General features: G+C 38.4%; 2 protein-coding genes across 3 annotated transcripts; one reads left to right on the top strand and one right to left on the bottom strand.

The window, feature by feature from the left end:
• Positions 1 to 10,258: 10,258 nt before the first annotated feature.
• Positions 10,259 to 11,122, bottom strand: LOC308706357 (uncharacterized protein; the record flags this gene model as incomplete). Its single annotated transcript, XM_081391951.1, has 1 exon — positions 10,259 to 11,122. One exon carries the CDS (start codon positions 11,120 to 11,122, stop codon positions 10,259 to 10,261), a length of 864 nt encoding a protein of 287 aa, XP_081248077.1.
• A 4,680-nt stretch (positions 11,123 to 15,802) lies between these two features.
• On the top strand, positions 15,803 to 66,905 carry LOC308706595 (large ribosomal subunit protein eL19-like). 2 transcript variants are annotated; one of them, XM_081392347.1, is made up of 6 exons: positions 15,803 to 16,190; positions 23,971 to 24,077; positions 53,329 to 53,451; positions 53,571 to 53,691; positions 66,461 to 66,571; positions 66,725 to 66,905. In XM_081392347.1, the coding sequence occupies exons 1-6, from the start codon at positions 16,186 to 16,188 to the stop codon at positions 66,846 to 66,848; spliced, it is 591 nt and encodes a 196-aa protein (XP_081248473.1). In that variant the 5' UTR covers positions 15,803 to 16,185; the 3' UTR covers positions 66,849 to 66,905. The 2 variants fall into 2 exon arrangements, with proteins under 2 accessions (XP_081248473.1, XP_081248472.1); XM_081392346.1 differs by lacking the exon at positions 15,803 to 16,190 and adding an exon at positions 19,309 to 19,509.
• The last annotated feature ends 57,938 nt before the right edge of the window (positions 66,906 to 124,843 follow it).

Raw genomic sequence — 124,843 nt, 5'->3', positions numbered from 1 at the left:
GTTTGGAGGATGTGAGGTGAGGAAGAGCGCAATAGAAGTACAGAATGAGAGAGCTAAGAGGAATATAACATATGCAGAAGCTGTTAAAGCGGTTGATACAAGGAAAAAACAGAAAGAAAGAGAGAGGGATGTGCAAAAAGAGAGGAGAATTGAGGAAATAGCAGAGATGGAAGATAGGATTACAGAAGAGACAATGATTGTAAGTAAAGTAAATTTCTTGTTGTTCATAGCTGAGGTAATTAATTGTACTGCACAAACTGAAAAGAAGACAACTAAGATTCAAATTATAGTCAAGGCAGCAGAGAGATTCTTGGGAGTAAAGGATATATCATGGGTAATGGTTAGGGATGGACTAATTAGTGAGACACAGTCAAGCCAGGAAGCATGGTTTGGATAGAATGATGATTTTAATTTTACAATGGAATGCGAGAAGTCTTGTGGCTAATGGATTGGAGTTTAAAAGTGTTATTAATGAGATGGAAGTTAAACCGGATTTGATATGTATACAAGAGTTATGGCTTAAACCTAGATTTGATTTTGTGATTAAAGGATATGTGAGTGAGAGAAGAGATCGAGAGGAAAGTAATGGTGGAGGGTGTATTACTCTGATTAAGGAAGGTATGCAATATAGAACATTAGGTAAAGGTGTAACACAAGAGTATGTTGTAGTCTAGTGGAGGTATGGGTGAATGGAATAAAGTATGTAATAAACTTTTACAATCCTTGTAAGAAATTAGTGTTGAGTGAGTTAGAACAAGTAGAGGGTCTAAATGAAGATAGGGTGATTTGGTGTGGGGATTTTAATGCACAGAGTATGTTATGGGGAGGTTTAGTGACAGATTATAATGGAATGGTAGTGGAAGATTTGATAGATCGGAGGAATTTGGTGTGTCTGAATGATGGGGGTAATACAAGAGTAGATGTTGGCTACAGGTAAAGAGTCTGTGCTAGATCTAACAATGGTGTCTGATTCAATTGCAGGGAGTGCTGAGTGGGAAATATTGCGACAAGATACTATTGGGAGTGATCATTATCCAATAATGATATCTGTAAATGTGAGAGGAAGTAAGGTGAGTCAAGGAAATATCGGTAGATGGAGGTTTGATAAAGCGAATTGGGAAGAATTTATGAGTCTGAGTGAAGAGGGATTAAAGAATATTATAATAGATTCAGATCTGTAGAAATGATTAGTGATGATATTGTTTGTGCCATTCAAGTAGCAGCAAATAAATATATACCAAAGGTGAAAGGAGGTAGGAAGAATAAATAGTTCTGTGGTGGAATGAAGAATGTACAAGTGTAATAAGAAGGAAAAGGAAAGCATTTAGGATAGTAAAGAAAACACATAATTTTCAAGATTTAATAGAGTATAAAAAAGCACAAGCTGAGGAAGACAGTAAGGAAAGCCAAGAAAGAGTATTGGATGGCTTATTGTGATGAAATAGCGAAGAATACACCAGTAGAGGAGGTATGGGGCATGATTAAGAAAATGAAAGGGATTCAAAAGAGTAATGGGTATCCAGTTTTAAGTATGGAGGGAGAAATAGCTGTGGAAGATGGAGAAAAAGTGGACATGTTTTTAAAGGCATTTGTAAAAGTAAATAGTTCAGAAAATTTGACTGAACAGAGTAAGGAAATGAGAGAGGGTATGATGAAGGAATATCCTGATTTAAAGAAGAAAAAAGAGGCTGAAGATAATTTGTTAGATGTACCATTTTCTATGAGTGAGTTAAAGAATACAGTAAGAAGAATGAAAAAATCTACCCCAGGAGTGGATGGAATTAGTTATTGTATGATGAAGCATTTTAGTGAAATATCTATGGAAGTGATTTTAACATTTTATAATAGAATATGGATGGAAGGTATAATTCCTCAAAGTTGGAAAGAAGCATTAATTATACCTATTAGAAAGCCTGGGAAAGATCCAAATAATCCAAATAATTATCGTCCAATAGCTTTAACTTCTCATTTATGTAAGGTTATGGAGAGAATGATAACCGATAGATTAACTTATCATTTGGAAAAAATTAACTGGTTTTCTTCTTATCAAAGTGGGTTTAGGTGAGGGACAATGGATCCAATAATATCTTTAGAAGATGAAGTAAGAAAGGCATTTATAAATAAGGAAAGTGTCATTGCTGTTTTCTTTGATATAGAGAAGGCCTATGATATGTTGTGGAAAGAGGGGTTGCTAATAAAGTTACAGAAGATGAGTATAAAAGGAAAAATGTATAATTGGATTAAAGAGTTTTTAATTGGAAGAAGTATTAGAGTAAAGGTGGGTGGAGCTATATCTTTAAATGGAATAATTGATAATGGTACACCTCAGGGAAGTGTAATAAGTCCACTTTTATTTATTATCATGATTAATGATGTTTTTTCAAGGATTGATAGAAGTATGGGGAAATCATTGTTTGCTGATGATGGTGCTATCTGGTTTAGAGGAAAGAATATAGAGTGTAACATAAAGAAAGTGCAATGTGCGCTAAATGAAGTAGAAAAGTGGTCAGAGGAAAATGGTTTTAAGTTTTCAGTGGAAAAGACGAAAATAATAGTTTTTACTATAATAGTTTTTACTAAAATGAGGAGGAATGTGGATGTTAAGTTTAAATTATATAAAAAACAATTAGAGCGTGTAAGTACAGTAACATTTCTAGGGGTTTGGTTTGATAGTAGATTAAATTGGAGAGAGCATATTGAAAAAATGGTGGGAAGATGTAAGCGAGTAGTGAATGTAATGAGATGTATTTCAGGTCAGGAATGGGGAGCAGATAGATTGGCTTTAAAAACTATATATATATCTATGATAAGATCTATAATGGATTATGGTTGTATTGTATATGGTTCTGCAAGTAAATCTCATTTAATTAAATTAGAAAGAATTCAATCTCAAGCATTAAGAATTTGCTGCGGAGCATTTCCAACTTCTCCAGTTTCAGCTCTTCAGATAGAGATGGGTGATATGCCTTTGCAGATAAGAAGACAGCAATTAATGGCATCTTATTGGGCAAATTTGAGAGGACAGAGTGAGGATCATCCAACAAGAAAAGTAATGAGTCCTAGTTGGGAACATGAGAAGAGAGAGTGTAATAGTTTTGGATGGAGTGTGGGGAAATTAGTGAGAGAAATGAGACTGGAGGAGGTTGGATATGCTCCAATAATTCCTCTATCTCCTGTACCAATATGGGTTATGCCCCAACCAGAAGTAGATTTAAGTTTATTAGAAAAAAGACAAAAGGAAGGTTCATATGAAACAGAAGTATATAATGTAAGGGAGTATATTGGGTCAAGATATGGGGAATATATGCACATTTTTACAGATGCATCAAAAGATTCAAAAACTGATCATGTGGGTTCTGCATTTATTATTCCAAAGATTAAAGTGTATAAGAATAAAAGGATATCAGATTGTTTATTGGTGTATACTGGAGAGATGTTTGCAATAATTATGGCAATAGGGAAGTTAAAATATCTAAGGCAGTAATTTGTTCAGATTGTAGTTCAGCTCTAATAAGTTTGAAGGAGATGAAGTCAGAAACAAGACAGGATATGGTAATAGAGATAATTCAAGAATTATGTTCAATCACACAAGCTAGTTTGGAGGTACAGTTTTTGTGGGTTCCAGCACATATTGGGTTGAGAGGTAATGAGGAGGCTGATGCATTAGCAAAAAAGGCAACAGAACGAGAAATAGTAGATATACAGATTTTATTTAGTAGGTCAGAAATTAAGTCAATTATTAAAAAGAATATTATGAAAAAATGGCAGCTATATTGGGATAAAGAAATAAAAGGTAGACATATGTATCAAATACAGTCAACAGTGGGCAAAGGAAGAATATCAGGTAGGAGTAGGTATGAGGAGAATATGATTACAAGATTAAGATTGGGGCATACAATATTGATTTTGATTAAACTTGCTCATTTTGTGGTCTTTTTGAAGAAACTGCTGCCCATTTATTTTGTGAATACGTTTAGGGTTGATTTAAGTTCTTATATTTAACCCTACTAATGTGACCCACCCTTTTATCCTTAACGATATTATTTTTTATTACGGAATCCCAAAATTGTCATCTCTTGAATATGTTAATTTCTTTATTTTATATCCAAAAATTTTCATCCACAAGCAAAAGCGGCTTACTGTTGCTTTATGTTTTCCTCTTTTTCTTGTTGAATTTAACTCTCGTTTCATCCCTCAGGCCTAGGCCTATAAATAACAAAAAAAAAATGCATTTTTTAAATGTATTATAATGAATTATCTAAGAATATATATATTAAGATATCTTATATTATGTATGCAAACCCATAATATATATATATATATATATATATATATATACCTCATAACATCAGTAACTCGACAGCCCTACCTAGAACGGGTTTCCTCAGCGTTTGTAATGTCTGCACAAAGGAGACCTTGGACAGCTGTGCAAAGAATCACCTTTGGAGAAAACTGTTGATTTTCTACTCAAAAAATTTAAGTATCATTAATATTAAAATTAATATTACCCCAGAATGAATTGCATTGCTATCCCACCCCAAAACATACAATAATAACAACGATAAATGCTGACCAATACTTAATTATATTACTTTTTACTGAAAATGATATAATTCAATAAAACAAACAAAATGTAATGTATGTCATATGACATAGCTATGCATGAATACACTCTAGATGTGTATATAGTGTAACATATCTACATTTTCATTCAAACAATTAAATAAAGCATAAATTAAATAATTATATTTTATTTACTGACAACAATGAGAAATATTAGTAAATTAGTCAAAGAATGAATGAAAGTCACCATCACACAATAAACAAATGCATATACAAGTCAACACATGAAACAAAGCTTTATTCAAACTATAATCATGTATGTAGGCTACAGGCGCTGAACCCCACATCCTTCTGCCATCTAAACACAGCGCTGCGGCTTTATTCTGATGAATCAGCTGACCACCAGAGGTGAGCCGTTCCTTCGTGCCTGAGGTTGTTGCGTGTTGTGTTGTGCTTCACAATCTAAAGCAATAAGGGCAGGTGGAGCGATGGAGGGTCTCGTCAATGGCACCATCTCCAGGATTCAGCTCTGGGCTCCTCATCCTCAGTGCTCACACCAGCCTGCTGACATTTCAGATCCTACAAAAATACACAAAAGCAGTCATTTCAACTGTCATTTGATTTCAGTATTATTTAGAAGACAAAAACGCTTTTCACAAATGCCGCTATCATCTTCCCTTGCGTCCTGCTCCACCACAAAAGCTGTGCAGCAAATGCACAGAAATCAAGAATCAGAAAAGTGTTGTAATAGCTCTGTTTGAAATTACAATAATTAAAATAAACTACAACTTAAGATTTAAATAGTTGTTATTAATTTCTGTAGTATACTCACTCAAAGCCTTTGATGGCAGCATTCAGCTTCATGAGCTCCACCGGATAAACACATCTGTTCATCTGTCCCTGTAACATCCAGACAAGATTCACATCACCTCTGTGATTTATGAACTCAACACTACATTTACATGTTGAGGTTGTTTTAACTTTTTATCCAACATAAATGTTCCTCAATTTATCAACAGTAATGAACAAATAAAATAGATAACTTATGTTTAGTTACCTTATAAATTTGTTCTACATAATAGCACACATTCATCACTCAGATGTCTATTTCATGTTGTGATGTGCTCTTCTGCAATACTTACTGAAGATTTTCCTGTCAGATGTAAATAGACATTTAAAATAAGCGTCTTTACGATGTATATGGCTTATGTAAATCCACGTTAGAGACGTAACTTACGTGTCCTTACTGGAGCTCCCCTGTTGGCTTACGTTATACATAATAAAACGTGTTTTTACTGCAAAATCACAACTATAATATACTGTGTAACGTCTCTACACCTTCAACAATTCAACAGTTTACTCTACAGTAGTTCAACACTTGCAATTTTAACACAAGAAACCGTGTTTACTCACATTTGAAAGCACCCGCGTCGCTGATCTCTGCGATGTTTGATAATGACGTATCCTCTCGTGTGGTCTCCTGGGATAGAAGAGTATCCATCGGTTGAGCGGTTGAGCCATAAGGCTTGTTTGAGATGAGCAAAATCTGCGCAGAATCGATCACCGGTGATCAGCGCGAGATGCATGCCGGTTAGAAATGTGTCCGAGTGCGGTCCGCCTGGCTCTGATGTCATGCTGACGTATGTCAAAAATCTCTCGCGAGCGCAAGGCGCACCTGTCGGATTCTGCAGTCGCGCGCAGTTGCTCTCCACCGACTGCGCTGATCAAAAGCATGATGGGAAACGACTTACTGACGACACAGCTTAATGCTCATTGGCAACGAATGTCAGCTGATATTTTTTTTCCTTAATTCCAAGAAGTCCATTACCTAGCATAATACTATAAAAAAGAATTCTATAGTGCTTTATATACCCTTTTATTTTCTTGGTTTAAAGTTCTGTTTGTTGTAATTTTCTCTTTATTGTATTGCATGCTTGTGTTAATTTTGTACATTGACATTTTTGAACAACAGTAATCCATTAAATAAATTAGTCAATCAAACATGCATATCTAATGTGACGGTTTTACAATAAGGCCTCATGTTTGTGTTTTTATCTGAGATCTTTATCTAGGTATGTCTTATTCCAGGAGTGCAGTAAACAAAACCCACACATGCATGCTAATTTCTTAATTTAGAATGTGTTTTTGTTTTATATAATTTTTGAATATTAATTAGCTGTACACACTTTTATTGGTCATTAAACATGAAATCCAAACTTACATTAAAGGGGTCATATAATGGTACATGCACTTTTACAAGTTGATTGTACTGAAATGTGTGTTGGCAGTGCCTGTACACAACCATCATAAAATGATAAAAATCCATCCAGGGTTTTTTTTTTAATCTCCTTATATGTTTGAACCTCTCTGAAATCAAGCCGTTCGACCGTGTGACGTCACACGGTCGGACGCCCCTCCCACGATTGTGATTGACACCTGCAGCGTTTCAACACACACCCGCCCTCGCTCATGAGCGAGCTGTCAATCATAGTCCGCGCGTCATTGTTGATACCCTCACTGGAGCGCTGTCTATGAGCATAATGGCGTCTGCGATTGTTCTTCGGTGTAATAAGGAACACAGCAGTCATTTGAATGTTCCTAAATCTGAGCCATTGAAGATGCAGTGGCTGAGTTTTGTTTTTGAAGCGATATGCCCAAAGGATTGACGCGGGGATTCCCTCACGGGGATTCCCCACGATCGTCTGTGCTTTCCTGTTTGCGTGAATCATTTCACATCAGACAGCGTTACAAACGAGAAAAAACGGATCGGTACCTACCAACGTGTTACTGCTGAACCTCCAGAAGATGTGAGTGTAATGTTTTATTAACCTTTATATTAGTATATTATATTACTTTATATTTATATTAATCTTTGCAAATTTGCAAACCTTGCTGCACGCTTCATGATGAATGCATCTAAGGTTTACACTCCGGGTACATTACGGCATGTTTTCTATGTACGACGTTCTCAATATAATTAATAATCCCACGTTTATAATGAACAACGCGTGGTTATTGTGTTAGAATTGGTGTACGCACAGAACAGAGGGGCGGGGTGAGCAAAGCTCATTATCATTTAAAGCTGTATGCACTGAAACGGCGTGCTGAAAACAGAGCTGTTTTTGAGCAGGTAAAATTAGTGTTTTCTTACAATACTAATGAGAATTTTTAAAGTATATTACAAACTTTTAATTTAGACCCTAAAGAATCATATTAGCTTGTACAAAAATGGCATTATATGACCCCTTTAAGGTGACACACAATTGTGTAATATATTTATATGGAATATTTTTCATGTAAAAAAGGGATAGTTCACCCAAAGAACTATTTTTTTTCTTAGGGTAAACTATCCCTTAAGTAGGATAGACATCAAGTTAATCAGCTGTGCCATATCCCACTCTTAAATGTTTAACCCATAATTAGGGATAACAATGTAAATTTAATGCAGCATCTGTTTGCTCATCATTTCTCATTATGACTTTGATTATAAAAGGCATCCACAAAGTTTACAATTGTAGCAAGATGGAGAATATGTTGCTAACACTATCAGACTCCCAGGGAGCAATCACATTAACAGTAAGCAAAGAAATTGCTGAGAGAATAAAGAATGGTAAGTAAAAAATAATGAATTTTATTTTTATTGATTGAAATTCGTTTTTATAGACAAAAAATATGCAGCATATATAATGCAACAAGTGAGATCTGCAGCACAGAAACAAGGTAAGGCATTTTTCTTTTAACCAAAATACCATTATAACATTTAAAATGATCATGGGGATTTTTTATTATTGTGTTCTCTTTAGCAGATACTACCCACTGTCCAGCATCTCTTTCTCAGTGTCCCCCTCCACGTCCAGCATCTCTTTCTCAGTGTCCCCCTCCACGTCCAGCATCTCTTTCTCAGTGTCCCCCTCCACGTCCAGCATCTTTCTCAGTGTCCCCCTCCACTTCCAGCATCTCTTTCTCAGTGTCCCCCTCCACGTCCAGCATCTCTTTCTCAGTGTCCCCCTCCACTTCCAGCATCTCTTTCTCAGTGTCCCCCTCCACGTCCAGCATCTCTTTCTCAGTGTCCCCCTCCACTTCCAGCATCTCTTTCTCAGTGTCCCCCTCCACTTCCAGCATCTCTTTCTCAGTGTCCCCCTCCACGTCCAGCATCTTTCTCAGTGTCCCCCTCCACTTCCAGCATCTCTTTCTCAGTGTCCCCCTCCACGTCCAGCATCTCTTTCTCAGTGTCCCCCTCCACTTCCAGCATCTCTTTCTCAGTGTCCCCCTCCACGTCCAGCATCTCTTTCTCAGTGTCCCCCTCCACTTCCAGCATCTCTTTCTCAGTGTCCCCCTCCACTTCCAGCATCTCTTTCTCAGTGTCCCCCTCCACGTCCAGCATCTCTTTCTCAGTGTCCCCCTCCACGTCCAGCATCTCTTTCTCAGTGTCCCCCTCCAGTGATTGATCATCCAGTATCCCTTGTCGAGTGCCCTGTTGAAATAAGGAAAATAAATCTCACACAACCACACAATCTTCAATCCCCTTCCATGCAGTCAGAATGTCAAGAAACCCAACAAGGTATGCACTGTTTCTAATATGTATAAAGTTAACTAATATCCAATATGTATAAAGTTTATCTTTCACAATTTTAAACGGCTGTTTTCATAGAATTCACACACAGGACCACGCTGCTGCTGCTTGACCTCACACAAATGTATCTGCATTTGTACTACAGAAATAAAATAGCATTTTACAAAAAGCTGGAGCAAGCCTTCAAAGAAAAAGGTTATAACATCAGCAATGAAAAATTGCGCAAAAAACTTGGCAACCTGATCACTACTTACAAAAGGGCTAAAGACCGGTGTCGGTCAACAGGAGAGGGAAAAGTTACATGGGAGTATTACAAGGTTGGTGTGCTTTTTGTATTGAAATTACTGCAAATTACTTTACATAAAAAAATAATTTCTAAAGCATCTCTATTTACATTGTTTTACATGTTTTCTCAAAGGAAATGGAAGACTTATTTGGGAAATCTGGAGTTGGGAGTGCACCATCAGGCACAATCTGCTCGACTCCTCTGTTCAACACTACCTCGTCCCAGACCAAGTCCTCAATTGCACAGGCCACAGGCTCCCAAGAACAGCCTCTCCCAGAAGAACAACCAGGTCCCTCCACTGCTATGCCCTCCAAAGAAATGCACAGAAGGAGACAAACAGCATCCACATTCTGTGAAGTTTATGAAGCGCATTCAGAAAGGAGAACAGCTGCTCTAGAGTCACTAGTGCGGCCTGACTTGGAGCGCCGAAGAAGGCTTAAAGAGAGGCGGAGAAGGATGTTTGAAAAAAAATCTCTTACCTGCCTTGGAGAAATCATTGAACAACTAAAAAAAAAAATCAGTAAATCCCAGAAAATGATAATTGATCTATTAAAAAATAAAGTTTAACTATATAATCCATTCCCATGTGTATCATCATTTTATTGCTTATCACATCATTATAGAGAACACAAAACATTCCTCCCAAGACAGGGGACAGTGGTTGACTAGCAGAATATATGTCAATCATTTGATAGTAAGTGCTTAAAATAATCCTGTACAATCCCATCCACCACCTCATAAAACTATCAAATCAAATATTTTTGTCAAATCAAAAAGCTTCTTAAGATAAGTTTAATGGAGGGAACCGTTGAAGGTAGAACAAGTCAATGTGATGTTCACAGGCGGCCACAGATTGCATCTCTATAATGTGATGCATCATTGTGAATGTGGGCTTCTGGTGGGTATGGCTCATCCTCCATAACATCTGCCTGCTGATCCTCGTCAATTTGGTCATTGGATTTCAGGCAGATGTTATGAAGAATGCAACAGGCTGTGACTGCAGAAGAAATGTTCTTTACTTTTTTCATGTGAAGACATCTGAGTCTCCTGAATTTGGATTTTAAAATTCCAAATGCATGCTCAATAACTACACGAGCAGAATTCAGTTTCCTATTGAAGCATCTCTGCCTGACAGTCAAGTGGCCATTGTCTCTGTATGGCTTCATAAGCTGAAGTGAGAGAGGGTATGCAGAATCTCCAATTATATGCATGCCCTCAGGAACCAGGGAATGTGGATCTTCCTCAAGAAGTCGGCCTACCTCTGACAACCGAAATGCCCTTGAATCATGCCAACTACCAGGGTGACCCACACTGACATGACAGAACCGCCGCTGACTGTCACAGAATCCTGTAAGAATTACAGAATAGAACTGTTTCCTATTGATATAGGCCACATGATTCTCACAGTGCGGTTTTACTATTGGAATGTGGCATCCATCAACTGCACAGACAGTTTTAGGAAACCCAGCTGTTTCGAATTCTAACTGTGATATGTGCAGGGCTTGTCCTCTGGGCCAGGAGATGTAATGTGACAAATGTGTTATTACAAGAGAACAGAAATCATGCAGGTGTGTTGAAACTGTAGATTTGGTTATGTTAAATCTGTCTGCCACTCCTCTATAGGACTCTTGGTTGGAAAGAGTCCATAGAGAGGCAAGTATACTGTTTGTCAGCGGCACCGTAGTCTGCTGTTTATTCATGTAAAAAGGACCAAGTGTATTAATTAAATCCTGCATTAGGAAGAGAAAAAAAATAGTTATCATATAATAAAAACATGGACACATGAATGTTCATGGGGGGGGGGGGGGGCAGCATATGCCTAACATGATGTTTTTTTTGCCTACATACCTCCACATGCCCTCTAGAAAGTCTGAAATGACTTTGAAACTCAGAAGGACTGTACAAATGGACCACATTCTCAACAAAGTGAGTAATTTTAGGGACATTCCTAAGAGAGAGAAAACATTTCTTGCTATTGGCTTAATTTACGTTTTAATGAAATCCTTTAAACCTTTATTTTATTTAATGCTCAATAATCTGCAGTCTGGACTGTTTATTTTCATTAGATCTATTCACCTTGCAACATACCAAGACCAGATAGATTTATATCCCTACTATTTACTGAAAAAGCCATTTTAAGTAATGAGCACTTCACCTTCGGTGATTACCCTCATCATAACCATCTTCATGCAAAAGCAGTGGTATTTCAATTGCATCTACTTCGTCTGCGATAAAGAACGCGAACGCGATCTCTTCCATTCCTGACGTTTGCAGTCCACAACACAGCGAGATTCAGAAAGTGTCCGGCTTGCCTGCACTTTTTTAACTCCTCCCCAGCTAACAATTTAACGTTCTGGGAACGTTAGTTTTTGGTTCGTTTGCTAACGGCTCCAGGTTTGTATCTGGTAAATTACCCCACTAATAATGCCCAGAATGGTACCAAACTACTACAGTAGTACAAATAGGTTCTGTACTCATTAAACGAGGCATTGGAAAGTTTGTAAGTACATCAGGATTTTATTTAAATAACACTTGCCTGACGGCGAATGCTACTGCTGATGTTGACGTCACTTTATGAGTACAGAACCTATTTGTACTACTCATTTTCCCCGACATAGAGCAGACCGGCACACAACAAAAACTGCTGTTCGGATGTTCCCTTTTCTGATATTTTAGCCTTCGGGACATTTTAATTAAAACAGAAGTAAGAATTTTAGTGTAATAAGCAAAAATTAACAGTAAACTCAGAGATCACCTACCGCTGCAGATGTGTACGGAAGTGAAAAGCGGAAATGCTTAGACCTCTTTCCGGTTCAACCGCTGGGCGCTCCGCATAACCCCTATTGGGGGGATTTTGTAGAGGAGTGAACCTGCATAGAAAATTACAATAGATAACAAGCATAGATAAATACAATAGAAGAAAAACACAGTTGAAATAAGCAGTGCATTATGTTTTTCAGTTAAATCTAACTTATCAGGTACAGAAATTGATTTATCAAAATGTAAAATAAGTCTTCAGTGTAAAAATAAAATAACTATAAAATTAATGTATCTTTGCTAAAGCTACAAGTAATTTTCTCTTTTGATGTTTGATCACCATTGGCGACACAAACAGCTGCGGGTACGTTAGGCTGCTGTCCCTTTAAGACGAATGCGCAGAACTAATATAAATGACACGCATCCGTTTTCTTTCTGTTTAAAACACAAGACAAGAGGAAACTCGCCATTTTGACTTCATTTTGCGTGCACGTGTCTGTAAAAAAAAAGTGAAAGAGAACTGAATTCGGCTAAACTCACCTTCTTCATCTACTCACTGTGGGTGGCATCAAGGTCTTGTCCTGAAGAATACAGGGCCAAACAATAGGGATTTTATCTCATCTGGTAACAAGAGCAAAGCCATAACTTTGAGAACTCTACTGATATATTTAGCCCCTGATATTGCATTGGGGATATCAATTCAAACATTTTTAAAGGCTAAGAGTATGAGCCACAGCTGCCCAAGATATCAAGGGGTTGCAAATTAGTCATGGCTATAAACCTGTATGCATGGCATCTACTTTGTATTTTTTATAAAGCAATGTTCTATGCATTTGTCCGTCAAATAAACATTAAATAAATAAATCTGTGAAAAATAACTGCCTAAAGTTGTCGACCCCCTGAACCGCATTTAAAAGTACAAAGAATTTCAGTATTGATCAATAAAAAAAATACATAAATACCTTTGAGTTGGACAGTATGGTGTCAGTCTCATTGGCCAACATAATTCAAAACAGACCTAAAGAAATAAAATAAAATATAGTAATCATCAGGATATCATGTTATCATAATAGTTAAATGAATTATTATAACTATGACCATTATAATATTGTATTAGTCGCCTATTATTTAGCTGATTATTTAGCTTACAGGCTTCTCAAGGACAATCTCACTGAAAAAACTTGGGGTTAATGATTTTAAAATGTGAGACTTATTTCAAAAGCATAAATCTTACAGACCCCAAACCTTTGAACAGCAGTGCACTGCATGTTTGAGGTGGTTTTGCTTACTAGTCATATGGTTCATAGAGATTTTCTTGGACAGGGAGTGCAGCAGGCCATCACAGCATGATGATCTAGGAACATAACATGCTGTTTGTCACAGAGCCAAAAATATTACATGTGATAGGTTTATTACAAGGAACCAAGCTAGAACAGAGGTGAAATGCATAAAAGATAAATATATACAAATCTTAAGATAATATATTGTGAAATAAATGCATATGGAATTATTATCATGATTAAACAATAACTCACCCCTTGTTGTAGAGTTTTATTTTTTCTCTCGCTATTCTGAAATCACATTTTAGCAATATTGGTATGTGATGTCACTGATTAAGTTAACAATACAGTGCATTCTTTTAGGTTAGCCTAAATAAATTAGCTTACTTCCCATTGACAAATTACCAGCAAAACTATCAAAAACTGTTATCTACACTAAATATGTGGTTAAAAACCCAAACTTTCATAAATAAGACCTCAACTTAACGTAACTTAGGCCTAACGTTGTCTTTTGAAAACGGTTAGCTAGCGTAGATGCTAACGGACTTTTTCAAAGACATAAAACCATTTTTTTTAAATAAATATTTAACAGAAGCGTGTCAATTACACGTAAGAAATGTGTCAGGGGCGTTTGTGTGTATTATTTGTGAGATTTTGTTGTCTAAACTTACCTGAAAGCAGTGAAACCAACAGCGAGAGACGGGAGTTTTGTTGTTTGTCAGTTGTCGATGACGTTTCCATCTGCTCTCGCGCAGCGCACGTGCTCCAGTGTTTGATCACGCGCATGCGCATTAAAACACTTCAAAGTCACGCAGCATTTAAATAAACATTACAGAACTAAAATATATAACATAATTTAAAATATCATTAATAAAAAGTTATTGCGAATAGATCTGAACGTTGTTGGTTATCTTATAACCTTAGGGGACCGTACTGACGACGTTGTCAGTTGAATCTGCCTGTTAATAGTAAGTGATATTAAAATAATAACCTGCAGAGAACGTTCTTAGAACGTTCTCTTTAGGTTATAAAAATAAAACCTAAAACCTGCAAGGAAACGTTCTGGGAAGGTTCTCTTTAGGTTATAAAAATTAAACCTAAAGATAACCTACAGGGAACGTTCTGGGAAGGTTCTTTAGGTTATAAAAATTAAACCTAAAAATAACCTACAGGGAACGTTCTGGGAAGGTTCTCTTTAGGTTATAAAAAATAAACCTAAAAATAACCTACAGGGAACGTTCTGGGAAGGTTCTCTTTAGGTTATAAAAATAAAACCTAAAAATAACCTGCAGGAAACGTTCTGGGAAGGTTCTCTTTAGGTTATAAAAATTAAACCTAAAAATAACCTGCAGGGAATGTTCTGGGAAGGTTCTCTTTAGGTTATTAAATAACAACCTGCAGGGAACGTTCCCAGAACGTTCTCTTTAGGTTATAAATTTAGACCTAAAAATAACCTACAGGGAACGTTCTGGGAACGTTCCCTTAATGTTATGAACATAGATCCTAAAAATAACCTACAGGGAACGTTCCCAGAACGTTCTTGTTTGGTTCCCAAAAAAATAACCAAATGGGAACCAAACGGGAACGTTAGGGGAACGTTCTGTGTTTGCTGGGTCCCCTCACTGCAGCCGCCTACTCTCGCTTACAATTCAGGCGAGGCAAGGCGCATCTCAAACAAGCCTATATCATGTATAAACGCGTTTATATATGATATCTATGGGTTGAGCACTCAAAAATCTGGCCGAAAGCAGTAAGCCATCCGGGAACTTCTCGCCTACTCTTTTATGAATACTGATGTTTCGAACGTACTGCTTCCTTCACGTACTGTTTTCGCATACTATCTATATAGTAGGAAAGTAGGCATATTCGAACGCACTTAAGTCCGAATCTCGCGATAATTAGTACGTCACCCAGGTAATTCTCGCCTACTCTTTTGGATTCGTACTTTTTCGCTCGCCTACTCTTTTTCCCATACTAAATAGTACGGAAGTAGGCATATTCGAACGCACTTAAGTCCGAATCTCGCGATAATTAGTACGTCACCCAGGTAATTCTCGCCTACTCTTTTGGATTCGTACTTTTTCGCTCGCCTACTCTTTTTCCCATACTAAATAGTACGGAAGTATGCGGTTTCGAACGCAGCATAAGTGAACTTTTTTTATGGAGTAAGTTACATCTCTAAACTTACACAAAAAATAGAGATGTCAGTCGTTCTCATGGCAACTCGTCTGCGCCTACAGAGAGCGCTATTGAAACGAGTCTCAGGTGCACGACCAGGGAGTCAGACTCTGACCAGGGGTTTGGTTACCCTTTAAGTAAGTTACTTATTGAAATTAAGTACCTACTCAGTATGAGTATGCGGTTTCGAACGCAACCCTATGCGAATTGGGACGCAGCACATCTCTGATCTCCTAACGCATGTGACGCAAAACGAGTTTACGTCACGACGTCCGCTGTACTTTTTTGGCACGTACCATTTTAATTGAAAAAGGGGTCTGTTATTCTTACTCACGTCTACCTTAATGAATAACAGTTTAGGATTGGCCAATAATATCCAGATTAAATGTGAATGCACGCATTGTGAAACATAATTTATTATTCCTTTGCACAACAATGTATCTTTAATGAAGTATGAACGCTGATAATTTGGGTGAAATACCCTTCCTTTATAATGGTATACTACACCGCTCTCTGCCATCGTTCTTTTCTCTCAGCGATCCACAGCAATGAGGTAAGATTTCTAGGCCTACTGATGTAGACATAATCAAAGCCCCCGAAAATGATGTTATTCGCTGATGTTTTGACAAAATGTTGAAGTGAAGGCATTGTCTTATGGACTTCATCCCAAGTTCATGGGTTCTGGCTTTGTAATGAGCTTTAAAAGCTAGGCCGCTGTTCGCTTAGTGTTCCGCGTTGTCTCGTGCTCGGACCAAACAATCAGACTAAACTCATTTATCAACACAGCTGGCCTTATAAAGTTAATAAATACATTTCTAAAGAAATGTTTTGACTGCCTAAAATAGTAGGATTTGGTCCTGCTGTTTAAGCTAACGTTATATGGTGCAAAAAAGAAAGAGATTTACCTAGTTAATAGTTATGTGAGTTATGTGAATATAGTTATAATTTTACATGCAGAAGTGACGTGTTATTACTGGTACTGTTATAATATACATACGCGGGTAATTAACTGATGTTCACGTCAGTTAGGCTATTCACTTAAAAACCCAACTGTTAAAGTTGTTATACACACAACTGTTATACATACAAAAACGTATTTTTAAGGCTTTATTTTGGTTAGCAAGAAAAGTTTTGGAAATAAGGAAATGGAATGTTCTTTTTAGGTTTGCATAAAGTCCCCTTAAATTTCAGCAACTTCGTTCTAATGTTCCCAAAATGTTTGCCTAATCTCTTTAACTTACTGTAATATAATTTAACATGCTGTATGTCAGTAACGTTAATCATCCAGCACTCCGGCATCCATATATAAACTAAATACAGTCTGTGCTTGCAAAGTTAACATGGCTTATGGTTTATTTTTTGTTTAGTCATTTTATCATATATATATTATATGATAAAATGGGGGGGGGGGGGGGGGGGGTTAAACTATGTCTTTATTATTATCATTATAGTTATCATACTTGGTGATGTGAATGGGCCTTTGGCAAGGAAAAGTGAAAGGTAATCAGGATTGCGATTTGTCAGAAAAATAGCTTACTAATATTTCTGAACAGAGTTCCCCCTCACTACAGTATGTCACATGTTCAATGTACATTCTAATGTACAGGGACAAAAATGAAAGCTGTATTAAACATTTATATGTGTGTTTGTGTATATATATATATATATATATATATATATAAGTATATAACATAACATAAGTATATATATATATAGAGAGAGAGAGATCTATCTATCTATCTATCTATCTATCTATCTATCTATCTATCTATCTATCTATCTATCTATCTATCAGTCGTGCTCAGAATTAATCATACCCCTGGTAAATATGATCAAAAATGGCTGTAAAAGATAAATCTGCGTCGTTTATCCTTTTGATCTTTCATTCAAAAAATTGGCAAAATCCTAACTTTCATTTAAAGGGTAACTAAACCCTAAACCAACTTTTTTTATTTAATGATTTGTAAGAATGAGGCTTTATTAGTGCTGTTCATTGATTCGAGTAACTTTTTTGACATTTGGGTATAAAGTGTTTTGATTTTACAATATATGGTGTAAAAACGTCTGAGTGCTGCCCTCTTAACCCTCCTGTTACCCTCAAATCTACCAACATCTTTTACCCACTGGGGTCAATTTGACCCCAGCAATTTAAACCCCCACAATTTGATTTTTTCCCCAAAGGTTTAAGTCAGGTACTTTATGTTTCTTTGTTAACTACTTAAATAGCCCTTTAAATAAAACACCACCAACCCCCCACCCCCACCCCCACCCCTTATACATCCAGAATACCTATTGCACGACTATGGACAAATTAGCAAATCACTATAAAATGTCACTGATTTATCTAAAATTCAAAAATTATATATATTTTTGGTGTTTTAATAGCTTTTTATTTATTATATTATACAATATATTTTATCAAGGATGGGTTTGGGGTCAATATGACACTCCCATTGATAGTCTCAGGATGCCTCACTGTTGGCACGACACAGGACTCATGGTAGCGTTCACCTTTTCTTCTCTGGACAATCGATTTTCCAGATGTTGTAATCAGATACATTAACTTTGCACCAGTCTTCTGCTGTCCAATTCTTATACTTCCTGCAGAATTTCAGCCAATATTTGATGTTTTTATTGGAGAGAAGTGGCTTCTTTGCTGCCCTTCTTGACACCAGGTCGTTGTCCAAAAGTCTTGGCCTCGCTGTGTGTGCAGATGCACTTACACCACACCTGCTGCCAATATTGAGCAGTTCTGCACTGGTGGTGACACGATTCCCTAGCTGATTCCTCAGGAGGAGAAGTTCCTGGTACTTGCTGGACACTCTGGGACATCCTAACGCCTTCTTCACTGCAGCCGAACCTCTATTCTTGAAGCTCTTGATGATCAGGTAAATGGAGGCCATTTTGATGCAAAGATGATCCTCCATCTTTCTTTGGAGGAAACCATTGCTAACAGAAGAACACAATGATTGGAAGCACTTCTTCCTTCCATATAGCAATTATGTGCTGATGATATGATTAGTAAAATGATGTTAGCTGGTAATTTGGTGCCAAGGACAAAAACAGTGAAATTTGGGGTTTTGTGATAAAGCTTTTTGAAATTATGTACAATGCCTCTGATCACTCTGCACAATAATCTAGAAAAATGTGAATCAACATCATAACAACTGAAGCAGCAAAAAATTCTAATTTGGCCACAGCTGTACCCTGTCATTCAAGTGGGAAGTGTCCGGCTGAACAAGGTGATGTTGGTGGCACATCCGCTGTTCAGCTCCCGCAAAAGGTCCACGTACTCGTAGGAGATGCCCTGTTGTTGTAGGCCGAGCAGTACAGCATTGATCTCTATGCTGTCGAAGGCTTTCTCGTAGTCTACGAAGGCCAGTACCAAGGGCATCTTGTACTTCCGGCAGCGTTTGAGCAGTTGGTTCAGCACGTGGATGTGGTCCATTGTGCTGTAGCCAGACCGGAAGCTGGCCTGTTTGGGTGGCTGTTGTTCGTCCAACTGCCTGGCTAGTTGGTTGTACAGCACCTTGGTGAAAACCTTGTACACAGTCGGCAGGAGCCAGATTGGCCGATAATTCCTCAGCTGTTCGCGGTCACCCTTCTTGTACAACAGCACTGTCTTGGCCGTCTTCCGCTGATCTGGTGTTCTTCTCTCCGCTATAGCGGCTGAAACGGCTGGCCAATGCTGCCCAAAGCATCGGTCCACCCTCTTTGAGCAGCTCAGCCTCGATTCCGTCCAGCTCTGGCGCCCGGTCTTTCTGGATGTTCTGGATCACATGCCTGACGTCACTGGTCAACACTGACGGGATGGCTGGTATGGCATCGTCCTGCATTTCGGGCGGGTCGACTGGTGTCTTGCTGGCGAACAGGTCCGTATAGAACCCAAAAACCCCCCCAAAAACTTTGCTAAGAGGTCATTTTCAATTGAGAAGGAGCATAAAGAGAGAGCTCACAAAGCACAAAGAGAAATGGTTTATAAGGCTTCTGTGGAAGCTTTCATACATTTGCTCCTCCCCTATATTATGTTTTCCCCTCCCCCACGGAACAAAATATCAAAGTTTTCCCTTCCCTGGAAATAAATAATTGGCACTAGAAATATCTAATTTCTTGTGAGAATTATGATTCCCCCCTCCACTATATCGTGTGAACTATCAGTGGTTCTCGCAATACTTGAAGTAGGCCTATGGTAATGTTAGGTTAGGGCCCTAAAGCAGAGGGAAGGTTTTTGAAGATCATAAAATCTCAACTTATAATGACCTCAATATCATCCAAAATAAATGTGGGATTTGTGCCTAATCACCAATGTGAACAACAAAAAATTTGATATTTCTTATATGTTTTATACAGCAAAATGAGCCTGGGGTCAAATTGACCCCAAAGAACACCGATGCTACAAAAGTACGTACAGAGCATTGAAAACCTATCATCATGTTAATTTTATGTTTACCCAGTTGTCCCCATTAAATTAGAAAAAGTCTTTAAATATGAAGCAAAAAAAATGTTTTAAAGTATGTATTTAGAGACGTTAAACACTGAATGGGGTCAAATTGACCCCAAAGGTAATAGGAGGGTTAAGGTTGAACGGTGGCTACTGCAGTTGAATTTTCCTATTGGATGTTGCGGTGGCAAGTGACGTAAAAGGTGGCAGGTGACGTAAGCAGGTTCCAGCTCTACCACGCCCCTGGTACGAGCTCACCACGCCCTTGGTATGAGCTAGTGTAGATTTATCTGTGTACAGTGGTCAGGAGGGTACGTAGGTGTAGTGTTGCTGGGTGCAACAGCACTGCTGGACTGCATAACTTTCCAGCAGACTTGGAAAATAGGCGACAGTGTTTGCATGCACTTGGCCTGGAAGACCGTGAGTGTGAAACATGTATTTTTGCGGGATTGCTTCTCCAACGCAATAGAGGTGGAAATGGGCTTCTCCACACAGCTCGCGCTGAAAAGCGACGCAGTGACAAACGCTGCTCTTCCTGCATGGACTCCACCACAGCAGCGGCGTCTTGATGTGAGTGATCATATTTAATCACCATTTATGGTTAGGCTAAAGTTATTCCTCTGGGGTCGACAAACGCGTCGGCGCATTTTGCTGGATTTTTTCACATAGCGGCAAAATATGAATATGCCTATATAGAGAGCGCGCGCTATTGACATCCAACTTGATAAAACCAGAGAATGACGGGCTCTGATAAAACTCATCAGATGCATATTTACGTCGTCTTGCGAACCTGTGAGCAAACTCCATTTTAGAGTCTGACAGCAGGACTCTCAGGTGTACGCCCCCCCGCTCACGGTTCGTCCCTTCTCTCTCCGCTGGGGTCTGCCCACTTTTCTAGCATTTTTCAAATATTGACAGTGGGTGGAGTCAGGCTCTGACCAGGGGTTTAGTTACCCTTTAAGTAAAAGAATTGAAAGTGGGGGGGAAATCACATTATAAAATAAATGTTTTTCTCCAAAACACGTTGGCCACAATTATTCATACCCTTTTATTAAATACCTTTTTTGCAATCTCCTTTTGCCAAGATAACTGCTCTGAGTCTTCTCCTATAATGCCTGATGAGTTTGGAGAATAACTGACAAGAGATCAAAGACTATTCCTCCATACAGAATCTCTCCAGATCCTTCAGATTCCCAGATCCATGTTGATGCTTCTTCTCTTCAGTTCACTCCACTCATCAGGTCAGGGAACTGGGACGGTCATGGTAGAAGCTTCATTTTGTGCTCCCTAACACATTTTTGTGTTGATTTTGATGTTTGTTTTGGATCGTTGTCCTGATGGAAGATCCAATTTCCAAGATCCCATTATAAGATTTCTAGCAGAGGCCGTCAGGTTTTGATTTTTTATCTTTTGATATTTGATAGAATCCACGATGCCATGTATCTGAATAAGAAGTCCAGGACCTCCAGCCGAAAAATAGGCCCACAACATATAAGATCCAATGGTATATTAAATTGTACACATGGGGTACTTTTTATCCTTGTGTGCACCAAACCCATCTAGCGTGTTTGCTGCCAAAAAGCTCTTTTTTTAGTTTCATCTGACCACAGAACCCTGTGCCGTTTGAAGTTCCAGTCGTGTCTGACAACTGATGCTGGAGTTTGTTTTTGGAGGAGCGAGGAGCATTTTTCTTGAAAACCTCCCGAACAACGTGGGGATGTAGAGGTTGTTTGATTTTTGTTTTTTAATAGGCTTTCTGACCGCAAGACTCAACTAATCTCTGCAATTCTCCATCTGTGATCCTTGGAGAGTCTTTGGCCACTCAATCTTTCCTCCTCACCGTCCATTAAGACAATATAGACACACGTCCCCTTCCTGGCAGATTCGTAACATCTTTAGTTGATTACAATTTCTTAATTATTGCCCTGATGGTCAAAATGGGGATTTTCAATTCTTTAGCTATTTTCTTACAGCCACTCTCTATTTTGTGATGCTCAACAATCTTTTGCTGCACATCAGAACTATATTCTTTGGTTTTACTCATTGTGATGGATGATTAAGGGAATTTGGCCTTTGTGTTTCCTCATATTTAAACTCCTGTGAAACAAGAAGTCATAGCTGGACAATTTCATGTTCCTAGTCACCCTGGTGTGCTAAAAAAGGTAAATATTAATGGGAATATACTTCAGAGATATTTTTTTCATAAAAAATAAAATGTTTTGAATGAAAGATCAAAAGGATAAACGATGCAGATTTATTTTTTACAGCCATTTTTGATCATATGTACCAGGGGTATGATTAATTCTGAGCACCACTGTATGAATATATATATACATATATTATTAGTGCTGTCAGTTAAACGCGTTATTAACGGCGTTAACTCAAACCTATTTTAAAGAGGCTATATGCGATTTTCTGAAATTTAAACTCGTGACTGACACCTGTGGCCAAAAAAACGAACTGCTCTTCCTTTCTGCTCGCTCTCGTACGTGCACACTTCACAAGTCATCCGCTGCAAAGAAGTCAACATTATGTTTACAGAGGTAAGAACAGTCAAATACATATATTGTTTGAGAAACTAAGTTTGTTTGCTGACTAGCGGCGGTGGCAGAGTGATCTGAAACGTTTAACATGAACGTGCTTGACGTCACATCCGCAGACAGCGCGCAAAAAATCCGACCCGACAGAAAATAGGAAAAATAGGATACAGGCTTATAGGTGCACCCACTGTGAGCGGACAAGGTGTCAGGAGATGTTTGAGTCATAAATGATAAAATAAAAAGGCTATTGTTATGTTTATTTTGGGGAAAAAGTTGCATATAGCACCTTTAATGGCATCAATTTTTTTATCGCGAGATTAACGCTCTTTTTGGCCTAGCAAACTTTGTAGTTTTCTTCACATGCTGTTGCAACAACTAGTAATGTTAGAAAAACTATAAATGGATGCCAATAAGATTCTGAATGGAAAGTTTACTTTTTAAAAAGTTGTCAAATGGTTCCATTGACAAGACCAAAGTGATCTGTGTGTTTTGTCGTTGTGAACTGAGCCATCATCACAGCACGTCCAGTCTGAAATGCCACTTGATGGCGAAGCACACAGCTGATGGGAATTCTCTGATGCGATTATTTGCTCCAAGTGAGAATGTTAGTGTGAAATTGAATACTACAGTATATGCCAATGTTGTTTTCAATAATGTTGATGAGAGCATTAAAATGAGAAAAATATAATGGGACAAAAAGAAATCAAGGGACATTTAGAATAGATAATAATGTGCGATTAATTGCGAGTTAACTATGACATTTTTTATATATATATATGTATACACACACACACACACACATATACTTGTGCGCGCTTGTTCAGGAAGTAAAGTAAATTGTGCAGTCTAACTCTTAATATCGATTTATCAAGGAAATATATTGCGATTTAATTATAGTTATCATTTTATTGACCGTTCACAATGACCAGCCCCCTTTAGTTACTGTTGCTCTGTCCGACGGCGACAAGCCATGACGCTCTCACACCACACCACGTTCTCACGCAGTGAAAAATACATTGAGGAGCAAAGAGGACACTGACAACACGCTGACAGACAGGACAGAGCAAGTTACTTTTGATATGAAACAAAGTCTCAACTTTCAAATTTGGTCTCTTTTTTTTTTTTTTTTTTTTTTTGAGAAATTTAAACAATATATACCGTTTTGTGGCTCTTTAATGTGTCATTAAACACAATTCTATACATCTGCTTAATTTTTTTATTTTTAATAATTTATGCTGTCATTCCTCTTTATTTGAGATGTTTAGAATTGTCATATGCACTTTCTGTTTTTATTTATCTCTCTAAATAAAAGTACATGAGATGAGTTTGAATTTTAATATTTGATCTTTCAGCATGCTCAGACTGCAGAAGCGCTTGGCATCCAGTGTCTTGCGCTGTGGCAAGAAGAAGGTCTGGCTGGACCCAAATGAAACCAATGAGATTGCAAATGCCAATTCCCGTAAGATTTTTGTTTATTTATTTCTTGTCAATACATATTAAACAGCTTTACTTTCACAGTCTTTTCAACCACACAGTATTGATATTTCTGTGTTACACATATTCAAATGATCACAGAAGTACTGAGATAAAAGTTTATAGTGCGAGTATAAACACTGATGTCTACGGTAGTATGATTGACATATGTCTCGTCCAATCAGTGGTCAGTATTCCATTTGCCACACATACCTACCTTTTACCTTTGTTTTGCACTTCTCGGCCACCGTACAAAACACACCTGATGCACGTTTAGGGCCCTATGAAATCCTCTTTTTTTTTTTTTTTTTTTTTTACAGAATTCTGTTTTATTGTTTCCCAAAAATTTCTGTTTTAATTTTTCTGGATTCTCTTTTTTTTTTTTTTTTTTTTTTTTTTTTTTTTTTTTGACATCATTTTAATGGTTGAATAAAATTTAGTAATCAAAAAGCATGTTTAATTAATTGAAATCGTGAAATTTATACAATTATTAAACTTATCATAGGTGTGATTGTCAAAGGACAAAAAAGCAGGAAAATATACGGCACACCTACCATGACCCACCACCCCCCCACCACCACACACACACTGTGAAATAATTTATATACATTTAATGAAATGCAGTGCAAACGTCCTATATATTATATTTTATAACGTCCTATAATGATAGCCTAATGCCATGTTGGTAGATTGGCACCTGTAGAATTTCCTTTTGTTGAAAGCCCAGATAAAAGTAAAAAGCTATTATTTTGTGTAGATCCATGTCCGAGGCAGTTCGACTTAAGCGCATTTCTTTATACACACACACACATGCACGCCCGCAATGAATTGGAAACACTCGATCTGCGTCAGTGGACGCGCACCTATATGAATGCCTGTGCAGCAATGTGAAACAATGGCAAGCACACACGCAACTTCTACGGAAGACTGTATTCTCGTACTGTTTCGACTTTAATCTCGAAATGTTTTGACTTTAATCTCGAAATGCTAGATTTTCTTTTTCTTTTTTTACTGATTTCTTTTTCTTTTTTTTCATTGTGGTTCAGGGCTTCCGTAGGCTATTCTGATCATGCTATGACATTTTCTCGTTGTGCAGCTGGCTCTAGAGGCAGTATTTTCTAACCATGTCGGGGGAGTTTTACGCATATGCGTTTTAGAATAATATCACTTGCCAGGTCATGTAAGGGGTAGACTACAGAATTTATTATACTTGTCAAAACGAAAATAGGAACTCCACTATGTCTCTCTTTACATTTATTTTGTCCCGTTGTCGGCTTCAGCTAAGAAAAGAAATAGTTCGCCCCACTCGTCCAAAATTCTTAGCACACTTTAAATAACCTTCCTCAACGACTGCAGGGTCCGACGAGTCATCATCTCCAAACCATGCCGACAAATTGGAAATATAGAATTCATGTTGATTTGTCAAACCGTTCTCGAATACCGCACAAACTAATTTTACGTAGCGCTTGCAAAAACAGACATAAGGCTGTATCTCCGCAACGCTTTATCATATTCAGACCAAACTCGGTGTATGTCATCACAAGAGTGTCCGAGGGTACATGCTGTGTTTCGGCACAGCGCCACCTACTGGTCCGGAGATACAAAAATGGCTATTTTTGCTTAAACCTTCTGAACGGTTTGTCCAAAAATCATAAAAGTGATCTCGTTAGATTCAGGACGTCATGCTAAGTCTGATATCCAATTTTCAATTTTAACATAGTATCGCCATTATATCAGTGCAGATGTAGATGGACCAAAATAAAACCATTGAAATATCTTATCTTATAATTTAAGTAAATAAAGGAGCATTTCACCCATCGGAACATTGATCCTTATTGAAAGTGGGTCATATACAGTGAGGAAAATAAGTATTTGAACACCCTGCTATTTTGCAAGTTCTCCCACTTGGAAATCATTGAGGGGTATGAAATTGTCATCGTAGGTGCATGTCCACTGTGAGAGACATAATCTAAAAAAAAAAATCCAGAAATCACAATATATTATTTTTTAACTATTTATTTGTATGATACAGCTGCAAATAAGTATTTGAACACCTGTCTATCAGCTAGAATTCTGACCCTCAAAGACCTGTTAGTCTGCCTTTAAAATGTCCACCTCCACTCCATTTATTATCCTAAATTAGATGCACCTGTTTGAGGTCGTTAGCTGCATAAAGACACCTGTCCACCCCATACAATCAGTAAGAATCCAACTACTAACATGACCAAGACCAAAGAGCTGTCCAAAGACACTAGAGACAAAATTGTACACCTCCACAAGGCTGGAAAGGGCTACGGGGAAATTGCCAAGCAGCTTGGTGAAAAAAGGTCCACTGTTGGAGCAATCATTAGAAAATGGAAGAAGCTAAACATGACTGTCAATCTCCCTCGGACTGGGGCTCCATGCAAGATCTCACCTCGTGGGGTCTCAATTATCCTAAGAAAGGTGAGAAATCAGCCCAGAACTACACGGGAGGAGCTGGTCAATGACCTGAAAAGAGCTGGGACCACCGTTTCCAAGGTTACTGTTGGTAATACACTAAGACGTCATGGTTTAAAATCATGCATGGCACGGAAGGTTCCCCTGCTTAAACCAGCACATGTCAAGGCCCGTCTTAAGTTTGCCAATGACCATTTGGATGATCCAGAGGAGTCATGGGAGAAAGTCATGTGGTCAGATGAGACCAAAATATAACTTTTTGGTCATAATTCCACTAAACGTGTTTGGAGGAAGAAGAATGATGAGTACCATCCCAAGAACACCATCCCTACTGTGAAGCATGGGGGTGGTAGCATCATGCTTTGGGGGTGTTTTTCTGCACATGGGACAGGGCGACTGCACTGTATTAAGGAGAGGATGACCGGGGCCATGTATTGCGAGATTTTGGGGAACAACCTCCTTCCCTCAGTTAGAGCATTGAAGATGGGTCGAGGCTGGGTCTTCCAACATGACAATGACCCGAAGCACACAGCCAGGATAACCAAGGAGTGGCTCTGTAAGAAGCATATCAAGGTTCTGGCGTGGCCTAGCCAGTCTCCAGACCTAAACCCAATAGAGAATCTTTGGAGGGAGTTAAAACTCCGTGTTTCTCAGCGACAGCCCAGAAACCTGACTGATCTTGAGAAGATCTGTGTGGAGGAGTGGGCCAAAATCCCTCTTGCAGTGTGTGCAAACCTGGTGAAAAACTACAGGAAACGTTTGACCTCTGTAATTGCAAACAAAGGCTACTGTACCAAATATTAACATTGATTTTCTCAGGTGTTCAAATACTTATTTGCAGCTGTATCATACAAATAAATAGTTAAAAAATCATACATTGTGATTTCTGGATTTTTTTTTTTTTTACATTATGTCTCTCACAGTGGACATGCACCTACGATGACAATTTCAGACCCCTCCATGATTTCTAAGTGGGAGAACTTGCAAAATAGCAGGGTGTTCAAATACTTATTTTCCTCACTGTATGTAGTCAAAATGTAAAATAAATTTCGAATTTGGTGTCGTCTTGACCGAGGAAAGACAAAGTAACTTCAGGACGCATTTGTATGAAAGACAACAACTCCCACAATGCACCACATTGCACAGCTCTGCAAGCCACTCCCACTAATCCAGAACAGCGCATATGAGATATCCGCCTATCCAAGAAATCACTCTTCCGTCTACAAGGCTAGCTACAACCAGAACTTGAAATTAATTTCACACAAAATGTCTAGTTAGTTGGCAAACTCATTAGTGAATTACTCCTCGTTTGTATTTCTTTCAGAAATGGTGAAATATTGCATGGTATCGGGATGTTCAGTCAGAACATATGCGGTGCGAAACTAGGATGGTTCACAGCACAAACGTCCGTGTCCTCGCCTGATTCAGAGATTTCGTCCAGGAGAAATTGGCATAGTTGAAATTCTTTGCAGCAGACGGACTCTATCTCTGTGTCCATAGGCGCACAGTGAGAGCACAAGCACCACCAGTCCGCCCCAGCTTGAGCCAGTCAGGGCTCCTCGTCCGCGACAGGCAGGTCTTCTGCAGGGCTCCAGACTAACTTTTTGCCTTGGTTGCTTTAACGAGGAGCAGTGGGTCCGACATTGTAGGATGAGCAAGCCAACCTTTGATATGTTGCATCAACTTTGTCCACATTCCTCTCCTACGATGTTTCGTCGGGCCATCCGTCCCTTTGCAGATGCGCGTCGGGGTTGCTCTCGTCATTAAACCGCGGAGACGTAGCCTAATGCCTCAGAAAATCCGATCTGCCTGTTTACATGACAGTCGCATTGGCACATATCTGATTTATTTCCACATATGAACGAGGCCTGAAACTAGGGATGGGCATTTTTCAAAAATATTGCATTCGAATATTCGGCTCATAAAAATCTAATATTCGTTTATTTAAATAACATATAACATATTTTTTTAAGTTAATATTTTTTTTTAGTTTTTGTCACCATTTCTGAACAAGCTTACGATTAGGCAATATACACAACAAGCTTACAATATATGTTAAAGTTTTCTTTTAGTTGAAAACATTAAAGATGAACTGAACTGAAAAAAATCAACATTGATAACGTGTTGTTTATGACAATTAAAAGTAAATTACAAAAAAAATGTTTTTTAAATATCAATATAGCTTTTTTTTTTAAGCAACACAAAAATTGCGTTTGTTAGTATTAGAACGCTGGCAATTCTGATGACATCACTGGCATGGTAGAACCTGCGAAGGTATATAGGCAGCTGCAACTGCAGGTCCTATACACACGAAAATGAGTCATTTTAGTAACGCGTTTGAGCCTGTGAGGGACAGGCCAGTAGTACCTGACTACCACCACAAGGAGGACGAGCAGTTTCAGGCTCCACCTACAGTACAGGATCGTTTGGGGGGAAGTGACTGGTGTGGGTGCGGGCGCTGCCGGAGCATGGACAGTGCACCGGAATCAATCTGTTGCAGAGAGGACAACCTGGAACATTTATTTTTGAAATGCGATATGGAATTAGACCATATCGCATATATCGATATAGTTCAAATTTGTGATCCTTGCTCCCCGCGCCCTCGCTCCTCCTTTTTCACTCTGCGTGCGTGTTTAGAGCATGTTATGTTATGAGAGGCGAATCATGACCAGGGTTTTTCCTGCATAGAGAATTATGAGGCGGCCGCCTCCGTCAAATTTCGTGCCGCCTCCGGCTCTCGACAAAACTCGGACAGACACTCATGGTCAGATACACTTTTTCCACCGTGACGGTTCTGTTGCGGTTACCGCTTGTGTCCATTCTCAAACCGTATAGTCCTGCTGCTGCGCGCGGATAAGTAATAAAAACATTCCATTCCAATTAATCGAGGGTGGATGACAGATAAATAATTTTGTGTTGAGTTTAATAAAGACACGGAACTCGGTAAAACGCAATGAACGTGCGTCACTTTACTTTCGTTTTCAACAACGTAATTCTCTTCATGGAAAACCAATCAAGGATCAGGAGGACTCGATAACGCTTGTCTGGGACCTATACTTTGTCCGGGACACGTGTGTTTTTCTTTCTTTCTTTTTTGAAGGGAAAAGTGAGAGAGAATTGTAGCCCATCCGGACAAATGCCCTGATTAAAAAAAAAAATAATATAAAAATATTCCGAATCACCGAAAACGTGAGGATGATTCTGTTTTATTTAAATTAATGTAAGTGGCGATTGATAGCCTATAGTTGATAATATAGGCCTACCTAATGTACTGACGGTAACAAAGTTGCGCTGTTGAGGCTCGTGCTGTTATTTATAACATATTATATTTAACAAACAATATATAGCCTAGGCTACACACGATCAGAGTGATGTTTTCCTGAATGCCATCAAGACTGAAACCGAGACTGATTTCATAACAGTTCAATAAACAAATAGTTAAAATTAAGTCACTTACATTTGAGACGCAATGACTGTTTTTGTTCTGTTTCTGCAGCGAAAATAGTTCCAAACAAAGATCACAGCAGAACCGTAACGTATCTCACAGCAACACTCAGCCGTGTTTCATTACTGAATGATTCAGCGTTTTGAACGAATCGATTGAGTCAAAGATTCAATTACCTATTCATAAACTGCCTCATTCGGAATTCGGAAGCCTTTTGAACGAATCGTTTGAATGAATGACTCAATGACTCGCTCATTAAGATGGTCGCCTGCCGCCTCCTACTGGCGGTTTAGTTTCATAAAGTATAATTCTTTTCAACATTCCTTATTTGTATATTTAAAAATATTTAAAATAATCTAATTTAATACAGTTATAATTTTTCAATGTGAATTATTTAATTTGATTGGAAACAGCCTAATGTCTTATTTTAATTGAATATATTGATCAAATTTAAGAATTTGAAATGAAAGATGGAGCAAACATTTAATAAAATAAAACCTTATAAAGGTACAAAAAATTATTCTGTTTTCAAACAGCGATGTAATGAAACATTGACAATTTAAGTTTGAATGGAGTAAAGCCTCTGTTAAGGCTATTAAGGAAATGTAATTTTGCCAAAAGAAGAACTTAATTCTTAAATTCTTAAATTGTTCATTTTTAATTAGCCAACTTCAGTGTGATATGTTACCATATTATCATGCTTAACACTGAGAATTTGAATAATTGTAATGTGATCAGATGCAGATATCTAAATCAAAGAATATGGGCGGTTTGCGGGTGGATTTTTTTATTTTTAACAGTGGATTTGGGTGACTCAAAGTGCACCAGATTAATGAATTTATCTTTAAAATGTACAAAAAATTCTTGCCCCCGGACCCCCCTAGAGGTACCAACCTCCACCCACAAAAATAATGCCGAAAACACATTAGGCTATATGATGATCTATGAAAAATAATATTTAATTACCTTATTATTAAAATACATTATTAGGATTTTACCACCTCCGCCTCATTTTGAGCCAGGAAAAACCTGACTACTTCAGAAAACCCAGCACAATAGGGACTACCAGGCAGTTACATAAGTGTATGCTGAAATAAAGTCTTTCACCTCAGAAAAACGGACTTTCTTGTCCTGTCAGCCGTTATACTGTTCTCGTAGCGCACACTCAATTGCACGCGCAAATGCAGCGGCGCGCGCTGTATCGCCTCACTGATCCAAGTGCAAAAGAAACTACGAGCATGCAACGCCGTTGTAAATTACACGAAATAAAAGTAATGCAGGTATGATACAGATTGTATTTGCAATGTACATAGTCAATTATTAATGGAGCAATATTGGTTCATGGTGTTATAAGAGGTAAATGTGGTAGGAGGTTGGAGGGCTGTAGCCTGTCTCTCATTTATTGTTTACAAGCACATTATGCATTTTAGTAAATAGAGACTGCATATATGTCGTGTGCATTTAGAGAAAAATACTAAAACATGTTTGAGGTACTGTGCTTTTTAGAAAGTCGAGGGCGATAAATGGCAAATGTGATTGGACGAATTCATCCAATGGGATCGCTTGTTAAGTTAGCTGCACGCAAAATGTTAAAATCAATATACTGCACGGCAGGTTACTGCACAGATACCTCTTACTATGGACCTAGCAGCTAACGTTAGTTCTGCGAGTTGAACTCCCTGCATCAACAATGTTTCCTGACACGATGAACATCAGCTAGCTTCAGGGTGAGTAGAGAGGGACATTGGATTCTGTTTACAGACCTGCTGCGGTTTAGTTAGCTGCTAGTAAACACATTATTATCGATCTGTGATATCGTCGGAGTCATGATTTATTTATACAGTTTATATGGTCGGAGTGGTGCCTAGCTTGTGGAGTTTGACAAAAGTGCTTCCAACGTGTTTAGCTGCTAGCCCTTTACTTAGGTTGGATCGTTTGATATCTAGCTTGGTTTTGTGACTCAATTTCAATGAATGCCGAGTGTGTCAGTCTCAGTTTTGTTGAACACTATAAAGCCTGGTTTCCTTGTCAAGGTAGCCAGTGAAAATGTATCGCAACCCCAGCTGCCTAGCCCTATACCATTCATTACTACAGCCAGGGGCAATACAGTATGAACCCCCCTAGACCTGCTGGTTTCTGTTTCCTCAGCCATGTCAGCTAGCCTCAGACTATGTACATGCTATGGCTGCTCCGCTTGTGTTGGTTAGCAACAGAGTAGCTTACCATGCCAGTGACGTAGTGGAATGCTGAAATCCAACATGGCGGCGCAACGTGTAACAACAACAACATTTTTAACATAGCATTTTATCCCTTTTAACAAATTCTGCCATTTTAATAATTGTACCAATGAGAATAAATAAAATACATCTGTTATATCACCTTTACTCAAATTTTCAGTTCAGTTCATCTTTAAACAGTTGGCCTATGTGTAAACAAAATATAAAGAACAAAAGGATTTAAGCTCAAGCAGCGCGAACGGAAAAGAACGCCTAATAAAGCAGACTGAGCCAGTTATTGTACAAAACTTACACATACACTCGAGTCAGCATATGATATCGTGTTTTTATTGTTTCACGTTTATGTTGAGAAAAACAATATACACATGCAGGGGCGCCGCTAGTAATTTATGCTCGAGTGAGAACGCGCTGCGCTGACAGACCACAGCTCCACAGCGCCTGTTAGCTTAGCTTACAAACAAGATGGAGGATATTGCTTTTAGTTTCAGAAAGTTAAGTCCCACCCACTGATCTGTAATAGGTCTGTAACGTGAGTGGGTCCCACCCCCTGGGAAAGATGAGGAACAAGTGTTTGTAGTCTCAACCCCTCTACAAAGATATGAGACTTCCTGCTTAGAATGACGCGAAATGACGATTTTTGCGTCATTGAAAGCAGGAAATGCAACACTGAAATCCTTATTTCTCCCGTCTCAGGGGAAAATGAGGGAATAGTGCACGACCATTCAAAAATATGACTGGGTTTCTAACGATACAAGGCTTGATGCAAATGGGTGAAGTGTCCTTATAAGTATTGTGATACTTGGTGCCACAGTGACACTCTTGTCCCAAAAAGTATTGCTATATCACGATACTCAATATGTTGTCCCAAGGCGAGTCATTTTTTCCGGTTGCACCTACACAAAATTTGAGGGTTCCCCCAACTGCCAAATCCCACTTCAACCACTGGTTATACACACAAGTCTTTAGAGGGGTTCTTACTTTTAGACTAGACGGCTACAAAACTAAACAGTTTAAATTACTCAAATTAGTCCATGCGCACATCCCTAAATTTTATATATTTTTCTTATTTGACATCCAGATTGTATGTCAGGAAGGATTCAGGAAGGAAATTAGGTAGGATTCCTCTACATGTGACCTGCATCTGGATCAAAGTTTGTGGTAATAGCATAAAGTAATCAAAAGTTAAAGCCTAGCAATTGGAGCCAAGGTGGCTTTTTTGTTTAAGTCAAGTCAAGTATATTTGTATAGCGCTTTTCACAATACAGATTGTATCAAAGCAGCTTCACAGTATTAAATTAAAATAATACAACAAGGTTTGTTTCTAGTGGAATTTATTGATTGATAAAATAAAATTAAATATCCCTAAAAAATATCCCCAACTGAGCAAGCCAAAGGCAACAGTGGCAAGGAACCGAAAAACTCCAAGTGACCTAATGGTGTCCTAAAACTCCATCAGGTGACCTAATGGAGGAAAAAAAAAAAACTTGGGAGAACCCAGGCTCAGTCGGGGGCCAGTTCTCCTCTGGCATTTATGAACTAGAGGCCGGATTGTAGTTTGAACTGTAAGATTAAAAATATTATATGAATGCCTGGCCGAAAAGATGCGTCTTTAATCTAGTTTTAAACTGGGAGAGCGAGTCTGAGCAACGAACAGTATCAGGAAGGCTATTCCAGAGTTTTGGAGCTAAATGTGAAAATGATCTCCCTCCTTTGGTTGATCTGGATATCCTAGGTATGACCAAAAGCCTCGAATTTATTGATCTTAAAGAGCGCGATGAATTATAGAGCGATAGAAGATCCGTTAAATAGACTGGAGCTAAGCCGTTTAGGGCTTTATAAGTCAGTAGCAATACCTTGTAAATAATACGGAACTTTATAGGTAACCAATGCAGTGATGATAAAATCGGTGTTATATGATCATATTTTCTTGATCTAGTAAGAACTCTAGCGGCTGCATTTTGGACTAACTGTAGCTTGTTTATTGAGGATGCAGGACAACCAGCTAATAAAGCATTACAGTAATCTAGTCTCGAGGTCATAAATGCATGAACTAGCTTTTCTGCATCAGAAACTGATAGGATATTACGTAGCTTAGCAATGTTTCTAAGGTAGAAAAAGGCTGTTTTTGTAACATATGAAATATGATTTTCAAAAGACAGGTTACAGTCGAGTATAACACCCAGGTCTTTTACTGTAGAGGATAAAGTAACAGGACATCCTACGATGTTAAAGTTGTATTGTAAGAGGTTTTGTGGGTGGTTTTTTGAACCGATAAGTATTACCTCTGTCTTGTCTGGATTTAATAAAAGAAAATTACGCGTCATCCAATCTTTTATATCTTTAACACACTCTGTCAATTTGGATAATTTAGCGTTTTCATCCGGCTGTGATGAAATATAGATTTGTGTGTCATCAGCATAACAATGGAAACTAATTCCATGTTTCCTTATAATATTTCCAGGTGGCATCATATATATTGAGAATAATAGAGGGCCCAACACAGATCCCTGTGGCACTCCATAGTTTACTGAAGTTATGATCGATTTTTCTCCATTCAAATAGACAAAATGGTAGCGGTCTGATAAGTATGATCTGAACCAGCTTAATGCTTGTCCTTGAACACCAGTATAATTTTGTAGTCGATCTAAGAGTATTGTATGATCTATAGTATCGAACGCAGCACTAAGATCAAGTAAAACTAGTATTGAGATACAGCCTTGGTCAGAAGCTAAAAGTAAATCATTTGTGATTTTAACGAGCGCAGTTTCAGTGCTATGGTGCGGCCTGAATCCAGACTGAAACTTTTCATAGATGTCATTTTCTTGCAAGAAAGAGCCCAGTTGAGCGGACACAACTTTTTCTAGTATTTTAGACATAAATGGAAGATTTGAAATGGGTCTATAATTTGCTAGATTATTATGATCTAATTGTGGTTTCTTAATGAGAGGTTTTATAACTGCCAGTTTAAATGTTCTTGGAACATGACCTAAAGATAAAGACGAGTTAATAATATTGAGGAGAGGCTCTTCCACTACAGGTAACACTTCTTTCAATAGTTTAGTTGGTATAGGATCTAATAAACATGTTGTTGTTTTAGATGAAATGATAAGTTTATTTAACTCTTTTTGTTCTATAGTTGTAAAGCACTGTAATTGTTCTTGCGGGGTGATAATTGAGGCTGAATAATAAGGCCCGATTGAAGATTGAACGTTTACAATTGTGGTTCTGATGTTTTCTATTTTCTCAGTGAAGAAGTTCATGAAATCATTACTACTAAACTGTAACGGGATATTTTGTTCGGGTGATGTCTGTTTATTTGTTAGTCTAGCCACGGTGTTAAATAAAAACCTTGGATTATTTTGGTTATTTTCTATTAGTTTGCGGAGGTGCTCAGCCCTGGCCGCTTTTAGGCCAGGGCTGAAACACGCGTAGTATTGTCGTACCATGGTGCTTTAATTTTCTCTCTGACCTTTTTTAATCTAATGGGTGCAACAATATCCAGTGTTCCAGAGAGAATGGTGCTCACAGTGGCGGATTTAGCAAATCGGGGGCCCTCCCCATCCAATTTTTAAAAGAGAATGAATAAAATATGTACAGACTGAATGGTGGATAGGCAAGTAAAGCTACCTGCGTGAAGTTGGCCCCCCACCCAACGCAAAACGTCGTCAAACTATGTTCAATCGTTTGTGCTCCGTTTGTGCTGTAAAAATTTTCGTTTGTGCTGTTTCGGTTTTTTAGATATTAAAAGAATATTTTTAGGTCATTCTGAGGTCACTTAGCCCCCCCACATGTTCCAAATTCACCCAAAATAGTCTCGTTTGTTTGTGCTGGTTTGTGCCGGTAAAATTTTCGTTTGTGCTGCTTCGGGTTTTAAAATATCAGAAATTGAATTATAGATGATGACGTCACCAGCCCCCCCACATGCTCCAAATTCACCCAAAATAGACGCAATCGTTTGTGCTCCGTTTGTGCTGGTTTGTGCTGTAAAAAGTTTCGTTTGTGCTGCTTCGGTTTTTTAGATATTAAAATAATATTAGGTGGTCATTCTGAGGTCACTCAGCCCCCCACATGCTCCAAATTCACCCAAAATAGTCTTGTTCGTTTGTGCTTCGTTTGTGCTGGTTTGTGCTGTAAAAAGTTTCGTTTGTGCTGCTTCGGTTTTTTAGATATTAAAGGGGTGGTTCGGGATTTTTGACATCGGACCTCATTTTTAAGTCAGCCTGGTTGTTATTCATCAGTGGAGACATTTTTTTAAAAAAATTATCCAGTCCTTATATTTGGATAGTTAGCCGATGCTAGGCTAGCGTGAGTCAAGGGTAGATGTTAGCCAGCCATTAAAAACCGTTTTACCCACTCCACAGTGCACCAAACGCAAATCAATTATAACACTAGACTATCGATGCAAATGTACGTTGAGAGAATAATGTTAGAAATCAAACTTACCTTTCATAACATTGCATTAGTTATAATTTGTTCCCTGTAATCAAGCCTTGTCTACAGCAGCAGCGGAGTGATATTGATTACCTAGGCAACCGAGTGAGCCGGTACACACATGTACTGCACACGCTGTAGTGCGCTTCTTTTCTGTGTTTACTTTTTGCCGCATTACTAACTGGAGCAAAGTAAAATTCCGCAGCTGCTGAGAAACTAGTTCCTTTGGGATCATTGGATGAAAGGTAAGTTTGATTTCTAACATTATTCTCTCAACGTACATTTGCATCGATAGTCTAGTGTTATAATTGATTTGCGTTTGGTGCACTGTGGAGTGGGTAAAACGGTTTTTAATGGCTGGCTAACATCTACCCTTGACTCGCGCTAGCCTAGCATCGGCTAACTATCCAAATATAAGGACTGGATAATTTTTTTTAAAAAATGTCTCCACTGATGAATAACAACCAGGCTGACTTAAAAATGAGGTCCGATGTCAAAAATCCCGAACCACCCCTTTAAAATGATATTTTTAGGTCGTTCTGAGGTCACTCAGCCCCCCACATGTTCCAAATTCACCCAAAATAGTCTCGTTTGTTTGTGCTTCGTTTGTGCTGGTTTGTGCCGGTAAAATTTTCGTTTGTGCTGCGTTGGGTTTTAAAATATCAGAAATTGAATTATAGACGATGACGTCACCAGCCCCCCCACATGCTCCAAATTCACCCAAAATAGTCTCGTTCGTTTGTGCTTCGTTTGTGCTTTTTTGTGCCGGTACAATTTTCGTTTGTGCTGCATCGGCCTTTAAAAAATATATATAATATAATATAATATACATATATTTTTTTTTTACAGTAGCTAGTTGAAGTAACAAGGTAAGACCGAAACGGATTAAATTAATCAAAAGGGGAAAAAATATCAAAAATTAAATTTTCCACAAAAAATATTAAACATAAAAAAAATAAAAAAAAAAAAAACCATACGCAATATGTAAAAAATATAATACAAAATACAATACAAAATAAGAGCCTTTCTTAAATGAGCAGTGAGCACCAATAATAATTGAGCACAACATCAACATCTTATGATTTCTAAAGAATAATGTGACGTTGAAAACTGGAGTAATGATACAGAAAATTCAGCTTTGACATTACAGGAATAAATTACATTTGAATTATATTAAATTTGAATTATATTAACATTAAAATATTAATTATATGAAAATATATAATCTATTTATAGGCTAATCATTTTTCACAATATCAGCAGCACTTCCAAACTGTAATAGGCTACATTATAGATTACTTTGTTACTTTTATTTAAAGGAAATTATTTAGAGTACCTTACAATAAAGGCCGTCTCAGAATTGTAATGCATTAGCTACTCCAGTTACTTTCACCAAAATAACTACAGAAGTAGAACTTAACATTTCTAAAACAAACGACTAGGGCTGTGTAACAATATGCAATATGAAACCAAAATCCCGACGCTCCATCCACGGACCTGTGTTGCGGTGTGAGAAGGCAGAATCGCGACACACCCCTTCCAACTCCTGAGTCCAGATCCAATGCTACCACATCTTCATATAACTATTATTTGAAGTTAACATTATAAAATACATAGACTTACACCACAAAAATAGTTGAGGATAAATTCTTTAAAATTGGTCAATTCCAGCGTTATGGACGTGACATTTGCAAGTCAAAACTTGAAGTATAAATTATCAGAAAATGCACTTAATACCAATATATTGAAACTGTCTGTTATATATCCATAGGCTTCTCCCTTAATAAAGGAGTCCAGACATTAAAAAAATATCAGTCTACTCATGCGTTTTATATTTAATATGAGGGAAATAGCATGTGCGTTACATTTTTTTTTTTGTAATTCTGCGCAAACCAAAAGTAGCCTAATACTAGCCTACCCACCGGATGAAGAAGCGTTGTCTCTCCGCAGAACATAAATTATTCATTTTATTTAATTTTTCGTGTTTGCATTTATGAGGAAAAAACAATGTAACGGACGGAGAACTGCGTTACGGACTGACCACTCTGAAAACGGCACTAAAAGACTGCTTTAAAACTTTCACAGAGACCTCAAACAGAAAGCACAAAGCCTTTCTTTAAGGTGAAATTCGTTTTGTATTAATTTTATTTTCATTTTAATCATTGTTTCATCTACCAAATGCCAGGATTTAATAGGCAAAATAAAATGTTAATAGGCCTATATCAGACAATAGATAATCAGGACATAGAGGCGTCGGCGCCTGAACTGCAGTTGGTCTCATAAATGAACCGAAACTCAGCGCCTAGACCTACTTGCATCACAGACATGTCTACTTTTAAACAGAACAATTCAAAACGAAAGAAAACAGACTGCTCTCTGCTTATGTATGAAATGTGCATTTCTCTGTGGTGCGTTCATGAAGATGCAGGCTGGTTGAAGTCATTTAATGGGCTGGTGAAGTCACCTCTATAATTCGCTTTCATTCACTGTCTTAATATTTTAAAGGCCGATGCAGCACAAACGAAAATTGTACTGGCACAAAACAGCACAAACGAAGCACAAACGAACGAGACTATTTTGGGTGAATTTGGAGCATGTGGGGGGGCTGGTGACGTCATCGTCTATAATTCAATTTCTGATATTTTAAAACCCAACGCAGCACAAACGAAAATTTTACCGGCACAAACCAGCACAAACGAAGCACAAACGAACGAGACTATTTTGGGTGAATTAGGAACATGTGGGGGCTGAGTGACCTCAGAACGACCTAAAAATATCATTTTAATATCTAAAAAACCAAAGCAGCAAAAAACGAAACTTTTTACAGCACAAACCAGCACAAACGAAGCACAAACGAACAAGACTATTTTGGGTGAATTTGAAGTATGTGGGGGGGCTGATGAGGTCATCAAAAATAATTGAATGTATAATATTTTAAAACCCAACGCTGCACAAACGAAAATTTTACCGGCACAAACCAGCACAAACGAAGCACAAACGAACGAGACTATTTTGGGTGAATTTGGAGCATGTGGGGGGCTGAGTGACCTCAGAATGACCACCTAATATTATTTTAATATCTAAAAAACCGAAGCAGCACAAACGAAACTTTTTACAGCACAAACCAGCACAAACGGAGCACAAACGATTGCATCTATTTTGGGTGAATTTGGAGCATGTGGGGGGGCTGGTGACGTCATCGTCTATAATTCAATTTCTGATATTTTAAAACCCGAAGCAGCACAAACGAAAATTTTACCGGCACAAACCAGCACAAACGAAGCACAAACGAACAAGACTATTTTGGGTGAATTTGGAGCATGTGGGGGGGCTAAGTGACCTCAGAATGACCTAAAAATATTCTTTTAATATCTAAAAAACTGTAACAGCACAAACTAATTTTTTTACAGCACAAACGGAGCACAAACGATTGAGCATAGTTTGACGACGTTTTGCGTTGGGTGGGGGGCCAACTTCACGCAGGTAGTAAAGCTTATCTACGGGGAAGTAAAGGTTAGAGAGGAGAAAAAAACGTCCCCTTTAAACCCTGCATATACTTCTTTACTCCTAAACAGAAACATGTTACAATGTTTACATGGTACAATTTCTGGTAAGCTATGTTTTTTGGGGTTTTTTTTTTTTTTTTTGCTTGACAAATTTCACCATTTCGATTCAATTCTGGTGATTTGATTCAATATTGACTCATTTGGATAAATATTAGGTAACGTTTCACAAGACAGGCGTTACTTTTTCTCAAGAAAAAAAAGCCCTATCAGCTGGTATAATTTAAGGTTAAAATAAGTAATATAGTACACATATTTAGCCAAATACTCTATAGCTCTTTTTTTTCTAGCCAATTAAATGGCTTTCTTGAGGTAAATGTTATGTGACGATTCGATTGTTCTCCAGCTGTTTTACCTCTTTCCGCGGTTGAAAAACACTTATTGATCGATATTATGAATGAGGAATATACATTTCGGTAAGTTATACTGTATCTTTCAACATTGTTAATTCGTGTTTATTTACTATTAGCTAGAGATGATCAGTTCACGTGCCGCCATAGGAATCTGTCACGTCACATTAAAACGGCAAAACGGTATTTATTGTTTGAATTTCGTAATAGAATTGACTGAATCTGAGAGCTGAGATTTTTTTAAATATCATGATTCATAAGTAAACTGCTCAGTTTTGTCTGTCGATCTCCGTGTCCTCTTTGCTTCACGATTTTTCTGTGCGTTGGACGTTGTTGTTCCTGATCTGTATCCCCAACAGTAGCCGTAAAAAAGTTTGTCATCTTTGGCAGCATTCCCAAATACTTATCAGCGTCTTCTCACTTTTTTTTTTTATTTAAACCGCTTGGGTAACTTCGAAACTTTCAATTTTCGCGTTGACTCGTCTTGCTCTGTTTGTGTATTTCCCAGTCCTCTAATTACTGCGTGTTGTTTATCTTTTGCGCTGCGCACTTTTTCTGACTTTTTGCTTTCCTCCCGCTTCCTCCATTTTTCAGCACGGCTTGGGTAGCTAGCTTCGCTTCATTTTTACTCTGTCTACTACTCTGTACACTCTGTCTGTCAATCACTTCTTTTTCTCCGTCAGTTTTTTGGCACAGCCTTGTCACTTTCGCAGATGCGCAGTAAAAGTGAGATAATGGAATTGTCCAATGTAGTGAGGTGGGCTTAAGCATAAGTTAATAGGGCATTTTGGGGGCCCCTAGGTAGCTCGGGGCCCAAGGCAATTGCCGACCTTTGCCTGATGGTAAAGTCCGCCACTGGGTGCTCATAGTGCTAGTTAGTTCTTCTAATTCGTCTGTTTGTTTGGGTTCAGGCAGCAGCTGAGACAGATTAGATAAGCAATTTGAGAAATTATCTATGGTGGATGGAAGGATTGTTCTGCCTGGTCGATATCGTGGCGCCGCATGACATATTACAGCAGTATGTAATATGCAAGTTACCATATAATGGTCAGTGACATCATCACTTTGTGGAATGATATCTATATCGGTTGGATCGGTTCCATATGATATAATTAAATCGAGTGTATGATTAAGACGATGAGTTGGTCCGGTGACGTTTTGCTTGACCCCAAAGGAATTGAATAAATCTGTAAACGCAGCCCCTAACGTTTTTGGATTAACATTTGGCTTTAACATTTGGATTATCTACGTGTAGGTATATGCTTTATCGACATTGACCAATAGATCTGAGAGAAAATCTGCAAACTCTTTTAGGAAATCAGCGTAAGGCCCAGGCGGTCTATATATTGTAGCCAAGGCTAGAGATAATAGGGATTTTTTTCTAACATCTAAGAGCGTAACATTTAGTACAAGTACTTCAAATGAAATAAACTTATAACCCGTTTTCTGAGTAACATTGAGAATATCTCTATAGATTGTTGCAACCCTTGAGCCCTTGACACCCCCTAATGGGCATTTTTAAATTGTTCCTCCATGACCTTGTGATCAACACGATTGTTGATTTTGGATTAGGGATGTCAACGATTAATCGACGATCGATTAATTGTCGATAATACATTTAATTGATACAGCTTATCGATCATCGATTAAGCACGTCTTCATGCGCGTGCGTGCTGCTCAATCGCAAAACATAGTAAAGCGAGCGCGCCGGAGTTATGTTTGGGACCATTTTACACCATCATGACTATAAGTTTGCGTGTGCATTCGCAGCCTTTTGTTTTGTGCAAATATAAGTTGTAATACTGTTTATTTTGTGTAGGCCTATCTATATCTGATTTATCTCATATTGAATGCATTTGGTTAAGAATTAACTCTGTAGTAAAGCGTCAGCTTCAGCACGCGCAGCTCAAACGGCAATGCGCGACTAATAATGACTATTGGGACTGTAATATTACATAACATTATAAAGAGAACAATACTGTAATAAAACATTGTGAATTATTTGGGTTTAGTTGCCGTCACGTTGCTCCAGGAAGAGCGTGTCCAGTTCTGAATGAATGGCACATAACTTAGTTCAAGTTCACTTGTGCATGAATTTGCGTCATTTTGTGCAGATATAATTTGTAATAATATAGCTGCAAGCAGCCATTACCGGGGCCAAGCAGAATAAGACGACAAGACATGTCGACATGTCTGAAAGTGTCAGACCAACTGCAACAAATGAGCAATTAAAGACATTTAAAGAGGATTTTAGGCAAAATGCTTGAAAAATCATAGAAACAATAATTAAAAATATGATTTAATGGATTATCACTTTCGACCAATAGGTGGCGCAGTTACAATACTGATGTGATGTGGTCAGAGTGAAGTGACAATGACACATACAAAGTTTGGTGTCAATATGTCAAGGCATTGCAGAGATAAAGCCTGAATAGTGCTATTAGCATCATGCCTCAACTTTGCTGCTGCGCTATACGAAAACGGTTTCGTCAATCGACACGAAATCCATAACTTTTAGTCGGCACGGTCTGGAGATGATACGATTCGATTTTGGTGAAAATCGGACAAACGTTCTAGCAGGAGTTCGAAAAAGTAGGTTTTGACTGAAAATCAAGATGGCGGACAGGAAGTTCGGCCAAATAAGGAAAACTTGGTATCTATGTTCTCGGCTTGACCAAAGGAATCTAATAAGTCCACAGGCATTTCAATAGCCAGATTTATTCAAAAGTTATTAGCAGTTTTGGAAATTTTTTTATAACTTTTGACCACTAGGTGGCGCTGTTTCGAAATATTTTGAGTACCTTCAGGGGATGGTGTTGATGGCACATTCTGAGTTTCGTAATATTACACCAATGCATTTGTTTAGTATAGCATTTTATTTCACAAAACTGTATTGAAGTCAATGGGAATTTCATGTTTTGTTCTATTATAGCGCCACCAAGAGGCTCAGTCCCACAATTTTTTTTATGTGTCCTCAGAGTGAGCCCATACATATGTGTGTCAATTTTGGTGAAGATATCTCAATTCACTTCACAGTTATAGACATTTATATGAAAAAACATGTAAAAAATGACTGACACATGACTTTGATTGAATTTTACTACCCCTTACTATCAATATTTTCGCATTTGGGCATTGGCGTATAGCTATCGACCTATGTTTCCAAACTTCTGACGGTGGTTTCGTCTCGATTGGACAAGTGGTTTCGAAGATATAGCCAAATGTTTTTTAAGCACTAAATCACAACGCTACACAAACCGTAAGGCGAAACCTAGCATGTTTGGTATCGTTGGACTCGGCAACGATTCAGGAGTCTAATGACATGACTCTTGTGAAAATAAGTCGACCACACCCAAAGTTATAAGCATTTGAAAAAAAAAAATACCACTAGGTGGCGCTGTTTCGAAACTTCTCACACTCCTTCAGGACATCGTGCTGATGACCCATGCCAAGTTTTGTAACAATCCGTTCATGCGTTCCTAAAATACAGCATTTTAGCACATAATTCAAAATGGCCGACAGTCAAAATGGCCGATATGGTAAAATTGGATATCAGTCGACTCGGCATGTCGCCCTGAATCTAACGAGACCAGTTTTATGATTTTTGGACAAACTGTTCAGAAGTTATAAGCAAAAATAGCCATTTTTCATATCTCCGGACCAGTAGGTGGCGCTGCGCCGAAACGCTGCATGTAGCCTCAGGTCATGCTTGTGATGACATGTACCAAGTTTGGTCTGAATCCGATAAAGCGTTGCGGAGATACAGCCCTACGACTTTTTTCGCAAGCGCTACGTAAAATTTGTTCGAGCGTTTATCGAAAACGGTTTGACGAATCAATTTGAATTCCATAACTTTTTGTCAGCACTGCCTGAAGATAATCTGGTTCAATTTTATGTTCAATTTAATGGCGAACTCGCCGTCTAGGACGAGTTCGAAAAAGTAGGTTATTCGAAAAATTCAAAATGGCGGCCATATTTTATGACGGAAAATTACATCATAGGGTGCAATCGAATTGGCATGAGCACAGGAATCAGGGGAAAAAAAGAATTTTGCTGATTGGCTTTACGGTTCAAAAGTTATTAGCAGATTATTAGTGAAACTTTGGACAGGTGGTGGCGCTAGAGGGAATGACTTAGACACACCAAAATTGGTGTAGTTAATGTTGGGACTGTCCTCTATCAGAATGTCAAACCATTACAACTTTCCCGCAATCGGTTCTATGGGCTGCCATAGACACCCAGTCGGAAGAAGGAAGAATAATAATAAATATAGCTGCAAGCAGCCATTACCGGGGCCAAGCAGAATAAGACGACAAGACGTGTCAGACCAACTGCAACAATGAGCAATTGAAGACATTTAAAGAGGATTTTAGGCAAAATGCCTGAAAAATCATAGAAACAGTAATGAAAAATATGATTTAATGGCTTATCACTTTCGACCAATAGGTGGCGCAGTTACAAAACTGATGTGATGTGGTCAGAGTGAAGTGACAATGACACATACAAAGTTTGGTGTCAATATGTCAAGGCATTGCAGAGATAAAGCCTGAAAAGTCCTTTTGGCATCATGCCTCAAATTTGCTGCTGCGGTATACGAAAACGGTTTTGTCAATCGACACGAAATCCATAACTTTTAGTCGGCACGGTCTGGAGATGATACGATTCGATTTTGGTGAAAATTGGACAAACGGCCTAGTAGGAGTTAGAATAAGTAGGTTTTGAATGAAAATCAAGGTGGCGGACAGGAAGTTCGGCCAAATAAGGTAAACTTGGTATCTATGTTCTCGGCTTGACCCAAGGACTCTATTAAGACCAGTGCCATTTCAATAGCCAGATTTATTCAAAAGTTATTAGCCTTTATGTAAATTTTGTTATAACTTTTGACCACTAGGAGGCGCTGTCTTGAAACTTCTCACGCCACTTCAAGGCATTGTGCTGATGACCCATACCAAGTTTCGTAACAATCCGTTAATGCATTCTTAAAATACAGCATTTTAGCACAAAATTCAAAATGGCCGACAGCCTAAATGGCTGATCTGGGAAAATTGGATATAAATCGACTCAGCATGACGCCCTGAATCTAACAAGACCAAATTTATGATTTTTGGACAAACTGTTCAGAAGTTATAAGAAAAAAAATCTATTTTTCATATCTCCGGACCAGTAGGTGGTGCTGTGCCGAAACGCAGCATGTTGCCTCAAGTCATGCTTGTGATGACATGTACCAAGTTTGGTCTGAATCCAATAAAGTGTTGCGGAGATACAGCCTTATGTCTGTTTTCGCAAGTGCTACGTAAAATTTGTTCGAGGGTTTATCAAAAAAGGTTTGGAGAATCAACTTGAATTCCATAACTTTTTATCTGCATGGTCTGGAGATGATCTGGTTCAATTTTTGTGAAGATCGGAGTAACGGCCTAGGAGGAGTTCGAAAAAGTAGGTTTTTCGGAAAATTCATAATGGCGGAAAAATTTCCATGATGGAAAATGACCTCATATGGTACAATCGAATCGTACTGAGCCAAGGAATAAGAGGAAAAAGAATTTTGTTTCTAGCCCTTGTGGTTCAAAAGTTATTAGCATAAACATGAGTGCAACTTTGGACAGCTGGTGGCGCTAGAGGGAAAGAATTGCAGACTTTATATTTGCTATGCTGATAGTTCAGACTCTCCTCTATCAGTGTGCCAAATTTTATAACTTTCCCGCAAGCGGTTCTATGGGCTGCCATAGACTCCCAGTCGGAAAAATGAAGAATAATAATAAGAACGGGAACGAAAATAATAGGTGCCTCCGCACCTTCGGTGCTTGGCCCCTAATAAGAACGGGAACAGATACAATAGGTGCCTACGCACCTTCCGTGCTTGGCCCCTAATTAGGTTTATTTTGAATATATCTGATTAATCTCATATAGGATGCGTTTCTTTTAGATAAATAACGTGCTAGCAAAGTCCTCCAGATTAACGGTAGTAGCAGATTCATTCAGGGCGTGCAGTTGTTCCAGGAAGAGCGCGTCCACAACAGTCACACATTCTAAACGCATAAGGCGGCGTTGGTGACACGTTATATTAGTAGTTAATTATATCTGATTATTAAATAATAAATTGAATTATCAATCACATCGAAACATTTTACAATCCTACTAGCCCTTTATTAGGGGCCAAGCACCGAAGGTGCGTAGGCACCTATTGTATCTGTTCCCGTTCTTATTAGGGGCCAAGCACCGAAGGTGCGTAGGCACCTATTGTTTTCGTTCCCGTTCCTATTATTAGGGGCCAAGCACCGAAGGTGCGTAGGCACCTATTGTTTTCGTTCCCGTTCTTATTATTATTAGGGGCCAAGCACAGAAGGTGCGTAGGCACCTATTGTTTTCGTTCCCGTTCCTATTATTAGGGGCCAAGCACCGAAGGTGCGGAGGCACCTATTGTATCTGTTCCCGTTCTTATTATTATTCTTCATTTTTCTGACTGGGAGTCTATGGCAGCCCATAGAACCGATTACGGGAAAGTTGTTTTGGTTTGACATTCTGATAGAGGACATTCCCAACATTAAATACACTCCCAACATTAAATACACCAATTCCCAACATCAAATACACCAACAAGTCATTCCCTCTAGCGCCACCACCTGTCCAAAGTTTCACTTTTATTATGCTAATAACTTTTGAACCGTAAGGCCAATCAACAAAATTATTCCTGAGCTCATTCCGATTCGATTGCACCCTATGACGTCATTTTCCGTCATATAAATATGGCCGCCATTTTGAATTTTTCTAAAAACCTACTTTTTCGAACTCGTCCTAGACGGTTTGTCCGATTTGCACGAAAATTGAACCAGATCCTCTTCAGGCAGTGCTGACCAAAAGTTATGGAATTCAAATTGATTCGTCAAACCGTTTTCGATAAACAAAACGATAAATTTTGTGCTAAAATGCTGTATTTTAAGAACGCATGAACGGATTGTTACGAAAATTGGCATGGGTCATCAGCACGATGCCCTGAAGAAGTGTGCGAAGTTTCGAAACAGCGCCACCTAGTGGTGAATTTTTTTTTTTCAAATGCTTATAACTTTGGGTGTGAACGACTTATTTTCACGAAACTCATCTCATTAGACTCCTGAATCGTTGCCGAGTCCAACGATACCAAACATGCTAGGCTTTGCCTTACGATTTGTGTAGCGCTGTGATTTAGCGCTTAAAAAACATTAGGCTATATCTTCGAAACCGTTTGTCCGATCGAGACGAAACCACCGTCAGAAGTTTGGAAACATAGGTCGATAGCTATACGGCAATGCCCAAATGCGAAAATATTGATGTTTAGGGGTAGTAATATTCAATCAAAGTCATGTGTCAGTAATTTTTTACGTGTTTTTTCATATAAATGTCTATAATTCCGAAGCAAATTGAGATTTTTGCACCAAAATCGACACATATGTATGGGCTCACTCTGAGGACACATAAAAAAAAATGGTTGGACTGAGCCTCTTGGTGGCGCTATAATAGAACAAAACATGAAATTCCCATTGACTTCAATGCAGTTTTGTGAAATAAAATGCTATACTTAAATGCATTGGTGTAATATTACGAAACTCAGAATGTGCCATCAGCACCATCCCCTGAAGGTACCCAAAATATTTAGAGACAGCGCCACCTAGTGGTCAAAAGTTATAACAGCATTTCCAAAACTGCTAATAACTTTTGAATACATCGGCCTATGTAAATTTACATCGGCATGAAATGCTATTTCATGCATACTGAGTTTTTTACACTGTAAAAGATTTAGATTCCCATGCTAAACACGGACAAAGTTTAAAAAATTAAGTTGTACATTTGATGGAGTATTTCTGTGCCAAAAATACTCCTTCCGGTTTGTCACAAGTTTCGGAAAGTTTTTTTCGAGTATGGGCGTGTGTGACGCAGATGCGGCGGAATTTCCTTATACGGGTCCTAAGGGCACTTCTCCCGGAAGGGCGCGCATGCACCCGGAGACCAGAGCGAGAGAGCGAAAGCAGTACGCCCATCAAAACGCTGTGCTCGGATTTTGGGAAGTCATCGGCTGCGCTGCAGTCACAGGACTTAAAGAAATAAACAATGTCACCATTCTTTGGCGTGTGTTTTTGGTTGCCAAAAACAAGACAACCCTGCACAGATTTCCAAAGAACCCAGCGTTGAAGGGATAGTTCACCCAAAAATGAAAATTCTGTAATTTACTCTCCCTCAAGTTGTTCCAAACCTGTATGACTTTCTTTCTTCTGCTGAACACAAAAGAAGATATTTTGAAGAAAGTCGGTAACCAAACGACTGATGGACCCCATTGACTTCCATAGTAGGAAAAAAAATACTATGGATGTCAATGGGGACCAGCAACTGTTTAATTACTAACCTTTTTTAAAATATCATCTTTTGTGTTTAGCAGAAGAAAGGAAATCATACAGGTTTGGAACAGCTTGAGGGAGAGTATATGATGACAGAATTTTCATTTTTGGGTGAATTATCCCTTTAAGGGACCAGTGGATGGAGTTTGTTTTTCCAGAGCATCAACGGAGTTGTGCAAGTGTTCTTGTTTGTTCCCTGCATTTCGACGATGATTGTTTTATAAACAAGGCCCAGTTCGACGCCGGATTTGCAGGTCGTCTAATGCTTAAGGTTGGAGCAGTCCCTACGATAAAGGTTCACGGTCGTGCGGTGGCGGTGAGTAAAACAGCTTCAAATGTCTGTGTGGTGTTAGCTATCGGCGCGCAAGCACAGCAAGTAGCCTAAACACGGCACTTGTGATTCTTTAGCTCCGCCCACACGGCACGCCTCCAGCCGCTCGTTTTTTTCCGGAAAGACTCGGTACAGCCTATCTTTCTTTTATAAATATAATAAAACTAAAGACTTTTTGTAGATATGAAGGATGCAATACTACTCTATAGGTACTCAAGATTTACATGAGATTGACTGAAACTGAGTGTTTCACCCCCCCTTTAAATATACTGCTGGATCTTATATGTTGTGGGCCTATTTTTTTGCTGGAGGTCCTGGACATCTTGTTCAGATACATGGTATTATGGATTCTAGCAAATACCAACAGATAAAAAATCTCAGACTGCCTCTGCTAGAAATCTTATAATGGGCCGTGGTTGGATCTTCCATCAGGACAACGGTCCAAAACAAAACAAACATCAAAATCAACACATAAATAGGTAACTGAGCACAAAATGAAGCTTCTGCCATGACCGTCCCAGTCCCCTAAACTGAACCCTATAGAAAATGAGTGGGGTGAACTGAACAGAAGCACCACCAACATGAACTTGTGAATCTGAAGGATCTGGAGAGATTCTGTATGAACGAATGGTCTCTTATCTGTTGTCAGTTATTCTCCAAACTCATCAGGCATTATAGAAGAAAACTCAGATCTGTTATCTTGGCTAAAGGAGGTTGCAAAAAGTATGTAATAACAGGGAGCCAATAATTATGGCCAGCGTGTTTTGGAGAAAAGCATTTATTTTATAATGTGATTTACCCCCCACTTTCAATGATTTTACTTCAATGAAAGGTAAAATTTTTAATAAGCATATATATAGATATATATATATGATATTAGTACAACGGGCCTAAAGGCACACCCTAAGAAAAATTAACATTTATGTATCAACAGATTTTGTGTAAAAATAAATCATAAAAAGGTTTGTTTAAAAAATCTTATAAATATATGAGATGGCAAGGGGGATCTTTTACCCCACACATGGGGTCAAAGGCAAACCAGCATGGGGCAAAAGGCACAAAGTATTGATACAAATACTTGGGCTAAAAAATGTAATACATGTTCAAAACAATCACTTTAACAAAGTTTGCACTCTTTTTGGGTTTTTTTGATAGATGAGACTTATTTTTTTCAATAAATGTACTGTCATTTAAAATGTTCATTTTAAAAATACAGAAATTAAATTATTTTTAAAAGTAATGATTCTGAAAGCATTGAATGAGATCCAATAATAATTTAATAAAGCTTTACAGTAGTAACAAATAAATATATTTTATTATTAGTTTTTTTTAACTTGTTTACTCTTTCTGAAACTGTCTTCATTTCTCGACACAATACACACAAAACATGCACGAATGCAAAACGTCACGCATCTCTTGCAAAATCAAACCCTTCATTCAAAACTATTTTAACTCTTCTAAAAATTGTTTCATCAAACACACAAACCATCAATTGACTAGCCATATAAATGTTACAATGTGGTGAGTTGGCAAGACGACAAAGAAGATTCAAAAACAAAACAGGCTTTATTAATAATCCAAAAACTCTGAATGAACATGCTGGAGAATAACACAAACCACATAATGCATGAACGAGAACTGACCAAGAACAACTGAAACACCACGATATATAAAGGGGTAGAACAAAGGAAAGTAAACCAGACGTGATACTATTATGTAACTACAGAAACAAACAAGGTGAAGTGAACATAAACAGTTGGGAGAAAATAGAATGTTTATCAGTATATTGGATCTGTGCATTTGGTCTTAGTCACAGCACCCTAATACCTGCTGCCATCTGGCATTAATCCTAATCTAACATGAGACAAAGAGAAACTCACTCACTGCTCTTGACTTGAATGACATTTGTTGCTTTAATAAAAATCAAAGCAAGTTTAATTCTTACAGTGAGGACTATGCTGTTTATTTAATTTAATAAATATGCTCGGTTTTTGATAGCACAATGCATTTAGGAAATTGTGACAGAAGGATCAAGGGTTCAGCAACCAGTCAGTAATTACATTTAAAAAAATTAAGAAATTAGATATATATTTTTATTATTATTTAACACAAATTCTGTTATTACTCTGGAGTACATTAAAGGGACATTAAAGGTTCACTTTGAAATTAAATTTTGGTATGTTTTAGCTTCGCTCAAGGGCATCCAAGATGTAGGTGTCTTTGTTTCCGCAGTAGTTTCAATTTTGATATTTTTAGGTCAAACCGTTCTTGTCTGTCAGTCATATAATGCAGGTATATGGTCACCACCTCAAAAAGCATGCACAGAGAAGTCCAAATTAAACAATTCCCCATCGTAAGTACACATTGATGGCCTAAGACACGAAACGAGCGGTTTATGTGAGAAAACGAACAGTATTTATATTGTTTTTACACAACCACATCCAAGTGATCTGAGGGCGCGCGCGCTTCCTGGTGTGTGACGTGTGCGCGCATTCTGGCTTAGTCTGCGCAAGCGCCGGAAAGTGTACAAGAGGTAAAAACGATATAAATACTGTTCGTTTTCTCACACAAACCGCTCGTTTCGTGTCTTAGGCCATCAATGTGTACTTACTGTGCGTTCACACCGGACGCGAATAGCGCGTCAAATTCGCGCCTGCCGCGTCTAGTTATACGCTTGACCACTTTGTTGTGCACGTCAAGAGCGAAATTGACGCGCGTAAAATCAAAAGTTTGAAGCGAAATTTACGCGCGTCAGAGGCGAAAGTTTCAAAACCTGTTGGCGGCCATCTTTTTTAGATGTTTATCGAGCATTAGCATTAGCATTAATCGAGAGAGTCACTGCTCGTATATGCTCTGGAGAGCATAAACAGCTGCGTAGGGGACATCGTCGCTGTACTCGGGTCCTCCAGACCCTCCGGAGGGTTTCAGGAGTTTCACAATTTGCTCCAGGAGCTAGGTTTGGTGGACCTGACGGTGAGGATGCTGACGAGGACAGCGTAGGCCGTATAAGGCCTCGGCCTCGAGTGCTCGCTGCCTGACGAGCCCGCGCTGTACAGCCCGGCGCGAGGTTCACCCTCGCCCGCACCCACCTAATCTGTCATTTATTTTTGTTTTGATAATAAATGGAGCCAGCCTTCAAAAGTGAAACCTGTCCTGTGATTTTTTTTTTTTTTTAGTTTTTATACACTAAATTGTGTTTGTTGTCTTTACATTAGATTAATAATGTTTCATATAATCTAGAATAGATATGGAATAAATAGCATTCAATACAAAATGAGTATCTCTCATATATTGAAATCAAGTTTTATGTTTTTATTTGCTTTGTTGTGCATTTTAGTCATATTACAAAATAATTTATTGAGACCAAACATAAAATAACATTATAAACTGTCACTTCACCACGTGGCAGCAGCATGCAAGCAGGCTCCTGATTGGTTAACGCGGCGCGAATTGACGCAGAAGTTCAGATCTTTCAACTCGGGCGGCAGACGCGAATTCGCGTCAAACGCGTGAATGCACAAATAGCACTAATAAAATCATTCGCGCTTAACGCGCCAGACGCTCAATTCGCGCCATTCGCGTGAACTTGACACGCGAATGAGGCGTATTCGCATCTACCGCGCCCCGCTCTACGCCCCATTCGCGCCGCAGGAATTTTTTACGCCCGTAACGCGTCTTTGCATTGACTTAACATTGAAATCACTCGTGCCTGACGCGCTATTCGCGTCCGGTGTGAACGCACCATTACGATTGGGAATTGTTTCATTTGGACTTCTCTGTGCATGCTCTTTGAGGTGGTGACCATAGACCTGCATTATATGACTGACAGACAAGAACGGTTTGACTTAAAAATATCAAAATTGAAACTACTGCGGAAACAAAGACACCTACATCTTGGATGCCCTTGAGGTAAGCTAAAACATAACAAAATTTAATTTCAAAGTGAACTATCCCTTTAAAGGCGAGGTGTTTAGCATTCCAGACAAGCCTGGTGATGACAGCTTGATAGCTTGCTCAGTACATTAGCTGAGGAATCAGTGTGCATTATTTAACCATATTGATTCTTGTTTGTTAGGCCAGCAAATTCGTAAGTTGGTAAAGGATGGTCTGATCATAAAGAAGCCTGTAACAGTTCACTCTCGTGCCCGATGCCGCAAGAACACGCTGGCACGTCGTAAGGGCCGGCACATGGGTATTGGTAAGTGAAATGTTAATGTTTCTATGTATTTTTTTTTTTTCTTTGTTTTAAAATCAAACTGGTCAGATGTCATTTTGATTTTCAGTGGTTGATTGGCTTGTTTCAATGTTAAATCTCAGGTAAGAGGAAGGGTACAGCTAATGCCCGAATGCCAGAGAAGCTTTGCTGGATGCGTCGTATGAGAATTCTACGTCGTCTCTTGCGTCGTTACAGGGAGTCCAAGAAGATTGACAGGCACATGTAAGTCATGTATTAACTGTCTTTATGTATGCTTTAAGGTCCTTGCACACTGAGTCTGAAATTTTTGTATGCTTTTTTTTGTATTCGTCATTCGGTGGCTCTGAATTGTCAAAACACCTCTCAAAAGGCTACGGATGCGAAAAACGCAGAAAATCAAACCCGTATTTATTTAACATGCGAAAATTTCGGATGAGAATTTCGGACTCAGTGTGCAAGGACTCTTAGTTAGTGATGCACCGATATCAGTATCAGGCCCGATCCTGTGTTTGTGTACTCGTTAAACTGCTCCGATATCAACAACCGATATCACGCAGTGTGTACAGTGCTTGTGACAAAGAAATACCAACAACAGAGCAAGCAGAGAGCAGAGTGGATATATCAGAAAAGGATGTCTATGAAGTAAATGTATCGTAGTATTAAAATGTTAAACAAATTATATTTTTATGCCTATAGCTGCTGTATAGCAGCACAGACGTGCAAGCTTGTCAAGCACACATCCCTTTTTCACAGACATTGCTGGAAAGCTTGCAGTTCGGTTGGATATGTAAATGGCAAAGAACGTAAAACGAGGCACATATTACTTTATATTAACTGACGGTAAAAAGAGCATGCACTTCTGTTGCATGCTCTTGATTGCTGATCGCTCACTCAGCACACATGCCTCATTTAGATTAAACCAATTGAATAAAACTTAAGTAAAAACTTGAACTGTTACGTGATTCATGTATAACGAGTGGTTCCCTACTTTAATTATAGGATGTTTACAGGACAAGAAGTTTACTGTGCTCAAGCATCCGAAGCGCGCACCCAGAAAGCCATTGCTTGAATAATACAACAAATGCTCTTTCACGTAATCTTGCGCTTGAACTGATGAATTCACACAAAATTATGTAAAAACACCCATCTGTGCGAGTATCCTTCTAAACATGGTTGTTTGTCTTAAGTGAACGTAAATTCAATGAAAAAATAAAACTCTGTGTAAAAGTATATTGGTCTTATCTCTCCTAAAGGGACCGGAGCTTGATGCACAACCTGCTGTGTTTTTAAACAACAAAGGACAAAGAAATCACTCACTGCTCTTGACTGAGTCTTGACTAACTTCAATAAAGATTTATCTATATTTAATTTGTACAGTGAAGACTATGCAGTGTTTACATTTGATTACTTTATTCAAATTCTATACCTATAAAAACTGAAAAGCACTGTTTATCTTTGTTCTATTGTATTTATTTGTAATTTGATTTATTTGTTATAATTTTATTACTGACTGTTTACTTGTTTTAAATTTACATTTAGGTTAGTAGTTTTTGCTGTATCAAAATTGTAATAGAGAATTGTGATATTTCACTGGCATCCAAACATTTGAACCACTGACGCAACCCGGAAGCAGCTCTAAATATGCACACTGCTATTAAAGTGCCCATATTATGCTATTTTAAAGTCCTGTTTGTGGCACATTAGTATATGTGAGGGGGCAAACTCCTCAAGATGGGTGGTGACCATCACATATACTAATGTGCCACAAACAGGACTTTAATATCACCAACCATTCCCATGTTATTACGGTGTATCCATATAAATGGCCCACCCTGTATATCTGATTTAAGAATTATCGCTATAGTAAAGCGTACCGGTGATCAGCTTCAGCGCATTCAGCTCAAACAGCAATGCACAACTAATAATGACTATGATTGGGACAGTCAAATTACATAACATTATAAAGAGAACAATATTGTAATAAAACATTGTGAATTATTTGGGTTTAGTTGCCATGTTTCATTGTGTTGCTCCAGGAAGAGCGCCTGCACAACATGTCACATTCTGACCCGCACGTAACTTAGTTCAAGTTCACTTGTACATTCGCATCATTTTGTGCAGATATAATTTGCAATATTATGTTTTTGTATATTATCTGATTAATCTCATTTAGGATGTGTTTCTTTGAATTAAATAACGCACTAGCAAACGGCTTCAGTTTACCGATGTTCATTCAGCGCTTGAGTGCACAGCTCAAACAGCAACGCACAACTAATAATAACTATGATTGGGACAGTCATATTATATAACATTAATGAGAACACTTTTAATAAATCGTTGTGAATTCTTTAGGTTTAGTTGCAGTTTTCAGCATTTTGTTTCAGGAAGAGCACGTCCACAAGAGTACACATTCTTACTAGCATGCATCTGAGGCGGTTTTATTAGTTGTTATATTTGATTATTACACAAGTAATTTAATAAATGATCAATCACATCGACTCATTTTACAATTCTACTATTTATTCATTCATTCATTTGGCGAGGAACATGCCGTTTTGAGCAGCCTTTGCAGACCCTGTCACGCTGTTGCTATATGCCACTGCAGTAGACGCATATTGCAGTTTTAAGGCTAACGATTAGTCGATTAATTGATCGTTAATTTAAATGACAATCATGGGAATTTGTGTAAATTGACATCCCTACTCATAATGTACATTGCACATCACATTTTTCAATGATTATCAAACAACTCATCGGATGAATCAGTCTCTAAATCCCTCTTTTCTGTGAGCCTACTCTGATTGGCCAGATGGCCCAGTCTGTTATGATTGGTCTACCACTTACAGCGCTTGTCGGAAGCTAAACCCCCATTACCATAACTGAGTTTCAGCTCAGGAGGCCTCCCAAATCTCAGCATTTGTACACACTCTAAAGACAGTAACGATGGCGTCGATTTTTACCTTATCAATCAGAGCGCGAGTCCGAAGATGAGACATTGGAAGAATTAGTTGATAAAACCGAACCTTAATCAAAAGGATGGCTTGAGCAGGAAGTTTCTCAGTGATACGCTACACAGTTTGAGGTCCAACTGTAATTCCTCACCAGCAGCATTAGCATGTGTATGTCCATCAACAAACCATGGAGCAGCAGTTACTACTGATCACAGAGCCGTGCTTCACTGACAAGCTGCGCATAAAAAAAAATTTCAGCCTTTGTCAAATCGCGTTCGATTTAATTCCAATTAATCGTGTAGCCCTAATAAGTATTCATACTTAAAGGTTGTGATTCTGAGGAGCTAGCTGGTCCAAATATACTGGCTACTGACCCATCTTTCAAGAGCAAGCGTTCCGAGATTTGAGAAGCAGTCGTCTGTAAAATAACCTGTTTGAGGGCATTATGCAAATGTCTTATCTAGTGACGTAGAACCTTAACACAGTTACGTAACCGCAACTAGTTAAGGCGGTTCACAGACGATTCTTTCTTTTGGGAGAGACACACTTTATTTATCGGGCAGTTTCAACTTTGTAGAACGTTTACTTTCAAACAGCTATGGTACACACTGCATGAAAGGGAATATTCGGGGAAAAAACAATAGGGGCACTTTAAATGATAGAGCAATAGAATGAAGAGAGAATGTAACAGAAGCTTGTACAATACATTTTAACAGGCACAATTAAGCATGAAAATAACGGAAGAAAACATTATTCACCGATCAGGCATAATATTATAACCACCATCCTCCTGGAGTTTGAGACTGAAGCTGCAGAAAGTGACATTCAAGTGTAAGTCTGGAGAAACTGGAAGAACTGGAAGAGAAGGCTACTTTCTGAGAAAACAAAGGAAATTAACATTTGAACTCTCTTGCTATATTACCATCCGCATTCGAGACATGATCACACTTGAGTTGATCACCTCCCAATTTACACTTCATTCCCTTCACCCATCCCTACCTGAATTCACCCAAAAATCTATGTGGTTTAATATGAACACTTATCATACAGTATTATACATGTTTGGGATCATTTGAAATGTCTCAGTGTGACAGGTACAAATGTCTCATTCCCACAGGAGTAAACCAAAAAGTTAATAAGGTGTAGAGAATTTAGAGATATCTTGTTAACTTCTGTGGGTGTGCCCCCATTTAAATCAATCTCTGTCCCCAGTAAGTCTGGGACGGTGATTAATGCAAATTCCCACTGTGAACTCCATGTTTACATTTGAAAAGAGGTTTCTGCCTTGATCTGAGTATTTAGGGAGATGCTGAAGATGGCTTGTAGCGATTTATAACTCAAATTAGCCCGTGATGCGGAGTGTATGCAGGCACTCTGCATCATGTATTTTATAATGTCAGGTTCGCATCTTCTCTCTTTATTCCAGAGGATTTGATGTTTTGTATTATCTTTGAACTGATTATGAAATTGGCATGATACATTTACCTGACATAATAAATTGTTACATTTGATTTTATTCCGACTGACACTGAAATTGTTTTCCCAAGTAGATTAAACGGATTCGTATGTTACCGCAAGTTTTGGTCCGATTAGGGCCGACTGATATTTGGCACTAATTCAAGTGTACGTATTTTGCAAAGACAAGAAGTGAGTTTCCGTTTAGAGAATAAATGAAAGCTGCTCATAATCATTGAGTACTAAAATGCATGTTTGGCTCAACCAATCATATCAGCACTTGCAGATGGAGGAACTTGAAGAGGAAAGCAATAATAATTAAAACAAGCAGCAATTATAGGGGCCAAGCGCAAGAAGACAAGATAAGACATGCAAACATGGCTGGGAGTGTCAGACCAACTGCAACAATGAGCAATTAAAGACATTTTTTAAGATGATTTTAGGCCAAATGGGTGAAAAAATCATAAATACAGTCACTAATAATATGATTTCATGGTTTGTCACTTTTGACCAATAGACCCCTTCACGGTTGACGTCACAGGAAAATTCTAAGTTCGCAGTGCGCATGTCGGGGTCAGAAAGTTCATTCCATTCCACTGAATTGTGTGTTAACCAGAGAATTTCTCGTCAAGAAAAAATGCCTACTTGTTGCGTCGTGGACTGTGGAAATCACACCAGTTGTGGAGTCAAGTTTTTCAGGATTCCTGCAGGATCTCATCCGTTAAAAAAATAAAAAATAGACGACATCTGTTCAGATCTATTTTTTTTTACAGTCTTATGGTTCAGATAGATACTGCTATCTGCTAAGTAGCATGACACAGGTCACAATTAATGCCAGATATCGAACTTCACCTAACTATTAAACCAGTCTACAGTTTACAGAAAACATTTGTTTACTTACCAGGGCTTAACTATACCGTTGTTGTCACAATAACTGTCATATAACACAATAACACTACAAACACGAGCATCTTTGATCGTAGCATTGTCCCTGTCTGCCCGTTTATTATATAAAAAAATACACATACTTAACAGTGTTAAATTTGAAAAAGTACTGTTCAACAGAACTGCTTGGTTTGTTACCACAGTTATCTGCGTGGTTCCTCGGCGATGAAGTTCCACATTTGTGGCTATCCAACACGAAAATGCATGCAGCAAATAAGCCGTTCACAATATTTTCTTCAGATAACTCCAAATTTCTCCCATACACTGGAGTTGATTTTTGATGACTGTCGACAACTTTACAATCTCCACTAGCTATTCTTCTCTTCAACTCCTCAGCATCCATCTCGACGACTGCAAGCAGGTCGCGCGTGCGCGGTTATGCTGCATTTTTAAAAGTGAAAGATCCTGGGAGGGCGTGGCGCGTGGGCAAATAAACTGATGTGGATTTTAAATTATTTTATCAACTTGAAATACAGGCATATTTTTGTAGACGTGTTCCTAAAAATATGAATATTTTTGTACGTTTGCATGTGATTGTTTTAAACCCGTGTTTAGACCCGTATTTCCCCCGTGTCCGACCCGACACAGTTGGATATTTTTCACAAGGTTTGAGCAAAATCTGCGGGTCACCCGTCCGAACCCGTGCAGGACTCTAATCAGGCAGACAATCGCCATTAGCTAAAACAAGTTTATTATGGTTCTGTTCCCGTTCCTGTGATGGCAAAGACAGTGCATACCCTTGACACAATATGCCGGTCTATTAGCCGCACCATTTTTCTGACCCCATGCTGCGCGCGCACCCAACCTAGGCGTTCGATGTTTACAAACATTGAAGGGGTCTATAGGTGGCGCAGTTACGAAATTGATGTGGTGTGGTCAGAGTGAGGAGACGGTCACATACAAAGTTTACTGTCAATATGTCGAGGCATTGCAGAGATAAAGCCTGAATAGTCATTTTGGCATCATACTTCAACTTTGCTGCTGCGGTATATGAAAACAGTTTCGTCTATCAATACAAAATCCATAACTTTTAGTCGGCACGGTTAGGAGATGATACGATTCGATTTTGGTGAAAATCAGTCAAACGGTCTAGGAGGAGTTAGAATAAGTAGGTTTTGAATGAAAACCAAGATGGTGGACAGGAAGTTCGGCCAAATATGGCAAACTTGGTATCTATGTTCTCTGCGTGACCCAAGGAGTCTATTAAGATAAATGTCATTACAAAAGGCAAATTTATTCAAAAGTTATTAGCATTTTTGGAAATTTTATTATAACTTTTTTTACCACAAGGTGGCACTGCCCCAGAACTTTGAGTACCTTCAAGGCATGGTGTCGATGACTCCTACCGAGTTTCGTAATGATACGCTAATGTGTTCATAAAGTATAGCATTTTATATCACTATACTATATTGAAGTCAATGGCAATTTCATGTTTTGTTCTATTATAGCGCCAACTACAGGCTCAATCACTCAATCACAGGCTACACAAAGATTAAGGCGAAGCCTAACATGTTTGGTATCGTTGGAATCTGAAAGGTTTCAGGAAACTAACTGTGCGTTCACACTGCCGCCGACGAGAGCGTCAAAGTGTCCGGAAGTCATTCATGTTAAGTCAATATAAAGATGCGTTGACGTGCACCTGGAGGTCCTGCGGCGCGATAGACGCATTTAGAGCGGCGCAAGGGGGAGTAGGCGCAGGCGCAGCCTCGGTGGTACCCCCCGGCCTGCGAGGGGCGATGGGGGTATGTGGCGAGCAGGACGAGGTCGAGGGCCGTGGGAAGACGGCGCGAGGCCGGTGGCGTGATTAGTGATGAGCCCCACCTGCGAGACGCACCGGTCTCGCATCTCTCACGGAGGAGCGGAGGCATAAAGGAGGAGCGACGACAGTGAAGAGCGAGAGAGGACAGGCCTGATTTTTAGTTGATGTTTTGTTTTTGGTTTGTGTTGCCAGCAGTCGTCCGTGAGGGGCTGCTGGCTTTTACTTTCATTTTGTATTTGTGTCATTTTATTTATTAAATATTGTTGAATGTTCGCCGGTTCCCGCCTCCTTCCCATAACATCATACCTCGTTACAATACTTTAGTGAATAAGGACATAGTTTGTGTCTGGAAAGTGTTGTGTGAGAAAAAAAATATATCACAGTACAGGTTTTAGAGGCTGGCTCCATTTATCATCAAAACAAAAATAAATTACAGATTATTTTACAGTAATAACCTGAACAAAGAAATGGCACATCAGTTATGTGGCAGTTATTCAGGACATCAAAGAAGGAATGACATTGTTCAGCTATGTTAACTATGAATGTGACACTGAACACTTGCAGTCATACATTTCTGAATGAGATGAAGAAAAACTCCAAATATGGGATTGTTTACCATGTTATATTAATAATAGGACTACTAATAATGTATGATTTTATAATTTTTTTGACTCAAGGTCTAAACGTGGTCTAAATGTGCATGTTGTGGTGGACAAGCACTTGCCCCTCCCACAAGAAGCGAATTTCACCTCAAACGCGCGTCTGTTTTGCTTCAAATGCTTGCGTTATACGCGCGAGTGGATTCTAAATGTTCAAGCGCCCAACTAGACGTGATAGAAGCGAATTTGACGCTCAATTCGCGTTCGGTGTGAACGCAGCATAAGTTTGTTTTCGCAAGCGCTACATAAAATTAGTTTGTGCTGTATTCAAGAACGGTTTGACGAATCAACTTGAATTCCATAACTTTTTGTCGGCATGGTCTGAAGATGATTTGGTTCATTTTATGTGAAAATCGGAGCAACTGTCTAGGACGAGTTTGAAAAAGTAGGTTTTTCAAAAAATTCATGACGTAAAATTGCGTCATAGGATGCAATCGAATCGGCTTGAGCTAAGGAATCGGAGGGAAAAAAGAATTTTGTTTCTAGCCGTTAAGGTTCAAAAGTTATTAGCATAAACAAGTGCAAATTTGGGCAGTTGGTGGCGCTAGAGGGATTGAGTTAGAGACTCCAAATTTGCTATGGTGATTGTTCAGACTGTCCTCTATCAGTGTGCCAAATTTCATAACTTTCCTGCAAGCGGTTCTATGGGCTGCCATAGACTTCCATACAGAAGAGGAAGAAGAATAATAAGAACGCCAACGATTTCAAGAGGTGCCAACGCACTTTCAGTGCTTGGCCCTTAATAATAAGAACGCCAACTATTTCAAGAGTTGCCCACGGACTTTCAGTGCTTGGCCCCTAATTATAATTTAATAAATTGAAAATCTTCGACATGCTGACAAACTCATGAGAATGCAGATTATGACTGTTTTATGGCTGCCAATTGATTAAAACAGTGAATAATGATCTCTGTATTAATTATCTTGAGTCTGCTGAAATATATCTATAAATATATTTTCTTTCCAACTGTGCATTCTGAATAATAAATAGGCTAAATATATTTATCCACTAAGCTGCAGTCTTATATGCTACAGTCTTCTCATTAAGTTGTTTTTTTTTTCTTTTTTCTTTTTCTGACATTTCATACCTGTTGGGTTTACATTTTTAAATGAAATTGACTATTAAAAGGATTGCTTGTGTGCACTGGTGTTTATTCCAGTCTTTTAAAATAGTTGGATGAATGAATGCTCGTGACGTGCCTGTAACGATGTTAAATAGGATAGGCTATTTAATCAATAATGTACACAGCGTAGAGGAGAATGACAGTCAACTACTTTGAATATTATAGCATTTTGGGCATAAACATGTAAATAGTGAAAAGATTGACATTGAAAAATGACACAGAATGAATAAAATATTTAATCCAAATAAATAAATGTTCGTGGTCCATACTGATGTTATTCATCTGTTCTCATAAACTTCAGCATCGTGGTCACTAGTTTAGACGAACACTGACACCCTGTGGTGGAATAATGGTGTATTTTTGACACTCGCTGCTTTCTCAGATCGGCTTGGGTTGGATTAAAACTTACATGTTCTGATAAGTTTGGAAAATTCTGCACACAGTAAACATAATATACCTTCTCCTGTCAATAAAAATTGGGACATTTTTTTTTTATCTTATTGCGGACACTCATTTTAGGTGGCGTTTGTTCAACTCATTGACCACAGTACATTGAAAGTAAACATAACCGGAAATAAGTGAGACGTACTATTTCCAAACGGAAGTGCGTCACGAAGCTCCGTGCAAGTGGTCAATAGATCAGAAAGTTACATTTTTGGTCAACTGTCCATTTAGCATACTTTTTTACTTTTCGCGTTATGCATGTTAATAAGACTTGCCTTGTTGCTACTGTGTTTTCCTTGTGTGTAAACATTACTCTGTAGTTTTTCATCACTGTGTTAAGAGCTCTCTCCATGTGTGGTAGCCACCTGGTTCCTCCTAAATTAGTGGGCTTCCATACTAGGGGTGTGACGAGACACTTATCTCACGAGACGAGACAAGATTGGGTTCACGAGAACGAGACGAGATTTTTGCACAGTATTTTATAGAAATCCTCAGACAAAATTCATGACTGGAAAAATAGTCTGCAGGTGCATTTTGAAATGTTTTAACTAAATCATCTTGTAATGAATGTCATTTGAGTTCTACTTTGAGTAGAGCACAACGTTATACACATCTGTCTAACGCATTTACATAGAAAAACAATTGAAAAGTAGCATTGGAATGGAAAAACACGTCCTGTGTGAACCGCCCCTAAGACATATAAGACGCTCTGTTGCGCAACGAATCCTCTGCCATCATCAAGCGATCAGTGAACTGTGATTCCTGCTGCACTGTCACAAGGCGCGAGATTCCATTACAGATTTGCGCAAAATTTTTACGTTTTTTTCTTCTTTTTCTAAATGTCGACAAAAAACTATTGCGAAATGACGCCGTTTCCATTAACCGATGTTATGCGACTAAAACTACATTTTTTTTTTCCTCTCGCAATAAGCAAAATCATTTCAAAAACCATGGCAATGGACGTTGGTAGGATTATGTATATCCCAGCCAGTGCACTAGCCATTATTATTAATTGAAGGAGATGTATGTGTTTTCCAAGCATTAATGGTAAGGAACAAACCTTATTATACTTGTGAGCGGCACATATGAGGTGTTTCTGGGTGTTTCTTCCTCATATCTGCTTCGAGGTCTTGATTGTGGCATTTATTTGAGGTTTAGAATCCATTATTCCTGTAATTATTTTGTCTTATATGAATTTAATAAAGATCTCTGTCTCGTATTCTGTCCAAACATACGTCAGGTGACCTGTAAATGCGCAAAAACTGTTTCCATTGCAGTTTTGCGAAATATTTCTTTTTCGAATTGTCTGAAAAACTTTTTTGCGATTAAATGGGAGTTTTTGCGCAATTTACGCGTTTCCATTGGGCGTATTTTCAATTTGCAATTTCAATTTGCGCAATTTGAAGGGTAATGGAAACGCGGCTACAGTCTGTGTTCGACTGCAACTCGTGCTGGATGAGCAGAGCAGATGTTTACAATGGTTTTTATTTTTATAAACCGCAAAACGACAGTGGAAGCAATGTAATGTGAATGTTTTGGGGTGCTAATTTCACCCTCATGCACCGTCATGGCGATGTCGTGAGACAGCTTTTCACTCAACGAGAAATCTTGTCACATTTTAGTCTCGCGAGATCTTGTGGCACCGCTATTCTATACCTTTTGTTGTAGCATATTCCCAACCTTCTTTAACTCCAAGCTTTTGGAGAATAATGATACTGCTTATATAGCCCTTTCAGCATATGTCACCTGCAACATGTAATATTTGTTAGTCAGTGTCAATTGATATATGAGAAAGATTAAACAAAATGAGATTAAGTATAAATACTTACTCTCCTCATTTTTTCATGGGCATTGATTGTATTAAGAGCAGCCAGCTCTAATCCATGTCCTAAACAGTGGATATTAATAAGGTGCGGAACATCCTGCCTCAGCAATTTTGCAACACCTCCATGCTTCCCCACCATTACAGCTGCACCATCTGAGCCAAATCCAACCAACCATTCTTTCCAGTCAAGAAGATCTGCTTTCTGAAGAGCTGAAGCAAGATGAGAGGTCAATTACATGGCATCATTACAACACTTTTCTTGCAAAATATGTTTACATATCACCATTTTTGATGGCAGTGTAGTGTCCAGGTGCAGTGGCATTTGGCAGTTCTTCCACTCCAATGAAGATGTTTTTGGGAATACCTTTGTGGAGGATTCGAACATGCACACCCTCCAACTCTCTTACACTTGAATCTGTAAAAAAATCTGCCAGCACACTGAGGTGGGCTGCCTTAATGTGATTCAGGACATCTTCCCAAAGATCCTTAAAAATAACGTCTGAATCTAGAATTAAAATATTTAAAAAATGTTAAATGTATTATAGGTAAAATTTATAGTGTAATACAAACAAATAGCAGTATGGAAAACGTGCAGATATTTTAATTCAGTTCTAAATTATTTAACAAAAGGTGGCTCGCTTAACGTTAGCTGACATTGTAATTATTAGTAATTTCGTTAAATGTTGTTAAATTATCCAAACTAGACTTGCAGCTGGTTGGAAGAAAGGTGGTGCTATGGATAAAATTTTAGTACAATGGAACAAAAAAAAAATGATTTCAAACTTTGAAATTTACTTAGTTTTTTTAAAACTACTATATACATGGCTATTAAATTGTTTCTTGTACTGTGATAAGCCTTGTAAATGGTCTGAGGCTCTCTTCTTAACACACTCAAACTGCAAAGGTCTGACAGAAATCGTATAAAAATGAATGAAGCTCTTTATCCTGGTGCCAAGTGTTCCCCAGGTAAGCGACGCACACGCACCCGGCCATCCACGTGATGTAAAAGAAAATGTGATTCATCAGACCAGGCCACCTTCTCCCATTGCTCCGTGGTCCAGTTCTGATGCTCACGTGCCCACTGTTGCAACTTTCAGTGGTGGACAGGTCAGCATGGGCACCCTAACTGGTCTGCGGCTATGCAGACCCATATGCAACAAACTGTGATGCACTGTGTATTCTGACACCTTTCTATCAGAACCAGCATAATTTCTTGAGCAATTTGAGCTACAGTAGGTTGTCTGTTGGTTTAGACCACACGGGCCAGCCTTTGCTCCCCACGTGCATCAATGAGCCTTGGCCGCCCATGACCCTGCCGTTGTTTCACCACTGTTCCTTCCTTGGAACACTTTTGATAGATACTGACCAGTGCAGACTGGGAAAACCCCACAAGAGCTGCAGTTTTGGAGATGCTCTGACCCAGTCGTCTAGCCATCACAATTTGGCCCTTGTCAAACTCGCTTAAATCCTTACGCTTGCTCATTTTTCCTGCTTCCGATACATCAGTTTTAAGGACAAAATGTTTACTTGCTGCCTATTATTTCCCATCCACTAACAGGTGCCGTGATGAAGAGATAATCAGTTATTCCCTTCACCTGTCAGTGGTCATAATGTTATTCCTGATGAATGAAAATCTTGAAAAATGATAAACATTAAATCAACGAATATTCATATTCTTTTGGTTTCTCTACCTTGTATATGTTAAAATGATAAATGCAGTGAAAATAGAGGTATTGGTGAGTACCAAAAATGAAAGTATTGGTATCGGCCTTGTTCTGAAATAAGTTGTATCAGTGTATCCCTACTTTTAATACTTATAATATTAAAATACTTCATCTTGTTCTTGTTCAGGTACCACAGCTTGTACCTCAGAGCTAAGGGAAATGTGTTCAAGAACAAGCGCATCCTCATGGAGCACATTCACAAACTGAAGGCTGATAAGGCTCGCAAGAAGCTGCTGTCGTAAGTAAAACTGCTCTGGCAGCAATTTAAGGTTTTTTTTTTTTCCCTCACTGCTCTAGAATAATGTGAATAGTATTTGAATACTTCAATAAATTAAATAATGAAATATAAGTCAGTAACGTGAGGATGGGCTTTATTTTTGCTCTCTTATAGTGACCAGGCGGAGGCTCGTCGCTCTAGGACAAGGGAGGCCCGTAAGCGCCGTGAAGAGCGCCTGCAGGCCAAGAAAGAGGAGATCATTAAGACTCTGTCAAAAGAGGAGGAGACTAAAAAATGAACATTCATCTTATGTCAAACCCCGTTTCAGTTGTAATAAACAGCTACAAAACTCAAACCTGACTCTGTCCTATTTATGGATCCAAGCAGTGAAGGTTCTCACAAAATTGTGTATAATTATGCAAAATGTTTGAGGATAAAAAGACGTAATACCCTTCTTACTAATTATTATTTAGAAATGATTAAACATTTAAAACGGCTGACCATTTTAAAATTGCAGAGAGATGAGGCAGTGTGTCAAATGTTTTGAGAATCAGCCACAGGGCGGTGCTATAATAAACATAATCAACCATCTTGCCTACACCAGCACAATTGCCAGGAATACTAGTTTTGGCCATGCTAAACCTCTCACCACTACAATCAATCAATCAATCAACATTTATTTGTATAGCTCTTTACAACAACCGTCAGGTATCCAAAGTGCTTCACATCATAGAATAAAATAAAACAACATATCATAAAATAAGTACATATAACAGTAAAATCAAAAAAGAAAAGAAAAAGTTGAAAAGAAACCGGAAAAAGGAAATAGTCACATCACTACTGCGTATTAAAAGCCATTCTAAACAGGTGGGTTTTGAGTTAAGACCTAAAAAGAGTTTCATCTGCAATTGTACGAATATCAGGGGGTAACTTGTTTCAGAGTCTCGGGGCAACAACTGCAAACGCCTGATCACCCCATCGCTTATACTTCGACCTTGGGACCTCTAAAACCAGTTGATTTGAAGACCGTAACAACCGGCTGTGCTCACGCAGGGTTAAAATCTCAGTTAAGTACTCCGGGGCCAGGCCATTTAGGGCCTTAAAAACAAAATCTTAAAATCTATTCTAAACTGCACTGGAGGCCAATGTAAAGTGTAGAGAACGGGAGTGATGTGTGCATGCCTAGATGTATTTGTTAAAGCTACACTGTGTAACTTTTTAAGTTGATTCTTAGCAAAAAACACTTTGTTCTATATGTGCTCATTCATGTGTAATTACTTCCACCAACAAATAAAGTATTCTCGTAAGCGTAAAATCTGCCATTTATAATACATACGTCCGAATGGCGGCTGCCATGTTGCCCCTCCATCTTGAAAATACATTCGCCAAAGAGGGACATACCTGGAAATTCTAGCTTAGCCTTTCGCGTTTTACACTCAGTGACAACGTGACGAATGCGAGGGGGAGATAACTCGTGACTGCCGGCAGATTTGAAAGATTGCTGAAGATGGAGGATCACGCCTATTTTCGAGGACATGTAGCAGAGTCGCCAAGGAAGAGAAAAAGAGAGAATTAAAACGTCAATGCGACAGGCAAAATCAGCAAGACCAAAGTCAATACTGGAGTAACTTTTCCCAGATGGAAAGAGCTCATGAGGAGCAAAGATTTTAAAGCGGACGCCGAAGTTGCCTGCTTTCTTCTCGACAGGTAATTCAGCCTATTTGTGTAAATTCAAAGTTTTATAGTTGCTTGTCTAACCATAGCATGGTTGTGCATAACGCCAGAACGACCTCTAGTATAACTTGTGTTACTTTTCCTCGTGTCAATGGTGAAAAAGTATTGTTTACCTAGTAACATAAATCTGTGCTGCGACGGATCACAGGTGATGAATAGTTTTAAAGGCGCAATTTGGAAGCCATGTTAATCTTGGAATAATACGGACACCGTAGGAGTTAAAACGGCCTCCGAATTGAAAGGAACAGAAACTAATATTCACTGGGTAGTCATATACAATTTCACCGCTAGATGGGGGAAAATATCACACAGTGCAGCTTTATAAACCGAGCAGCAGCATTTTGCACAAGTTGAAGTCGTGAAATGGAGCTTTAATTTAAACCAACATAAAGCATTACAATAATCCAACCTCAAACTAATAAAAGCATGAATCACCTTTTCTAGATCATGCCTGTTAAGAAAAGGCTTAACTTTAGCTAGAAGAAGAAGCTGGAAAAAACTCATTTTGACAACTTTGCTGATTTGCTTGTCAAATTTCATGTTGCAATCAAAAGTAACCCCCAAATTTCTGACAGCAGGCTTAAGGTATGGAGCCAGAGCCCCCAAACTCACCGCTGAACCGTTTGGGTTACCGAAGATGATACACTCAGTTTTTGCTTTGTTTAAATTAAGAAAATTTTGTGACAACCACAACTTAATATCATTAATACAATTAAGTAGGGAGTCTAGTGCGACACTAGCCTAGAAATCTAGACGCACCCTAGCGGCAGCAAAATTTATTTTGCAGCCAGGGTAGTCTAGCAACTCTCCGTTGACTTTCGGAGCTGTAAAAACCTAAATTGGGTCAGGCCAATCACATCGTGTATAGAGTAGGCGGGGTGGGCTTAACATAATGACGACAGAGTTGCGACGGTTCCTTGCTACTTGAAAACAAAGAATGGCTGCTGCTGCTGGTGAACAGTCTTTCGAATCGGCTTTGGCCGTGACTCTGGAGGACTTGGAGTTAAGTTTTTCTTTGAGAAAAGAGCAAAGAACGGCACTTAAGTCATTCTTAAGAAAGGAAGATGTGTTCGTAGTTTTGCCGGCCAGATTCAAAAGTTGAATCTATCAACTAACATTAGCTCCGCTGTTGGGAAAACGCTCTGGTTGGTTGAAGCGCTGTCCTATTGCGTGCAGAGGGAATTTGAAAGACAGCCGTTTATCCCGCCCCTCGGATTGAGCCGTGTCTATGGTGAGTTGCCAGACCTAACATCTTGATGTAGGTCTGGCTTGCCAGGCTAGTGCGACACTATCATTCGGTTTTAAAGGCAAATAAATCTGCAAATCATCAGCATAACAGTGAAACAACAGGTTGTGCTTTCCTATAATACTCCCTAACGGCAACATATATAAAGAAAACAAGATTGGGCCAAGAACTGAACCCTGGGGTACCCCACAAGAAAGAGGAGCAGCTGATGAGGAGCATTCACCAATCATAACAGAGAAGCTCCTATTTGCTAAATAGGAGCTAAACCATTGAAGTGCCAAACCTCGAATGCCTACACAATGCTCAAGGCGAGAGAGGAGGACTGCATGGTCCACCGTATCAAACGCCGCTGTGAGGTCCAAAAGCACTAAAACAGCAGGATTCCCGGCATCCACAGACAATAAGAAGGCAATATCATTATGTACTCTGAGCAGAGCAGACTCAGTACTGTGACGTGATCTAAAACCAGATTGAAATTTTTCAAGCAAAGAATTTTTCTGCATAAAGGCTTGTAACTGTATAAAAACAACTTTTTCCAAAACCTTTGACAGAAAAGGCAGATGAGAAACTGGTCTAAAATTAGATAACACTGAAGGATCAGGAAGGTCAGGATTTGGCTTCTTAAGTAGGGGCCTGACCACAGCATGTTTAAATGGGGCTGGGACACAACCTAGACTAAGACAAGAATTAATTAAAGTGAGTAAACTCGACCCAATGGTGCTATTAAAAACTTTCTTCACTAACCTGGCTGGGACAATGTCTAACGCAGGGGTTTTCAACTGGTTCAGTGCCAGGGACCACCATTCTGACTAACAAGTAATCGGCGGCCCACTATTGTGTGTGTGTGTAGTGTGTGGATTCCTTTGTCAGATAGCACAGTAGGACGTCGAATTGAGGAAATGGCTTTTTTTATTTTTATGATTTTGTCTTGTCATTTTGCTGTGTAGCCTACTGAACCTATTCACTGCTCCATCAACGTTCCATGGCAAATATTTCCTTGTTTAAAATGTACGTTACTGCAAGATGCAGTTTCTTTCCAAAACGCGATAAGCGCCGAACCTATTTTTAGCCTAAACGCGAATTCTCTCTCTCTCTCGCTCTCTCACCCTCAAATCACTCGCGCCTATCTCGCCAGATGCTCAATTCGCCTCATTCACGCGTCCGCGCCGCGCTAAACGCCTCATTCGCGCCTCAGGACCTCCAGATGCGCGTAAACGCGTCTTTACATTGACTTGACATGAAAATCACTTGCGCCAGACGCTCTTTTCGCGTTTGGTGTGAACGCAACTCACTCACTCACTCACTCACTCACTCACACAAGGTCATGTTGTGATTTGTTTTATGTAAAGCGGACAATGGTTCTACTTTTTATGGGTTTGACACTTTACTGAATGCCAATGTATTTATTACTGACTGACTTGCCTTTTTTTTAAGAAAAACGTTTTTTTTATGGGAAAAAAAAGTGATTTTAATATTGAAATTACGTAGGCTGGAATGCATGTCACGGACCACATGCAATGCCGCCGCGGACCACCAGGGGGTCGCGGACCACCGGTTGAAAACCCCTGGTCTAACGGACAGTAGGTGGGTTTCATGTGTTGCACTACCTCAGAAAGCAACATAAGCGAAACTGGCTTAAAATCCTCAAAAACAGCAGAAAGCACAGGAGCAGCAGGTACAAACGCGTTAAAATTAGCACTGCAGTTTTGCCTGACAGATGCTACTTTGTCAGTAAAATAACCGAGACATTTCTCACATGTACTAATTGAATCCTCTGTCGGATCAGAGGTGCATGGATTCAACACAGAGTTAATGGCATTAAATAAAACTATAGGTTCATGGCAACTGCTAGTTATGACCGAAGAAAGATAGCATCTTCGCCACCTTCACAGCCTTCTAGTATGCGGCTAGGCTGTCCCTTAATAAACCCAGTGATGTAAATAATTTGTCCTTCTTCCACCTTCATTCAGGCTTGTCTACAGTGTTGCCTAAGGGCCCTTGTGGTGTCATTTAGCCAGGGATCCACCTTAGGTTTAATAGATTTAGTCCGAAAAGGGGCCATAGAGTCTAGGATTTCAGTGCTTGTGGAATGAAACACTGAGAGAATATTATCTGGGGATGAAGGAGAGACCAGACCATTCATTGCAGTGCCTCTCACAACCACAGTGTGGTATCGAAAAGGTCAACAAAGTAAATCAATCAGATAAAGATGGGAAGAGCTGGAAGCAAGAGATGAAGTGATGTTAAAAATGAGCAGAGCGTAGTTTATTACAGTACTCAACATTTGAAGTGGATCAAAAAAGTTCATCGAAGTTGTCCTAAGACAAGACCTTAACCCTATCCCGTAATCAAATTATGTCAAGCTCCACCCTTTAGATTTAGAGGTAGAGCTGGACTAGGTCAAGCTCCACCCATTTGGCACTGAAGTTAGCGTCACTTGCTTGAAGCTGCACACGCACATAGGTTGCTATTAGGAATCCTTAGGTCCTTCATCTGAAACCATACTATCCTTAAAGGAGAACTCCGGTCAATTTTAACATTGAGCTAATTTTTTTGTAAATTTGGAGTCCTGTATTTACTTGAAGTCCACAGTAGTCGATTGTCGAGTTCACGTGCGTGATCATAGGTAACTAACTAACTGCGTGAACTCGACAATCAACTACTGTGGACTTCGACCGAAAACAGGAAGTAAATACAGGTATGATCGCTGGCTGAATTAACATCATTTTTATTCACATCTTTCACATCTACTGCAGTCAGATTCACCGTGTTCACTCTGAAGGAATCACTCACATTGGCTGTGCACTTGTAATGACACATCAAGGATGTTAAGAGGCTAAAAGCAGGTTTAAAACTTGCCCCATTTAAGTCAACAGGGTGCAAATTTTAAAAAGAGGATAACACGGTGTAGGCAACACCGATTTTTGTCGTTGTTCTCTGTACTGACAGCACTCCAAATTTACAAAAAAATGAGCTCAATGTTAAAATTGACCGGAGTTCTCCTTTAAAGGAGTTATGACATGAGAAATCAATTTTTCCTTGTTCTTTTGATATATGTACCTACCATTAAAACATCATGCAATTTTCAGAGCTTAAAACATTCTCAGTACAAAACGCATTAAAAAAGGTGATTCAGGATTAGCAAATTTCTAAAATATTTTTTTTCAGTGTGGTAGTGTAAAACTGTACATTTATTGTCTATTACCACCCATTACTATTTATACCAATGACGGAAATGAGCTCAGAATTGCAAAATATGTGGCAGAGCATTGTTATAGTGTGACTATTTTGTATTGCAATAGGTAGCACTTTGATGTTAATACTAAATCAAAAGTAGTCAGCACAAAATTGATAATTGAAAGGGTTTAATTACAATATTTGGTTATGGTTACACTTGAATTGGTTTCATACAGTTAATTGAATCGAGCATGTATGTAGAATGGTACTTAGAAAGAGTTTATAAACGGGTGGAAAGATAGCAATCATGATAAGTGTGTTCATTAATTTTAAAGGGGTGCATGCAGAGAGAGGCGCGTTTCAGACAGCGCTTGAACACCGAATTGATTACTCTTTTACGTTTACTTGCGCTTGAACGGACACAATAAAATTATGTCAAAATACCTGTTTTGGCAAGTATTATCTCAGTTATGTCATAAGTGAACAGTTTAGAAAGAAAGTGGATGTGTGTCAGTATATTCAGTCCATGCATTCAGTCTTTAAGTGACAGCAGCCTATTATTGCTGCTATTTGTCATTAATGTTAATAAAAAATACATTAAAAAAAATCATCATCATCAACCATGTTCGAGAGAAAAGAAGATAGTGAGGAGAGCAGTCCGGAGGAAAGGGATGACGACAGCTTGTAGGATAAGTAAAGTTTACGTGTGCTGCGTAAAGTGCAGAGGTGGAAAGTAACTAATTAGGGCCCAAGCCCTGAAAGGGCGGAGGCCCTATTGTTTTCGTAAGGATTATTAGGGCCTAAGCCCTGAAAGGGCGAAGGCCCTATTGTTTCCGGTAGGATTATTAGGGTCCAAGCCCTGAAAGGGCGAAGGCCCTATTGTTTTCGGTAGGATTATTTGTTATTATTAGGGCCCAAGCCCTGAAAGGGCGAAGAGCCCTATTGTTTTCGGTAGGATTATTTGTTATTAGGGCCCAAGCCCTGAAAGGGCGCAGAGCCCTATTGTTTTCGGTAGGATTATTAGGGCCCAAGCCCTGAAAGGGCGAAGGCCCTATTGTTTCCGGTAGGATTATTAGGGCCCAAGCCCTGAAAGGGCGAAGGCCCTATTGTTTTCGTAAGGATTATTAATTTTTTTTTTTTTTTTTTTTTTTTTTTTTTGCCTTTTTGCCACTTTTGGGGTCCTTAACGTGCTCAAAAACTCTTGAAACTTTGCACACAGATCAGAACCCGCGGCCATCAGGGCCGGACTGAAGCTGGTACCTGGGCGTGGCAGGGGGGCTCGACAGCGCCCCCTGGAATGGGCTCCGAAATCTTGGTCCATATATCAAAAACGCTTGCATGTAATATGTAAATCAGTACACATATAGATCTCATCGGGCCGCACAACTTTCGTGCTCTGAGTTTTACAAAAGCCCAACAGGAAGTCGGTTATTATACGTTGTTTGGAAAACGCATACAATGGAATGTGAATACTCCTCCTAGGGAATTCATCCGATCGCCGCCAAATTCGGTGTGAATGAAGTCAAGACATTGAGGATGAATTCTTGCGAACAGATTTTTGATATCTCGAACGGTTTGGCCGTGGCGAGGAAACGAATTTATGGCGAATAATGGGACACAGCAAGTGTGTTATAACTTCTGCATACATTATCTGATCTTGCTGAAACTTCAGCAGTGTATTCGTTGTAAGAGGCCGATCACATGGATGTGACCTTTGTGAGTCAAAGTTATAGCGCCACCAACTGGCAACAGGAAGTGTGTCACTTTCAAAATGCTTTGAAATCACTTTCTTATTTTTACCCGATTTGCTTAAAACTTTGTGTATAATGTAGACACCCGGCAGATGTAGACCTGTGAAAGGATTATTGATATCTTAGATACTGTTGCCGTGGCAACGCATCAAACTTTAATATTCTTTTCGGATTCTTTTGAGACTCTTCACATGCTTGAAAATGCATGAAACTCGACAGACACATCACATTTATTATACAGTAGACATGTGCAAAGTTTCAGAAACGGGCGTGGTGGAATGGCTCAGTAGTGCCACCTTTAGTCAAAAATGGGGGCTTAGTTTTTCCTAGAATCACAAAACTTGGTAGGTGTATTGTTCTCATCAAGCAGGACACCTTTCTAATTTACAGTCATAACCTCAGACCCACAGGAAGTCAGATATTTTGGTTTGAATGTGGATTTTCTGGAGAATTTTCTCTCTCTCTGTGTGTGTCTGTGTGTGTGTGGGGGGGGGATTTGTCTATTCCATTTAATCTTTGTTTTTCAAGGTTTCAGGGGCTTTTGGGGCCCTTAACGTGCTCAAAAACTCTTGAAACTTTCCACACAGGTCAGAACCCACGGTCATCAGAGCCGGGCTGAAGCTGGTACCCGGCGTGGCAGGGGGGCTCAACAGTGCCCCATTGGGCACTGTCTGAAAACTTGGTCCATATATCAAACACGCTTGCATGAATTAATATGAAACTCGGTACATATAGAGATCATATAGATCTCATCAGGCCGAACAACTTCCACACTCTAAGTTATTAGCTCCGCCCAACAGGAAGCTATTATGGGTTGTTTTGAAACGCATGCTGTGGAATTTGATGTACTCCTCCTAGAGAATTCATCCAATCACCTCCAAACTCGGTCAGCATGAAGTCAAGACATTGAGGATGCTAAATTGCGGACGGATTTTTGATATCTCGAACGGTTTGGCCGTGGCAAGGACACGAATTTATGGCGATAAAAGAGAAGCACGAAGTGGTATAACTTCTGCACACATTAACTGATCTTGATGAAACTTCAGCAGTGTGTTCGTGGTAAGAGGCTGATCAGATGGATGTAACTATTGTGAGTCAAAGTTATAGCGCCACCAACTGGCAGCAGGAAGTGTGTCACTTTCAAAATGTTTTTGACAAAAGTGGGGGGGTTACTTTTACCCACAGTTACAAAAATCAGTACCTATATTGTTCTCATCAAGCCGGACAACTTTCTAATTTACAGTCATTAGCTCCGACCAACAGGAAGTCAGATATTTAGGTCTAAATGTGGATTTTTGGGATATTTCAGACTCTGAGTTTTTACCTACTCCTCCTAAGGAACACGAGTAAAGTACAAATCCTATAATAAAGAATAGTTTAGCATCCAAATACATCGCAAATGTTGAAACATTTTGATTCTAATGAGAGGATTACATGAGCCCAACACTGCTAACCTTCGTTTTTATTTTTACATTAAATTTAAAGGATTTGTTGTGGAATATTTTTAGTGTATCATAAAATCAGAATAAGGCAGTCCCTCCAGTTTTTCGTGATTCCGCGATCGCTGAATACAACGCAAAATCAACAAATTGTCGCATTTTTTTGCGATCCGGCATAATTCCTAATTTAACCGCAAAATAATCACAAAAATGAAAAAGACCTCACAAAACATTAAATTATAATCACCCAATTGAAATATCTCTAGTTTAATTAAAGTTTCAATGCATTTTACGTGGATACAGATGTTGCGCACGCGTGATGTCTGTGAGCGGTCTGTCAGAAACATGGCGAAAGAAAATTTGTCTCACCTGCCCTCTCACATAAGCGCCAAAGAGCGGGCTACGCAATATCCTGATATATTGCAAGAGAGCATGCACGAGAGTGGGGGTAAATTGTTTTGTGTTGACCGAGTGACTGCCTGACTGCAGTGTGTGTGTGTGTGTACGTGCATGTGCGTGTGACTGACTGACTGCGTGTCACCGCCTGTCAGTGTAAATTCTCTTTATAGCGCTTGAACAAATACACATAGCAACAATTACTTCAAAATATTCATCTTGGCGAGTATTTAGGCAAAACTATCAGTAATAACTGATTGGGACGTTTGTCATTACTGTAGTAGGTCTTAAAGTGACAGTAACCTAATTTACCTGCTGTTGTCAGTGTTGTTAATGTTAATCAAGCAACAACAATAGCTACAGCACAAAAAAAAAAAAAAAAAAAAAACGTAAATTATCCACTGTTTGTAACTGTATCCTTGTATTTATTTGTCCTGTTTTGTTTCTTTTTGTTATCCTTTGCTCTTATTTCATTACTGAGTGTTTACTTGATTATTTAAATAATTTCTTGGATGTTCCTGGTTGTGCCCATAGGTTGTTTTAAAAGTTAATTTGATGAGAATTTGATTATACCAAAATAAACAAGCTTTATGCACTTTGTTTGTGATTTGTGTCATGTATGACGATTGTGCATCTGACATAATACTTTTATGGTAAATGTGATGTCCTAATTATAAAATATAAAAATCGCAAATTTTTTCACAAATTTCTGGAAATTACCACCACAAAATCAGTCATTTTGATCGCAAAAATCACACAAAAAAATCGTGAAATCCTGGAGGGACTGATAAGGTAAGTAAAGTAATATTTTCTGTCTTTTATATATACTGTGTATATATATATATATATATATACATATAAATATAGCTGCGAGCAGCGATGAAGGGCCAAAGCCGGCGGCACCGCCACCCCGGTGCCTTTAAGTAACTAAAGGCACTGGGGTGGCGGTGCCACCGGCTTGGGCCCGTAATCGCTGCTCGCAGCTATATTTAGGGCCCAAGCCCTGAAAGGGCGAAGGCCCTATTATTTTCGGTAGGATTATTAGGGCCCAAGCCCTGAAAGGGCGAAGGCCCTATTGTTTTCGGTAGGATTATTTGTTATTATTAGGGCCCAAGCCCTGAAAGGGCGAAGGCCCTATTGTTTTCGTTAGGATTATTATTAGGGCCCAAGCCCTGAAAGGGCGAAGGCCCTATTGTTTTCGGTAGGATTATTAGGGCCCAAGCCTAAAAGGGCGAAGGCCCTATTGTTTTCGTAAGGATTATTATTAGGGCCCAAGCCCTGAAAGGGCGAAGGCCCTATTGTTTTCGGTAGGATTATTATTAGAGCCCAAGCCCTGAAAGGGCGCAGAGCCCTATTGTTTTCGTTAGGATTATTATTATTATTAGGGCCCAAGCCCTGAAAGGGCGCAGAGCCCTATTGTTTTCGTTAGGATTATTATTAGGGCCCAAGCCCTGAAAGGGCGCAGAGCCCTATTGTTTTCGTTAGGATTATTAGGGCCCAAGCCCTGAAAGGGCGCAGAGCCCTATTGTTTTCGTTAGGATTATTATTATTATTATTATTATTATTAGGGCCCAAGCCCTGAAAGGGCGAAGGCCCTATTGTTTTCGGTAGGATTATTTATAATTAGGGCCCAAGCCCTGAAAGGGCGAAGGCCCTATTGTTTTCGGTAGGATTATTTATTAGGGCCCAAGCCCTGAAAGGGCGAAGGCCCTATTGTTTCCGGTAGGATTATTTATTAGGGCCCAAGCCCTGAAAGGGCGAAGGCCCTATTGTTTCCGGTAGGATTATTTATTATTAGGGCCCAAGCCCTGAAAGGGCGAAGGCCCTATTGTTTCCGGTACGATTATTTATTATTAGGGCCCAAGCCCTGAAAGGGCGAAGGCCCTATTGTTTTCGGTAGGATTATTATTATTATTATTATTATTATTATTATTATTATTATTATTTTGTCAACCTTTCGGGCACTTTTGGGGCCCTTAACATGCTCGAAAACTCTTGAAATTTTGCACACAGGTCAGAACCCGCGGCCATCAGGGCCGGGCTGAAGCTGGTACCCGGGCGTGGCAGGGGGCCTTGACAGCGCCCCCTGGAACGGGATCCGAACACTTGTCCATAAATCAGACACGCTTGCATGTAATAATATGAAACCCGGTACACATATAGACCTCATCGGGCCGAACAACTTTCGTGCTCTAAGTTTTACGCCAGCCCAACAGGAAGTCGACTATTTAGGGTTGTTTGGAAACGCATGCTGTGGAATTTAATGTACTTCTCCTAGGGAATTCATCGATTCGCCTCCAAACTCGTTGTGCATGAAGTCAAGACATTGAGGATGCTAAATTGCGGACGGATTTTTGATATCTCGAACGGTTTGGCCGTGGCGAGGAAACGAATTTATGGCGAAAAAAGAAACAGCAAGTGTGTTATAACTTCTGCATACATTAACTGATCTTGATGAAACTTCAGCAGTGTGTTCGTTGTAAGAGGCCGATCGCACAGATGTGACTATTGTGAGTCAAAGTTATAGCGCCACCAACAGGCAGCAGGAAGTACATCACTATTAAAATGCTTTGAAATCACTGTCTTATTTTTACCAGATTTGCTTCAAACTTTATGTGTACAATGTAGACACACGGCAGATGTAAACCTGTGAAAGGATTATTGATATCTTAGATACTGTTGCCGTGGCAACGCATCAAACTTTAGTATTATTTTAATATTCTTTTTTGATGCTTTTGAGACTCTTAACATACTTGAAATTGCATGAAACTCGACAGACACATCACACTTACTAGCCAGTAGACATGTGCAAAGTTTCAGAAACGGGCGTGGTGAGGGGCTCAGTAGCGCCACCTTTAGTCAAAAATGGGGGCTTAATTTTTACATAGAGTCCCACAACTCGGTAAGTATATTGTTCTCATCAAGCCGGACAACTTTCTAATTGACACTCATTAGCTCAGAGCAACAGGAAGTCAGATATTTGGGTTTGAATGTGATTTTTTGTAGAATTTTCTCTCTCTCTCTCTCTTTCTCTGAGTGTGTGAGGGGTGGGAGGGATTTGTCAATGCATTTCAAGGTTTCAGGGGCTTTTGGGGCCCTTAAAGTGCTCAAAAACTCTTGAAACTTTGCGGACAGATCAGAACCCGCGGCCATCAGGGCCGGGCTGAAGCTGGTACCCGGGCGTGGCAGGGGGGCTCAACAGCGCCCCCTGGAATGGGCTCCGAACACTTGTCCATAAATCAAACACACTTGCATGTAAAAATATGAAACTCGGTACACATGTAGATCTCATCGGGCCGAACAACTTTCATGCTCTAAGTTTTACGCCAGCCCAACAGGAAGTCGGCTATTTAGGGTTGTTTGGAAACGCACGCTATGGAATTTAATGTACTCCTCCTAGAGAATGCATCCGTTCGCCAGCAAACTCGGTGAGCGTGAAGTCAAGGCATTGAGGATGCTAAATTGCGGAGGGATTTTTGATATCTCGAACGGTTTGGCCGTGGCGAGAAAACGAATTTATGGCGAAAAAATGAAACAGGAAGTGGGTTATAACTTCAGCATACATAATCTGATTTTGATGGAACTTCAGCAGTGTGTTCGTGGTAAGAGGCCGATCACATGGATGTGACTATTGTGAGTAAAAGTTATAGCGCCACCAACTGGCAGCAGGAAGTGTGTCACTTTCAAAATGCTTTTGCCAAAAGTGGGGGGGTTAGTTTTTACCTACAGTTACAAAAATAAGAACGTATATTGGTCTCATCGATCCGGACAACTTTCTAATTTGATGTAATTAGCTGCGACCATCAGGAAGTCAGATATTTTGGTTTGAATTTAATTTTTTTTTGCAAAATCAGCCTTTGAATTTTTTGCCACTCCTCTTAAGTGATTTATTTTAACAATAACCAAACTTTATCAACATGATGGAAATACATTAAAGATGCTAAATTGTGAACGGATAACAAATATCTCAAACGGTTTTGCTATGGCAAGGGATTAAAGTAATGTCAAAAAAGGAAACGCAAAAAGCCTCAAATCTTCTAAAAATGTAATTATATACCATTTATGTCTATATAAAAGTATACAAATATCACAACTAAACCTATTTTATTCTCTTTTTATAAAGAATTTTATTCTAATTTTATTCTAAATACAAAAACATAAAAAAAAATTTTTCCTTGTTCTAATCAGGTCAGGCAAGTTAAATTATCTATGTCTTGTCCCTTATTTTATATATATATATATATATATATATATATATATATATATAAATCCGCACGGACATTTATAATGGTGCACACACAAATCACACACACGTTGGAAAGAATGATGCTTTTAAACAACACTAAACCGCCAATAGGTGTCGCCAAGCAACCGTCTTAATGAGCGAGTCATTGATTCATATGTTCAAACGATTCGTTCGAATGAGTCGTTCATGATTAAGACAGATGTTTGATCATTCAATCTTTGAGTCAACCGATTCGTTCAAAATGCTGAATCATTCAATTATAGAAAACACGTTCCTGTGAGATGCGTTCTGCTGTGATCTTTGTTTAACTATTTTCGCTGCTGAAACAGAACAAAAACAGTCAATATTGCATCTGAAATGTAAGTGACTTAAGTTTAACTGTTTATGAACCTGTTGTATGAAATCAATGTCACAGTTTCAATTGTGATTGTATTCAGGAAAGGTTAGATGCGGAGAGCGAGCGATTTCAATGAATTCCTATGGAAATACGAATGAACTATAAAAACGTGCGCTCTGTTCTGTTCGTTCCTCGCTGTGGACGCGCACCGTTATGAATGCCTGTTTAGCCGTGAGCTTTTACTTTACTTTTGTAAATTAGCTTTACTTTTGTAAATTACCCGTGCAGCCATAAGCATTTTAGTTTCATTTGAAAAATAACGCCATTTCAGGGATAGGATTGCCTGAATGTTTTTTTTTTAAAAACACACTGTTGTATTTTAATACAAGTATACATAAATATAAGCAAACACATTGCAGTTTGAATGATGTCCTGTACAAAAAAAATAAGGGAGTATGTTTACATGTTTACTGTTCAATCCCGCGCCACCACACACACACACACACACTGACAAGGCTGCCTGTTGACTACAAACTTAATAAAATATAACAATTAAATCTCAAACGGTTTTGCTATAGTGAGCCATTAAAGTAATGTAAAAAAAGGAATCACTAAAAACCTCAAATCTACTAAAAATGTAATTATATACCATTTATGTCAATATAAAAGAATACAAATAACACAACTACCTATTTTATTCTCTTTTTATAAAGAATTTTATTCTAATTTTATTCTAAATACAAAAACATAAAAACAATTATTTTCCTTGTTCTAATCAGGTCAGGCAAGTTAAATTATCTATGTCTTGTCCCTTATTTTATATATATATATATAATTTATATATACACACACACATACATATATATATATATATATATATATATATATATATATATATATATATATATATATATATATATATATATGTGTGTGTGTATATAAATATATATATATGTATATGTGTGTATATATATATATATATAAATATAAACACACACATATGTACGCATATATATATATATATATATACATGTGTGTGTATATATATATACATATATATATATATATATATATATATATATATATATATATATATACATATATATATATACATATATATGTGTATATATATATATATATATATATATATATATATATATATATATATATATATATATATATATATATATATATATATATAGCTGCGAGCAGCGATGGAGGGCCAAAGCCGGTGGGACCGCCACCCCGGTGCCTTTAGGTAACTAAAGGCACCGGGATGGCGGTGCCTCCGGCTTGGGCCCGTAATCGCTGCTCGCAGCTATATTTATTAGGGCCCAAGCCCTGAAAGGGCGAAGGCCCTATTGTTTTCGGTAGGATTATTATTATTATTATTATTATTATTATTATTTATTATTAGGGCCCAAGCCCTGAAAGGGCGAAGGCCCTATTGTTTTCGGTAGGATTATTTATTATTATTATTATTATTATTATTATTATTATTATTTTTCTGTCAACCTTTTGGGCACTTTTGAGACCCTTAACGTGCTCGAAAACTCTTGAAACTTTGCACACGGGTCAGAACCCGCGGCCATCAGGGCCGGGCTGAAGCTGGTACCCGGGCGTGGCAGGGGGGCTCGACAGCGCCCCCTTGAATGGGGTCCGAAAACTTGGTCCATAAATCAGACACGCTTGCATGTAATAATATGAAACTCGATACACATATAGATCTCATCGGGCCGAACAACTTTCGTACTTTTACTTTTTACGCCAGCCCAACAGGAAGTCGGCTATTATGGGTTGTTTTGAAACGCATGCTGTGGAATTTAATGTACTCCTCCTAGAGAATTCATCCAATCGCCTCCAAACTCGGTCAGCATGAAGTCAAGACATTGAGGATGCAAAATTGCGGACAGATTTTTGATATCTCGAACGGTTTGGCCGTGGCAAGGAAACGAATTTATGGCGAATAAGGGACACAGGAAGTGTGTTATAACTTCAGCATACATTATCTGATCTTGATGAAACTTCAGCAGTGTGTTCGTTGTGAGAGGCCGAACACAAGGATGTGACTACTGTGAGTCAAAGTTATGGCGCCACCAACTGGCAGCAAGGAAGTGTGTCACTTTCAAAATGCTTTGAAATCACTCTCTTATTTTTACCCGATTTGCTTCAAACTTTATGTGTATAATGTAGACACACGGCAGATGTAGACCTGTGAAAGGATTATTGATATCTTAGATACTGTTGCCATGGCAACGCATCAAACTTTAATATTCTTTTTTGATGCTTTTGAGACTCTTAACATACTTGAAATTGCATGAAACTCGACAGACACATCACACTTATTATCCAGTAGACATGGGCAAAGTTTCAGAAACGGGCGTGGTGAGGGGCTCAGTAGCACCACCTTTAGTCAAAAATGGGGGCTTAGTTTTACCTAGAATCACAAAACTTGGTATGTATATTGTTCTTATCGAGCCGGACAACTTTCTAATTTACACTTATTAGCTCAAAGCAACAGAAAGTCAGATATTTTGGTTTGAATGTGATTTTTTGGAGAATTTTCTCTCTCTCTCTGTCTCTGAGTGTGTGAGGGGTGGGGGTGATTTGTCAGTTGAGTGAGATTTACTTTTTCATTTGTTTTTCAAGGTTTCTGGGGCTTTTGGGTCCCTAAACGTGCTCGAAAACTCTTGAAACTTTGCACACAGGTCAGAACCCGCGGCCATCAGGGCGGGGCTGAATCTGGTAGCCGGGCGTGGCAGGGGGGCTCAACAGCGCCCCCTTGAACGGGGTTCTAAAACTTGGTCCATATATCAAACACGCTTGCATGAATTCATTTGAAACTCGGTACACATATAGATCTCATCGGGCCGAACTACTTTCGTGCTCTAAGTTTTACGCCAGCCCAACAGGAAGTCGGCTATTTAGGGTTGTTTGGAAACGCTTGCTGTGGAATTTAATGTACTCCTCCTAGGAAATACATCGATTCGCCTCCAAACTCAGTCAGCGTGAAGTCAAGACATTGAGGATGCTAAATTGCGGACGGATTTTTGATATCTCGAACGGTTTGGCCGTGGCGAGGAAACGAATTAATGGCGAGAAAAGAGAAACACGGGGTGTTATAACTAATGCATACATTAACTGATCTTTATGAAACTTCAGCAGTTTGTTCATGGTAAGAGGCCGATCAGATGGATGTAACTATTGTGTGTCAAAGTTAAAGCGCCACCAACTGGCAGCAGGAAATGTGTCACTTTCAAAATGCTTTTGACAAAAGTGTGGGGGGGGGGGGTCGTTTTACCTACAGTAGCACAACTCAGTACGTATGTTGATCTCATCGACCCGGACAACTTTCTAATTTAAAGTCATTAGCTCCGACCATCAGGAAGTCAGATATTTTGGTTTGAATGTGGATTTTTTGCAAAATCAGCCTCCAAAAGGCACTAAAAGCCTCAAATCTTCTAAAAATGTAATTTTATACCATTTATTTCTATATAAAAGTATACAAATATCACAACTAAACCCATTTTATTCTGTTTTTAAAAAGAATTTGATTCTAATTTTATTCTAAATTTTAAAACAGTAAAGTAAAAAAAAAAATCAAGTCATACATAGGGCTATACTGCCCTCTTGTGTCCAAAAGGACATCAAAATAATATATAAAACTTTTTACCAGCTAGGCCAATAATGTATTTAAATATACATTTATTAGGTATGTGTCTGAGGATATTTTCCCACCGGTTAATCGACGTGTGTGACACGAGCGGGTGCTTTTAAAACGCTAATATAAAAGTGAAAGAAAAATACGGACGTCCGCACGGACGTTTATAATCGTGCACACACAAATCACACACACGTTGGAAAGAATTATGCTTTTAAACAACACTAAACCGCCATTAGATGTCGCCAAGTGACCATCTTAATGAGCGAGTCATTGATTAATTCGTTCAAACGATTCGAAATCCATAAACATATACAGATCCATAAACATGGATCCATAAACATCCAATCCATAAACATAAACAGATGTTTATGGATTGATCATTCAATCTTTGAGTCAACCAATTCGTTCAAAATGCTGAATCATTCAGTTATGAGAAAACACGTTCCTGTGAGATGCGTTCTTCTGTGATCTTTGTTTAACTATTTTCGCTGCTGAAACAGAAAAAAAACAGTCAATATTGTATCTAAAATGTAAATGACTTCATTTTAACTGTTAATATCCTGTTGTATGAAATCAATGTCACAGTTTCAATTGTGATTGTATTCAGGAAAATTTAGGTACGGAGAGCGAGCGATTTCAACGAAATCAGAACTAAACCCATTTTATTCTTTTATTATTATTATTATTCAATTTAAGAATTATGTTTGAGTTTAAAAAAAGCCAGAATGTTTTAGTCCAAAAAATAAATAAATCATGCCATGGATTGCTTGAAATTAATTTTTTTTATTATTTATTTTTTTCGTTTTGGCTTTGTTTATAGTTTATTTTTTATTTTTTATTCTTGTTCCGTTCGGAATATCATTACATTTAAAGGATTTGTTGTGGAATATTTTGAGTGTATCATAAAATCAGAATATTCTCTCGATTTAGTGATCCCCTACTTATTATTTTATTTTATTTTTTTCTTTGTTCTAATCAGGTCAGGCAAGTAAAATTATCTGTGTCTTGTCCCTTAAATTTATATATATATATATATATATATATATATATTAGGACTGGGAATCGATTAAAAAAAATTAACTAATTAATTGCACAATTTCTGTAATTAATTGCAATTAATTGCGTTTCCCCCAAGCTTGTAATCATCAATATTTAAAGGAATAGTTCACTTTAAAATTAAAATTCTGTCATCACTCACCCTCATGTTGTTTTAAACCTGTATGAATTTCTTTCTTCTGCTGAACACAAAGGAAGATATTTAGAAGAATGTCAGTAACCAGACAGTTTCTAGTACCATTGACTTCCATAGTATATATTTGTCCTACTATGGAAGACAATGGGACCCAGAAACTGTCTGATTACTGACATTCTTCTAAATATCTTCCTTTGTGTTCAGCAGAAGAAAGAAATTCATACAGGTTTAAAACAACATGAGGGTGAGTGATGACAGAATTTTAATTTTAAAGTGAACTATTCCTTTTAACTCAGAATCACCTAATTAAACAACACAGGGAAAAAAAGGAACAGAAAATAGCCCTATATTAAACATCAATATCAATATTTTTTTTTCAATAATCAAATCAACATAATCAATTTAACAGATTATTATTATTTTTTTAACTAATTATCAAAATAAAATATAGTCCTACAAAGCTATTATTACCAGAGCATGTAATCAGAGCAGGTAATTTTACCATTACTGCCCAGCATGGCTATACCAGCTCAGCAAACAGAATTTCACGTTATTTGAGTGGACTTTACTTTTCCAGTGCTCGGTACATGATTGAAGCGTTTGGGCCGTTGTCGACAGAGCCGCCGACACACACACACACACGTGACACACACACATACACGGAACGGAGAGCGCGCCGCTGGGCCGTTAGAGCCGCCGACACAAACACACACACACACACGGAACGGAGAGCGCGCCGCTGGGCCGTTAACGACAGAGCGCGCCGACACACACACGCAGAACACAGCGCGGGGCACACACGGAGCGGAAAAGACCAGCTCATGAAAGCTGCGCGAGAATGAAACGTGATCGCCGAACACGGAGGGGCGGGACGGCCTTTTCAATAGCAGCCGCAACAGGAAAACATTAAAACGAGGCAAAAAAAAGTGTGCTGCGTTAAATGCGTTAATTTTTTTTAACGCGTTAAACATTTCAAATTAATCGCAAAGATTAACGCGTTAATTCCCCCAGCCCTAATATATATATATATATATATATATATATATATATATATATATATATATATATATATATATATATATATATATATATATATATGTATGTTTGTGCATGTATGTATGTATATATATATATATATATATATATATATATACAGTCAGGTCCATAAATATTGGGACATTGACACAATTCTAATCTTTTTGGCTCTATACACCACCACAATGGATTTGAAATGAAACGAACAAGATGTGCTTTAACTGCAGACTTTCAGCTTTAATTTGAGGGTATTTACATCCAAATCAGGTGAACGGTGTAGGAATTACAACAGTTTGTATATGTGCCACCCACTTTTTAAGGGACCAAAAGTAATGGGACAGATTAACAATCATAAATCAAACTTTTACTTTTTAATACTTGGTTGCAAATCCTTTGCAGTCATTTACAGCCTGAAGTCTGGAACGCATAGACATCACCAGTTGCTTGATTTCATCCCTGTTGATGCTCTGCCAGGCCTCTACTGCAACTGTCTTCAGTTCCTGCTTGTTCTTGGGGCATTTTCCCTTCAGTTTTGTCTTCAGCAAGTGAAATGCATGCTCAATCGGATTCAGGTCAGGTGATTGACTTGGCCATTGCATAACATTCCACTTCTTTACCTTAAAAAACTCTTTGGTTGCTTTCACAGTATGCTTTGGGTCATTGTCCATCTGCACTGTGAAGCGCCGTCCAATGAGTTCTGAAGCATTTGGTCACAACATGCTTTTCTTCACAACATTTGGCCAGATCAAGAACACTCTCCAGGAGGTAGGTGTATGTGTGTCAAAGTCAAAAATCAAGAGAAGACTTCACCAGAGTGAATAAAGAGGGTTCACCACAAGATGTGAACCATTGGTGAGCCTCAAAAACAGGAAGGCCAGATAAGAGTTTGCCAAACAACATCTAAAAAAGCCTTCACAGTTCTGGAACAACATCCTTTGGACAGATGAGACAAAGATCAACTTGTACCAGAGTGATGGGAAGAGAAGAGTATGGAGAAGGAAAGGAACTGCTCATGATCCAAAGCATACCACCTCATCAGTGAAGCATGGTGGTGGTAGTGTCATGGCGTGGGCATGTATGGCTGCCAATGGAACTGGTTCTCTTGTATTTAGTGATGATGTGACTGCTGACAAAAGCAGCAGGATGAATTCTGAAGTGTTTCGGGCAATATTATCTGCTCATATTCAGCCAAATGCTTCAGAACTCATTGGACGGCGCTTCACAGTGCAGATGGACATTGACCCGAAGCATACTGCAAAAGCAACCAAAGAGTTTTTTAAGGTAAAGAAGTGGAATGTTATGCAATGGCCAAGTCAATCACCTGACCTGAATCCGATCATGCATGCATTTCACTTGCTGAAGACAAAACTGAAGGGAAAATGCCCCAAGAACAAGCAGGAACTGAAGACAGTTGCAGTAGAGGCCTGGCAGAGCTTCACCAGGGATGAAACCCAGCAACTGGTGATGTCTATGCGTTCCAGACTTCAGGCTGTAAATGACTGCAAAGGATTTGCAACCAAGTATTAAAAAGTAAAAGTTTGATTTATGATTGTTAATCTGTCCCATTACTTTTGGTCCCTTAAAAAGTGGGTGGCACATATACAAACTGTTGTAATTCCTACTCCGTTCACCTGATTTGGATGTAAATACCCTCAAATTAAAGCTGAAAGTCTGCAGTTAAAGCACATCTTATTCGTTTCATTTCAAATCCATTGTGGTGGTGTATAGAGCCAAAAAGATTAGAATTGTGTCAATGTCCCAATATTTATGGACCTGACTGTATATATATATATATATATATATATATATATATAAATATAGCTGCGAGCAGCGATGGAGGGCCCAAGCCGGCGGTACCGCCACCCCGGTGCCTTTAGGTAACTAAAGGCACCGGGGTTGCGGTGCCACCGGCTTGGGCCCGTAATCGCTGCTCGCAGCTATATTTATTATTATTATTTTGTCAAACTTTCGGGCACTTTTGGGGCCCTTAACATGCTCGAAAACTCTTGAAATTTTGCACACAGGTCAGAACCCGCGGCCATCAGGGCCGGGCTGAAGCTGGTACCCGGGCGTGGCAGGGGGCCTCGACAGCGCCCCCTGGAACGGGATCCGAACACTTGTCCATAAATCAGACACGCTTGCTTGTAATAATATGAAACCCGGTACACATATAGACCTCATCGGGCCGAACAACTTTCGTGCTCTAAGTTTTACGCCAGCCCAACAGGAAGTCGACTATTTAGGGTTGTTTGGAAACGCATGCTGTGGAATTTAATGTACTTCTCCTAGGGAATTCATCGATTCGCCTCCAAACTCGTTGTGCATGAAGTCAAGACATTGAGGATGCTAAATTGCGGACGGATTTTTGATATCTCGAACGGTTTGGCCGTGGCGAGGAAACGAATTTATGGCGAAAAAAAGAAACAGCAAGTGTGTTATAACTTCTGCATACATTAACTGATCTTGATGAAACTTCAGCAGTGTGTTCGTTGTAAGAGGCCGATCGCACAGATGTGACTATTGTGAGTCAAAGTTATAGCGCCACCAACAGGCAGCAGGAAGTACATCACTATTAAAATGCTTTGAAATCACTTTCTTATTTTTACCAGATTTGCTTCAAAATTTATGTGTACAATGTAGACACACGGCAGATGTAAACCTGTGAAAGGATTATTGATATCTTAGATACTGTTGCCGTGGCAACCAGGGCCGGCCCTGACCAATTTGCTGCCCTAGGCAAGATTTTACCTGGTGCCCCATGCATCACAGCCCACTTCACCCCGTCATTGTGTTCATGATTATTTAGCCTATATATATATATATATATATATATATATATATATATATATATATATACACACACACACACACACACATTACACCCTAAACACTAATAGCAAGAGCATTACATCTAGCAAGTAAGTCAAGTCTCCTTTATAGCGCTTTTAATAATACAGATTATTTCAAGGCAGCTTTACAGTGATAACAGGAAAATAACGCAAAAAAGTTTGCTTCTCCTGTACAGCAGATCTAGAAGAAAATAGTGTCATAGTCCAGCTTAAGTAAGTTCAGTGATGGTTTAATTTTGTTGTAAATAAGTTATTAATTTAGTTCATTTATATCACTCTGGATAAAACAGTGATGTCATCGTCCAAATGACATTCATGTACAAACTATTCATGGAGCACCAGCAAAAGTGTTTGTTTTCCAGTTGATTGTAGCAATCTTCCACTAAACTATGGCACGTTTCATGTTTTCACCATGAATGAAACTGAGAAATGTCTTCTTTAATGTGAATTTTGCATAAAACATTGCTATTTTAATAAACCTGAAAATAAATATCATTACTAATTTTGGCAAAAAAAAAAAAAAAAACAACAACAAAAAAGCCATATATCCCCCCAAAACTGCACAAGATTAAAACATTAATTAAAAAAGTGATAGTAGGCCTAAATGCGTCTAAAAAACATGATTTGATTGTTACAAAATCACACTGTCTGCGGCCTCTGGAGAACCCAGAACAACTGCTAGCATAAAGTTTAAGGTTAAAATAACTGCCATTAAATTATAGTATCTTAATACTATGCAATTAGATAAACTGTTCATTCATTCCATCACTTTACCTCTGTCTTTATCCCCTTTTATCCTCTTCTCTTCTTTTTGACACTGTATCTATTGCAGACTATAATGCTCATTTATAATGTGTCATGTAAATTCGGCCATCCGTCACAATCAGGAAACTTTCACCGTGTCTAGAGCTGGCAGGCCCGTTTTTACAGGGGTGCTCGAGTGTGTTAAGCCCCCTTAAACAAAAGCAATGCTGTCTACATTGGATGCGGCGAGAGGCGACGCTACACAACAAATTACCAACAACTGATCGTGCGCGCTCTGTTTCTGACGCACTTCAAGCGCTCGCGGGGTGGGGGGAGATTGATGCGCCAGAGCGGAGTCGGAGGACTTAGTTAAGTTTTTGAGTTTTTTTGCTTTATTTGGTAGTATTTCGAATTAATGGTTTTAAAATAGTATTAGTAAAAAAAAAAAAAAAAAAAAAATCACTCGTTCACGCATTTTGGCGCCCCTATGGATGAGTGGCGCCCCTAGCATTTGCCTATTCCGCCTATGCCTAGGGCCGGCCCTGGTGGCAACGCATCAAACTTTAGTATTATTTTAATATTCTTTTTTGATGCTTTTGAGACTCTTAACATACTTGAAATTGCATGAAACTCGACAGACACATCACACTTACTAGCCAGTAGACATGTGCAAAGTTTCAGAAACGGGCGTGGTGAGGGGCTCAGTAGCGCCACCTTTAGTCAAAAATGGGGGCTTAATTTTTACATAGAGTCCCACAACTCGGTAAGTATATTGTTCTCATCAAGCCGGACAACTTTCTAATTGACACTCATTAGCTCAGAGCAACAGGAAGTCAGATATTTGGGTTTGAATGTGATTTTTTGTAGAATTTTCTCTCTCTCTCTCTCTCTTTCTCTGAGTGTGTGAGGGGTGGGAGGGATTTGTCAATGCATTTCAAGGTTTCAGGGGCTTTTGGGGCCCTTAAAGTGCTCAAAAACTCTTGAAACTTTGCGGACAGATCAGAACCCGCGGCCATCAGGGCCGGGCTGAAGCTGGTACCCGGGCGTGGCAGGGGGGCTCAACAGCGCCCCCTGGAATGGGCTCCGAACACTTGTCCATAAATCAAACACACTTGCATGTAAAAATATGAAACTCGGTACACATGTAGATCTCATCGGGCCGAACAACTTTCATGCTCTAAGTTTTACGCCAGCCCAACAGGAAGTCGGCTATTTAGGGTTGTTTGGAAACGCACGCTATGGAATTTAATGTACTCCTCCTAGAGAATGCATCCGTTCGCCAGCAAACTCGGTGAGCGTGAAGTCAAGGCATTGAGGATGCTAAATTGCGGAGGGATTTTTGATATCTCGAACGGTTTGGCCGTGGCGAGAAAACGAATTTATGGCGAAAAAATGAAACAGGAAGTGGGTTATAACTTCAGCATACATAATCTGATTTTGATGGAACTTCAGCAGTGTGTTCGTGGTAAGAGGCCGATCACATGGATGTGACTATTGTGAGTAAAAGTTATAGCGCCACCAACTGGCAGCAGGAAGTGTGTCACTTTCAAAATGCTTTTGCCAAAAGTGGGGGGGTTAGTTTTTACCTACAGTTACAAAAATAAGAACGTATATTGGTCTCATCGATCCGGACAACTTTCTAATTTGATGTAATTAGCTGCGACCATCAGGAAGTCAGATATTTTGGTTTGAATTTAATTTTTTTTGCAAAATCAGCCTTTGAATTTTTTGCCACTCCTCTTAAGTGATTTATTTTAACAATAACAAAACTTTATCAACATGATGGAAATACATTAAAGATGCTAAATTGTGAACGGATAACAAATATCTCAAACGGTTTTGCTATGGCAAGGGATTAAAGTAATGTCAAAAAAGGAAACGCAAAAAGCCTCAAATCTTCTAAAAATGTAATTATATACCATTTATGTCTATATAAAAGTATACAAATATCACAACTAAACCTATTTTATTCTCTTTTTATAAAGAATTTTATTCTAATTTTATTCTAAATACAAAAACATAAAAACAATTTTTTCCCTTGTTCTAATCAGGTCAGGCAAGTTAAATTATCTATGTCTTGTCCCTTATTTTATATATATATATATATATATATATAAATCCGCACGGACATTTATAATGGTGCACACACAAATCACACACACGTTGGAAAGAATGATGCTTTTAAACAACACTAAACCGCCAATAGGTGTCGCCAAGCAACCGTCTTAATGAGCGAGTCATTGATTCATATGTTCAAACGATTCGTTCGAATGAGTCGTTCATGATTAAGACAGATGTTTGATCATTCAATCTTTGAGTCAACCGATTCGTTCAAAATGCTGAATCATTCAATTATAGAAAACACGTTCCTGTGAGATGCGTTCTGCTGTGATCTTTGTTTAACTATTTTCGCTGCTGAAACAGAACAAAAACAGTCAATATTGCATCTGAAATGTAAGTGACTTAAGTTTAACTGTTTATGAACCTGTTGTATGAAATCAATGTCACAGTTTCAATTGTGATTGTATTCAGGAAAGGTTAGATGCGGAGAGCGAGCGATTTCAATGAATTCCTATGGAAATACGAATGAACTATAAAAACGTGCGCTCTGTTCTGTTCGTTCCTCGCTGTGGACGCGCACCGTTATGAGTGCCTGTTTAGCCGTGAGCTTTTACTTTACTTTTGTAAATTACCCGTGCAGCCATAAGCATTTTAGTTTCATTTGAAAAATAACGCCATTTCAGGGATAGGATTGCCTGAATGTTTTTTTTTAAAAACACACTGTTGTATTTTAATACAAGTATACATAAATATAAGCAAACACATTGCAGTTTGAATGATGTCCTGTACAAAAAAAATAAGGGAGTATGTTTACATGTTTACGGTTCAATCCCGCGCCACCACACACACACACACACACTGACAAGGCTGCCTGTTGACTACAAACTTAATAAAATATAACAATTAAATCTCAAACGGTTTTGCTATAGTGAGCCATTAAAGTAATGTAAAAAAAGGAAACACTAAAAACCTCAAATCTACTAAAAATGTAATTATATACCATTTATGTCAATATAAAAGAATACAAATAACACAACTAAACCTATTTTATTCTCTTTTTATAAAGAATTTTATTCTAATTTTATTCTAAATACAAAAAACATAAAAACAATTATTTTCCTTGTTCTAATCAGGTCAGGCAAGTTAAATTATCTATGTCTTGTCCCTTATTTTATATATATATATATAATTTATATATACACACACACATACATATATATATATATATATGTGTGTGTGTGTGTATATAAATATATATATATGTATATGTGTATATGTGTATATATATATATATATATATATATATATATATATATATATATATAAATATAAACACACACATATGTATGTATATATATATATATATATATATATATACATGTGTGTGTATATATATATACATATATATATACATATATATGTGTATATATATATATGTGTATATATATATATATATATATATATATATATATATATATATATATATATATATATATATATATATATATATATATATACAGGGTGCGATTTGTGAAAAAAACAGAGGGGGGGATGTTTTGAAACATTTTTATTCATATTCATTTTATTGTTGTATTGCACTGACGGTTCAAATTACAGCGCTTAGTTTAATAGGCTAGGCTACTTCCAGGGGCGTTTCTAGGTTTTAAAGACATCAGGGGTTGAGGCCAAAACATCAGGGGCTGGGTAATTAGATAACATGATTTGATGCAGAGAATAATGTATATTGTAGGCCTATATGCGGGGGGCAGACTGGTTTAAAAATTCAGCCCTGGCACTGTAGCCACACCAGCCCACATTACCTCACAGACACGCTTCAAATGTGACGTAGTTAGGGGGGTTCGGGGGCATGCTCCCCCGAGAAAATTAGTGTTTCTCGTACCTACATATGTGCATTTTAAGGTGTTTGAAGACCAAAAAAAATGATAACAATAGCTTTAAAAGCATGTCAGTGGGCAGTAGCATAAATTATTTGTCAAGCAGTTGACGGGTGAAATATTCAAACACATTCCAGGACAATATAGGCCTACAAATATAGGCCTAACTTATAAATATATATTTATACTTATGAATTTTGCGTATAGTTTCTGTAATTAGCAAAGGAACATTTGTGTTAAATAGGAATACATGGTAATAATGTTAAGCTGATTAAATCACACGACTGCACAGCAGTTCACACGCACTCACAATAAAAATACAATAGGCTATAATTTAAAACAAAGACAAGCTCATTATACAAAGGAAATAATATTACAGATCTAGACAAATTAAGTTGCTTATAGTTAAAAGAATGTCATGAACGATCATTTAGGCTATTGATTGCATTAGTGCGTGATGTTGAAGAGTGCGCGCCTCGAGCACACGGTTGACACGACAGGAAAGTTTGTTTTTCTGAGTTTTATATTCTGACATATACCGTGACAACATCTCATCTGACAGAGGACTGTGCGGCGCTGCTGACTTTATAAAAAAATTAATTAATTGCTGTGAGATTGTTCGGGGACATTCTAAAACGCTTAACGTGAAAAACGCTTAACGTGGCTTACTGTACTAAGACAGTGATATTAAAAGACCAAACTAAGTACACATCATATTTATAAACCATAGTATGTATAAAAAATCAGATGAGCCCAGAATATGAACGCAACGCGTTTAATTACACATTAAGCGTTTTCCTCCCATAGAAAACCGTTATAAGAAAAGGCTTAACGTGGCTTACTGTAGGCTACTAAGACAGTGATATTAAATAACCAAAATCAGTACACATCATATTTATAAACCATACTATGTATAAAAAATCAGATAAGCCCAGAAATTGAACGCAACGCGTTTAATTACACGTTAAGCATTTTTCTCCCATAGAAAACGCTTAACGTGGTTTACTGTACTAAGACAGTGATATTAAATTACCAAACTCTGCACACATCATATTAATAAACCATACTATGTATAAAAAAATAAGATAAGCCCAGAAATTGAACGCAACGCGTTTAATTACACGTTAAGCGTTTTCCTCCCATAGAAAACCAGTATAAGAAAACGCTTAACGTGGCTTAATGTACTAAGACAGTGATATTAAATTACCAAACTCTGCACACATCATATTAATAAACCATACTATGTATAAAAAATCAGATGAGCCCAGAATATGAACGCAACGCGTTTAATTACACGTTAAGCGTTTTTCTCCCATAGAAAACCAGTATAAGAAAACGCTTAACGTGGCTTAATGTACTAAGACAGTGATATTAAATTACCAAACTCTGCACACATCATATTAATAAACCATACTATGTATAAAAAATCAGATGAGCCCAGAATATGAACGCAACGCGTTTAATTACACCAACTTTACTCAACTTTTCTATGGGAGGAAAACGCTTAATGTGTAATTAAACGCGTTTGCGTTCATATTCTGGGCTCATCTGATTTTTTATACATACTATGGTTTATAAATATGATGTGTAGGCTACTGAGTTTGGTCTATAATATAACTGTCTTAGAACAGTAAGCAACGTTAAGCGTTTTTCACGTTAAGCGTTTTAGAATGTCCCGATTGTTCGCTGTTACGCACAAATCCTGGAGATATTCTAGGCTGAAATCACTCACGTGGTGCGTGTGAGACAGATTCCAACAATCACCAGTCAGAGACAGCAGCAAAGCCAAAGCACAATGAAAATAAGGCAACTTATGATTTACATGGTTTACATGGGCTATTGTCCGGTTTCATATTTGTCTGTCAACTTCTCAAAATACATTCGGGGCTGAAGCCCCGGCAAAATCGGCTAGCGCCGCCCCTACTTCTATGTCAGCCTCGCTGAACCACGGATTGATTGCAAAGTTAAACCATCACGGTAACAGTTTTAGGCCTACTAAAGTTTTACTGCTGCTGTTAAAGTAATAACGTTAACTTTACATCGCGATGCTGAGCTACAGTGAAATGATAGAAAAGACAAGATGCATTGCATTATCTGTGTTAGTCAATTCGCCTCATTCGCGCGAACTGGACGCGCCCGCGCCGCGCTAAACTCCTCGCGCCGCAGGAGTCCAGGACCTCTAGACGCGCGTAAACCATAGACGTAAACGCGTCTTTACATTGAAATTTAAATCACTCGCGCCAGACGCTCAAGAGTGAGTGAGTAGCTAATCAAAAAAACCTTTGCTTTAGCCTCAATTGAGTAAAACTCCGTGTGTAACTTCGGCCATTCTCAGTGGTGTGACTCATGACTGGGACACTAACTCTGCTTGTCATCATAGAAACAGATAATCAGATTGTGATGTTTATTCCCGCTTCAGTAATATGCTGAATAAGATGCCTTCGCTTCCGACACACTGCCCAACGGACCTGCAACCGTCTCGCAAGTGTTGATAGGCTATTACTCGTGAGGTGTAACCAATCAGATAGCGCCGTGGGCGGGACATTGAGCAAGTCTGCAGAGTGGTACAGAGAGGCTGCGGCAGCTATAAGTAGCGAATTTTAAAATAAAATTGACTTTAATCAAACCACGGATCCGTGATAAGTTTTGTGATCCGTCTCGCCACTATTGTAGTAGCACCACTGATCACTTTGAGGGGGGGATAAATTTATCCCCACCGGGGATAAAAATAATTAAGCAGAGGCAGGGATACACTGACCAGAAAGGGGGAAATCCCACGCATCCCCCCCGGCAAATCGCACCCTGTATATATATATATATATATATAAATATAGCTGCGAGCAGCGATGGAGGGCCAAAGCCGGTGGGACCGCCACCCCGGTGCCTTTAGGTAACTAAAGGCACCGGGATGGCGGTGCCTCTGGCTTGGGCCCGTAATCGCTGCTCGCAGCTATATTTATTATTATTATTATTATTATTATTATTATTTTGTCAACCTTTCGGGCACTTTTGGGGCCCTTAACATGCTCGAAAACTCTTGAAATTTTGCACACAGGTCAGAACCCGCGGCCATCAGGGCCGGGCTGAAGCTGGTACCCGGGCGTGGCAGGGGGCCTCGACAGCGCCCCCTGGAACGGGATCCGAACACTTGTCCATAAATCAGACACGCTTGCATGTAATAATATGAAACTCGGTACACATATAGACCTCATAGGGCCGAACAACTTTCGTGCTCTAAGTCTTACGCCAGACCAACAGGAAGTCGGCTATTATAGGTTGTTTGGAAACGCATGCTGTGGAATTTGAAGTACTCCTCCTAGGAAATTCATCCATTCGCCTCCAAACTCGGTCGGCATGAAGTCAAGACATTGAGGATGCTAAATTGCAGACGGATTTTTGATATCTTGAACGGTTTGGCCGTGGCAAGGAAACGAATTTATGGCGAATAATTCAAACAGGAAGTGTGTTATAACATCTGCATACATTAACTAATCTTGATGAAACTTCAGCTGTGTGGTAGTTGTAAGAGGCCGATCACATGGATGTGACATTTGTGAGTCAAAGTTATAGCGCCACCAACTGGCAACAGGAAGTGTGTCACTTTCAAAATGCTTTGAAATCACCCTCTTATTTTTACCCGATTTGCTTCAAACTTTTTGTGTATAATGTAGACACACGGCAGATGTAGACCTGTGAAAGGATTATTGATATCTTAGATACTGTTGCCGTGGCAACGCATCAAACTTTAATATTCTTTTCGGATGGTTTTGAGACTCTTCACATGCTTGAAAATGCATGAAACTCGACAGACACATCACATTTATTATCCAGTAGACATGTGCAAAGTTTCAGAAACAGGCGTGGTGAAATGGCTCAGTAGCGCCACCTTTAGTCAAAAGTGGGGGGGTTAGTTTTATCAACAGCAACAAAACTTGGTATGTGTATTGTTCTCATCAAGACGGACAACTTTCTAATTTACAGTAACTAGCTCGGACCAAGAGGAAGAGAGATATTTTGGTTTGAATGTGGATTTTCTGGAGAAATTTTCTCTCCCTCTCTCTGTGTCTCTGTGTGTGTGAGGGGAGGGGGGATCTGACTATTGCTTTTATATTGTTAATCAAGGTTTCAGGGGCTTTTGGGGTCCTTAACGTGCTCAAAAACTCTTGAAACTTTGCACACAAGTCAGAACCCCCTGGCATCAGGGCCGGGCTGAAGCTGGTACCCGGGCGTGGCAGGGGGGCTCAACAGCGCCCCCTTGAACTGGGTCTGAAAACTCGGTCCATAGATGAAACACGCTTGCATGAATTACTATGAAACTCGGTACACATATAGATCTCATCGTGCCAAACAACTTTTCCCTCGTCAAGTTTTACGCCAGCCCAACAGGAAGTCGGCTATTATGGGTTGTTTGGAAAACGCTTGCTGTGGAATGCGAAGTACTCCTCCTAGAGAATTCATCCAATCCCCACCAAACTCGGTGTGCATGAAGTCAAGTCATTGAGGATGCTAAATTGCGGACGGATTTTTGATATCTCGAACGGTTTGGCCGTGGCGAGGAATCGAATTTATGGCGAGAAAAGAGAAACACGAAGTGGAATAACTTCTGCATACATTAACTGATCTTGATGAAACTTCAGCAGAGTGTTCGTGGTAAGAGGCCGATTAGATGGATGTAACTATTGTGAGTCAAAGTTTATAGCGCCACCAACTGGCAGCAGGAAGTCTGTCACTTTCAACATGCTTTTGACAAAAGTGGGGGGGTTAGTTTTAACTACAGTAAAAAAAAACTCAGTTCATATATTGATCTCATCGACCCGGACAACTTTCTAATTTAAAGTCATTAGCTCTGACCATCAGGAAGTCAGATATTTTGGTCTGAATGTGGATTTTTTTGCAAAATCAGCCTCTGAATTTTTAGCCACCTTTATCTAAGTGGTTTATTTTATTCCCACCAAACTTTTTTCAACATGATAAAAATATATTAATTATGCTAAATTGTGAACGGATAATAAATATCTGAAATGGTTTTGCTATGGCGAGGGATTAAAGTAATGTCAAAAAAGGAAACACTAAAAACGTCATATATTCTAAAAATTTAATTATACACCATTTATTACTATATAAAAGTATACAAATATCTGAACTTAACTCATTTTATTCTTTTTTTTCAATTTAAGAATGAAGTTTAAGTTTAAAAACTGCCAGAATGGTTGTTTAGTCTAAACAATAAATAAATAAAGTCAAACATAGTGCTATACTGCCCTCTTGTGTTCAAAATCAGGTAGGCCTATTATATCTATATAAAAATATACTAGGTATGTGACGGTGAGAATATTTTACCACCGGTTAACTGACGTGTGACACCGCTGGGGGCTTTTTAATCGCTAACTTAAAAACGAAAGTAAAATATGTTCGTCCGCACAGACATTGATAATGGTGCGGAGCAGAGCGAGCGTTTTCAATAAATTCCTATGGAAGGAGGAATGACCTAAAAAACGTTGACTCTGTTCTGCTCGTTCCTCGCTGAGGACGAGCACCATTATGAATGCCCGTGCAGTCATGAGCATTTTAGTTTCATTTTCGGGGGCGGACTGCTTGAATGTATTTTAAAAAAGCACAATGTTGTGTTTTATTGCTACTGTACAAAAATATAAGTTAACACTTTGCAGTTTGAATGATGTTCTGAACAAAATGACAAAGTATGTTTTTATGTGACTGTATCATAAAATCAGATTAATGCACTCGTTTTAGTGATTCCCAAGTTATTTTTTTCATTTAATTTTTTTCATTGTTTTAATCAGGTCAGGCAAGTAAAATTATCTGTGTCTTGTCCCTTACATTTTTATATGATATAAATACACTACTGTTCAAAAGTTTGGGGTCAGTAAGATTTTTAATGTTTTTAAGCAAAGTTTCTTCTGCTCACCAAGGCTGCATTTATTTGATTAAAAATACAAACAAAAACAGTAATATTGTAAAATAGTATTCCAATTTAAAACAGCTGCTTTCTATTTTAATATATTTTAAACTGTTATTTATTCCTGTGATCAAAGCTGAGTTTTCAGCATCATTACTCCAGTCGTCACTGTCACATTATCCTTCAGAAATTATTCTAATATGATGATTGATGCTCAAGAAACATTCATGATTATTTTAAATGTCGAAAACAGTTGTGTACAGTCTTTGATGAATAGAAAGTTCAAAAGAACAGCATTTATCTGAAATCTAAAGCTTTTGTAACATTAAACACTACCGTTCAAAAGTTTGGGGTCAGTAATAATTTTAATTTTATTTTTGGGTGAAAGAAATAAAATAAATCAATACTTTTATTCATCGAGAAGGAGTTAAACTGATCAAAAGTTACAGTACAGACATTTATAATGTTAAAACAATTTATATTTGAAATAAATGCTGTTCTTTTGCACTTTACATTCATCAACGCATTTTGAAAAAAAATCTGTACACAAATGTTTTCAACATTGAAAATAATAATATTTATTGACCATCAATCATCATATTAGAATGATTTCTGAAGGATCATTTGACACTGAAGACGGGAGTAATGATGCTGAAAACTCAACTTTGATCACATAAATTAATTACAGTGTAAAATATTTTAAAATAGAAAACAGCTGTTTTAAATTGGAATAATATTTCACAATATTACTGTTTTTGTTTGTATTTTTAATCAAATAAATGCAGCCTTGGTGAGTAGAAGAGACTTCTCCTAAAAACACACACACACACACACACACATATATATATATATATATATATGAAGAGTTCAGATGCAAAAGCCTCTAAGTGCCATCTGAAATTTTCTTCTAGAATGTTATCAAGCTTGTATATTTAAGTTAAGTAATTTCACTTAAATGACAATTAATAGGTAATTTGCATTGCCATTTAAGTGAAATTATTGAACATAAATATACAAGCTTGATAAAAATGATCATTCTGGAAGCAAATTTCAGATGGCACTTAGAGGCTTTTGCATCTGAACTCTTCATATATATACACATATATAAATACATATATATATATATATATATATATATATATATATATATATATATATATATATATATATATATATATATATATATATATATATATATGTTCCGGCGGTACCGCCACCCCGGTGCCTGGGGTTGCGGTGCCACCGGCTTGGGCCCGTAATCGCTGCTCGCAGCTATATTTATTATTATTTTGTCAACCTTTCGGGCACTTTTGGGGCCCTTAACATGCTCAAAAACTCTTGAAATTTTGCACACACGTCAGAACCTGCGGCCATCAGGGCCGGACTGAAGCTGGTACCCGGGCATGGCACGGGGGCTCAACAGCGCCCCCTGGAATGGTGTCTGAAAAATTGGTCCATAAATCAAACACACTTGCATGTAATAATATGAAACTCAGTACACATATAGATCTCATCGGGCCGAACAACTTTTGTGCTCTAAGTTTTACACCAGCCCAACAGGAAGTCGGTTATTATACGTTGTTTGGAAAACGCATACAATGGAATGTGAAATACTCCTCCTAGGGAATTCATCCGATCACCACCAAACTAGGTGTGAATGAAGTCAAGACATTGAGGATGCTAAATTGCGAACGGATTTTTGATATCTCGAACGGTTTGGCCGTAGCGAGGAAACGAATTTATGGCGAATAATGGGACACAGGAAGTGTGTTATAACTTCTGCATACATTAATTGATCTTGATGAAACTTCAGCAGTGTGTTCGTTGTAAGAGGCCGATCACATTGATGTGACTATTGTGAGTCAAAGTTATAGCGCCACCAACTGGCAGCAGGAAGTGTGTCACTTTCAAAATGCTTTGAAATCACCCTCTTCTTTTTACCTGATTTGCTTCAAACTTTATGTGTATAATGTAGACACACTGCAGATGTAGACCTGCGAAAGGATGATTGATATCTTAGATACTGTTGCCGTGGCAACGCTTCAAACTTTAATATTCTTTTTTGATGCTTTTGAGACTCTTAGCATGCTTGAAATTGGATGAAACTCGACAGACAAATAACACGTATTAGCCAGTAGACATGTGAAAAGTTTCAGAAAGGGGCGTGGCAGGGGGGATCAACAGCGCCCCCTTGAACGGAGTTTGAAAACTTGGTCCATATATCAAACACGCTTGCATGAATTAATATGAAACTCGGTACACATATAGATCTCATCGGGCCGAACAACTTTCCCTCTGTCAAGTTTCACGCCAGCCCAACAGGAAGTCGGCTATTATGGGTTGTTTGGAAAACGCTTGCTGTGGAATGTGAAGTACTCCTCCTAGAAAATTCACCGTGTCCCCTCCAAACTCGGTGTGCATGTAGTCAAGACATTGAGGATGCTAAATTGCGGACGGATTTTTGATATCTCGAACGGTAAGGACGTGGCGAGGAATCGAATTTATGGCGAGAAAAGAGAAACACGAAGTGGAATAACTTCTGCATACATTAACTGATCTTGATGAAACTTCAGCAGTGTGTTCGTGGTAAGAGGCCGATCAGATGGATGTAACTATTGTGAGTCAAAGTTATAGCGCCACCAACTGGCAGCAGGAAGTGTGTCACTTTCAACATGCTTTTGACAAAAGTGGGGGGGTTAGTTTTAAATACAGTAAAAAAAAAAATTGTTTTATATTGTTCTCATCAAACCGGACAACTTTCTAATTTACATTCATTAGCTCAGAGCAAAAGGAAGTCAGATATTTTGGTCTTAATGTGGATTTTTTTGCAAAATCAGCCTCTGAATTTTTAGCCACTCCTCTTAAACCATTTATTTTATTCCCACCAAACTTTTTCAACATGATGAAAATACATTAAATATGCTAAATTGTGAACGGATAATAAATATCTCAAAAGGTTTTGCTATGGCGAGGGATTAAAGTAATGTCCAAAAAGGAAAAACTAAAAGCCTCAAATTTTCTAAAAATGTAATTATATACCATTTATTTCTATATAAAAGTATACAAACATCACAACTAAACCCATTTTATTATTTTTTTTCAATTTAAGAATGAAGTTTAAGTTTAAAAACTGCCAGAATGGTTGTTTAGTCTAAACAATACATAAATAAAGTCAAACATAGTGCTATACTGCCCTCTTGTGTTCAAAATCAGGTAGGCCTATTATATCTATTTAAAAATATACTAGGTATGTGACGGTGAGAATATTTTACCACCGGTTAACTGACGTGTGACACCGCTGGGGGCTTTTTAATCGCTAACTTAAAAACGAAAGTAAAATATGTTCGTCTGCAATGACATTTATAGTGGTTGAGCGAGCGTTTAAATGAATTCCTATGGAAGTAGTCACTCTGTTCTGCTCGTTCCTCGCCATGGACGTGCACCGTTATGAATGCCCGTGCAGCCATGAGCATTTTAGTTTCATTTTAAAATTAGCGCCTTTCGGGGGGTGGATTGCTTGAAATTGTTTTACAAAAGCACAATTTTGTGTTTTATTGCGACTGTACACAAATATAAGTTAACACTTTGCAGTTTGAATGTCGTCCTGTATAATGACAGAGTATGTTTTTATGTGTCTACTGTTCAATCGCGCCCATGCCACACACACACACACACACACACACGGTTTACTATCTTTGTGGGTACTCTCCATGGACTTAATGGTTTTTATACTGTACAAACTCTATCTCCTCACACTAACCCTACCCCTAAACCTACCTATCCCAGAAAACTTTCTGCATTTTTACATTTCCAAAAAAACTCATTCTGTATGATTTATAATCTTGTTTACCCATGGGGACCTCTATTTAGGTCCCCACTGTGACACGAGTCCCCATGAGTCTGTGTGTATTCAGGTTAAAGTCCCCACTGGGATAGAAAAACAAACACAAACACACACACACACACACACTCCAGCATTACAATCTTGACATCGCAGCCTGTTCATTATAGCCTTAATAAAATATAATAATAAAATAGTCAACCTAACATATAAAAATTACACTGCACTAAATAGTCAGTAGTACAATTCGTAAGTAGTACAAAACACCGCTCCACTGTGATGTTTCCAAGCACATTTCTGCGCGTGTGAAGAGGATGATTTTTTCCGTCGATATTGGAACACGAGTGAAGAACAAAGCCTATAATAAAGAATAGTTTAGCATCCAAATACATTGCAAATGTTGAAACATTTTGATTCTAATGAGAGGGTTACGTGAGCCCAACACTGCTTGCTTTCATTTTTATTTTTACATTAAATTTAAAGGATTTGTTGTGGAATATTTTGGGTAAGGTAAGTCAAGTAATATTTTCTGTCTTTTATATATTTATATATATATATATATATTAGGGGTGGAACGGTACGCATAAGTCACGGTTCGGTTCGTACCTCGGTTCAGAGGTCACGGTTCGGTACGATTTCGGTACAATGGAGGGAAAAGCAAAACAAATATGCAGAAGGCAACTTTTTTTTTATTGTAGGCTACATGTCTCAGCTGTACCACCTAGTGTTCATACAGTCTTTCCCCCGAGCTATAGATGCAACAGCCTAAAGTGTGTAAGGTGGCCGAGAGCTACTTATGTAATACAATACTTAAATCTCTTAAATAATGCCTCATAACTCTCATTACTATCAAAACTGTTTTAGACCTAAAAGAGTTTTTAGGCCTAAATATGTTACCCTTAAATGTCAGAAAAAAAGAACAGAATCAGAGATTATTTTTTAGTTGATCATAACTAGAGATGAAATGGCATGAACATTACATTTCATGGTTGAAGTGACACAAATGATCACTGTTATCACAGAATCCTGTTCAAAAAGTATAAATATACACAATGAAATCAATTCACCAAGTTTTATGTCGAAAACCAGCAAACAACAAATAAAATTAGCATCAATATGCACTTTTTGCTTACATAAACATTAAAATAATAACATTAAAAATGATAGCCAGGTTTTAAAAGAGTGTCTTGCAACGTTATCTACTATAACATGCATCAAGTTCAAATCAATTTGTGACAAATAAGGTTTTATAAAGATAAACCTCACATATTTCAGCCTTTAAATCATTTTTTTTAAAGAATGAGTCAAAGATAAATTACTGACATTTACAATGCACATGATTAGCTTATCTTTTATCATTAATAGTAAGATTCGGTCCGATTTGCCTGTGGCGTCTGTCGTTATGCAATCATGCACTGGACTCTCCACAACGACAAAGATTTCCACCACCGAAAAATGCTTGCTGTTTGCTACAAGATTTATTAACAGATAAGAGAAAAACACCTGTAATAATTGGTTGGTTCTTGTCATATGGTTTGTGGCATTCTGAAAAGTTGCGCTTGGAAAAAATGAGCGCGCTTGACGCGCGCCTACATTTGAATGAACTTGAGCGCGCAAAAGACGCGATATGTGAACGGCTCCTTGGCGAGCAACCTCAGATCAGGCCACGAGCTACTGGTAGCTCGCGAGCGACGTGTTAGTTGGAGACCTCCTCTTGTGGAACACCGCCACTTGCCATACTCGCTGTCGCTGCTATCTCTGACTCACTCACTCACTGGACCGTCGATTTAACAAAAACGGCAGAGTGCCAGAGAATGTAGACGGGCTATTTATTTTGCACGCACGTTTTTTTTTTTTTTTCGTACCGTGTATTCTCCGTTTAAATGCATGGACCGAACCGTGACCCCCGTACCGATTCGGTTCGGTACGAGTACATGTACCGTTCCACCCCTAATATATATATATATATATATATATATATATATATATATATATATATATATATATATATATATACAGTGCTATGCATAAGTTTAGGCACCCATACTAAAGTTGACTAAAAAGAGGAATAAAAAATCATCTTTTGGAAACTGAACTTAATGCCTTAATTAAAAAAATTAGGAAAAATCCAACCTTTAAGGACACCAATTTTCTTTGTGAATGATTAAGGTATCGTAAATAAATAAATGTTCTTCCTTAAAATACAGGGTGCATAAGTTTGGACACCCCTATGTTAAATTCCCATAGAGGCAGGGAGATTTTTATTTGTAAGTATTTTTTATTTATTTATTTATTTAGGATACTATGCATCCTGATAAAGTTCCCTTGGCCTTTGGAATTAAAATAGCCCCACATCATCACATAGCCTTCACCATAACTAGAGATTGGCATGGTTTTATTTCAGTTAGCCTAATAGCTAGTTTGATTTGCACTGAGAGATGATCTTATAGAAAGTACTCCATGCCAATCTCTAGGTATGGTGAAGGTTATGTGATGATGTGGGGCTATTTTAATTCCAAAGGCCAAGGGAACTTTATCAGGATGCATAGTATCCTAAAAAAATAAATAAAAATACTTAAAAATAAAAATCTGCCTGCCTCTATGGGAATTTAACATAGGGGTGTCCAAACTTATGCACCCTGTATTTTAAGGAAGAACATTTATTTATTTACGATACATTATTCATTCACAAAGAAAATTGGTGTCCTTAAAGGTTGGATTTTTCCTAATTTTTTAAATTAAGGCATTAAGTTCAATTTCCAAAAGATGATTTTTTATTCCTCTTTTTAGTCAACTTTAGCATGGGTGCCTAAACTTATGCATAGCACTGTATATATATATATATATATATATATATATATATATATATATATATATATATATATATATGAATATAGCTGCGAGCAGCGATGAAGGGCCAAAGCCGGCGGTACCGCCACCCCGGTGCCTTGGGGTTGCAGTGCCACCGGCTTGGGCACGTAATAGTTGCTCGCAGCTATATTAATTAGGGCCGAAGCCCTGAAAGGGCGAAGGCCCTATTGTTTTCGGTAGCATTATTATTATTAGGGCCCAAGCCCTGAAAGGGCGAAGGCCCTATTGTTTTCGGTAGGATTATTATTATTATTATTATTATTATTATTATTATTATTTTGTCAACCTTTCGGGCACTTTTGGGGCCCTTAACATGCTCGAAAACTCTTGAAATTTTGCACACAGGTCAGAACCCGCAGCCATCAGGGCCGGGCTGAAGCTGGTACCCGGGCGTGGCAGGGGGCCTCGACAGCGCCCCCTGGAACGGGATCCGAACACTTGTCCATAAATCAGACACGCTTGCATGTAATAATATGAAACCCGATACACATATAGACCTCATCGGGCCGAACAACTTTCGTGCTCTAAGTTTTACGCCAGCCCAACAGGAAGTCGGCTATTTAGCGTTGTTTGGAAACGCATGCTGTGGAATTTAATGTACTCCTCCTAGGGAATTCATCGATTCGCCTCCAAACTCGGTGTGCATGAAGTCAAGACATTGAGGATGCTAAATTGCGGACGGATTTTTGATATCTCGAACGGTTTGGCCATGGCGAGGAAACGAATTTATGGCGAAAAAAAGAAACAGGAAGTGTGTTATAACTTCTGCATACATTAACTGATCTTGATGAAACTTCAGCAGTGTGTTCGTTGTAAGAGGCCGATCGCACAGATGTGACTATTGTGAGTCAAAGTTATAGCGCCACCAACAGGCAGCAGGAAGTACATCACTATTAAAATGCTTTGAAATCACTGTCTTATTTTTACCAGATTTGCTTCAAACTTTATGTGTACAATGTAGACACACGGCAGATGTAAACCTGTGAAAGGATTATTGATATCTTAGATACTGTTGCCGTGGCAACGCATCAAACTTTAATATTCTTTTTTTATGCTTTTGAGACTCTTAACATACTTGAAATTGCATGAAACTCGACAGACACATCACATTTATTAGCCCGTAGACATGTGCAAAGTTTCAGAAACGGGCATGGTGAGGGGCTCAGTAGCGCCACCTTTAGTCATAAGTGGGGGGGTTAGTTTTATCAACAGCAACAAAACTTGGTATGTGTATTGTTCTCATCAAGACGGACAACTTTCTAATTTACATGATCTATCTCTGACCAACAGGAAGAGAGATATTTTGGTTTGAATGTGGATTTTCTGAAGAATTTTCTCTCCCTCTCTCTGTGTCTCTGTGTGTGTGAGGGGAGGGGGGATTTGACTATTGCTTTTATATTGTTAATCAAGGTTTCAGGGGCTTTTGGGGTCCTTAACGTGCTCAAAAACTCTTGAAACTTTGCACACAAGTCAGAACCCCCTGCCATCAGGGCCGGGCTGAAGCTGGTACCCGGGCGTGGCAGGGGGGCTCAACAGCGCCCCCTTGAACGGTGTCCCAAAACTTGGTCCATAGATCAAACACGCTTGCATGAATTAATATGAAACTCGGTACACATATATATCTCATCGGGCCGAACAACTTTCCCCCGGTCAAGTTTTACGCCAGACCAACAGGAAGTCAGCTATTATGGGTTGTTTGGAAACGCATGCTGTGGAATTTGATGTACTCCTCCTAGGAAATTCATCCATTCGCCTCCAAACTCGGTGTGCATGAAGTCAAGACATTGAGGATGCTAAATTGCGGACGGATTTTTGATATCTCGAACGGTTTGGCCGTGGCAAGGAAACGAATTTATGGCGAATAATTCAAACAGGAAGTGTGTTATAACATCTGCATACATTAACTGATCTTGATGAAACTTCAGCAGTGTGTTCGTTGTAAGAGGCCGATCACATGGGTGTGACATTTGTGAGTCAAAGTTATAGCGCCACCAACTGGCAACAGGAAGTGTGTCACTTTCATAATGCTTTGAAATCACCCTCTTATTTTTACCCGATTTGCTTAAAACTTTATGTGTATAATGTAGACACACGGCAGATGTAGACCTGTGAAAGGATTATTGATATCTTAGATACTGTTGCCGTGGCAACGCATTAAACTTTAATATTCTTTTCGGATGCTTTTGAGACTCTTCACATGTTTGAAAATGCATGAAACTCGACAGACACATCACATTTATTATCCAGTAGACATGTGCAAAGTTTCAGAAACGGGCGTGGTGAAATGGCTCAGTAGCGCCACCTTTAGTCAAAAATGGGGGCTTAGTTTTTCCTAGAATCACAAAACTTGGTAGGTGTATTGTTCTCATCAAGCCGGACAACTTTCTAATTGACAGTTATTAGCTATGACCAACAGGGTGTCGGATATTTTGGTCTGAATATGGATTTTTTGCTAAATCAGCCTCTGAGCTTTTAGTTGCTCCTCCTAAAAGGTTTATTTTATTCCCACCAAACTTTTTCAACATGATTAAAATATATTGATGCAAAATTGTAAACGGATATTGAATATCTCAAACGGTTTTGCTATGGCGAGGGATTAAATTTATGTTAAAAAGGAAGCAGGAAACATCTCAACATAACTTCTAAAAATGTAATTATACACCATTTATTTTTATGTAAAATGATACAAATATTAGAACTAAACCCATTTTATTCTGTTTTTGCAATTCAAGGAGTATGAAAAAGTTAAAAACAGGCTATTTAGTGCTATTTGGTTCAACAAAAAATCAAACATAGGGCTATACTGCCATCAGGTGTCACCAGGCGACCATCTTAATGAGCGAGTCATTGATTCATTCGTTCAAACGATTCGTTCGAATGACTGAGTCATTCATGATTGAGACAGATGTTTATGGATTGACCATTGAATCTTTGAGTCAACCGATTCGTTTCAAAATGCTGAATCATTAAGTAATGAGAAAACAAGTTGCTGTGAGATGCACGATGTTTCTGCTGATCTTTGTTTAAATATTTTTGCTGCTGAAACAGAAAAAAACAGTCAATATTGCATCTAAAATGTAAGTGACTTAATTGTAACTGTTTATTAACCTGTTGTATGAAATCAATGTCACAGTTTCAATTGTGATTGTATTCAGGAAATAGTTGCCTACTCGTCAAATGAGGTTGCTTAACTCTTATCATATGTTAGAAAATATATAAAAAACTCCATATTTGTAATTTTTATAGTCAGTATGTTGTTAACTGCGTTGCGTTTTTGTGTGCTGCGCTCATTTGTTTACAATTCTCCTGGAGAAGCTGCATGAGCCTCAGCAGGGCAACCTTGTTACCATTGATCAGTAATACATTTATTATGAACTGCTGATTGCAACTTAAAATGAATGTAATGAAATTAGAATAATCTCTCGTTTTAGTGATTCCCAAGTTATTTTTTTGTTATTGACGTTCTAATCAGGCTATACTCTGGTCGGGCAAGTAAAATTCTCTTTCAGGTAGGCCTATTGTATTTATATATAATTAGGGATGTGACTGTGATAAAATTTTCCCACCAGTTAATCGACGTGTGACACCGCTGAGGGCTTTTAAATCGCTAACTTAAAAGCGAAAGTAAAATACAGACGTCTGCACAGACATTGATAATGGTGCGGAGTAGAGCGAGCATTTTCAATGTATGCCTATGGAAGTAGGAATGAACTTAAACATTTTATTTATGTTTTTATGTGTCCACTGTTCAACCGCAACCGCGTCACACACATTCCAGAATTGCAATCTTGACATCGCAGCCTGTTCATTATAGCCCTAATACAATATAATAATAAAAATAGTCAACCTAACATATACGAATTACACTGCTCTGTTTAAATAGTCAGTAGTACAATTTGTACCATTCACAGTAAGCAGAGCTCCACTGTGATGTTTCCAAGCACATTTTTGCGCGTGTGAAGAGGATGATTTTTTCTATCGATATTGGAACATGAGTGAAGTACAAAGCCTATAATAAAGAACAGTTTAGCATCCAAATGCATCGCAAATATTGAAATTTTTTATTCTAATGAGAGAGTTACGTGAGACCAACACTGCTTACTTTCGTTTTTATTTTTACATTAAATTTAAAGGATTTGTTGTGGAATATTTTGAGTGTATCATAAAATCAGAATAAGGTAAGACAAGTAATATTTTCTGTCTTATATATATATATGTGTGTGTGTAAATATACACATATATATATATAGACATAGATAGATAGAAAGATATATATATATATATATATATATATATATATATATATATATATATATATATATATATATATATATATATATATAATATAGCTGCGAGCAGCGATGGAGGGCCAAAGCCGGCGGCACCGCCATCCCCTTTAGGTTACTAAAGGCACTGGGGTTGCGGTGCCACCGGCTTGGGCCCGTAATCGCTGCTCGCAGCTATATTTATTATTATTATTAGGGCCCAAGCCCTGAAAGGGCGAAGGCCCTATTGTTTTCGGTAGGATTATTATTATTAGGGCCCAAGCCCTGAAAGGGCGAAGGCCCTATTGTTTTCGGTAGGATTATTATTATTATTATTATTATTATTATTATTATTATTATTTTGTCAACCTTTCGGCCACTTTTGGGGCCCTTAACATGCTCGAAAACTCTTGAAATTTTGCACACGGGTCAGAACCCGCGGCCATCAGGGCCGGACTGAAGCTGGTACCCGGGCGTGGCAGGGGGGCTCGACAGCGCCCCCTGGAACGGGATCCGAACACTTGTCCATAAATCAGACACGCTTGCATGTAATAATATGAAACTCGGTACACATATAGAACTCATCGGGCCGAACAACTTTCGTGCTCTAAGTTTTACGCCAGCCCAACAGGAAGTCGGCTATTTAGGGTTGTTTGGAAACGCATGCTGTGGAATTTAATGTACTCCTCCTAGGGAATTCATCGATTCGCCTCCAAACTCGGTGTGCATGAAGTCAAGACATTGAGGATGCTAAATTGCGGACGGATTTTTGATATCTCGAACGGTTTGGCCGTGGCGAGGAAACGAATTTATGGCGAAAAAATGAAACAGGAAGTGTGTTATAACTTCTGCATACATTAACTGATCTTGATGAAACTTCAGCAGTGTGTTCATTGTAAGAGGCCGATCGCACAGATGTGACTATTGTGAGTCAAAGTTATAGCGCCACCAACAGGCAGCAGGAAGTACATCACTATTAAAATGCTTTGAAATCACTGTCTTATTTTTACCAGATTTGCTTCAAACTTTATGTGTACAATGTAGACACACGGCAGATGTAAACCTGTGAAAGGATTATTGATATCTTAGATACTGTTGCCGTGGCAACGCATCAAACTTTAATATTATTTTTTGATGCTTTTGAGACTCTTAACATACTTGAAATTGCATGAAACTCGACAGACACATCACATTTATTATCCAGTAGACATGTGCAAAGTTTCAGAAACGGGCGTGGTGAGGGGCTCAGTAGCGCCACCTTTAGTCATAAGTGGGGGGGTTAGTTTTATCAACAGCAACAAAACTTGGTATGTGTATTGTTCTCATCAAGACGGACAACTTTCTAATTTACATGAACCATCTCTGACCAACAGGAAGAGAGATATTTTGGTTTGAATGTGGATTTTCTGAAGAATTTTCTCTCCCTCTCTCTGTGTCTGTGTGTGTGTGAGGGGAGGGGGGGATTTGACTATTGCTTTTATATTGTTAATCAAGGTTTCAGGGGCTTTTGGGGTCCTTAACGTGCTCAAAAACTCTTGAAACTTTGCACACAGGTCAGAACCCATGGCCATCAGGGCCGGGCTGATGCTGGTACCCGGGCGTGGCTGGGGGGCTCAACAGCGCCCCCTTGAACGGGGTTCTAAAACTTGATCCATATATCAAACACGCTCGCATGAATTAATATGAAACTCGGTACACATATAGATCTCATCGGGCCGAACAACTTTACCCCGGTCAAGTTTTACGCCAGCCCAACAGGAAGTCGGCTATTATGGGTTGTTTGGAAAACGCTTGCTGTGGAATGTGAAATACTCCTCCTAGAAAATTCACCGTGTCCCCTTCAAACTCGGTGTGCATGTAGTCAAGACATTGAGGATGCTAAATTGCGGACGGATTTTTGATATCTCGAACGGTTTGGCTGTGGCGAGGAATCGAATTTATGGCGAGAAAAGAGAAACACGGAAGTGGAATAACTTCTGCATACATTAACTGATCTTGATGAAACTTCAGCAGTGTGTTCGTGGTAAGAGGCCGATCAGATGGATGTAGCTATTGTGAGTCAAAGTTATAGCACCACCAACTGGCAGCAGGAAGTGTGTCACTTTCAACATGCTTTTGACAAAAGTGGGGGGGTTAGTTTTAACTACAGTAAAGAAAAAATAGTTTGTATATTGTTCTCATCAAGCCGGACAACTTTCTAATTTACATTCAATAGCTCTGGCCATCAGGAAGTCAGATATTTTGGTCTGAATGTGGATTTTTTTGCAAAATCAGCCTCTGAATTTTTAGCCACTCCTCTTAAACTATTTATTTTATTCGTACCAAACTTTTTCAACATGATGAAACTACATTAAATATGCTAAATTGTGAATGGATAATAAATATCTCAAACGGTTTTGCTATGGCGAGGGATTAAATAATGTCCAAAAAGGAAACACTAAAAATCTTCTAAAAATGTAATTATATACCATTTATTTCTATATAATAGTATACAAATATCACAACTAAACCCATTTTATTCTGTTTTTGCAATTCAAGCAGAATGAAAAAGTTAAAACAGGCTATTTAGTGCTATTTGGTTCAACAAAAAAGCAAACATAGGGCTATACTGCCCTCTTGTGTCCAAAAGGACATCAAAATAGTATATAAAACTTTTTACCAGGTAGGCCAATATTGTATTTAAATATATATTTATTAGGTCTGAGGATATTTTCCCACCGGTTAATCGACGTGTGACACGAGTGGGTGCTTTTAAATCGCTAATATAATAGTGTAAGAAAAATAATGATAATGTTGCACACACAAATCACACACATGTGGGAAAGAATGATGCTTTTAAACAACACTAAACCGCCATTAGGTGTCGCCAGGCATCCATCTTAATAAGCGAGTCATTGATTCATTCGTTCAAACGATTTGTTCGAATGAGTCGATCATGATTAAGACAGATGTTTATGGATTGATCATTCAATCTTTGAGTCAACCGATTCGTTAAAAATGCTGAATCGTTCAGTTATGAGAAAACACGTGATGCGTGATGGTTCTGCCGTGATCTTTGTTTAACTATTTTCGCTGCTGAAACAGAACAAAAACAGTCAACATTGCATCTAAAATGTAAGTGACTTAATTGTAACTGTTTATTAACCTGTTGTATGAAATCTAGGGGTGGGAGAAAAAAATTATTCTTAGATGCATCGCGATGCGGACGTGGACGATTCTGAATCGATTCACAAATGTCAAAAAATCGATTCTCTAAAAAAATATTTTTCTAATAACGTAATATTGACGGAAGGCAAAAGGCGGAACTCTAAGCGGACGTGCGTGCAGTCTGTGGCGCACACATTACAGAGAAGTTTCTTCTGCTCACCAAGGCTGCATTTATTTGATTAAAAATACAAACAAAAACAGTAATATTGTAAAATATTATTCCAATTTAAAACAGCTGCTTTCTATTTTAATATATTTTAAACTGTTATTTATTCCTGTGATCAAAGCTGAGTTTTCAGCATCATTACTCCAGTCGTCACTGTCACATGATCCTTCAGAAATTATTCTAATATGATGATTGATACTCAAGAAACATTCATTATTATTCTAAATGTCGAAAACAGTTGTGTACAGTCTTTGATGAATAGAAAGTTCAAAAGAACAGCATTTATCTGAAATCTAAAGCTTTTGTAACGTTAAACACTACCGCTCAAAAGTTTTGGGTTAGTAATAATTAAAATTTTATTTTTTGGGGAAATAAATAAAATAAATCAGTACTTTTATTTATGAAGGATGAGTTAAACTGATCAACAGTTACAGTAAAGACATTTATAATGTTAAAAATATATATATTTGAAATATATGCTGTTCTTTTGAACTTTACATTCATCAAAGCATTTTGAAAAAAAAAATCTGTACACTGTTTTCAACATTGAAAATAATAATGAATATTTATTGAGCATCAATCATCATATTAGTATGATTTCTGAAGGATCATGTGACACTGAAGACTGGAGTAATGATGCTGAAAACTCAACTTTGATAACAGAAATTAATTACTATGTAAAATATTTAAAAATTGAAAACAGCTGTTTTAAATTGGAATAATATTTCACAATATTACTGTTTTTGTTTGTATTTTTAATCAATAAATGCAGCCTTGGTGAGCAGAAGAGACTTCTCCTAAAAACATTAAAAATCTTCCTGACCCCAAACTTTTGAACAATAATATATATATATATATACTGTATATATATATATATATATATATATATATATATATATATATATATATATATATATATATATATATATATATATATACATATATATGTATGTGTATGTATGTATGTATGTATATATATAAATATAGCTGCGAGCAGCGATGGAGGGCCAAAGCCGGCGGTACCGCCACCCCGGTGCCTTTAGGTAACTAAAGGCACCGGGGTTGCGGTGCCACCGGCTTGGGCCCGTAATCGCTGCTCGCAGCTATATTTATTATTATTCTTATTTTTCTGTCAACCTTTCGGGCACTTTTGGGGCCTTTAACATGCTCTAAAACTCTTGAAATTTTGCACACAGGTCAGAACCTGCGGCCATCAGGGCTGAAGCTGGTACCCGGGCGTGGCAGGGTGGCTCAACAGCGCCCCCTTGAACGGGGTCCGAAAACTTGGTCCATAAATCAGACACGCTTGCATGTAATAATATGAAACTCAATACACATATAGATCTCATCGGGCCAAACAACTACTTTTACTTTTTACGCCAGCCCAACAGGAAGTCGGCTATTATGGGTTGTTTGGAAACGCATGCTGTGGAATTTAATGTACTCCTCCTAGGGAACACATCCATTCGCCTCCAAACTCAGTCAGCATGAAGTCAAGACATTGAGGATGCTAAATTGCGGACGGATTTTTGATATCTCGAACGGTTTGGCCGTGGTGAGGACACGAATTTATGGCGAATAATGGAAACAGGAAGTGTGTTATAACTTCTGCATACATTAACTGATCTTGATTAAACTTCAGCAATGTGTTCGTGGTAAAAGGCCGATCAGATGGATGTAATTATTGTGAGTCAAAGTTATAGCGCCACCAACTGGCAGCAGGAAGTTTGTCACTTTCAAAATGCTTTAAAATCACCCTCTTAGTTTTACCCCATTTGCTTCAAACTTTATGTGGATAATGTAGACACACGGCAGATGTAGACCTGTGAAAGGATTATTGATATCTTAGATACTGTTGCCGTGGCAACGTATCAAACTTTAATATTTTTTTCGGATGCTTTTGAGACTCTTAGCATGCTTGAAATTGGATGAAACTCGACAGACACATAACACTTATTAGCCAGTAGACATGTGCAAAGTTTCAGAAACGGGTGTGGCAGGGGGGCTCAACAGCGCCCCCTTGAACGGGGTCTGAAAACTTGGTCCATATATCAAACACCCTTGCATGAATTAATATGAAACTCGGTACAAATATAGATCTCATCGTGCCAAACAACTTTTCCCCAATCAAGTTTTACGCCAGCCCAACAGGAAGTCGGCTATTATGGGTTGTTTGGAAAACGCTTGCTGTGGAATGCGAAGTACTCCTCCTAGAGAATTCATCCAATCCCCACCAAACTCAGTGTGCATGAAGTCAAGTCATTGAGGATGCTAAATTGCGGACGGATTTTTGATATCTCGAACGGTTTGGCCGTGGCGAGGAATCGAATTTATGGCGAGAAAAGAGAAACACGAAGTGGAATAACTTCTGCATACATTAACTGATCTTGATGAAACTTCAGCAGAGTGTTCGTGGTAAGATGCCAATTAGATGGATGTAACTATTGTGAGTCAAAGTTTATAGCGCCACCAACTGGCAGCAGGAAGTCTGTCACTTTCAACATGCTTTTGACAAAAGTGGGGGGGTTAGTTTTAACTACAGTAAAAAAAACTCAGTTCATATATTGATCTCATCGACCCGGACAACTTTCTAATTTAAAGTCATTAGCTCTGACCATCAGGAAGTCAGATATTTTGGTCTGAATGTGGATTTTTTTGCTAAATCAGCCTCTGAATTTTTAGCCACCTTTATCTAAGTGGTTTATTTTATTCCCACCAAACTTTTTCAACATGATAAAAATATATTAATTATGCTAAATTGTGAACGGATAATAAATATCTCAAACGGTTTTGCTATGGCGAGGGATTAAAGTAATGTCAAAAAAGGAAACACTAAAAACGTCATATATTCTAAAAATTTAATTATACACCATTTATTACTATATAAAAGTATACAAATATCTGAACTTAACTCATTTTATTCGTTTTTTTTTTCAATTTAAGAATGAAGTTTAAGTTTAAAAACTGCCAGAATGGTTGTTTAGTCTAAACAATAAATAAAAAAAGTCAAACATAGTGCTATACTGCCCTCTTGTGTTCAAAATCAGGTAGGCCTATTATATCTATATAAAAATATACTAGGTATGTGACGGTAAGAATATTTTACCACCAGTTAACTGACGTGTGACACCGCTGGGGGCTTTTTAATCGCTAACTTAAAAACGAAAGTAAAATATGTTCGTCCGCACGGACATTGATTATGGTGCGGAGCAGAGCGAGCGTTTTCAATAAATTCCTATGGAAGGAGGAATGACCTAAAAAACGTTGACTCTGTTCTGCTCGTTCCTCGCTGAGGACGAGCACCATTATAAATGCCCGTGCAGTCATGAGCATTTTAGTTTCATTTTCGGGGGCGGACTGCTTGAATGTATTTTAAAAAAGCACAATGTTAAGTTTTATTGCTACTGTACAAAAATATAATTTAACACTTTGCAGTTTGAATGATGTTCTGAACAAAATGACAAAGTATGTTTTTATGTGTCCCCCCCCCCCAAACACACACACACACACAAACATTCCAGCATTGCAATCTTGACATCGCAGCCTGTTCATTATAGCCTTAATAAAATATATTAATAAAATAGTCAACCTAACATATAAAATTTACAATGCTCTGTTTAAATAGTCAGTACTACAATTCGTACCATTCAATTGGTAAGCACCGCTCCACTGTGATGTTTCCAAGCACATTTTTGCGCATGTGAATAGGATGATTTTTTCCGTCGATATTGGAAAGTGAGTGAAGTACAAAGCCTATGATAAAGGATAGTTTAGCATCCAAATACATCACAAATGTTGAAACATTTTGATTCTAATGAGAGAGTTGTGTGAGCCGAACACTGCTTACTTTCGTTTTCATTTTTATTTTATTTAGTTTCAGCTTGTTTATAGTTCTTTTTTTATTCTTGTTCCGTTCTCAACATCGTTGAATTTAAAGAATTTGTTGTAGAATATTTTGACTGTATCATAAAATCAGATTAATTCACTCGTTTTAGTGATTTCCAAGTTATTTTTTCATTTAAGTTTTTTCATTGTTTTAATCAGGTCAGGCAAGTAAAATTATCTGTGTCTTGTCCCTTACATTTTTATATAATATATATACACTACTGTTCAAAAGTTTGGGGTCAGTAAGATTTTTAATGTTTTTAAGCAAAGTTTCTTCTGCTCACCAAGGCTGCATTTATTTGATTAAAAATACAAACAAAAACAGTAATATTGTAAAATAGTATTCCAATTTAAAACAGCTGCTTTCTATTTTAATATATTTTAAACTGTTATTTATTCCTGTGATCAAAGCTGAGTTTTCAGCATCATTACTCCAGTCGTCACTGTCACATTATCCTTCAGAAATTATTCTAATATGATGATTGATGCTCAAGAAACATTCATGATTATTTTAAATGTCGAAAACAGTTGTGTACAGTCTTTGATGAATAGAAAGTTCAAAAGAACAGCATTTATCTGAAATCTAAAGCTTTTGTAACATTAAACACTACCGTTCAAAAGTTTGGGGTCAGTAATAATTTTAATTTTATTTTTGGGTGAAAGAAATAAAATAAATCAATACTTTTATTCATCGAGAAGGAGTTAAACTGATCAAAAGTTACAGTACAGACATTTATAATGTTAAAACAAATTATATTTGAAATAAATGCTGTTCTTTTGCACTTTACATTCATCAACGCATTTTGAAAAAAAAATCTGTACACAAATGTTTTCAACATTGAAAATAATAATATTTATTGACCATCAATTATCATATTAGAATGATTTCTGAAGGATCATGTGACACTGAAGACGGGAGTAATGATGCTGAAAACTCAACTTTGATCACATAAATTAATTACAGTGTAAAATATTTTAAAATAGAAAACAGCTGTTTTAAATTGGAATAATATTTCACAATATTACTGTTTTTGTTTGTATTTTTAATCAAATAAATGCAGCCTTGGTGAGTAGAAGAGACTTCTCCTAAAAACACACACATACACACACATATATATATATATATATATATATATATATATATATATATATATATATATATATGAAGAGTTCAGATGCAAAAGCCTCTAAGTGCCATCTGAAATTTTCTTCTAGAATGATCATTTTTATCAAGCTTGTATATTTAAGTTAAGTAATTTCACTTAAATGACAATTAATAGGTAATTTAAGTGAAATTATTGAACATAAATATACAAGCTTGATAAAAATGATCATTCTGGAAGCAAATTTCAGATGGCACTTAGAGGCTTTTGCATCTGAACTCTTCATATATATACACATATATAAATACATATATATATATATATATATATGTTCCGGCGGTACCGCCACCCCGGTGCCTGGGGTTGCGGTGCCACCGGCTTGGGCCCGTAATCGCTGCTCGCAGCTATATTTAGGGCCCAAGCCCTGAAAGGGCGAAGGCCCTATTGTTTTCGGTAGGATTATTTATTATTATTAGGGCCCAAGCCCTGAAAGGGCGAAGGCCCTATTGTTTTCGGTAGGATTATTATTATTAGGGCCCAAGCCCTGAAAGGGCGAAGGCCCTATTGTTTCCGGTAGGATTATTATTATTAGGGCCCAAGCCCTGAAAGGGCGAAGGCCCTATTGTTTTCGGTAGGATTATTATTATTATTATTATTAGGGCCCAAGCCCTGAAAGGGCGAAGGCCCTATTGTTTTCGGTAGGATTATTATTATTATTATTATTATTATTATTATTATTATTTTGTCAACCTTTCGGGCACTTTTGGGGCCCTTAACATGCTCGAAAACTCTTGAAATTTTGCACACAGGTCAGAACCCGCGGCCATCAGGGCCGGGCTGAAGCTGGTACCCGGGCGTGGCAGGGGGCCTCGACAGCGCCCCCTGGAACGGGATCTGAACACTTGTCCATAAATCAGACACGCTTGCATGTAATAATATGAAACCCGGTACACATATAGACCTCATCGGGCCGAACAACTTTCGTGCTCTAAGTTTTACGCCAGCCCAACAGGAAGTCGGCTATTTAGCGTTGTTTGGAAACGCATGCTGTGGAATTTAATGTACTCCTCCTAGGGAATTCATCGATTCGCCTCCAAACTCGGTGTGCATGAAGTCAAGACATTGAGGATGCTAAATTGCGGACGGATTTTTGATATCTCGAACGGTTTGGCCATGGCGAGGAAACGAATTTATGGCGAAAAAAAGAAACAGGAAGTGTGTTATAACTTCTGCATACATTAACTGATCTTGATGAAACTTCAGCAGTGTGTTCGTTGTAAGAGGCCGATCGCACAGATGTGACTATTGTGAGTCAAAGTTATAGAGCCACCAACAGGCAGCAGGAAGTACATCACTATTAAAATGCTTTGAAATCACTGTCTTATTTTTACCCGATTTGCTTCAAACTTTATGTGTACAATGTAGACACACGGCAGATGTAAACCTGTGAAAGGATTATTGATATCTTAGATACTGTTGCCGTGGCAACGCATCAAACTTTAATATTATTTTTTGATGCTTTTGAGACTCTTCACATACTTGAAATTGCATGAAACTCAACAGACACATCACATTTATTAGCCCGTAGACATGTGCAAAGTTTCAGAAACGGGCGTGGTGGAATGGCTCAGTAGCGCCACCTTTAGTCAAAAATGGGGGCTTAGTTTTTCCTAGAATCACAAAACTTGGTATGTGTATTGTTCTCATCAAGACGGACAACTTTCTAATTTACATGAACCATCTCCGACCAACAGGAAGAGAGATATTTTGGTTTGAATGTGGATTTTTTGAAGAATTTTCTCTCCCTCTCTCTGTGTCTGTTTGTGTGTGAGGGGAGGGGGGGATTTGACTATTGCTTTTATATTGTTAATCAAGGTTTCAGGGGCTTTTGGGGTCCTTAACGTGCTCAAAAACTCTTGAAACTTTGCACACAGGTCAGAACCCACGGCCATCAGGGCCGGGCTGAAGCTGGTACCCGGGCGTGGCTGGGGGGCTCAACAGCGCCCCCTTGAACGGGGTTCTAAAACTTGATCCATATATCAAACACGCTCGCATGAATTAATATGAAACTCGGTACACATATAGATCTCATCGGGCCGAACAACTTTATCCCCGTCAAGTTTTACGCCAGCCCAACAGGAAGTCGGCTATTATGGGTTGTTTGGAAAACGCTTGCTGTGGAATGTGAAATACTCCTCCTAGAAAATTCACCGTGTCCCCTTCAAACTCGGTGTGCATGTAGTCAAGACTTTGAGGATGCTAAATTGCGGACGGATTTTTGATATCTCAAACGGTTTGGCTGTGGCGAGGAATCGAATTTATGGCGAGAAAAGAGAAACACGGAAGTGGAATAACTTCTGCATACATTAACTGATCTTGATGAAACTTCAGCAGTGTGTTCGTGGTAAGAGGCCGATTAGATGGATGTAGCTATTGTGAGTCAAAGTTATAGCGCCACCAACTGGCAGCAGGAAGTGTGTCACTTTCAACATGCTTTTGACAAAAGTGGGGGGGTTAGTTTTAACTACAGTAAAGAAAAAACAGTTTGTATATTGTTCTCATCAAGCCGGACAACTTTCTAATTTACATTCAATAGCTCTGGCCATCAGGAAGTCAGATATTTTGGTCTGAATGTGAATTTTTTTGCAAAATCAGCCTCTGAATTTTTAGCCACTCCTCTTAAACTATTTATTTTATTCGTACCAAACTTTTTCAACATGATGAAACTACATTAAATATGCTAAATTGTGAATGGATAATAAATACACCAACTGGCAACAGGAAGTGTGTCACTTTCAAAATGCTTTGAAATCACCCTCTTATTTTTACCCGATTTGCTTCAAACTTTTTGTGTATAATGTAGACACACGGCAGATGTAGACCTGTGAAAGGATTATTGATATCTTAGATACTGTTGCCGTGGCAACGCATCAAACTTTAATATTCTTTCCGGATGGTTTTGAGACTCTTCACATGCTTGAAAATGCATGAAACTCGACAGACACATCACATTTATTATCCAGTAGACATGTGCAAAGTTTCAGAAACGGGCGTGGTGAAATGGCTCAGTAGCGCCACCTTTAGTCAAAAGTGGGGGGGTTAGTTTTATCAACAGCAACAAAACTTGGTATGTGTATTGTTCTCATCAAGACGGACAACTTTCTAATTTACAGTAACTAGCTCGGACCAAGAGGAAGAGAGATATTTTGGTTTGAATGTGGATTTTCTGGAGAATTTTCTCTCCCTCTCTCTGTGTCTCTGTGTGTGTGAGGGGAGGGGGGATCTGACTATTGCTTTTATATTGTTAATCAAGGTTTCAGGGGCTTTTGGGGTCCTTAACGTGCTCAAAAACTCTTGAAACTTTGCACACAAGTCAGAACCCCCTGGCATCAGGGCCGGGCTGAAGCTGGTACCCGGGCGTGGCAGGGGGGCTCAACAGCGCCCCCTTGAACTGGGTCTGAAAACTCTGTCCATAGATGAAACACGCTTGCATGAATTACTATGAAACTCGGTACAAATATAGATCTCATCGTGCCAAACAACTTTTCCCCGGTCAAGTTTTACGCCAGCCCAACAGGAAGTCGGCTATTATGGGTTGTTTGGAAAACGCTTGCTGTGGAATTTGAAGTACTCCTCCTAGGAAATTCATCCATTCGCCTCCAAACTCGGTCGGCAAGAAGTCAAGACATTGAGGATGCTAAATTGCGGACGGATTTTTGATATCTCGAACGGTTTGGCCGTGGCAAGGAAACGAATTTATGGCGAATAATTCGAACAGGAAGTGTGTTATAACTTCTGCATACATTAACTGATCTTGATGAAACTTCAGCTGTGTGTTAGTTGTAAGAGGCCGATCACATGGATGTGACATTTGTGAGTCAAAGTTATAGCACCACCAACTGGCAACAGGAAGTGTGTCACTTTCAAAATGCTTTGAAATCACCCTCTTATTTTTACCCGATTTGCTTCAAACTTTTTGTGTATAATGTAGACACACGGCAGATGTAGACCTGTGAAAGGATTATTGATATCTTAGATACTGTTGCCGTGGCAACGCATCAAACTTTAATATTCTTTTCGGATGGTTTTGAGACTCTTCACATGCTTGAAAATGCATGAAACTCGACAGACACATCACATTTATTATCCAGTAGACATGTGCAAAGTTTCAGAAACGGGCGTGGTGAAATGGCTCAGTAGCGCCACCTTTAGTCAAAAGTGGGGGGGTTAGTTTTATCAACAGCAACAAAACTTGGTATGTGTATTGTTCTCATCAAGACGGACAACTTTCTAATTTACAGTAACTAGCTCGGACCAAGAGGAAGAGAGATATTTTGGTTTGAATGTGGATTTCTGGAGAATTTTCTCTCCCTCTCTCTGTGTCTCTGTGTGTGTGAGGGGAGGGGGGATCTGACTATTGCTTTTATATTGTTAATCAAGGTTTCAGGGGCTTTTGGGGTCCTTAACGTGCTCAAAAACTCTTGAAACTTTGCACACAAGTCAGAACCCCCTGGCATCAGGGCCGGGCTGAAGCTGGTACCCGGGCGTGGCAGGGGGGCTCAACAGCGCCCCCTTGAACTGGGTCTGAAAACTCTGTCCATAGATGAAACACGCTTGCATGAATTACTATGAAACTCGGTACAAATATAGATCTCATCGTGCCAAACAACTTTTCCCCGGTCAAGTTTTACGCCAGCCCAACAGGAAGTCGGCTATTATGGGTTGTTTGGAAAACGCTTGCTGTGGAATGCGAAGTACTCCTCCTAGAGAATTCATCCAATCCCCACCAAACTCGGTGTGCATGAAGTCAAGTCATTGAGGATGCTAAATTGCGGACGGATTTTTGATATCTCGAACGGTTTGGCCGTGGCGAGGAATCGAATTTATGGCGAGAAAAGAGAAACACGAAGTGGAATAACTTCTGCATACATTAACTGATCTTGATGAAACTTCAGCTGTGTGTTAGTTGTAAGAGGCCGATCACATGGATGTGACATTTGTGAGTCAAAGTTATAGCACCACCAACTGGCAACAGGAAGTGTGTCACTTTCAAAATGCTTTGAAATCACCCTCTTATTTTTACCCGATTTGCTTCAAACTTTTTGTGTATAATGTAGACACACGGCAGATGTAGACCTGTGAAAGGATTATTGATATCTTAGATACTGTTGCCGTGGCAACGCATCAAACTTTAATATTCTTTTCGGATGGTTTTGAGACTCTTCACATGCTTGAAAATGCATGAAACTCGACAGACACATCACATTTATTA

The sequence above is a fragment of the Scardinius erythrophthalmus genome (assembly GCF_964197995.2).
Source record: "Scardinius erythrophthalmus genome assembly, chromosome: 18".
Classification (NCBI taxonomy): Eukaryota; Metazoa; Chordata; class Actinopteri; order Cypriniformes; family Leuciscidae; genus Scardinius; species Scardinius erythrophthalmus.
The sequence above is the reverse complement of the archived record's forward strand: the minus strand, read 5'-3'. Positions and strand labels throughout refer to the sequence as shown.

What these genes read in the sequence shown, in the direction of transcription:
- LOC308706595 (XM_081392346.1), top strand. Translation starts at nt 19,403, where the DNA reads ATGTTCTGGATCACATGCCTGACGTCACTGGTCAACACTGACGGGATG. An exon ending in GATTGCAAATGCCAATTCCC is followed by an intron (nt 24,078 to 53,328) that starts GTAAGATTTTTG and finishes CTTGTTTGTTAG; the next exon opens with GCCAGCAAATTCGTAAGTTG. An exon ending in GGGCCGGCACATGGGTATTG is followed by an intron (nt 53,452 to 53,570) that starts GTAAGTGAAATG and finishes GTTAAATCTCAG; the next exon opens with GTAAGAGGAAGGGTACAGCT.